Source organism: Marmota monax, unplaced genomic scaffold, assembly GCF_021218885.2.
Source record: "Marmota monax isolate L192 unplaced genomic scaffold, Marmota_monax_Labrador192_F-V1.1 WCK01_AAM20220418_F8-fsc00014, whole genome shotgun sequence".
Classification (NCBI taxonomy): Eukaryota; Metazoa; Chordata; class Mammalia; order Rodentia; family Sciuridae; genus Marmota; species Marmota monax.
The window spans coordinates 24,972,320-25,114,733 of NW_026695222.1; the positions used below are offsets into that span (position 1 = coordinate 24,972,320).

The 142,414-nt window shown below is 46.1% G+C and overlaps 4 protein-coding genes and 1 long non-coding RNA gene across 17 annotated transcripts; 1 reads left to right on the forward strand and 4 right to left on the reverse strand.

Annotated features, from left to right (window-relative positions):
* Positions 1-20,578: 20,578 nt before the first annotated feature.
* LOC124085312 (guanine nucleotide-binding protein G(s) subunit alpha) lies at positions 20,579-39,644 on the reverse strand. Of its 7 annotated transcripts, none has more exons than XM_046432899.2 (13): positions 39,477-39,644; positions 33,134-33,206; positions 29,995-30,039; positions 25,724-25,781; positions 25,499-25,618; positions 24,697-24,794; positions 22,415-22,469; positions 22,214-22,287; positions 22,039-22,097; positions 21,814-21,934; positions 21,580-21,710; positions 21,341-21,408; positions 20,579-21,078 (listed from the first exon to the last, which is right to left on the reverse strand). In XM_046432899.2, the coding sequence occupies exons 2-13, from the start codon at positions 33,166-33,168 to the stop codon at positions 20,932-20,934; spliced, it is 1,011 nt and encodes a 336-aa protein (XP_046288855.1). In that variant the 5' UTR covers positions 33,169-33,206; positions 39,477-39,644; the 3' UTR covers positions 20,579-20,931. The 7 variants fall into 7 exon arrangements, with proteins under 7 accessions (XP_046288855.1, XP_046288851.1, XP_046288850.1 ...); XM_046432895.2 differs by lacking the exon at positions 39,477-39,644 and adding an exon at positions 36,964-37,153 and having other exon boundaries at positions 25,724-25,778; XM_046432894.2 differs by lacking the exon at positions 39,477-39,644 and adding an exon at positions 36,964-37,153.
* Positions 39,645-39,994: 350 nt separating this feature from the next.
* Positions 39,995-71,747, forward strand: LOC124085315 (uncharacterized). Of its 7 annotated transcripts, XR_006849408.2 has the most exons (7): positions 39,995-40,246; positions 44,559-44,671; positions 45,493-45,620; positions 64,737-64,851; positions 69,830-69,984; positions 71,026-71,123; positions 71,502-71,747. It is a non-coding gene; the product is annotated as an uncharacterized LOC124085315 (long non-coding RNA). The 7 variants fall into 7 exon arrangements; XR_006849410.1 differs by lacking the exons at positions 69,830-69,984; positions 71,026-71,123; positions 71,502-71,747 and having other exon boundaries at positions 64,737-65,020; XR_006849412.2 differs by lacking the exons at positions 64,737-64,851; positions 69,830-69,984; positions 71,026-71,123; positions 71,502-71,747 and adding an exon at positions 52,244-54,639.
* LOC124085311 (protein ALEX) lies at positions 67,254-69,477 on the reverse strand. The gene has a single exon (XM_046432893.1). The coding sequence runs from the start codon at positions 69,360-69,362 to the stop codon at positions 67,254-67,256; it is 2,109 nt and encodes a 702-aa protein (XP_046288849.1). The 5' UTR covers positions 69,363-69,477.
* A 9,836-nt stretch (positions 71,748-81,583) lies between the features above and the next one.
* On the reverse strand, positions 81,584-82,767 carry LOC124085314 (neuroendocrine secretory protein 55). The gene has a single exon (XM_046432902.2). It carries the CDS (start codon positions 82,353-82,355, stop codon positions 81,621-81,623), a length of 735 nt encoding a protein of 244 aa, XP_046288858.1. The 5' UTR covers positions 82,356-82,767; the 3' UTR covers positions 81,584-81,620.
* Positions 82,768-93,463: 10,696 nt separating this feature from the next.
* LOC124085426 (large ribosomal subunit protein mL42-like) lies at positions 93,464-97,102 on the reverse strand. The gene is made up of 2 exons (XM_046433084.1): positions 97,019-97,102; positions 93,464-93,913 (listed from the first exon to the last, which is right to left on the reverse strand). The coding sequence occupies exons 1-2, from the start codon at positions 97,100-97,102 to the stop codon at positions 93,464-93,466; spliced, it is 534 nt and encodes a 177-aa protein (XP_046289040.1).
* Positions 97,103-142,414: the final 45,312 nt, after the last annotated feature.

Sequence of the window (142,414 nt, forward strand, 5' to 3'; positions counted from 1 at the left end):
TAAAATACAACCTACTGTCATGTATATCTAAAAACAAAACAAAAGCAATCACTAGAAATGTTCCTGAAATTGCCCATATAAATCCTTATCGATATCCAGCAGGCTTTTTTGAAGAAATTGAAAAGCTGATAGTAAAATCCTTATGGAAATGCAAGGAGCCCAAAATAGTGAAAATAATCTTGAAAAAGAACAAAGACTTTTTAATTTAAAACTTACTATGAAGTTACACTAATGAAGATTGTGCATCACTTGCATGTGTGTACATCAGTGGAATAGACCCCAGAGGTCAAAGTTAACCCACACATTTATGGTTAATTGCTCATTGACAAGGGTGCTAAGACAATTATCTTTTCAAAAAGTGGTGGTAATGATGATCTCCATCTCTAAAATAATAAAGTTGGCTCTTTACCTTACACCATATATAAGAATTAGCTTGTTGTGCATGGTTATGCACACCTGTAATCCCAGCAGGTCAGGAGGCTGAGATAGGAGGATGGTGAGTTCAAAGGCAGCCTCAGCAATTTAGGCAGATCTTATGCAACTCAGTGAGACTCTGTCTTTAAATAAAAAATACAAAAAGCAAAAAAGAAATAACAGTGGGAGGGAGGGCATGGAATATGGTTCAGTTGTTAAGTGCCCCTGGGTTCAATACCCAGTACCAGAAGAAGGAGGAGGAGAAGGAGGAGGAGGAGAAGGAGGAGAAAGTTAAGAATTAACGTAAAATTGATCAAAGACCTTAAAGAAAAAGCCAAGTCTGAGAAGAAAATACAGATGTAGATGTATGCTGTTGTAATCTTAGATTAGGCAGTAGTTTCTAAAATATGACATAAAGTGTAAGCAACTAAAGAAAAGTAGTCAAATTGCACTTCCTAACAGTTAAAAATTTGAGTGCTTCAAAGAATGAAATTATGGCATTTGCTAGTAAATGAAGTATCAATAAAGTGAACACACAATCCATAAAAAGGGACAAAATACATGCAAATCATATATCTGATAAGGTTCTATTATACAGAGTATATGAAGAACTTTCACAGCTCAACAATGAGAAGACAAATGAGCGGCCAGGAGCATGGCACTCAGGAGGCCACGCTCATGTGAGATCAAGCAGAACTTGTCTCTCTGGGCTTATTTCACTTAGCATAATGTTCCCCAGTTTCATCCATGTTGCTGTGTCAGGATTTTGTCCTTGTGCATATGTGCCGCATTTTCTTCATCCATTCACCAGCTGGTGGACGCTTGGGTTGGTCCATTTCTTGACTGTGGGGAAGAGAACCGCAACACATACCGGAGTGCAGACAGCTCTTCAGTAAATGCTTTTCATTTCCTTTGTTTCTACACCCAGTAGTGGGATTGCTGGTCACACAGTAGGTCTGTTTTTAATGTTCTGAGAGAGCTCTGCACGACTTCCCATAACGGTGGTACTAACATTCCCAGCTCTGCGTAGGGTCCCTTTCTCCAGGTCCTCGGCAGCACTTTCTGTCTTTTGCCTTTTGGATAATACACTTTTTAACTAGAGTCAGGTGGGACCTTATTGTGGCTTTGGTTTCATGACTCGGATGATCAGTGATGCTGAGTATTTTTTCATGTACCTGTTGACCATCTGTATGTCTTCTTTTGAGAAATGTCCAAGATCTATTGCCCATTTTTAAATAGGTTGATTTGTTTGCTATGGAATTGAGTTCCTTATATACTCTGGGTATCCACGCCTTGCAGGATGTGTAGATCCTAGAGACTTTCTTCCATTGAGAGCTTCTCCTCACTCTATCGATTGTTTCCTTTGCTGTGCAGAAGCATTTTAGTTTGGTGCCATCTTGTTTGTCTGTGTTTGCTTTCATGGCTTATGTCTTGGGGTCATATCCCAAAAATCATTGCCTGGACCCATGTCATGGAGCTTAGTTCTACATGTCAGGTCTTTTTGTCAATTTTGAGTTGATTTTTATATCTGCTGTGAACTAAGGCTCTCATTTCATTCTTCATGTGTATATCTACTTTTCCAAACACTGTTTATTTAAGAGGGTGTCCTTTCCCCATTGTGGGTTTTTTTTTTGTTGCTGTTTTTTGGGTTTTTTTTTTTTTGAAGTGTGTATGTGCGTGTCATCCTTGCCAAAAATCAATTAGTCATAATGTGTGGGTTTATTTCTGGCTCTCTGTTTTGTTCCATTGGTCTGTGCGTCTGTTTTTATGTCAGTACACTGCTATACCTTTGTAGCACATTTTGAAGTCAGATAATGGGATGCTTCTGGCTTTGTTCTTTTTGTTCAAGATTGCTTTGGCTATTTGGGATCTTTTATAGTTCCATGTATATTTTAGGATTCTTTTGTCTATTTCTATGAAAATTCCACTGGACTGTTGATAGAGATTAGACTGAATCCATATATCACTTTGGCTAGCAAGGACATTTTTAACAATATTAAGTCTTCTGAACCATGAACATAGAATAGTCTTCTTTAATTTGTGTTCTTCAATTTCTTTCACTAAGTTTTTAGAGTTTTCAGTGTACATAACTTTTATCTCTTTGATGACTGTTATGGCTTGAATAGTTATGGTGTCCCTGTGATAATGCAGGAATGTTCAGAGGTGAAAGTTATTAGATTATGAGAGCTGTAACTTCATTAGTGGATTAATCCATTTGATGATTATTAATCTTAACAGACTACTAGGTAGTAACTGTAGGCACATGGGGTGTAGCTGGAGGAAACAGGGTCACTAGGGGTGTGCCCTTGAGAACTGTATTTTGTCCCTGGCTCCCTGTTCTCTCTGCTTCCAGGCTGTCATGAGCTGAGCAGATTTTCTCCTCCAAGCCCTTCCACCATCACGTTCTGCCTCATCTTGGACCAAGAACAATGGAACCAGGTGACAATGCACAGAAGCTCTGAAACCCTGAGCCCGAAGTAAACTCATCCTTCTCTAAGTTGTTCTTATCAGGTATCTCAGTCACATCCAGAAAAAGTTGACTAACACAATTAGATCTATTCCTAAGTATTTCTTTTCGTAGCTGTTGTAAATGGGGTTGTCTTCTTGATTTCTTTTTATGGCAGTTCATTGTTAGTATACAGAAGAAACACTGCAGATTTTTGTATGTCGATTTTGTAGCCTGCGACTTCTTTTCCAGTTTGGAACCTGTCATTCTCTCCTCAAACCTCTGACTTCACTTCCCACCCACCCATCTTCACCTGCAGAGGAAAAACAGAGGCCCGGGCACAAGTGGTGTCCCTTTCCTGCCCCTGCGGGTGCACCCTGGTCAGCATCCCACTAGCTCTTGACTGGCTCAACAGTTTGGGGATGGAGCCTTTAGGATTTTCCGCATATTAACTTACATTGTGTGCAAACAGAGACCATTCAACTTCTTCCTTTCCATCTGGATGCCTTGGATCTCCTTCCCTTGTCTCCTTGTTCTGGCTGGGACTTGCAGTTCTCTCTGTTGAGTGGAGTGGTGACAGTGGACATCCTCATGTTCTTAGAGGAAAAGTTTCAGCACTAAACATGATATTAGCTGTGGGCTCCTGAAAAATGGCCTTGTGTTCAGGTATATTGTTTCTACTTAATTTGTTGAGTTTATATCCTGAAAGGATGTTGAATTTTATCAAGCTTTTTCTGTACCTATTCAGATGTTTATATGGTTTTTGTCTTTTATTCTGTTAATGTGTTGTATCACATTTTTTTGATTTGTATACGTTAAATCATTCTGGCATCCCAAGAATAAGTACAACTTAATCATGCCAGTTGGTCTTTGTAATGTGGTTTCATTGATGATTTTTGCATCTAGGGTCATCAGAGATATTGGCCTATAATTTTCTTTTTTTGTAGTGTCCTTCCCTGACTTTGGTATTGCAGTGATGCTGGTCCTTGTAAAATGATTTAGAAGTTATTGCCCTTTCTTCAAGGCTTGGTGTTAGTTTTTCTTCACATGTTTTCTAAAATTCTGCGGAGACACCCTCAGACTCTAGGTCAGGGGTACTTAACCACTGAACCATATCTCCAGTCCTTTTTATGTTTTATTTTGAGACAGGATCTTGCCAAGTTGCTTAGGGCCTCTCTAAGTTGCTGAGACTGGCTTTGAACTCATGATCCTCCTAACTCAGTCTCCCAAGTCGCTGGGATTATAGGCATGCACCACTGTGCCCAGCATGGATTTTTCTTTGATGGAAGACTTTTCATTACAAATTCAATCTCTTTACTTGGTTTTAGTCTTTTCAAACTTAGTTTCTTCATGATCCCATCTCAGTAGCTTTTAGAAATTTTCCATTTCTTACAGGTTATCCAGCTTGTTGGCCAGAAGTGTTTAGAGTGGGCTCTTTAAGCCTTTGTATGTCTGGTATCGGTTGGAATGTCGTCTTTGATTTCTGATTTGCTTGAGTCTTCTTTCCGTTTTTCCTTGTCTTGCTAGAGGTTTGTCAATTTTATCCATCTTTACCAAAATTCAACTCTTAGTATCACGTTTTCTTAAAATTGTTTTTATATTCTCTAGCTTATTTACCTCTGCTCTGGTTGTATTCCCTTCTTCCTACTAACTTGGGGATTAGTTTGTTCTCCTTTCTCTAGTTCCTTAAGGTGTGACACTAGGTTGCTTGTGTGAGGTTTTGTTTGTTTTTGTTTTTTTGGTACCAGGGATTGAACTCAAGGGCACTTGACAACTGAGCCATATGCCCAGCTCTTTTTTGTATTTAGAGACAGAGTCTCACTGAGTTGCTTTAGGGCCTTGCTAAATTACTGAGGCTGGCTTTGAACTCATGATCCTCCTACCTCAGCCTCCCAAGCTGCTGGGATTACAGGCATGTGCCACTGCACCCCAGCAGATCTTTCTTCTTTTTTAATGCAGGCACTTGTCACCATACTCTTCGTTCTTAGAACAGCTTTTGCTTAAGCCCATAAGGACTCGCTTTCTCATAGACAGCTTCTTTCCACTGAAAGCTCACAGGATGAAGGGGGCAGGCAGCTCTCTGAGGTCACTTTCACAAGGACACTAATTCCATTCAGGGGGACTCCACCCTCATGACCCAGTCACATCCCAAAAGCCCCACCAGGTCCTAACACCAATTTCTACATATGAATTTCCACATATGAATTTGTGGGTGGGGTAGGGACACCAACACTCAATCCACAACAGGGTGCTTTGAATTGCAAATATCAGAAACCTTATTCAAAGTACAGTAGCCAAAAGAGGAGATTACCTGTCTCATATAACCAGGGAACCAAGAGCTCACATTACATGACTGACACAAGCCATGAGAATCATGGGGATTCTCCATGTATCTCCTCTCTCCTTCTCTTGCTCTCTGGCACATGTGGGTGCACACACGTGTGTGTGTGTGTGTGTGTGTGTGTGTTGCCTCCTTCCCTCCTGTTGCCAATAAGTTTTCCCCTTGTGCCAAAGAAAATGGCTGCCAGTGCCCTGCATTTTCCATTCTGCTATGCCTATGTCCCCAAAAGCACTCTGGTGGCTGTGCACTATTCTGTTCTATGGAATTAGCATACTTTATTTAACCCATTCTCTATTAATGAATATCTGCCTAGTTTCAAATATTTCAATATTCTATATGATTCTGTGATGAAAATCTTTGTAGCAGTAGGCAGGCGCAGTGGTATATGCCTGTAATCCCAGCAGCTCTGGAGGCTGAGGCAGGAGGTAGAGCTGGGGGTGTGGCTCAGTGGTGAGGTGCCCATGAGTCTAATCCCCAATACAAAAAAAAAAAAAAAATCCTTCTGATTTTGGCCAGTAGAACAAAGCTGTTTTTCAGATAACTTCCTAGCAGTTGAAATGCTGAGTCAAAGTTTATACATTATTTTCCCTGTCCCATGTTGATTTTTCTTCTTCTCCATGATCTCCATCCTGTCTCCAATGCCCCCATTACCCGTTGGTCACAGGTTAGCAGAACCCTGGGCCTGGAATGACCCTAACTGCATACCACGCCTACACCTGACTTGCTAGGTTTTGGGGGAAAAGCCTCAGCAGATTAACCTGATTTCCTAGCAATTCCTGGTCAACATCAACCAAAGGATCGATGCTCACCCTTCCCTCTTTCATTCTCGCTCTGCAGAGATGTTTGGAATCTTTCCTTCTTTGCTTGAAGGGTGGACTCCACAGCCCTCCCTCCGGGTCCTGCTTGGCATTTGTCTCTGAATATCCAGAAAGCAGTGAACTCATCATGCCCACAGACTCGAGCCACCAACCATCCAGTGAAGCTGGTCTTTTGCCTACTTTCCTGCCCAGGAGACTGAGAACCTCACTGTCTTTCCCATACACTGCTGCAAGCCCACGGTATGATCCTCGAGATGGCCCCCTCTAACTCATATCCCATCCATCACGATGCGAATTTTTTCTCCTTTTTCCATTTTTATTTGCCTCATACAATCGCCATCATCTTTTTTCTAATTACTGCAGCCCCTCCCAGGTGACTCTCTTTTTCTAGACTCTGCCCTGATCCAATTACCACACCAGCGTCAGAGGCATGGTCTAAAGTCCCTCTCTACCCACACCATGCCCTTACCAAAAGCCCTTCAGCCGCCTCCCGTTGCTCTCGGAAGATGCTCTCGGAAGATGCTCTCGGAAGATGCTCTCGGAAGATGCCCTCGATCCTGAACTGGCTTTTCCGAAGCTGCCTACCATTCTAACACGTGCGGGCCCAAAGGTAGAGCATAAAATGGGGCTCCCTGCCTTCTTCTCCTCCGTGGCAGGGTCTCAACCTGCAAGGGACAGACACTCCAGCGCCCCCACCAGGTTCTGTCATACTACACCCACGAGCAGCTGCCCTCTGGTCACCTCTGGGACATGCCAGGGCTGGCTGCTCTTGGAAGGGAGGCCTTAGGGGAGAAGCCTGGAACAGGCGGGGACTGTTTGGACGGAGATTCCAGGGTCTGGGGTCTCTGCTCTGTGGCCTTTGAAAGTACACAAGGCCTAGAGGGCACATTTGAGGATTCCTTGTCCCCAGGAGGGCATCTCGGGCCTCTGTAGAGCGATGGCCACTTCTGCTCTCAGGGAGGGGTGGGCAGAGCAGGCAGCACTTCCCAGGCCGACATTGGGAAGAGAGGGCACGGTTAAGGGGTGGGGTCCCAGAACCTAGGGGGCTGCTTGCCCCTCGGCCACCTCGCAGGTGATGCTGCTCAGCAACCAACCCTCGTCCTTCATAGAAGGTGGGATTTGAAAACGCAGCGAAGCATAGCATAGCGTGAGATGTATATAATTGAATGCGTGATGGGTAGCCTTAGGTCAGCTCTTCCATGTGTAATCATAATGATATGGAGTACACTGTACATATTGAATACATGTAGTAATAGAAAATGTGACATGATATATAACACGTAGCAAAATGTTTCATATTCAAATGTATAAGCTAATATTAAAATATTAGTATAAAATATATTTGAATTTAAATTATATTGACATAAAAGAAAAATTATGTTTATTTCAAATGTATAAATGTGAAATATTTTAAATGAAAATATATTCTAAAATAATATAAAAATTTTAGAATATTATATATATTAAAATTTAAAGAATTTTTAAGCTGAAAGCTTTTCCTCTAAAGTCTGGACTAAGATAAGAATGCCCACTTTCACTGCTCCTTTCAACATTGTACTAGAAGTCCTAGACAGAGCCCGTAGGCAAGAGAAAGATATGGAAGGTATGCAGATTGCAGAGAAGGAAATAAATCTATCACTGTTTGCAGCCACTGTCCTATAAAGAGGAAACCCCAAAGATTCAAAAAGTATTATAACCAACAAGAAATTCAGCGAATTTACAGGATACAAAATCAGTATACAAAAATAAGCCATATTTTATATGTTAACAGTGAACCATCTGAAACAGAAATCAAGAAAATAATTCCATTAACAATGGCTACAAAAAATACTTAGAATTACATTTAACTAAGGAGGTGAAGTCTCTCTTCATGTTGTGAAACATTGATGGAAGAAATTAAAGAGGACACAATAAATGAAAATATATCTTATATTCATAGATTGGGAAAATTAATGTTGTTAAAATGTCCATACCACCCAAAGTGATCTACAGATTCAGTGCAATCCGAATCAAAATACCAATGACATTCTTCACAGAACTAGAAAAAAAGCAGTCCTAAAATTCCCAGGAACCAGAGAAGACCCCAGATAACTAAAGGAATCTTGAGCAAAAGGAACAAAGCTGGAGGTATCACAATATCTGGCCTGAAAATATACTAAAAAAGCTATCGTAACATAGATAGCATTGTATAGGCATAAAAATAAACACATAGACCAGCAGAACAAAATAGAGAGCCCAGAAACAAATGCACATATCTGCAGTAAAATGATTTTCAACAAAAATGCCAAGAACAAACAATGAGGAAAAGAGGGTCTGTGTAGTAAATGAGGTTTAGAAAATTGGATATTCATGGGCTGGGATTGTAGCTCAGTGGTAGAGCACTTGCCTAGCACATGTGAGGCCCTGGGTTTGATCCTCAGCACCACAAAAACATAAATAAATAAAATAAAGATATTATGTCCATCTATAACTAAAAAAATTTTAAAAAGAAAATTGGGGGGCTGTGGTTGTGGTTCAGCGGCACATGGAATGAGCTGGGTTTGATCCTCAGCACCACATAAAAATAAACAAATAAAGATATTGTGTCCAACTATGACTAAAAAAAATATTTAAAATAGAAAACTGGATATTCAATGCAGAATGGGACTAGACCCTTACCTCTCAATAAAATCATCTTAAAATTAAATAAAGACTTATTCCAGGAACCAAAACTATGAAACTACTAGAAGAAAACATGGGGGGCAATGCTGCACTACATCGGACTGGGCAACGATTTTTAGGGATGAACTCAAGCACAGGTAACAGAAGAAAAATAGACAAATGGGATTATGTTCAACTAAAATACTTGCACAGCAAATAGACAGCAGAGTGAAGTGACAGCCTTCAGAATGGGAGAAAATACTCACAAATACTCATACATCTGGCAAGAGGTTAGTATCCAGTATTCATAAGGAACTCCAACAATTCAATCGCAAAAGCAAACAACCCTCCCCCAAAACAAAAACCAAATAATCTGATTTAAAAATAGGTAAAAAAACTAATAGTCATTTCTCAAAAAAGACATAATTATTGCCATCACTTATTATCAGAGAAATGCAAAACCACAGTGAGGTATCACCTCATCCAGTTAGAAAGGTATCATCAAAAAGACAAAAAAAGTGTTGGCAAGGATATGGAGAAAAGGGAACCCTTACACACTGTTGGTGAGAATATAAACTATTATAGCTATTATGGAAAACAGTGTGGAGGGTCCTTGAAAAATTAAAACACACCTGCTCTGTGATCCAGCAATCCCACTACTGGTTATATATCCAAAGGAAATGAGATCAGTATGCTGAAGACACCTCTACACACCTATGTTTAGTGCAGCATACTAGTATTTGGAATCAACCTAAATGTCTACCAACAGATGAATGCATAGAAAAAATGTGTGTATGTGAAACAGGGCACTCTTCAGCCATAAAAGAAGGAAGTTCTGCCATTTGCAACAGCATGTGCTGTACTGGAGGCCATCATGCTGATGAAATGATCCAGGCACAGAGAGAGAGGTTCTGTACTATCTCACCCTTGTGCTGAATCCTAAAATGTTGATCTCACAAAAGCAGAGCATAAGAGCAAAGAATGGAATACTGGAAAAGGCAGAGGAGATGGTCAGTGGCACACAACTGGAGTTAGAAGAAGTAAGCTCTGGTGTTAGCAGTCCTGTGTATTTCTGAGTAGCCAGAGAGAGAGGATTTTTTTTAATGCTCTTGCTACAAGGAAATGATAATGTGTAGGGTGATAGAGATGCTGGTTGCCCTGATTTGGTCATTACCCAATCCATGCATGTATTGAAACATTATATTATGTCTCAAAAAAAAATAAGTATAATGTAATGTAGTATAACAGCATAAATCCTACATAATTCAATATTTAATGTTGTATCTCCTGATACATGGATAACTATAATACATAAAATATGTGGTGATAGGAAAATATAATAGTGATAAACTATAATAAAATAGTGTAATATAGTATAACATAAACTACATATAATATAATATGTAATGTCACTTATGTTTAAGTAAGTACAATATAAACTATTTTATAGAACATATATGTAGTTAAATGTTGGTGATCTGTAGGGTTGAAGAGCACAAATAGGATTAAAGCCTCATGGTCATAGTGAGCACTCAAACATTTTGATGGAGGTGGACAGATCAACACTCAGTAGGTATAATCTCTCACTGTTATAGTTGTATACAGTCTGAGTATCAAAGTACCTGAACAGTACCTGGCACATGGTAGGCTTTCCACCAGCATCAGCTCTTATAATTACGGTCGTGCAGTATATGAGTATTAAAATACTTATCACCATGCTCAGTATGAATATTAAGTTTCTATTATAATACAGAGTAAATGGGGGGATTTCCTAAGGTATGCAATCATGTTATCTGCCCACATGACATAATTTCTATTTTCTCATATTTTTAATTCCATTTTTTGTCTAATTGTTCTAACCAGCACTTTCAGAACAAAATTAATATTGGTGAAAATAATCGCTGTTTTTTTTTGTCCCTGACTTCAAGAATATTAAGAACATTGCTGAATGTTGGATCCACAGAATATAGACTCACACACACAAAGTGATGTTAAGAAAGCACCCTTTGATTATGATTTTGCCAAGGACTTTAAACAGGGGGACCCAATGCTTTTAAAGGCCACATCAACCCTCCTCAAGCTGACAAACATCTCTTCTCTTTTGTCATTAACGTGGACAGTCATGTTGGCACATTCTGTGACACTCACACTTATCCTTTGCATTCTGTGGTAAGCCCTGCCACTGTGGTCGGAACCCTGTTGCTATTATTTAATTCATCTCTATAAAGAAATGTGTCAGCATGAGGGGAAGGAGACCCAAAATGCCAATACTATTTTCAGAAAAACCAAACCAACACTCCAGCCTTGGCATGTGGCAAGGATCCCATGCCACTGAGTTCCTGAACCAGCTTTCCCAGAGGCAACACTGCGGTGGGTGCCAAAGCAACTTCACTGGATTTGCTTATTTTGAGGGCATTGACCCAAACTGACTCTCAAAACACTAATGAATTTAAATGCTTACAATGGAGATTTGGACTTCAAACAAATGCACTGAATTTTCTCTGGGAAGCCTTGATCAGATGTGTGGATTAGTGAATTCTATGGCCAATTGTCAAATTTCTCATTGAAAAAAAAGGTGACGAAATACATTTGTACTTGAGGAATGCAGGTGTAAAACAAAACTGTTTTTATACAAGACTCTGAGCTTTGCTTTTTAAAAAACCTGTTTCACTGAGACTTGAGCGTTAGTCGAGTGGTCTCACCTCATCCCGGGCGCACCCCAGGAACTCAAAAAGCTTCACTATTACTGTAACTATTTAATCAAATAAAAGCCTTAAGGCAAATGATAAGCTACTATTACAATTTCAGTTTATTGCTGAAACTATTATAAGAATATTTGAGCCTCTATAGGAAGATAATGGAAGTGTTTATAGTGGTAGATGGAAGCAATTATAGAATTCCATATGGGGTGATTTCTCAATTGGTTGTACAATGAACTATAATTTTATGGTAAAGGTTTAATGCTTTGTTATCTTGTACTGTCGCTTTGAATTTAACTTGTATTACCTGCTGGTTTTTAGATTTCCAGTTACTAATTAAGTAAAGGACTCTTTTGTGTAATTCAGTCATTTCTGCATTCAATTCTTATTCTTAGAGACAAATAAGTGTTTTCCTAGCTAGTCCAGTGACAGTGATTCTCAGAGAAGGTGAGAAAGCACTAGTATCTCTCTAAAACTTTGCAAACTAGCAGTCTGGTCTCTCTCTCTCTCTCTCTCTCTCTCTCTCTCTCTCCTTTTAACAATTTTTCTTTGGGAACCCCTATTTCTTTGATGGGTAGGTTTTTAAAGTTAATCTCTTAGAGATTTGGTACTAAAAGGGTTTTCAGTTTGGAATTAAGGTGATTTTAGTGCAAAATGATCTAAATGCAACTAGATGGAAGTTTCCCCAAAGGGGAAAGGTCATTTCAATCTCAAGAGGCCAGGTCATTTCAATCTCAAGAGCCATCAAAGAAATGTCAGTGGACCCTGTCACCAAAAGTGACTTGATAATTGGAAACAAAAGACAAAACCAAGGGCAAAATATTTACCAAATGCAATCAATGTGTTTTTAAATGGCCCTTCAATTGTTTGCTGAACATTACAAAACCTGAAGAATGTAGTTTAGAATGCCCTCACCAGTCAGGTACTACAATATCGAAGGATCCTGTTTGCTAGTGATCTATTAAACTCTAAAGCAAGCCCTGTAGAAAATCAGGGACTAAATGATGAACAAACACAAACACATTCCTAACCTGGGATCTGGGGCTGTGAGCAGATCCGAGCCCTGAGTGTAATTTTCCATTTCTCAAAGTCATTCTTCCCTGAAACTCAATTTAATGAAGATTTTCTATTTCCTTCAAGGCATCCTGGTCTTGGGAAATAGGCTCAAGACACACACACACACACACACACACACATATGGCTTCATATATTTTTCTTTATTGATCTCCTCTTGGAAAAAAGAAAAGAACTAACTCTCATCTTTGGTTCATGGATCCTTATTTCTGGCCGCTGAGCTTAGTTATTCTTAAACTCTGAAGCAGCAAGGGGTATGGAGGACTTTGTAGAGAGAGGGGAGCCAGCAGGATCCAGGCCACTTACAAGAACCACACAGAAAGTTCATCAGTATCAAGAGAAAGTGATGTCAACTCCTTCCTATGTAAGAGCCGCCTGCCCATGAACTGAGCATCCTGTCTCAGCATTGAGTAAGGGGTGCTGGTCTGTCATCGCACTCCATGCTCTGTGCAAGTGGCCTCCCCCTGTGCTCAGCAAAGAAGTTTGCTCTGGCCCTGGACTTGGGCATTACCCAATGGGATTGGACAACCCCCCCTTTGAAACCTTATCCCCTGCCTTATTTTGTAAAGAACATTCCATCAAAACTCCTTTGTGGGGGGGGGGGCACTGGGGTTGTGGCTCAGCGGTAGAGTTCTTGCCTCACACGTGCAAGACTCTGGGTTCGATCCTCAGCACCACATAAAAATAAATAAATGAAATAAAGGTATTGTGTCCAACTACAATTAAAAAATAAATATTAAAAAAAACAACAAAAACTCCTTTGTGTGTTCCCCCCCCCTCATAAAAATGCCGGGTGCATGTTCTCTTTTCCAGCGCTTTCCACTGACCCTTAAGGTCGAAAAGCCATTCCACCCTCAGTATGAAAATTACTTCTGTGTCCTGTGCTTTCCCGCTGTTTTCTTAGCTTACTGTTGCGGCCAGCTCTTTTGAACCTGGCTCATCTCATCAGCGCAGATCTCTGGCGAGACTCCTATTGCTTCAGGGAGCTAGTTCCATGGTTCTTCACACAGAGCTGACTGTGCCCCTCACCACGCCGGGCTCTGTGGATACAGTACATCCCGTATTTCAAATCCTGATGTCTGGGTTTTATCCTCATTCACTCACTCCCCACCTCCAACCCTAAGTCCCACCCCTTCCAGGAAAATGTATAACATAGGTTTAGAAAGGGAGGAATCTGATACAAGAGGCCAGATACCTCTAAGTGCAAAAGATATCAAAATCCTTAATGACAAAGCACATGGTGCCTCAGGCTGTGCTGAGATGCACCAGGGCCTCCCCTTGGTGGGGCCTGGGACCCTGAGCCCACCTTCCCTTCTCCACCCACTTCGCACCCTCCGACTTGTCCACCCATGTCACTCCCCATGGATGTCATCTCTACCACATCTTCCAAAGTGAGGCCTTCATTGCCTCCATATGGGTTTGCTTTAGGTAGGCCTTGGGACCCTGGGGACCCTCTCGACCATTTGTGGGGCCACCATTCACCTGTCACAAGTCACCCCTGGAGCCAGTGTCATCTGCCCCGTTTCTTCTGGTGCCTCAACACCTAGCTGGGTACCCTCCCTCCAAAATAAATAAGGGCTGGGATGGTAGTCAGTGTTACTAGAGCATTTGCCTAGCATGTGCAAGGCCCTGGGTTCCATCCCAGTACCACATAAAAATAAAGTAAAATGTAAACGTATAAAAAATTAGAATAGTATAATGTATGCACTTTTCGGTTTCATTAAGTCTTAACTCACAGTTGCTGAATCCCCTGCACTTCTCTTCCCAAGTCCACATTCAGTGACATTCTGCTGGGAATTTGAAATCCACTATGATGGGAGGATGGACTCAGTGGCTCTTCCATCCTCACCCCCAAGAGCCCGGTGTTAAACACTTGCCAGCATACCACTGCTCAACTCCCATACCTGAATTATTTTAGAACATTATATTATTTTGATTCAGTGGGTACATCTAAAAATAAGGACTCAAAAAATACCACGAAACCTGTGTCACATAGTAAAAAGTTGACATTATTTTAGCATGGTTAAATGTCATTGTTCAAATTTTCCTGACAACTTTATATTAATTACTTTACCCATGATTTATTCAAATCAGCTTTTCAAATATGTCTATACTTGCAATTAGTAAAATCAAGTTTGTGGAAAATGCTAGAAGACACATCCTAATTTCTTTAACAACTAAATTGAAGGGGAAAGAAAGAGGGGGGGTAGGAACCCATGCATTTAAACAAGATTGGAGCAAGTCAAGCAAATGCAGTCAAAGACCCATCTGAGGAACAGATCTGATTTCTCTCAGTTTACCTCACATGCTATTGCATATTGATCTTATAAACCTGTTCTTTGCTAGACCTTCTCCTTTTTTAGTAATTATTTGTCTTTGGAATTTTTTGGAGGAGGAACTTATTATATTTAGTTAAATCAACTGCAAAAATGATAGTTTCTCCTCTTCCTTTTGAATTCTCAGGCCTCTAATTGCTTTCTTTTATTTATTGAATTGGCCTATATGTCCTTAACACATAATATGTATAATAGGGTATAGTAATAGCATGATGATATGAGGTATTCTTGTCTTTCTTACTTCCTGATCCTAATAGTAGTGGAAAAGCTTAATGAGGTTCCTCATTAATTAAAATGTTAACTTTTGGAGATTTCACATATTTATAATATATATTGCACTATGTATATTACATATAGTTTTATGGCATATATGTAGAAAATATATATATATATATATATATATATATATATATATATATATATATAGTCATACTGGAAAATATCCAGTAATTAATATTTGTATTGAAGCTCTAAAATTTAAATGAACATCCAATTTTGGCAAATATCATTATATTTGTTATTATTAATTCAACCTTGAATTCCTAGAATAAGTCTTATTTGGGTATGATGTTTTATTTTTAAAAATTGAAACACTGGATTTTTGTATTTCCATATAAGAAGGTATTAAATGTAGAAATGTAATATTGTATCCTTGTATTTTAAGATATTTACATTGATTCATAAGTGAGGTTAATCTGTAATTTTATTTTTGATGTGTTTTGGAATCAGTGTCATACTTCATAAAATAGTTTTGAAATTTTCCTTTTACTGTGCTCTGAAGTAATTTAAGTAGCATTGAAATTATTTGACCTTTCATGGCTTTGTAGACTTCCCCTGTAGGGGCTGGGGATGTAGCTCAGTGGTAAAAGTGGTGAAGCCCTTGCCTAGCATGTGTGAGGCATGGGGTTTGCTCCTCAGAACTACTTAAAAATAAATAAATAAATAAATAAATAAATAAATAAATAAATAAATAAATAAATAAATAAATAAATAAATAAAGGTATTGTGTCCATCTGCAACTGGAAAAAAAAAATTCCCCTGTAAAACTATCTGGTCTGGTGCCTTTTTACTTTTTCTCATTTAAAAAGAATTTTAAAATGCATTTTACAAACTGAAAAGTATACAGTGATAAATATACAGATCAATACATTTTCTCAAATGAAGGTGTATACACACACGTGCGTGCTTGTGCACACGTGTGTGTGTGTGTGTGTGTGTGTGTGTGTGTAATCAATCAACATTTAGAGAGAAAAGAAAAAAACCCCACAATCCATTAGCACCTCAGGAGTCTCCCTCACATTCCTTTGGTCAGTGACTAACATGTGTTAGCCTGAAGCTATTTGCACAGAGCTCTCTAGGCTCTCTTTTTTCCCCCTATGGCAATTGATCTACTTAGATTTTTTTTTTTCCTCTGTTGGGATCCCTTTTAGTAAACAGTATTTTTCTGGGCATTTGTCTATTTCTTTTTGGTTTTTAAATTATTGATATAGAATTGTGCAAATTAGTCTCTTATGATTTAAATTTTGTTTTACTTGTTATCTTCTCTAATCCCTAACCCATAGGTATTAGATATGGTTTCCAGATGTTCTGTCAAGGTGTGGGCAAATGGATACTTAAATCTAAATGCCTCCATATGTGGTGTGTGTGTGTGTGTGTGTGTGTGTGTGTGTGTGATGTTATTGCAAAGGCAGTTTCTCTTGTATCTGTCTGTCTGGCTAGCTGTCTGGCTATTCATCTAGCTCTCTAAGTGTCTATGGAAGGGTATCTTTGAAAGGCTGACAAAAGGGAGGTTTGGCCATGTTGTCTGTTTCCTCCTTCTTCACCCTGGGCTATGATGTGATACCATCTTGCAATCACAAGAGTGAAGCCAAGAGGATTGTGGAGGCTTCAGCTCTGTTTTGGAAAAGCTGCTGAAATAATACCAGGAGCCACCTGCCTCTAGAATTCTTGGTCAGTGAGATACAAACTTGTGTTAGTCTGTGCCACTGTAAGCCAGTACTCTTATTTGCAGCCGAACACATTCCTAAATAGTACAGTAATAAAAGAGGCAAATCCAGAAAACTCTAGCTGTATAGCATACGAATGTTAAAATCCTAGATAATTACTTTAGACAAATAAAATTCTATTCTGAAATAAAACCTGGTTTGCACTCAATTTAAGTTAGTGCTTATTGCAGTATCTTTTTAATGTGGCCCTCATTGAAAGTATAACTTCCTGGGATGACAGGAATGTGCCATCAGGCCTGGCTACTACCTGAATTCTTCTGGTTATTTGTTTGCTAAATGGGTGTGACCTTATGAAAGCGGAACTCTGGTGGGCTTGATAGATTTCATATTCTCCATGCATTTGTTGAAGGAAAAGATAAACAAAACCATCAAAAAAAAAAAACCCTATGTAATAGGAGAAAGTCGTTGACATAGAATGGCTATAAGGCCATTTATTTTAATATAATTTGCCCAAATTTAAATAAATGTGGAGGCAGAAAAAAAAATTCTAGACCCTCCTCATACTGTGAAGGGACCTAATGGTTTATTATCATGTTTCGATTTCCACAAGGTCAATAATGAATAGTCATTTATATTTGGCTTACACACCTTAAGGAAGTGTGACACAAATTGTTACCTTTAGAACAACATGTTGCTTTGCATTTAAATAGAGATTTAAAATTCAGCTTAATTTAAAAAAAAATAGCTTCATGCAATCAGAGATTTAGACAAAACTCTTTGTATTTTTCTTTGTGAAGATTCTAGAATTTAGAGTTTTGACTCAATATTAAACAACTATAAAAGTTGTTTAATACTGAGTCAAAAAGTAGAGGTAAACAAAATAATATTAAATAGATGGGATAAATCATAAAGCAGGGAGGCAAGTCTCAGACACAACTGAGGGCTTAGAGGGTACCCAGTGACAAAGGCCAGAGCTGTGGGGAGGGGAGCCAGGCGCATGCTTAACTCGGAGCTCTGAGGGAAGAAGACTCCACCCTACCACCTGGGTTTGGAATCCCGTGATACCCTGCAGGATTTCCCCTTGGGTCACAGGCCCTGGAGTCCTGACAACACATGTCATGGTGGAACATCAGGAGATCTTTTCCTCTGCCTTCCCACATTGTCCAGGACAACAGCATGGTATCATAATCAAAAGCATCTTCCTGCTTGCTGCCCTTGTCTCTTGGGCCTCTTTAGGCCTCTGTTTTTCATTGGTAAAGTTGCAGCAACAGCTGAATCTATCTCACTGAGCAGTGACTGGCACATAGTAGGCGTCTGATGGCTGTGATTTTATTGTCCTCTTTCTAGAAGAGACCATGATATCTCTGCCAGTGTTGACCAGCAAGATGGAGTTCTGGGATCTCATTTTCCTTGGGAATTGTGTTTTCTCACTTTGATGCTGTGACATGCTTGTGTGGTTTACAAGAGATTCCAGAATTTCTATGGACAGGGTGTGTGGGTGGCCATCTTGGAAGAGTGCCTGGGGCCGGGGGATTGAGCCTTGATTTTCCAGTCAGCATGGTCCTTATTTAAAAGTGTTTGTGTAGCACACTGGTCCTGTAGTTGCCTGTGATTGTTGTAGCTAGGTGTTAGTTCTGTTTATTTGGGAGCTTATAATGGATTATGGGATTTGGTCTGGTCTTCTGAATATATTTTCATAGCTATCCCCAGTTTTACCTGGATTGTATATTTACTGGGGTAGAGAGGGGACTTTGCAGAATATGGGAATTGGTGGGTTTGTCAATATATGTGCATAGCAAGCTCTGATTTTTACCTGGATTGTATGTTTAGGGAGGGACTTGGGGAATGATGAGAATTTGTGAGCTTGTCAATATATGTTCACAATAAGCCCTGGTTTTTTACCTGGATTGTGTGTTTACTGGGGTGGGGGAGAATTGGGGGAATTATGGGAATTTGTGGGTTTGTCAATATATATGCATAGCAAGCACTGATTTTTACCTGGATTGTGTGTTTACTGGGGGGGGGGGCGCTTGGGGAATTATGGGAATTGGTGGGTTTGTCAATATATTTGCATAGCAAGCCCTGATTTTTACCTGGATTGTGTGTTTATTGGGGGTGGGGTGGGTTTGTCAATATATGTGCATAGCAAGCCCTGATTTTTACCTGGATTGTGTGTTTATTGGGGGGGGGGGGTTGTCAATATATGTGCATAGCAAGCCCTGATTTTTACCTGGATTGTGTGTTTAGGGAGGTACTTGGGGAATTATGGGAATTTATGAGCTTGTCAATATATATGCACAGTAAGGCCTGGTTTTAACCTGAATTGTGTGTTTACTGGGTGTGGGGGGGAATTATGGGAATTTGTGGGCTTGTCAATATATTTGCATAGAAAGCCCCGATTTTCACTTGAATTGTATGTTTGGGGGGGGGGGGGCTTGGGAGAAATATGGGAATTTGAGGGCTTTTCAATATATTTGCATAGTGAACCCTGATTTTTATCTGGATTGTGTTTGGGGTGGGGGATTTGCGGAATTATGGGAATTTGTGGGCTTGTCAATATATGTGCATATTAAGCCTTGATTTTTGCTGTTTCTTTGGGAGGCTCTTGAGACTTATTTTCTACCAACATCTACATGGTTAAGTACAATTATCATGTGGGATAAATGTTACATAGGCTTTGGAAAGGTTTACGGAGATGGAAGTGGGGGTACTTGCTACTTCTTCGGCCCTCCTTGGGGCTCATAATCAAGGTGAACTACAGTGGATGATGATCATGGCTGGGACTGTTCTGATCTGGAGAATAGAACACAAAGTGGATTTGGGGCTTGGGTTACAGAATTTATTTGACTCATGTCCCATTTGACCACAACAGAGGACACAGTGGGGGATACTAGGGTCTTCTTCCCAACATTCCAGGGCACCACACCAGGTCACTATGGGTGACCACAATCTTGAAGGACAAGTCTGGGGTATAGTGGACTTCAGGTTCATGCCACATTCCAATTGGGCTTCATTGTGTTTAACATGGGGACCATGAGTGCTGATAACCACCCACCCCTTGTAATAAGTGTGCTTTATTTGTATTTTCACTGAGTGATGTTCCACATATTGAGATGTTTATCTCGTTTTAAGTAATTTACATGTTGATGGACTGGTCCCATTTTTTCTGATGCTTTTGCTTATTTTTAAGAATTCTTTATGTATTAATCACCCCTTTTACAGTCTTTTACCAAACTCCTTCCCCCATATTTATTATGTGATTTTCATTTTTATATAACCACCTCCCCTGACCCCTTCTGGCTTTTAGGTCTTTGCCATGCTTAGAGAGTCCTTCTATAGACCAAGATCTTAATTGGAAAACTAGCTATTTTTAAAAAGTAACTTTTAAATTTAGATGTCGATAACAGATCCACATCTAATTCATTCTGGTATGCGGAGTGAGGTAGGGATCGTTTTCCCCCCAGCAGCTAGCCCACTGTATCAAAACCATTTCTTGAATAATTTCACTTCCCCCAACTGACTGGAGCACTGTTTTCATATTTCACCACATAATTTAGTCCATAACTGATTTAAAAAAACCTAACATTTTTTCGAGGGAGATCAGGTAAACAGGCACACCATGTGAGGACGATCAGAGTGTGAGTTGGCAGCAATGATCAAAATGTGATATTCCTTGACATACAGTGTCCCAAAGATTAAGTCATTACTCCCATTTTAGTAACTTGGGGCCTGTACCTCAACATGGGGTTCCAAACTCCCAATGAAAAGGCCAAGTTTAACCCTCAAACCATGGGAACTGCTTCAGATTGCAAATAACTCACAGGAGTCATTTCTTTCTTTGCTCACATTTAATTTTTATTTTGATTTTTTTAATGCTGCACAACACAATATTTATTTCATTTATTTCATTTTTTATTTCATTTGTTTCATTTATTTCTTTATTTCTGTTTGCTGCTTTTATTTTAGTTACTGAAAAGAGAGAGGGAACTTTTGTGGCCTTTTTTTCTTTTTCTTTTTCTGTAGGCCGCCTTAAGCTTTCTAAATTTGGAACATCTAAGCAAGCTGAAGGGAAAAGGGGGTTTCGCAAAATCACTCGGGGAAAGGAAAGGTTGCTTTGTTAATCATGCCCTATGGTGGGTGATTAACTGCTTGTACAATTACGTTTCACTTTTAATTAATTGTGCTTAAGGCTTTAATTAAATTTGGGGGTTCCCTCTTTAGAGCAGCTCGTACTGACGAAGATGCATGCGCTGGATGATGTCGCGGCAGTCGTTGAACACACGGCGGATGTTCTCAGTGTCCACAGCGCAGGTGAAGTGAGGATAGCAGTAGTGGCGCCCATCTCCACTAGCAGTGCTGATTCTCTGTGGGCACAAGTGCAAGGTCCAGTCAGTAACCCTCTCCAGGAAACTACACTGCCAACCCAAGGACAAGTATGACAAGTATGGACCAGCTGCCCGTGTTAAAGAAACCAAAATGCGATGAAGGGGTTTGAACACCCAAAATGGATGCTGGTTGGGAATTATTGAAAAGAAATGGAAGAACTGGATGGTTTAATCCCTACGTTTGGAATTAAAAAGTTTATATCTGTAGAAAAGAGTGAAGACTATAGAAAGCTCTACTCACCAGAAACTCATCTCGAATGAAGTACTTGGCCCGGGTCACGCGTGGGTCCTCTCCGGGCTCGGGAGTAGCTATAAAGAATGGAGATATTTTATTAACTAAAGTAATAAAAAGATAAGAGCACAACTAGGGTATTAACACCACTCTAGCCCCTTAACTTCTCAGCACTCTTGATTTCTCCACCCAGATAGGCTTTTATGCCTTGAGTGTGCCCACATCAAACACGGAAGACACACACGTACCATCCTCAGGAGTAGTGTAGCGAGCAAATTCTGGAAAGTAGTCCTCAATCTTCGATTTTCCAGCAAGGACTTTCTCAGCGAGCAGATCTTGCTTGTTGAGGAACAGAATCACAGAGATGGTGCGCAGCCATCTAACAGAGAGAGGGGTAAGTTTAATGCTGGGATAGTGCAAATCAGGGTTTGAGAGCAGCCCGGGAGCTCCAGGGCAAGCAGGGTACTTGTCCCAGCACATACCTGTTGTTCCAGATGCTCTTGAAGAGGTTCAGAGCCTCCTGCAGGCGGTTGGTCTGGTTGTCCTCCCGAATGACCATGTTGTAGCTGCTGCTGGCCACCACGAAGATAATGGCAGTCACATCTTCAAAGAGAGAAAGAGCAGTGAGAGTTAGAAACAGAAATGACCCCTAATAATTACAAAAGCACGTGCTCTTGGAGTGCAGTGCCCACCACGGCCATCCATACCATTGAAGCACTGGATCCACTTGCGGCGTTCATCCCGCTGGCCGCCCACATCGAACATGCTGGTGGAGATAAAGGACATCTGGTTATTTCTTCCCAAAGAGACACCACTCAACTGCCAGAGGGCATGTCAAGAAACCACTGTCTCCATTTGGTATAAAGAGGAAAATCCACTCACTGGAAGTTGACTTTGTCCACCTGGAACTTGGTCTCAAAGATTCCAGAGGTCAGGACGCGGCAGCGAAGCAGGTCCTAAAACAAAGCACGGGTCAATGGATCTCACCAACTCAACAGAAATAATGATTGTCAATCTGGAGTAAAAATCTTGAGTAGCCTGAGATGTGGGCTCCAAATCTTCTGACTGAAAAAGCTTACATACCTGGTCACTCGGCACATAGTCGGCCTGCTTGATGACATCAATCTTGTCCAGAAAGCTTAGAGGAAAAGAGAAGATACATGGTGATGTTAAGGGAGCTCACACCAACTGGCCCACTGTCTGTGTCCTCCACAAACCCTGGCTAAATGAAACAAATTGTCCCTAAGAGATGATAGGCAGCCCAGGACAGTAGTGGGGGCTTTGTTCTTGCTTCTAGCTTTTGTCAATCAGCAGGGCAAGGACCCCAAATGAGGCCTATCAGATCCTATAACTTTTCATAAGACTAGCCAAAACATTTTTTTCATTTTCAAATTGTTTGGCACTGGCTAAAATGGCAAATTGTCTGAAAATTGTATACTTCCATATGCCATTCAGCTTTTTAAAAAATGTAATGTATGTGAAGTGGCATACTTAGAGCAGCAAGGACCTTCCCCTCAAGGGCAAAGGAGATTGTTACTCAGAATCTGTCCTTCCTTTTTACTTTTAAGAATCTCATTGATTAACGAGAACAAAAGCCACTGGCACAAAGGGGCCCTTCTTGCCCTCGCTGTGCTGAACAGGAAGCAAACACAAAGTTCCCTTCCGATCTGTGATGTCCATGATATGCAACACTCCAGATACTGAACTTTTAGTTTAAAAAGGTATCTTGCCTGTGTTGCTTGACTGGACACATGTTTAGGGAAGTTAAATTTTCCAAAATTGGGGTAATTTAATTAATATGGAAAATTGATGTTGGAACCAGTTTGGGTTTTCTTTTTGGGGGGAGTGGAGGTGGGAATTGTTTTAAAGTGGGCTAATCAGAAAAGAATCAGGAAGGGAAAAAAGACTATTTAAAGAAAACCCCTAAGTTTTTCCCCTCCTCTTTCCCCTTCCTTTTTACCAGTTTGGAGTTAGTCTGGCTGGGAGGATATACTAACTTGCCCAATCAATCTTATATTACAGCAGGGTCCAGAAATAGCTCCCCAGCCACCCTGGCCTCCAGCATGTTGCCATGGCAACAGAACCACAGTTCTAAAAATAGATCCTCAGCACCAAATCTTGTGAGAAGACATCTGGAGTGTGGCCAGCCAAACTCCAGCTCAACAAACAAAAATAGGCAGCTTAAGAATTGGGCACCGCACCAGGGCCTCCGCTCCAACATGCAGGCGGTTAAACCAGAAGCACACTGGTCACTACTCTTCAAATCATCCCCTTAAGGGAGGATGTTTAAAAAGTTGAGTGATGTTGTTCTCTTTTTCTTAAAAAAAAAATTCCCATAATCTGAGCAAATGGTGCCATTTTCAGATAAAGTTTCAGGAGTAATGTTGCATTGTAAAAAAAAAAAAAAACAGAAGCCGAAAACTTTTTTAAGTGATGTGACCCAAAACAAACAACCTGGCTAAACTGCTGTTAATTAATGAAATTGTTACATGGCCCCTGCCCCCAGTATTCACAACTGGGATGCCTAAACCCTCCTAATCTGGTACCTGTACTTAACTCCTGACTTGGATCCAAAATACAAATCACAAACAATTCCAGGATTTCCATTTGTTTTGTGTTACTATAATTAGTGCTTCCAGCTTTTAGTTCAAACTTTTGAGAAAATCAGGCACTTTGTTAAAGGAGGAGTGGGGGCTGGGGGCTGTGAGGACTGGCCATGATGGACCGTTTTTCTGTTCCTTGAAAGAATCTCTCTCTTAAAAAAAAAAAAAAAAAAAAAAAAAAAGTTTGTTTTTTTTTTTTTTAAATGACCTGGACCACCATATGCTTCCTATGCATGCACAGGATGAAGAAGGTCGTAAAGCATTTAAAAGGCAGCTTTCCAGATGTACGGCATTAAAGGTGCTGGGAACAGCAGGAACAGCCAGGCAGTTAGCCACTGCCAAGAAGCAGAGGCCTGTTTTTGTCTCTTCTGTTCTTTCTTATGTTTTTAAATTGTAGTAATAAAAGATAACATTTTTACATTATCCAACACATGATAGCTGCCCTATTTCCCTAAATGCTTAGAGGTCATTTCAATTAATTACTTCAAGCTAATTAATTATGAGCACCATTTTATATAAGTAATTATCATTTTGCTCTAACAGGTATTAATTATTGATATGAAATAGTGCCACTACTGCACTAAAAATTGCAATTAAGTGCTTTGTGAAACAAATGATTCAGACTAGAACTTCCTAACTGCTAGTGAAAAATTGGTTGGCTCCTATGAAAAGAATCATGGGAGTTTCAGGTTTTTACAGTTTTTTTTTTATTGTTTCCTATTTTATGTGTGGATCCCAGAAACTAAGAAAGGGGCTCCTTACTACTGGGCGCAGTCAATCAGCTGGTACTCGTTGGAGCGCTCATAGCAGGCACGCACTCCCTCATCCTCCCACAGAGCCTTGGCATGCTCGTAGAATTCCTGAAAGTGAACCCAAGAAAGCATGTTTAGAGGAAGCTGTGAGTGTGCACCAAGAACACTGTTATTCAAACTCTTGAGGCCATAGTTCACTGTGACCCACGCTTGCCTATATGTGGGCAAGCCCATATAATGACTTAATGCTCATCAAGAACTTTAATTTAGCATGTTTAACATATTCAGAAGTCCGCATAGTTAATTCCTGTTCTCCTCTGGTGGTGAATTACTGATCTTAATAAATGTGAAAGGTAACACGGTTGAAAGCGAGACTGTCTCCCTGGGCACTTTACCTATGCATCCCACAGTATCTAAGGACATGTCTAGATTAATATTTGTCATCTTCAGCACAGTTTTGTTGGTCCTAATATGTAGACAAGGGAATAATTAAGCCTGTCATAGCTCAGGACTATTTCCCTCATAAAAATTCACAATCTAATAAGTAAGAATTGAGGCATCAAAGGTGGCGTTCATTTGTGGGGTGGACAAGCCAGGATTGACAAGGGGCGATAAAATTTTGCTCATCCACCTTGAACAAAAGTCTAATGTTTTTTTCTTTTTCCAGCATTAAGGATATGTTTGTGATTTACTTCCTATGTGTGTGGCCATACTCCAGGCTGGGTATGGGGCCTGTCCCTGATGTTCTTATAGGATCAAGTTACTGCACAGGTGAGTGGAGGCAAGGGCTACCAGGCAGGGGTGTGGCTTACAGGTGGGAAGTCAAAGTCAGGCACGTTCATCACGCTCAGAATGTAGTCCACTCTGAACTGGTTCTCAGGGTTGGCCAGCTCCACAGGGGGCACCAGGTTGCTCATGGCAGCCACGATGGTCTGAAAATGATTGAGTAAAGCAGTCAGGGGCACAGAACTGCATGTGTGTGGGGGGGTACTAAAGAGAGCAAGGGGGTACTAAAGAGAGAAGGGAGCTACACGTACTTCAATGGCCTCCTTCAGGTTGTTTTTGATGTCCTGCACCTTGGTGGCCTTCTCACTACAGTGGGATTAAAAAGAAAAGAAAATCATATTGCATCCCGCTGACCAGGGGTCACCTTAATCAAGATACTCCAACTAAAAAGCATAGTATTCTGTTCTTCAAGGAGTTGTGGGTTCAGATCTGTGCAGACTGGAGGCACCCAAGTAAATCATAGCGTCCCAAACGTGCCCCAAGGACACATTGGATGGGAGTGATTGGCAAGTCAGCACCTATAGAGATCACCATCAGCTGTACCAGAGGTTGCAGGGGTTATCTGCTATTCCAGATTTGGCTCCGTGGGTTTGCAGCCCCCACACCACACACCACCACTTCCTAAAAGGCTCCTCCTACTTGGCCCTTATCAGCATTCTTCGTGGGGGTTGTAGGGTGTACAGGTCATCATGGGGTTTGACTTGGTATTCTCTGGGTTGCTACTGACAACCAGCAAATGCTAGGGGTGGTGTTAATAATCATTAATTACAGATTCCAGGGCTCTGCAGTCCTACTTATTTATTTGCAGCCCTGTTATTTATTTAAACAGTTACATGTCTGTCATAGGGAGATGTTATTTTGGGTACTGCAGCTAACAATACTTCTAAGTTTATAATGTTGTGCACACTGGTCCGCCAAGGTTATCAGGAACGGAAGACCTCCCCCTCCCCAAGTCCTAATAATGGTGGTAGGGGGTCTATGCCAGTTCCTGACATGCAGCCCATTGTGGTCTTTGTGGAACTGTCTGTATTCAGAGCCACTGGTAAAGGCCATAACCTTTGGCTGTTGTGGTTCCCTGACAGAATGTTATTTTTTGGTACCAGATTACATTGGCCCAAATATTATATATCTTTTAGAAACTGGCCTTCAGGATAGAAGGCACAGTCAGGGGAGATGCCCAAGCGTTTGTTTTTAATTGTATTGGGGAATGAACGCAGGGGCATTGAATGACCAAGCTACAGGTCCAACCCCTTTTATTGAGACAAGTCCTTGCTAAGTTGATGAGGCAGGCCTGGAGCTTGTGGTGCTCCTGCCTCAGGTTCCCATGTCCCAACTTTTTTTAAGGGTCAACAAAGCACCTTCTGCTACGGATATGACATCTAGCCCTGCCTTGAGTGGGGGGGGAAGGAATCCCAATGTGTGCAGTATCCACTGGGCATGCGGCCCTGGGATGTGACACAGCGCCACATGCAGGAAGGTGCTGCAGCCTCACCCTCTAATGGGGAAACTGAGGCTGAGAGGAATCCTAGTCAGAGGCAGCAACTGGGGATAAAGCTACTTTTTCTTGCTGCTTGCAATTAAAACAATGAGATTCCCACTTTTTGAAATATTCACTTGATTGGTTCAACAGAAGTCACAGAATGGAGACAGAAGTGAAACAAATGACTCTTCCAGAGTGGGACAGAAAATTAAGGCACAGGAAATACAAAGGGGGATTGATAGCAACTGCAGCCAGGAAAGGGTCAGTGGTGCTGCAGGTGGGAGGGGGCACGCGTGGGCCTTGTGGGGGAGGGGCTGGGCAGGGTCAGAGTCACATGCATTTTAACAGGCCCTCCCCCCAGAGAAGCTGTTCTTTCCTTTTTCAATGAGATTCATTTTACTTTTTGAACAAGTATTTATATATTTGGGGGAGTGGGCCTCCATTTTGTGAATGATCTCAAAATTCACCCTTAGACTTGAGCCTCTCAGATGGGCCCTTACATACCCTTAGACCTTGCTAGCAAGGTCTGGGGTGCTGCTCTCATCAGCAGAGGGGAGCATCTTGTGGGAGGGGAGGTTGGCACCAGGAATTCGACAGGATCCACTTCGGTATGGAGAGAATCAGACCCCAGGGGTGGAAGTGGTAGCAAGGTGTGCGTTTTAGGCAGTCTTGCATAAACCTAGAAGTTGCCCCAGGCCCCTGGACTCTTAAAGCTCCCCCCCCCACCCTCCATATTTGAAGGGAGAGTCCTGACCATTCAGTGGGGGCTGTTCTGCTTCAGATGTATGGAATTAATGATCATTTCTGAAATTATGAATTTTCAGCGTTGGTGTTAGTCTAAAATCAGTTATTCAGACGTTAGACAGTGAAAGGACATGTGTTTGACATCCCTAATGTTCATGCTTGAATTCAGAATTTACTTAAAACTGCCAAGGACAAACCCACCCCCACTTATTAAAAACGGGCTCCCTGTCATTAGTACTAAATGCCCTAAATCTCTGGGTTGAAGGTCTCCCAACAGTAAGATGAAGTGTGTTTGGATTAAATTTCTAAATCCATATACAGCAAGAGAAAAATACTTCCAGAAATGAGATTCTTTCATTCAGTTTGATATTTTGGTCTAAGTAGTAGTATGATAATTGGAAAACTTCCAGTCTTAAAATACGGATATTTTGAGAACGTGTTCAGTATTCATCTACGTATGTGAATAGGTGTGGGAGTATATCAAGTATAAAACAGCTAAAATAGAAATCTAAAATCTAATTCGGGTGTGTGATACTAAAACATAAAATTCTTCCATTGAAGCAATTACTATGTAGATGGAGATGTTACACTGGGGGCTGGCAGGTTTATCATCATTTATACTATCACTTAATGAATTTAACATTGATTGTGAGATTTGGATAAAACTCCTTAAATGTCTCTAAACTACTTAATGGCAAAATATATGCCAATTGCTAGAATTCTAAGTGACTCAACAGTTGGGACTAGGGCTAGAAATGCTTTCAGGACGTTGATGCCCTCTCCACCTCCAATGTACAGAGATTAGTGGGGTTAATGTTATTTAACAGGTCCTGCCTACCTCCAACTAAGTGGTAGGGGAGGGGTATGCTATACTAGGTTTCATTCAGTTCTATGCCTATCTTTGTGCTTTTGTGGGGAAAGACAGACAAAAGAAGAAAGACAGAAGACAGACGCAGGATACAGGGATTGCTGAAACATGCAGAGAACTTTTATTTGACACGAATGTTAATACTTATATTTACTTGTAGAACAGTCAGAGAGAGACGTGCAGGCAAGGTATTAGTAGGGTTCAAGGATTTAGCACAACATCTAGTACACAGTAGATTGTTCAATAATGACTTGTCATATTTCAGATGCCAACTTTTGGTACAGCAGATTATCAATCAGTTTCTATATAGGTGCCTTTCAATAGTCATTCTATTACATTTTTGCCAATTAAAGATTTTTTTGTTTGTTTGTTTTTTTTTGTAGTTATCTTTAAAGGTCAGGTAGTAGGTGGGCCCCCCCCTCCCCCCAGACAACAGAATAGTATTCTTATTAGAGGTTCATAAGACCGAGCAATTCCAGCATGCAAATTGTGATAGGAAAGGCCGGGAAGAGGAGAGACTGTAGCCATCATCTAGGGATAATATATTCTAAAAGAAACAGATGAACAAACATGTGTCAGTTACTTTGTCCCCAACCCGTGTCCTTTGCCCCTCCCCGCCCTGGCCACAGAAGCTATTTCTTTGAGATGCCCTAGGCTAAGTCAATTGGACCTATATGTTCTCATGAGAAATAGCTGCTCCATCCCTGCATGCTGAGTATGCAAGCAGAGTTCGTGTGGCTCACCTAGCATGCGGAGGCTTGTGTGTGTGCATGCGCGTTGAGATGGTATGGGATGCAGAAAGCAAAATGGAAGAGATGATGGTAATGGAAAAATGGATGCCATCATGAATATCCTTATCTACCAGCTAATGTGAAGTGCCTTGAATTAAATTTGATTGTTTTTATAAAGGCCAGTGGCTTCAAGATGATTCCTAACAATGAATTGCTGCTAAGTGCCAAGGCATTTTTCAAAATTAAGAATTGTATGGCACGGCATATTTTAATAGAGGAAAAAAAATTTTTTTTTTCTTCCAGAGATCTGAAATTTTAAAATCAGACCAACCACTGGACGGACAGAATTTAATAGATGCATTTTGAAAACAAGTAGTTGATTCAAACAGAGAACTGGGGGGAAATAAAAACCATATGGAAAAACATCAGTTCTCAAAATTCTAAACTATTGTCTAAAGCTAAAATCTATAACTTTCCCCCAGCTGGATCTAATTATACTTTAGAAATGCTGAAAAAAATTATGTTTTGCACTTCACTTGTTAAGAAGTTGTCTACACGTTATTTGCACATGTATACCAAGATGGCTGATGGCCCTTAAATGATTATTTTCTTCCCAGGTCTGTGCCCTCAGTTTCCCAGTATGATCTTCATGTTTGTTTTGTTTGTTAAAAATTTTTTTCTGTTTTTGAATGTGCCTACCCATCGCTGTTGCTCCTTGCAGCCTGCGGGTCCTCTTCGCCGCCCCTTTTAAAGAGAGATTGAAAGCTCACCTAGTCTGCAAGGCACCGCAATTTCATACAACCCACACAGCCTCTCCACATTCTTAAACAATCAGCCAAGAGCAAATGCAATAATTCGCGCGCCATCCTCCCGTTAATTCTTAGGTCGCCTTTCTGGCTAAATCTGAATGTCTACTGAGACTAAAGGCCGTAGGGGGAAGAATTCCACACCTTCGCTGCAGTATTAACAGAGCCCTCTGGAGACTCTGGTCGGATACAGGAGGGACAGATAATTATTTTCTTGTGCTTTCACTAAATGTACATGCATTAGGGAACTAAAGCAGTGATTTATCTCAGTATTCTTCTGAGAATATGGCAGCTCAGAAGGCTCTTAATTCTCCCAGGTCAGAATCTTCAGTGTTGTATCCAAACATGCAAAGGCATAGACAGTGGAGATTTTTGTCCATTATTTCCTGGTGCAAAATTAATAATCTTCCTTCATGCAGTGAGAGAAACTAGCAACTACCTATACAATGTTTATATTTATAAATAACTGTTTCTTGTAAATTGTCACCAACTTCAATTGCCTGGTTGAAAAAAGGAAAACCCACCCCACTACCACCAAAAACAAAAACTCAAAATTAAAAAAAAAAAAAACCAAAAAACCAAAAAACCCAATCTTCATCTCTTCATCAACAGTAGGAATTGCTCCCTGAAGGCAAAGGCGGAAGGGCAGGATAGCTGAGCCTTCGGCGACATGTTTTATAATTGATTAGCTTAGCTCAACCAACACTAATGATTTTTTTTTTAATACTAAACAGTTAGCTTTGAGTTAAGAAATCCATATTTGATCTCTATTTCTGAAGGTCAAATTAATATTGTTACTCTCAAAAACATAATTGGCACAGCAGCTTGTGGACAGTTAAGGCAAATTTAATACCGCAGACTACAGCTAACAAAGTACAGGATTGGCAGGAGGGGGTGAGAAAGGAAAAAAAAAAAAACAAAACCCACACCAGGCAGACCACCATTTAGGGACAGAGGTCACCATTTCCTAAGGAATTCCTAGTTTAGAAAGAGCTGCATTTGTTGCAGTACAACAGTGAGGAAAAGCAAGAGAGGAAGCTTTAGCTGCACTAGGTAAAAATGAGGTACTTAGACCCCCATGAAGAACACCCCGGCATGTCACTTTCGCATGCTAAATTTAACATTATCAGGGATCCACTAAGGAGGCAAACTGGGAATGTCTCTTCCTCTTTTCGAAAAGAAAATAGAAAAGAGAAGTTCTTGTTTAGAAGCCTCGTGTGTGCTACACTGGTTCACTTGGGGGTGTGTGTGGGGGTGCCATTCTGTAAAAAATTAAAAAATATTAGGGAAATCTGTACAATAATAAAACCACAAGTGAATTATTTCAAGGAGACTTCTCTTCCATCCAACTCAAGCTAAGGTAAACAGTGGCTGCTGCATCTTTTAAAATGCTAGCCATGTCCAGCTTTAATCAAAATATTTATCCAGAGGGCGCATGGTGAAATTATTTTTGCTTAACTAGTCTCATGAAGAAGCACCCCCCACCACTGCAAGTTGCAGGAGGGGGGAAATTTAGGATAGACTTTTCTTTAAATTACAAATATAAGGCTTGAAGTTGGTTTTAGGGGGTTTTGTTTTTTTGTTTATTGACAGGATGGCAGTCTCCACTGGCAGGGTTTTACTCAAGGGTGTGTCAGGAATTAATTTCAGAATTATGTGAAAGTGACTGACTTAATAGCAATAGAGATACATATTCATAATTCATGACTATTCTAAAATATAGGTAAACTTGTCCGTCCTTCCTTTCTGCATGCTACTCTTCTGAATTCAGGGTTAAAGTATAAAAAGCATCTTAAACTAAAATGACCATTTCTAGGGGTGATGTCATCTTTTCCTAAGCTCTGATTATTTGATCTCACAAATTCTAGAATTTTCCATAAAGAACCCCTTTGGCACTCTGAAAGGTTACAAAGTTCACCTCCATTTCCCAGTGCTTAATGCGTAGCAAGCAGTGGGTTTTGTTTTTTAGGGGTGCGTAAACTAACCTAAACTGCCCCCTCGACTCAATCTGAAGTGAACGCAACTGAAGGACAAACTTTCAATTGAAAGCATGTTGAGGAGAGGGAATGGGGCTGCTAACCAGCTAGTAATTGCAAACTAGTGCCTTCAGGTGCTTGTGATCTGGTGATTAACTGGCTTCACGGGAGTGAAAATGGACCCCATCTGGGGGTCTGGCAAGAAAAAACCCAAACTCCTGATTTATTGAGTATTCCTCAGTTTGCGTTCTTCATGGAAGCAGGACCCCACACTCACAGAGTCTCTTATAAATACTGTTTCTCTTTTTAAAAAAGTCTATTCTCACTGAAGTATTGCTCATTGTCGTATATACCTCAAGACCTGGAAGGACATTTCAAAGGCAAAAATGCCCCTTGAACCAGGCGGAAGATATAGCTCCCAGCCTTTCCATCATTTGAAAACTCCCTTTCATTTCTTTAGGTGGGAGTATTGATATTTAGTAAAGGAAACAATTATTTGCCCATAATGTCAATTCAAAAGGGGACAATTAAAAAAAAATTATCAACAAGGGCGATCACTTCTTTGTTTTACATGAAGATATTATTAAAACAATGTTTTGCTAATAGTTAAAAACATCCTGGGTGGATGATGAAGCTGAAATCGGCTGGGGAGGAGGGGATCTCTGCAGTGGTCAGCACTAGCTTGACAAGGGGGCCGCGGAGGACCCGTCAGCCATGTTGGAGTCACTGCAGCAGAAGCTGCGGCAGACAACCTGGCCTCAGGGACGCCATCAAGGGCCAAGTGCCATGAACTGTCCTCTGCAACCAGGCATACTTTCCCAGGACAGAGAGGTGTCTTATATGAACACTGGTGCTTTATTTTTATTACGATTATTATTATTACACCAAAGATTAAGGGGGGGGGGAGTCCTCAAGAGCTCTTAGGATTTTCTAATATGTAAATTAGAAATAAGTGCAAATTAGGTGTCCAGCTCCAAACCTACCTATACTGCAGCCTAAAGTTAGTATAAAATGTGTCACTTGTTCTTAGTGCCCTTACACAGATTTGACACTTACTCTCCATTAAACCCATTAACATGCAGGATCCTCATTTGCTTCACAATGGTGCTTTTACCAGATTCTCCAGCGCCTAGAAAACGAAAGTAAGTCTCAGGTTAAGAAGGAGGCATCTCATACTTTGGGCAGGGAAAGGACTGCAGTTTTTTGTTTTGTTTTTCCATAGAAGCAACACAACAACAAACACAAAATAACAGACTTGCAATTTTCCTTGACATTTCGACGCAGAGAAAATGAAATAAACATCCAACTCAGTGTCTACCTGCAGTATTTCACCATCAGAACAACAAACAAGAATTAAAGGTGGTGCTGTTTTAGGTTTTTGTTTTGTTTTTTGTTTTTGTTTGTTTCCCTCCTTTTTGGTTGTTTAAAAAATCGTGGGGTGTTGAAGGCACAGGCCAAGGAGAATGACGAAATTTTGTCATTTGAGGAGGAAAAAGAAAATTGAAGTTAAAACTGTGAAACTAAATTCTTGAAATGTGAGCACTGACTGGCAAAATGGCTCACATAAATGTATGTGAGCCACATAATTCATTGTTTGTCAGATGTTTCATGGTTAAAATACCCAGGATTTGCAAACAATGCCCAGACACTGCAGTCTCCCACATCACGTACAGATGCAGCACTGCCAGCCCGAACATGGCACAATGCAGCTGCCTTCCATGCAGGGTCCCCACCCTTGGGTACTTAAAATCCAAACTTAAAACCACAATATTACATTTTATCCACTTATTCACCCTCCTCTCCCCCCAAAATGTTATCTTTCCAAATATAAATTCTCTTTGGATATAACCACCCTGTTGCAGAGGAAAATGGAAGACCATCAATTATCTGTCATCTTCTCCAAAAACACATTTTAATATCAAATATAGCACTTGAGACCATATTAGCATTAGGTCACCTGCAACAACAATAAAGAGTAATAAAAGGACAAGACTTTGATCATAAGGAAAAATAATGCCTAGAAACCACTGAATTTCAAAGACTCTAAGCCCTTCCCAACTAAGCAGGAAGGGACACATGCCTCCATTTTAAATCACCTTTCATTTGTTGAAAAATAGCATTTTATAGGAAAAAATGCACATTTCTATCAAGCTAGAGGAGGATTGCTGCTGCTATTATTATTATTATTATTATTAGGCAAATGCACACTCTCCACCAAATCCCAGGTGATAATTCTTTGCCCTCCTCCCACAGAAATCTGTGTGGTTTTTAACCCTTTTTCTTTTTAATTAATTGTTTTGCTTTAATACCCACATAGCAAAGCATTCCTCCTTTGCTTGCCTTTCCACAATGCTGTAATCAATTATCTGTAAAAGTTAAAATTCAAACATTGATTTCAAAGTAAACACTATCTTAATGAACATAACTCTCATAAATTAAAATATAAAAAGCACTATTAGGAGATTTCATGAAGAGAATACATAATATTAATCAGGAACTCCAATGTTCTGATTTCAGAACTGCTAAAAAGTGTCAACACTTATCTTACAGGGATGAATAGATCTGTGCCTCAGTTTCCACATTTATGAAATTAGAGAATCGGGCTAAAAATTACTGTACTTTTTTTGTGGTTCTGTTAATTTAATGACATGGAAATTGGTGAATTAAGTTATAATACCAGGATTTGGAGCATTATGTTGTTTGGGGGGGGGGGGGGGCGTTATTTAGTGAAACCCACCATTTTAAAATACAAAATGCTGTCACCTGCCTGGGCTACAGATTTCTGTGCCAGAGGCTATTACTGAATTGTGACAAAATATAGCCATGTAGACTAGGATACCTTAGAAAGATGAGCCCACAGCAAGGTAAGGTATGCTCAGAGTTAACAGTCTCAAATTAAGTGGAGACTTTGTGAGCACTGCACCAAAGGTGTTAGAAATTTAAGGTACCATTAGCATCACACTTGACTTAAATTAGTATTCAGATAGCAAGATCCTATTCATGGGAAAAGATTCTAGACTTTTCCAGTTTTATACTTTGAAATCAAATCATATGCATATTAACATTCACATAGCATAAGTCTACCTTTAGAAGTTTGAGAAGACACCTTCACATATGCACCATTTAATTACTGAAATTGCAAATGCATTAACACCAAAGAGACTTATTTTCACTTAATTAATAATTTACTGCTTTTATAAATCTGGACCCAGGAGAACAAAGGTGTGACCCATCCAAAGAGAGCAAACCAAACACCACCAGGAAAAAAAAAAAGAAAGAAAAAGAAAAAAACAACAGGGCTTTTTTTACATTGTGTTTTTGATAATCAAGCTGTTTGTTGAAATGTGACCATGAACTAGGTCTTAACCTAGCCAATCCACAAATTTATTCAGATAACTAAATAACCAAGGAAGTGGAAAACTTCCATTCTAATTAACGCTTGTGTAATTCTTCTGGTCATTTCAACAATTTTTAAAATGCTCCCCCCCACCAAAGCAGCACCTTAAAGAAAAAAGGAGGAAAGGCCATCTCCTCACAGTGAAGGATCCCCCCCCCGCCCCGCTCCCCCCCCCCCAGGAAAAACCGCAATCAAAAAAGAGAAGAAAAACCAAACAACCAAATGTCACTTGACAAACAACTAATTAATGTCTTTTCATCTCTCCCACCTGGGAAAAGTCTTTCCCTTAGAGCGCTCTCAATCCCCTCCCCCCTGTAAAGGACAAATTTTTTAAAACGCCATTTCCAGACCAAGAAGCCATTTACAGACAAATGTCATTTTCCAGTTTTATCTGATTTGTGAATGTCTTTTTTCCTTTATTTTTTTGACAAAGCACTCTCAATGTGGTCAACTAACAGGAAAATGTGTGTGTGTTTTTTTAATGGTTTATTGCGAGGGTGGGGGGCGCTGCTGGGGGGCAGCTGCTACAATTAATTCTCTTCTTTGCTTTTCAAAAAGCCTGCAAGTCTGGAAGGGAAAAAAGGTCATACTGTAAAATGACGTGTCATTTGGCTTCATTGGGCACTTTGCGTACTATCTTTTTTTTTTTTTCTTTTTTGTCTTATTTTATTTGATTCTCCTTCTCTTCCTTCCACGGCCAGGCCTGGCCCAGGACACGTCTGCTCCGCACACAGTCGGTCCTGTCCGAAACGCACCAAGTCGCGCCCAGCGGCCGACGCGCTCCCTCCTCCCCTCACCCCCCCCCACTCCGGCGCCACGACTCGCCCGCGCCCCCTCCCCCCCCCACTGCACCACCTTTACCGCTCTGGTCCTTTCGGAGGGGCTGATGTCACTCGCCCCCCCACTCTCCTCGGCCACTTCCCCCGCCAAAGCCTCTCTTTGGCGAGGCCCCCTCCGCCACCACGGCGCCCCCCAGCGTCACCCCCTCCTCTTCTCGCCCCTCTTTCTCCCCCTTGCCTTCTCCCAACAAATCACACACCCTACGGAGGCGGGTCCCCCTCCCTCTGCCCGCCACCCCATTTCCTGTCCCCGAAACCCTCTTTTTGTCGCAGTCTCAGGAGCCCCGTGGGCCTCCCCCTCCCCCTCACGCACCGAAGCCCCTGGCGTCGTGTAGGCCTCGCGGAAAGAGAGAGAAAGAGAAAGAGAGCAAAAGAAAGAAGGGGGGGCGAAAGAAAGAGAGTGGACGGGCCGAGGGAGGGGGACCCGCGCCGCCACGTCCCCCAGTCCCATTTTGGGCCCCCTCCCGACCGAATCCGCGCCCGGGGGTCCCCCTTCCGGCCTCGCCCCCCACAAACAGAGCCCAAGAGTGGGCGGCGGGCCCGGGAGCGCGCGCCCGGGGCGGGGGGCGGGCTCGGCGCGCGCGGCCTGCGGGGCGCCCCTCGGGGCCCCCGGGCCGGGCCGTAGCCGGCGCCCCCCGCCCCGCCCTTACCCAGCAGCAGCAGGCGGTGCGTGGCCCGGTAGACCTGCTTGTCCTTCTGCAGCTGCTTCTCGATCTTTTTGTTGGCCTCGCGCTGCGCCTTCTCCTCGTTGCGCTGGTCCTCGGTCTTACTGTTTCCGAGGCAGCCCATGGCGGCGGCGGCTGTGGGGCGCGGCCGGGCTGCGGCGGCGGCGGGGCCGGGCGCGGGCGGCCTCACGCGGGCCGAGAGGGCCGGGGCAGCGCCGGGCGGGCGGGCCGGGCGCGGGCTCGGCTCCTCGGCGAGGAGCGCGCGGGGCGGACTGCGGGGCGCGGGCCGCGCGGACGGGCGCAAAGGGGAGGGTGGTGTCGGTCGGACCGAGGGGCGCGCGCAGCTCCCCGCCCCTCGAGCCGAAGCCGAGGGGACTGATGGCCGCCGCCGGGCCGAGGCGGACCAGAGCAGGAGCTGCGGGAGCTGCTGCCGCCGCTGCCGCCGCCGCCGCTCTTATTGCCTCGGCCCGGGCCCGCAACCGCCCCGACCCAAATGCGGCGGGCGGGGGGAGGCGGGGGGAGGAGGAGGCGACGGCGAGGGGGGTGGAAGGAGGAGGAGGAGGAGGAGGGCTGAGGAGCAGCCGCTGCAGCGGCGGCGGCAGCGGGGAGGGCGGGAGCCGGCGGAGGGAGGCGTCCCCCCCGGGTGCCCGGGAAGGGGGGTCCCTCCGCCCGCACCCAGCCCGGGACGGGACGGGCCAAGGAGCCGCCCCCCCACCCCCCTGGCGCGGGCCCAAGTTGGGCCCTGCAGAGGGGAGAGAGGGGGCGTCTCCGAGCCAGTGACGACCCCTCGCACGACGCCAACGCTCCACCCCCCGGGCAGTGTCGCCCAGAGGCCCCCGAGGCCGCTGCTCCCCCTCCTCCCGCGGGCGCCGCCGAGGGGCCGGGGTGGGCGGAAGGGGAGGGAGCGCGAGCCCGGACTTAGGAAAATTTCGAAAAGAGAGAGACACTGAGAGAGCCAGAGAGCAGGGAGTGTGGAAAAAAGCGAGGCGAGCACGAACCAAAGAACGGAGCAACCAAAAAGGAAAATGTGTTCACACACACACACACAAATACTAATAAAAATCCACACTACACAGCGATGGTGGTGTCTGGTGGCGGTGGCGGGGGGTATGGGGGTCTGACTAGATGAGCCGCTCCTCGCGCCCCCGGCGCCGGGCGCCATTGCCCGAGCCGAAGGCTCCACTGGCCCCAGAGCGCCCGCGGCCTCTGCGTTTGGTGCGGCCGCCCAAGTAGGAGAAGAAGGCGCAGCCCAGGAACACTCTGAAGCAGCAGGTCGCCCCAAACACGAAGCCGCAGCCACGGCCCTGCTCTGTGCGCTTCTGCAGCAGGAAGTTGAGCACCCACGAGGGGCTGCGCACCGAGAAGACCAGGAAGACCACGAGGGGCAGGTGGGCGCTAAGTGCACCAGACTTGAGGGGCCCGGGCCGCCACACGACGCCCCCAACACGCGGCGCTGCGTAGTAGGCGTCGTCCTCGTCTCCGGAGTCAGTGTCCCACTCGGCCCAAGCCCTACTCGTGCCCCCGGCGGCGGCGCCCTCGCCGCCCCCGGCGGCGCCCTCCGCGGCGCCCTCGTCTTCGTCTGCGGCGGCGGCGCCCTCGGGGCCTCGGGCCTCCTCCTGGGCTTCTGGCACCTTCTTCTTCTTCAACATCTTCTCCAACTTCTTCCTCTCCTTCTCCTTCTTCTTCTCCTCCTTTCTCTTCTGCTCCAGCAACTTCTTCTCGATCTTCTTGCGCTCCTTGTCGGTCAGAAACTTCTCGGGGGGCGCCTCCCGCGCCTGGTTCTTCGGGGTCTTCGCGTTCTTCGGGGTCTTCTCGGTGTTCCCGCTCTTCCGCGGTGCGAGCGGCTCTGCTAGTGCCGCAGCCGCCGCCGCAGCTTCGGCAGCCACCTCGGCAGCTGCTGCGGCTGTCTTCTTCTCGCTCTCCGCCGCTCGGGCTTTGAGCTTCATGGCCATCTTCAGCATGGTGGCCGGGCCACCTCGGGGAGCCCGGCTCGCGTCTGGCCCGGGTGCCTTGCTTGCCCCCGGCCTCGGGCTGTCCGGCCCCTGTGCGCCCCGTGTCGGGGGGCTCAGCTGCGGTCTCCGCTGCGCTGTCCTGGGCCGCGGAGTGCGGCTGCACAGGCTTGGGGCTGCTAAGCTACCTACCTAAGAGTTAGCGCCAAAAAGGATGAGCAAACGAAAAAGGGGCGAGAACAAACCAAAAAGCACCCAACAACAGCGAGAAACCAAAAAGCACCAAGAAATGTCAAACAACTCAAAAAAGAAGAGTGCAAAGGCGCGATGGCACGAGTTTGCAGTTACCCTCAGGCGCTCCTGGGTTTGGCTCTTGGGCACGCCAATGGAGAAGAGAAAAAGAGAAAAGGAGAGAATTGGGGGATGCCGGGGAGGCGCGGGGCAGGGCAGCAGCGCCCGGGCGCCCCTGCCCTGTCCCAGTCCCGGTGGCTCTTGCCCGCGCCGGGCGACTCGCACTTCCTCGGGTGGCCCCAGCGCTCCCCGACTTACATGTGAGTGAGGTGCACTCACACGCAAGGCAGTGCCTGCCTGCCTGCCGGCCGCCCGCCGCCGCCCCGCGCCGGGACAGGGGTTCGCTCCAGCCGCGGTGCCGCAGCCCCGAGCCAGAGAGCTAGAGAGCTAGCGAGCGCCGCGCCGGGCCAGCCACCTGACACAGCCCGCTCCGCGGTGCCGACGCGACTGAGTGTCCCCGCCGGGGAACGGCGCTTTCTAGCCGGCCTGATGACGCCCCAGCCTCTTCAGAGGACCGACCCAAAGCAGCGGCCCCTATAAACCGAAGGGGAAGCGCGAAAAATCGGCCCACCGAGGACGCGACCAAATGTGCCGCGGGGCGGCCCAGGGGTGCAGGCCGGTGAGGGGGCGGCGCTGGTGTGCATGGGGGGCGTGCTGGGTGTGGGGTCGGGGGGCACGAGCGCCCACAAGGTGGTGGGCACCCGACCCCGCCTCCCAAACCTGCCTCCCAATTTTCGGTGAGTGGTGTAGCCCTGGGCGGCGTGCAAAGTGTGCGACGCGGCGTCGCCTGCCGCGCCTCCTTACCTCCAGCCTCTGCCAGCGCGGGTTGCCCCCCACCCTCCCGCGCTTGGCTAGGGGCCGCAGCCCCCCTGGGCTCCTAGTGCCCAGGGGGGCTCCGATCCTCGCACGATAGGTGCCACGTGCGCGCAAAGCTATCTTCCTGGAGCAGCAGGCGACGACCGACACGGAGGCCAGGAGCAGGCGGTGGTGGCGAGAATCGGGCGCATGGCGTCCTCCAGGTCCTTCAGGTGTGAGGGGCGGTGGCCCCGCTAGGGCGCCACGGGGGTCTCTGGAACAGAGGGAAAAATCGTTTATTGAACACAAAACTTATTGGAAGATTGTTTCAAAACTCGAAAATGTCCTGTCCGCTCTCTGGTCTGCATTCTAGAATGTAGTAGAGAGAGCACTGGGTTAGGGTTAGGAGCACTTAGTTTGTATCCACTGGACCTGGGCCCGTTCTTCCCAGAGCCTTGCTGCCCCTTGGGCGTCTACTTGGGTACCATTCATTTATTCATTCATTCATTTAATAACTTTGCCCCATGCCCACCTTATGCCCAGATGAGTTGGTGAAGCAAGTTGGTCAGGTCGACCCGGCCCGGGTTGTGAATGGGACACAGCCCTACACGCCACTAAAGCCAGATCTGCAGAGTAACCACAACCTCTCTTCCAACTGTAACTTTTCTTTGACTTCTAAAAGAGTTCACAAAACTTGTTTGGGGTGGGGGCAAAATTTTAAAAGAAAGTCAATCTACAAGTGCAAACACAGCAAATAGTCCCCAGGTATACAGGGGGTTTGCTGGATGCTTCCAGAGGCCTTGGGCAAACTGTTGGGTATAGTTTTAAATTAGCTTTTAAAATAGAAAGAAACTGCTAACCAAGCCACATGACAACTGAGGTCCTCCTTTCCCCCAGTTTGTCCAATTCAAAATAAGAAAAGGTGTGATAGATAAAGATGTTGCATATTATTTTGCTTGATCCCTTCAAGTACACCTCTGCCCCCAGATTTTTTTTTTTAATCAGAATTTTTATGGATCTTAAAGGACAACAAGCAATTCAAAGTCACCACAGAATTCTTGGAATTAAGAACAGGAAGACAAACTTAGCCCTCAGACCCTCTCACTTGCAGGCTGGCCCTCCCTCATGGGTTCTGCCGGTCACTGACTTTGTCTCAAACTGCTGAAAAGTTGCTGGCCCCACTGCCAGACATATACCAGGTCTTTGTCACACTCTGATTATCACCCTCTCTCCATGCAAAAATATATCGTCTTTTGAGAAAAGCTCAAAGGAACTACTGTTCCAGGTTAATGCTTTTTCACCTAAACAAAAACAGATTAAAATATTTAACCAATACCCTGGATGTACTCATACAAAATGTGACAGGAACCTTCTTTTCAATGATTTCAAGGCTATTTGGAAAGATCATGACCCGCTCTCATTGATCAACTCCATTAGCACCTACTTAAAGACAAGGCCTAAGTTTTACATCTTCGTATATTAAATAAAAACTTCTTGGTTGACTTTGATTCATTGACTGTCATTTTTTAAATTGATTAAGACTTGAGAGAGGAACTGGCCAGAAATTTTTGTTATGCTCCATTTGCTCAAAAGCATCTTCCTTCCTGCTTCTAATGTGGCAAAAAACAAATACATTATATTTAAAAGGCACAAGGTAAATAGTAACCAATACAACCTTGATACTTAATGCCAGTAAGCTACACAGTTATACAATGAATATAATGAAGAGTCTCCTTATTGGAAGTCCCTGAGTTGGGCTACTGCCTTCCCTTTTTAGATAAATATCACATCTGAACTTTAAAAAGAGTGAAACTATCCCATGGCATACAGCAACACATGTTCTAGGCAAGGCACAATTGGGACTATTGTCCTAGAAATGTGTAACGCAAGGTCAGGAGTTATTTCTTCTAACTCCTAACCTAGCAAGCTATCCTTGAAAATAAAAAATAAAAAAAATAAATAAGTTATAATAATATATAAGTGAAACCTACACTAACTATGGATCGACAAATAAAGCATTTACTTTGTAAATAAATGGCAGCAGGTGGAATCGTGGGTTTACAGGTAAGCAAATGACACCAAGAGTTCTGAAACACAAGCTGGTCTGTGGTCTGTTGGGTTTTCTGTTTTCACTTGACACAAAGCAAAAGAGGAGATTTTACTTAACTGGTGTGGTCAGCTGGCACTATCTATAGTTTTTGGTCTAGTATTTGACCTAGCCAAACTCTAATAAAAGTTTTATTTTATTTTTTTAAAGTTTTTCCTTGGAGGTTAATATGTGTGACTATGTCTTAAGAATTAGTAACTTATTTGGGGTCATTGCCATTTTAAGTGCCTAGTTTATGTGGTGAGAGTAGAGAGATCCATTAACATAATTCTTGTGCTGTCCAGTCTAGAGAGTTTTCTGGTGAAAGGGCCCCTCATTTGGCTCAGGGTGAGAATGGAATGTATGGAAACTTGAGGCTCCAGAGAAGGCTAGAAGGCCAGAATGTCCTCTGTATAAAATGTTCAGAGAGGACACAGGTCCCTCCCTGGCTCAGGTGACTTGTTTCATGCCAAAACCACCAAGTTGAGATAATAACACATCCCTAACCTAAAACACTAGATCACTTAATGATACAACTTAAACAGATGGTGTCATTCCTAACAGAAAGATGGCCCAGCAACATTTCTTTCCAACATTCTTATTTTACAGTAATGGAGTTTGAATTCTATAATCCTATGAGCTTCATATTTATTTACTGTGTTCCTTGGCTCCTATGCATCTCCTAAGTAAGAATGCCTGGTCTGCTTTTAGAAGCAACAGAATTGCTACAACATAGAATCTTGAAAATATTATGCTTAATAATGTAATTCAGTTTTGAGACAAGAGAGTTCTCCTTGGTCTTTCCTTTGTTGGGGTCATTGTAAACTATTTTCCGAGAGAGAGAGAGAGAGAGAGAGAGAGAGAGAGAGAGAGAGAGAGAGAACACACACACACACACACACACACACACACACACATAATACATATACCTAGGAAACAATAAATAGGTTTCCACTGAAACAGAAACTTTAGCTATAAGCTTTTAATAATAGTATTTAGTGCTTCCACGGTGCTTTCTGTCTTCAAAGTACATTCTGCACTTTAATTAACTAGAATGACTGAAACTGCTACTGCAAATAAATATTACTTGAAGCCCATGTCATATAGGAGATGAAAGCAGGTATTGTAAGAAGCATTTTTCTAGTCTCAGTTAATCCCTGCAAGAAGCTTCTATTACCTATGACCATAAGAGTTCCTTAAAAAATCAATATAGTGATCATCTAGGGTATTATTTTTTTCTTGTCATAGTCACTAGTTCATAAATTCAACCACAAAGTAAACTTAAACTTGCATTCAAAACTAAACATGATGTTAAACTTCATTTCAGAAGTCTTGAAATCAACTACATGGTCATATGAAATTTTTCTTAATATCCAACAATTAAAACTAATGTAGGGGTGCAGTGGTCAATGTGCTTAAAACCATAGCACATCTGCTTAAAACCATAGCACACAATATGAGGGTAATTGGATCTTTCTGAAGCCTTCCTTCATTGATTGCTCTGTTGATCCAACAATACTAAATAAATAACAACAGGAAAATCACCTGGTTCAACCAGACAGGTGAAGCTGAGGTTCCGACAAAATTTCCTTGGATAAGAGAAACTTTAAATTGCACTTAATGGAAAAATGTGTAATTTATAGTTTAGCTTCAGCTATTTCCCTGACTTTTTATGTTGTGGGGGACAGCGTCCCTAAAAGAAAGGCTGGGTCCTCCCTGCCAGGTGGCTATCCACAAGCAGCAGCCTGCTATTGCACTGTTTCCACTAAATTTCTATTTGGCCAAACTTCAGTGTTTGCTGGGGAGCCCAGAAGCTATGCCCTCACTCCCTTGCTTGAGAGAGTTTGGCAGCATGAATTGCACTCTGCCTGACTTGTGAGGAGTCCGCTCAACAATAGCAGAGCCCACATGGCACTGTGGCTTTCTGAGGTCTTTGAGAAAGTTACAAGGAAGAGTGAATCATGCAGCCAAAGCAACAAGCTCTTGCAACCAGGCTGGGGATCAGATGAAAAGGGGATGTTTTTTGCACTGCAGACTTCAGTTCTATCCATAGTCATGTCTAGGGTCTCTATATACTGCCCAGTACTGGGAAAACTGCCTCAGACCACTTTCTTGAACATTCTTCTCAGTTGCTTTAGTCCCTACTACCTTCTCAGGTTACAACTTCTTTTGTGCTAATTACACCAAAAAAAATTGAAAGAATGTCGTTGACTTTACAAAGAACACAAAGCAGACTTGCTTTATAAACTAAATATAGCCAATTTCTTTCAGAAGGCAGAGGACTCGGCCTTCAAACACTTTGTACAATGTGGACTAATTGCAGATGGCCAATTCATTTATTAGGATCCAGGCAACAGAAGGGCCAGTTACTGGGAGGACATGTTTAAAATGTGTGCTGCTCTGGAGGGATATTTACATGAAAAGAGAAGGTCTGAATGATGAACTTTTTTTTTTTCCAGCACTTAATCTTAAATTAAGACGTGTCTAGGATGACAAGTTAATTTAAACTACCATGGAAAGAGAAAAGAAATGGGCGCCACTGACCATGGAAAGCAGTACCTATACTACTCAGGTAAAAATATAAATGAAATGAAAAGAAGACCTGACTTCTCATTCTGGAGGCCTGCAGCTACGGAAGATGTTTTTCTAGCCTGTTCTCCTTATGTGAGAAATTGCCTTTTAAGAGAATTGACCAAGAACCGCAAAAAGTAATTAATAGCAATAACAATAATAAAAGGCAGAATTGGGAAGGGCACATTATCCCTATTAGCCAAGTGAATTATGGATCCTCTCCCCAACTCCCCAGAAATCCCCTAAGGGCTAATAGGTGAACAGTAGCAGCTTGGAATGATTTATTTTTTCTAAGGAACATTAAATACTGAATTGCTCATGCTGAAAAAATGCTACAGCTGTCATCCATGGGGCCGAATTTTGGACACTGGCTAGAGTGACAGGTGTACTCATTGTATGCCCAGCTTGGCTGAAATTGTGATGCCTAACTCAAATTTTTTCCCAATTAACTGGTGGTGACTCTAGAGCCAACCAGGAAAGAGCCTTTGCCGTAGGCACAGATGAACATGTGTGCTGAGGCTTCACAAAAATGTCAGTGTTGGGGGAAAATGGAGCTGAGGCTGCCTGATCAAAGAACAAGAAAATGGAGGTGGACCTGCAAGGAAAAGAGGGAAAAGAAATCTAATGTGACCAAATCCTCCTAGGTTCTAGGGTAAACAGGTCTTTCCTACAGTTGGACTATTGGAGGATTTTGGTGATAGAAGCAAGCCCAGAATTCTAGGAAATGTGTCACCAAAATTGGTATTATTAGAAGAAGGGACACAAAGCCAGAAATGCAGAGTCTAATCTGTAACATACTAATTATACCTATTTTTATCTCAGGGTTGTAATGACATAATACCAAGAAATAAAAGACTCTGGAAAACTGACCTTTCACCTATGGAAGATATGAACACCTTGAGGGTAGGGGTACAAGGCGAAGCTTTCACCAGCTCCCTATGGGACCTGAGGTGAGGAATCAGCAGTCACACACAAAGGTGGCAGACCTTCCTGAGAATGTGGCAATGGGAGGAGGGAGGTTGGGGCCGAACACCACACCTTGGGGTAGTGGAGCGATGTCTGCATACTGGCACCAGGTGGCTCTGAAAAGTCAGAGATGAGCCAAAGCACAGGGCCCTGGTCAGGAAAAGGAAGCAAGAAGGTGCATCTGGGTTGTGTCAAGTCAGGAGAGACCTAGAGGGAGCTCTTTGTGTTCACTGCATGGGCAACAAAGGCCCTAGACCCCTATCTTGAGTCAAGATGGTGCCAGATGGCTGAACCATACTAACGAAGTTGATATGCAACTTTGGGACCAAGAGACATCTGCTCTTTAAGTTAAATGGATTTTCCATTTACTTATACCTGTTAAGGGCAGCCCGAAGTCTAAAAGCCCCCAAATCAGTGTTACTTAACCCAGGCCACTGAGAAGCACACCTCAGAACAGATGACCTTAAGTTGTTTCAGCCTGAAAAGTGAATTTCTTAAAGTCTTCTATTAATTTTAACCAGTGATTATTTTAAATATACCATCGCAATAATGCCATGAGTTAGTTGAAAGACTATTAAAATTGTTGACTGGTGTGATCCTTGAGTAGACTCAACTATTTTAACTAGAGTGGAAAATACTTTTATATTTCATTAACTTTGCACATTCTTAAATGTGTTCAATAAATGTGTATTTCTTAACTTGGCAAAATTACACATCTACTAGATTTACTGGGTGGAGAGTAAAGAACGAATATAGAGGGGAACTCTGTCTAAAAAAACAAAGGAAGAAAGGGAACTAAGATAATGGTTAAAGAATAGAAGCCTACCACAAAATATTTAGTTTCTTTAAAATGGATGCCAAAGAAAGAAGAGATTTTGAGAGAAAAAATATAGATGCATAATTTCTAAAAACTGGAAAGCAAAACAACAAATTTGCAAATGAAAAAAAAAAAAAAAAGAAGCCTGAAAACCACAGAGAAACAAATATACACACACACCCCTGTGGTTCACAGTAATTGAACCCTTGCTAACCTTCCTCCCAATACCTGATGATTCTGTAAAATCAGCCAGCTGTCACTCTTTTCCTTTCAGAAACGTGTCATTGATTTGTCTAGCAAAGATCCATTATTAGAATTCTAAGTTCTGCTTAATGGGACTAGTATTAAATCTAAGTCATCAATTCTTGACCCTTTTTTCCCCTGGAATTCTCGGTGCATGCTAAACTGCTAAAAACATGTTTTCAGGGTATTGTGATTGCTAACATAAAAATAAAGGATCAAGACTGGCTTTGGAGGTCTGTACCCCAGAGGGAAGTGAAGTGAGATTGATCAGGAACAGTGTGCGGGGAACTATGAATGCTCTCCTTTGGAATGAGCTGTCTGCAAACAGAAACAACCTGCACAAGTGCCATAAAGCCCTTACCCCTCTTTTACCTCCCTCTTCTACCTCCCTTCTTCCCACCTGCCTGGCTTTTTACTGCATTGAGTGATCTCAGGCGGGGGCGGAGGGGGCAATTTTAAGAGTCCAAATTGTCTATGAAGATGAGGAAAAAGAGAAAAAATTAATTATCTAGTCTCAACATTGGTGACTTTGAGATAAGGATGGGGAGGGGTGATTAGCTTTCTCAAGGAAAGAAATCATGGACATTTTCCTTTTTCTATAAAAGAAGACTTCTCATCTTTATTTTTCACTAGCTAGATTGAGCTGGTTGTAACCTAAGACAAAATGAAGGTGGGTGGCTTCATCCTCCTTTAAATTCTAAGATGGCTGCAGGCACTACACAAATCTTGATTCGGATAATGATGTTGCTGAGGGTCTAGCCATAAAGATTCTTCTCCCCATTGTTTTTTTCTCTACGGCTGTGGCTGCAACTGTGGTAGAGACCTGCCTGCTCCTTCGTCCCCACCATCCCCATAGCCCCCCTGCAGCAACTTCGGATGGCTACTGCAGAGGGGGCACCTTGTCTCGGCATCTGCTCCCTTCCTCGCACTCACTGGCTTGGAGATCTGCTTCTGTGATTCCCTCAAAGAAGTTTACCTCAGCATTTGGGCTATGCTAGGGTAGCTTGGGGGCAGTGGACTGATGAGCTGGTGGACTCAAACATTCAGGCAAACTGGTTGATTTGTAGACAAAACATCCAGATGCTTTTTCATAATTGAACTTTCAACCAAACTGACTAAATGCTTTGGTGTCAAGACGATAAAAGCTCAAGTCAGAAAAGGGCACCAGAATAGGAAATGTGAAGCCGAAGAGCCCTTAGAAGAGCACGACATGCTACAGATTTCTAGCAATGAAAATGAGTTTTTAGGTTGTGCTTAAATGACTCAAAATTTACAAGAGCGAAGCGACAAATGAAAGAGTGGGTCTTTGGGGTTATATTATCCTTATTTATTCGGCTTTGCTGCTGCCAGGAAGCAGCTGAGAGCCCTTCTTTTCTGTGCACTATAGAATGTAAATGGTTTAAATTAAGAAGCCATCTAATCTCAACCAATATTAATTCTGACATGAAAAATGAGACCAGTTCTTCACACATGATTACAGTCCCTACTATCTCACATTAGCAGGTCACCTTACTGTTTCTCAAAAAACAAAATGCCTACTTATTTTTAATATGGCACACATCCTAAATACTTTTCTTATTTGGATACTGCAAATACAAAATCTGTTGACATGGACTTCCTCTGACCCCCAGGCTGAATACACCTCTATAACTGATTTTGTGTGGATTTCCCCCTCTTTCTCTAAACTACAATCCTTCCACAATGAAGCATCCAAGCAGCCTGAAGGCCATAACCAGGATGCCGCCTTGCAGCCTTCTCTCTCTGGACTGAAAAGCCAGCCTCAATATTGCTTTCCATGTAGAAAAAGGAAAAAAGATGGTTTCTAACATGTTTTAAAAGTGTTTTCCCCTAAACTGGTCCATTAAAATCAGCGAGATCACTGTTTCTCCACCTCTGTGACAGGCAGAATCTCTGTGCACGGGGACCGGGGACACATGTGTGATGGGACTTGGCTCGGGCAGAGAGGCTGCAGTTGTTCTGGGGAGAGAGCTGTTTGCCTGCAGTGCTGCCTCACCGGCTCCAGGACCACTCCTCCCTGTAAGACTCTGCAGATGTTGTATTCTGCTTGTTAATCCTCTGATTAAGTGTAGAAATAAAGTGGCTTTACTTGTAAATGTCCATAATTCACCTACCACAAAGCCCTAAGTCCCTGCTGTTTCATTATCAGCTGCCCGTTAATAATAATCAAAATTACAAGTGTCTTAGCAGCCTGGCAATTGAGTGAGGGGGAAAAAGGAACCCCAGAAAAATCACAAAATCACAACTGTTTGGGGAGGTTGCTGCACGGTGTGCCTCTAGAGGTGGGGGGTGGCAAATCCCGACAGTTAGGGTTGAATTCAAGGCCGGGGGGCTATCCGCAGCCCACAGAGCTTCTAACATAGTCACTGCGCGTACCTCGCCACCACACAAAGGCAGCCGAGCCGAGCGGGCTCCAGCCGCCTCTCCTGCTCTATGCAGTCCTCGGCAGAGGCTCTCAGCACAGCCTGCAGTCTCTGCTGCATGCAGGAAGGAGCCCTAAAACTGGGAAGGGAGGCAACAGAAAGCCCCAAATGATTCACCTTCTATGTCTATTTCTTCCTTTCTGTTCTCTTCCTCCCTAGGATCCCACAGCTGCCTGATACTCTTTCCTTACTTTCTCATTCCAGAAGCCAAGCCTCCTTCCAGCTCTGAGAGTGTCTAGGATTCACTTTTATTTCTCAGACATACAAAAAGACCCACTGGAGCAAGCAAGCCACTGGTGCCTATGCCTGAGACTAGAATAAGATTACAGATCAGAGATGGAAGGGGATGTGGGGGCCTTCCCTCATTCTTGCCTGGGTTGAGTGTGACCTCTTCACATCTTCTTCAGCTCTTTCCACAGCACTAAAACACTGCCTCTGTATGTTCCAATGTCAGTCCCCAGGCCTGCTGGCTTAACTCTACCTCTAGCTCCAAGGCCCTTGAATGTCCACAAGAACCATGCATCTGATTTAGCACCTGACATTAAAGAACATGATTTCAACAATGGGGTGTTGTGAAAGCCCTCTAGCCGGGGTTGCTGAGGTCTGGCCTGTGGGTGGGAAGCACATCTTCCTGCCTCCTGAGGGGAAAGGGAGTAACCAGCACCAGCAAGTTGCTCCTCTTTGCTCTTCAGGCCCTTTCTGTCACAGCAAGGTGGCCCGAAGACCTGGCTGGTGCTGTTCGGAGGGTAGGGAAGGTTTGGATTCCCTCCAAGCACACCCATCACTCCTCAGTGACAGGCGCTTTGTACTCTGCACCCCACATCCCCTTCAGAGGTCCCCTCCTCTCCCCTACCACAAGCCTCTCTGTAAAAACCAAACCATCTTGTTCTTTCATCATAATTAAAAAGCTGTCAGGGAAATGGCACAGCTGCTTTGGCTGCTGTTGAAATGACCCTCTCTCCATCCCTCTTCCCATCACTCACTGGCTAAAGTGGTCCTTTTTTCTGCTTAAAATCAGGCCCTTTGGTGATGGGAATTGCAGCTGGAAGCAGAGCATTCTAAACAGAATCCTAAGCTTGGGAGGATAGGGAGAAATCCGTGTTTTGCGCCGGCCTCTGTTGGCAGCAAGGTGCTGCCGAGGCCATTTTCACCGGGGAACCGGGAACCAGAACCGTGGTGGTGCTGCTGCCGCGGGGCTTCAGCTCCACGCAGGGTCTCCTAATTACAAGTCACTGTCAGGGCACACGATTTAGCAAAACTTAGAGGCTGACTCTCCCTGCTGACTTAGCTAAGGGATAGGAAGAAGGTATTTTGAAGGAAGTGGAGAGGTCTGATCTGGAAGATAAAACCCAAGTGCCTCTCATGCTCCGGGAGAGCTGTGACTGCTTGTCTGGTGTCGTGGGCAGCCTGCCTGCTTGTGTGTGAAATAAAGCCATAACTTATATGCATAGCTGATCACCCTGCTCCTAGATGAGTGTCACCAAGCTGTACAAGGGGCATGTTTGCTGTGCACAGTGGACGCTGCAGTATTTAGGGGTCTGTCTGGAGTTTCATCTCATTTCATGACGCTGTTATTCTAATCCCGTTAGCCAAAACCGAACATCCTGAAAGGCATGTTTCAGGTGGGTAACATTAAAAAAGGCAAAACAAAAGAATCTACCTCCCCCAGCAATATTGAACTCTGCTGTTAGAACTCATGGGACATATGCAAATACATATTACTAGAGGGATTCATAATATTCATCCTAGCCTTCAACTGCTTTTATTTTAAGGAAACCTATGTCTGGAGCTTTCAACATTAGTTTAATTTCCTTTTCCTAAAGACCATGCATCTTGGAAAGGCCCCTTTTAAGCTACACTGGGGAGCTGGATTGGTAGGCTTCTGGGTTCCTAAAAGGGCATGCCAACATCTGGAAAGGTAACAGCAAACCAGGCCTCCCTCCACTGGCTCACTGGCTGTTCAGACAGCTCCCAGCAACTCAGGACTGAGGTGTGAAGTCAATCCCAAGGCTGCTGGGCACCAGTGTCTCCCAGGTGACAACCACAGGACAGTGGGGGGCTGATTGTTCAGCAGCTGTGTGCTGGTTTGATCCCCTGTTTCCTTCTCCCTACACCCCCGGATCTTTCTTTTTATTTATTTTTTAAAGAAAGCAGAGCAACTATACAGTACTCGTGCCTCTTTTATTTCCTGACTGTTCTGTGTGTCACAGCCCTGGATGTTGAGAAGCCTGGGGCCTGTTGTTACCGGCCTGAGCGGAATGAGTAAGGCCGCGCTGAAGGGCAGCAACTGGGACCCAACTGCCATTCTTGTGGGGGTATTCACTTGCAGAAGCAACACCAAGGGACTGCTGCTTTGGGGGGATGCAGGGGTCCCTGTGTCCTGGGTCACAAGGAGGAAAGCCCACTTACTGAATTGGGTGTGCTGGGCAGACATAGCCCTGGGCAGAGGAAAGGGGAGTGTGGAGGGCAGGTGACTGCCCCCAAAGCACTCTCCCCATTCCACCCAATGATCTCTTTTTGAATTTTCCTCCTAAAGACCCCGTTATTAAAAATGTGACTTGCTCAGCTTTTTACCTCACAGAGCTCTTTATTAAAATGCAAATGTCCCTTAAGAGTAACCCTCTAAGCCTTTGCCAGCTAATGGGATTAACTGAACAGAACACAGCCCCTGCCGGGAGGTAAGGAGGCCTGGGGCCAAACCTCCCCTTCTCAAATTGGCCAAGGACTCATCCCTAAGCACCCTGAACACAAGATTCAGGCATTTCTCTTTCAGTTCCCTTTGGGGGTGGTGCTTTTCAAGGAGAAGCCAATTTTTAATAATGTTACCAATCTGAATTTCACTCCTTGTTGAACAAAACTCATCTAGGAGTACCTTCAGTTCAGCCATTCACACAAAACAACTTTCCCTGATTTGTTTATAATATTAAAAAACCTATCTGTATATACGCATGCATATTTTAAAAATATATAAAACTCATATATCATGTGCTGAACAATGCAGAGGTGTATAGATAAGATGTCACTCCAAAGATAACAGATGAGTATCTGTGGATGGGAAACTGGAAATAAAATTCTGGAGACTAAAATTATGCTGTTCTTTCCACAGACTAGGAATTAATGAGTATCTGAATACAGAATATGTCTGTTTCAGAAAACAGGAAGAGAGGCCCAGAGCTCAGCATCTAAGAGGGACTGCGGGAGCTAACATAGAGGAGTGAGGCTAAGCTGGAGGGCTGGAGCTAAGAGAACATTCTGGTACTCCAGGACCTCTGCCTGCAAACCTTAGACATTCCCCATCCCACCAGCAGAGCCCTGATCCTTGACATGGACAGAAGATCCTATGGTTAAGTGGAAGAATTTGGACCCACCTGCTAAGGGAATTTCAATTTAGACCTGGAAGATTCTAGAAGACATAGTTTGGCTCCAGATAGAGAAGAAATGAAAGAGGGAAGCTGAAAGCAGCTCTCAGTACCATCCCTAAGCTAGGCTCTGGAACCCCTTCTGGAAGCAAGGCCAGCACCAGAACCTCTCTGACAAGGTATCAACAAAGGCCAAGGCCTACCCTGTAGCTAGATGGCATTCGTCACTGCTGTTCACTGCTGTTCCTGTTCAGACTTTCAGCCTCAGACTGGCATGGAAATTTGAATGGCTGTGCCTGTCAAATGTCTAGACAAGGTTGTTTGTTTTGACCCAAGTAGATCCTTCTGGGTTTTGTGCATTTTAATTTTCAGTACTCACAATAATTTTATGTAAGCTCTGATTTGGTTTGCTCAGCTAGGTTGGAGATCTCTTGAAAGCTGATGAAACATGTCTTTTGACCATCATTCCATCCTCTTAATTGTTGCTATCTACTCTCAGTATGATCCCTTTGTAGAAACTGACCACCCTCCTTAACTTCCTAGCTTTGGTTTTGACTGTGGACCAAGAAGGGGGCAGCAATGTCTTACACTTTTGTCTTCCCCATTGGGAGGGGCACATGTTGTGAACTCAACTTGTGTATATTGAATGAATGAATGAATGAATGAATAAAAATGCCCAAATTAAGGCAAACTCACCAGACCGGCAAGGACTCATCCTCCTGAGAGGCGTAGCAGATTCTTGAGCAGCTACTGCGTGCTGAGAGGTGCTACTAGAGAGGCAAAGAGGAAACAAGGCTATTTTGATTTATAAGTTAACTAAAAATTAGGAATAACTTATCAGTGAGGGAAAATGGGTGCATGTGTGCCACAGACTAGCCAGTATTCCATGCTCTTTGCCAAGTTGGACGTTACCCTCTCGTGCGAGAAACCTCAGACCTGCCAATGGTCAAAAACTTGAAAAAGTAACTGTGACAACTGTTTTCATTTGGAACTATGATGGATATACTCTTTTCCTAAATCGGGCATGTCATTTTATTCTAAATTTCTATTAAACACTTCCCAACACTATTTCTTTCCTCCTTCCTAAAGAACCACCATGACCCCTGACTCCCCAGTAATTCCAGATGTCACACAAGGCCCATTGTGTGACCATCTTTGTGGTGAGGTCTCTTTCTTGGCTATTAGAACAGCAATTGTTTCTTCCTCCCTGCACTGGCCCCTAATTGGCTATTCTACTAAGTCTCAAAGCAATACAAATTCTGCTCAAATCAATTATCAACACATTTCTAACTCCTGGCACTGGGAAAGAGAGGGAGCTTTTCCTGGTCTGGGAGGCTCACCCATGAGAAGGAGCTGAGAGGGTCAGCCTGGGAAACCCCTTTGGCCCCTGTGGCTGTGCTTCAAACAAAAGCCCCCAACTTCAGAGAATGGAATCCTATTGTAACCATCCAGGACAGGATTTTTATTGTTTGTTTGTTTGTTTCACTTGAGCTTATGAATAAAGCACAGGTCACAAAGAAGCAGCTGAGGCAATATCCTCCACACCCATGCTGCTCCAGATTTGCATCTGGCTGAGCTGCCTCTTCTGCCTCATCCCCTCTTCCCTTCACCTTCCCTCATTATCTACCCTCTCTAATGAACATACTTGTTTTTCAAGGTGAAAGAGTAGAAAGAAAAGAAAGAACGAGAAAACAATAAGAATTTAGCGTAAAATTCAAAGGATGTCCTGTACTTCAGAGATGTCCACTTAGTATACAGTTTGCCTTTAACCTAAGGCTTTGGCTTTGTTTTGTTCTGGGTGATTATTTAATAAAAAGATTCATGAAGATTAGATTTATTTTTTAAAGGACAAAAAGGTCCATTGTGTGTCAGATTTCTTAAAACAAAACAAAACCACTAAGTGGGATAAGGATGTGAAAACACTTGGAAAAATCAGATTGTGGGACAAGGGAAGGGTATTCCTAATTTCAAAATAAGACAAAAATGAAACAATCACTTTATGATCAGCAGAGAGGGCAATGGCTAGAGCTGAGAGGACTCAGGTGGCCCCATCCTGTTCTCCTCCATGGCTCCTAGAACCCACATGGCCTTGTGGGGTGGTGGGACAGGAAGGGCTGATGCCCCACCACCTGTTGAGCTCCCCCCCCCCCCACTCCCATTTGGCAATTCTCCAGCTCTGCCTAGAGCAGCTTTAGTTATTTGCAATCTGATCCTCTCTAGCAGACTGCAAGTTTCTAGAGGGCAGGAAACCCATCTGGTACTTAAAGCTGAACTTGGCAAAGGTGACTTTTCACCTCTTTCTTTCTCTTTGTTCCTTCTTTCCCACTCCTTCAAAACTTTCTTTTTTCACCTCTGGGCTTATTTATCTTTTTCCTTTTGTACCTTCTCTTCTCTTTCTTTCCTTCTACAATTAAGAACAAATGGAGTTGGTTTTAACTTTTCCCACCTCAGTAAAAGGACTGAATCAGTCAAAGACTGTAAGCAACAAGGGCGGACCTGGGTGACTCCTCAGGAAACTGGCCTATAATGTGTGTCTGGGGCAGGCAATGGGGTGGGGGTGCTAAATACAAAATTTTTTACATACCATAGTTAATAAATACCCTTCTTAAAAACATCCATACGTGTGGGTAAAGAACATGAGATAAGGAGAAATAATCATAGCAGGATAAGGGCAGGGTAGGGGGATTTCCTGTAATATTTATAATGTCATTTTAACAATAAATACAATTTCTAGAAGAAAAAGGGCCAGGCCCAAGTGTGGGTTCCAAGATCTAGAGGAAGAGAAAGTGGGCAGTCTGGCCCCATGAAGGAGAGTTCTAAGTGGGTGTGGTCCCCTACAAGAGAAGATTTGGGCATTTGGAGGGGGGACTGGCAAAGAAACCCATCAAATAACAGAGCAAAGTTCCCTGCCCCCCAAAAGTCCAGGATAGCAGGAATGGTGTTAAAACCAAGACCCCAGGGACCCAAAATGGAGCTAACTCCAACTCCAAACACCCCAAAAATGTGGGTCTCTTTTTCTGCCAAGGTTTTTTCCTACATTTGGTCTAGAGAATTCTAAGTGGTCCCCACTTTCCTGTGAACACAACCAGCTATTCTAGCTCTCTGCTGACCTCTGGTGGGGAGCAGCTCCATTGGGCCAGGGAAGGTGCTAGAAAGAGCTGCCTACCTGTGTCCCACCATCTACCATGGCACCTACATGGGGGTGGCTAACCTGCCTGAATCAGAATTCAGGGCCAAAAAGCAGGAGCCCCCCCAGGAAGGGTGGGAAAGAGGATAAAAGGAAAAGGTAATAATACCTGTTCTTGGAACCAAGGGATTTAGGCCCAGACGCATCAGCTCCAGCTTCCCTTTCGCTGGAAACAAGAAGCCAAAGGGGCCTGCCCCAAGTTCAGTGAGGTACCCGAGATGGAGAGGGGGTCTCGTTCTTGGACAGGGAAAATTAAACATCACGAGAATATCCTGGCATGGCGGAGGCAGGGGGCTGAAGTACTAAGGAATAGGAGGTACTGAGGAAAGGACAGAAATTCAAATTTAGCCTTGAAATCTCAGAGGCCCTTAAAAAAATTTCTGTAAACAGGCATTTCATATGTACCCAAATTCTACTCCCTCCTCTGCCTCATCTTCCCACAGGGTCTCAAATGCTCCCTCCCTAGGGAGGCTCTTTGGGTTCCCCAGATGGAAGCAGGACCTCTTCTCCTTTGTCTTTTTTAGCCCTGGATTGTGGTGGGAAAGAAAGTTCCTTGCACCTCTGCTCCCAGTGAAAGGGACCAGGAATTGTTAATTATTTACCAAAGGACAAAAGATGGTCCCACTTTGATTCTTATACAAATCTGCCACTTTGGAACAGATACTCATAGGTGTGTGGGGGTGGTGTGGTGTGTAGAGGTGGGGTGGCGTGTGTGTGTGTGTGTGTGTGTGTGTGTGTGTGTGTGTGTACTGACAAAACTCTTCTACTTAAACTTTTCACACACACACAAAGAAAAGTTTTAACATAAGAGGAAAACTGGAAGGGACCCAGGAGACCAAGAAATTTGCCCAAGGTCTCAAAGTGGTTCCCAGCAGAATCAGGGCCAGGAACTGTGAATTTGGAGGTCACCCCCTACTGTGTTTTCCTGCAGCTAACTAAGGTCCACAAAGCCACTAATTAAAATACCAGGATCTGTCCTCAGATAAATTGCTCCATTGAAACCTTTAAAGAATACCCCAGGCCAGAGGATCAGGGGCTGCCTGCTTCCTGGGAAGGAGGATCAGGGAGGGGGATGTGCAGCTGAGCTTTGGGCGCTGGCACAGGGCAAGAAGAGTTCTGAAGAGCTAGGATCTCAACAGTGAAAGCCGAGCGCCATCTGCCAGCCATTTCTAAGAGTCTGGCTTTATTTTATTGTTTCTAGTTCCCACCCCTGAATAGTTGGTTTTCTCATTTCTTTCCATTAAAAAAGAAAGAAAGAAAATAAAAGAAAATGTATTTCTTACCAGAAAGCCCCTTCCCTAATAAGGATCCTATTAATAAAAAAAAAAAATTCAGGAAAGGGGAGGTGGAGGGAGAGAGAGAGAGAGAAAGAGAGAAGAAATATGAATGAGCACAAACCAAGAAAGAAAAAGTAGGGAATTCCTCAGGAGGCTGATTTCTGTCTCCCCATTTCTGAACTTTGCAAACTACTGAGGAAGATGAGGAAAACCCCTTTTCCACACAAGGTAACCTGCAGGTCCTCCTCCTCCTCCCAGCAGATTTGACTTCCTGTTGGAGCTGCCTTAAAATCTCAAGTCAGATCTTGACATGGGGGATCAAAGTTGTGGGTGCCACCTGTCTGTCTGAGTCTTGGACCAAGATGGATGCAGGAGTTTAAGATCTGCTCTCCACCTGAGAAAGAGTTTCTATCCTGAGTCCCCTTCCCTAGCTCTACCTCAACATCACAGAACTTTATGTACACTTGTGTATTTAAAAAGTTGAATGCAGAAGCACACGCTGGCTGCCCCTTGGACCATCAAATGTAGGCCCCTTCTCTGACCATGGCAGAACCCCAGGAATACTCAGCAGAATCATCATAAATACTGTCAATACTTTTAAGAATCAAAATTTTGCCTTCTCTAGATGTCACTTGGCAAATGCATGGAATCATAGAACTAAGTGCTAGAATCACCAAGGTCATAGGGATGTGACTCCCACCCCCAGTTTCTAAGCCAGTGCTCTCTTTCCACTATCCTAGAGCCCCCAAAAGTTGGGCAGCCTCTGTTTACCTCTTTCCTCATTGATTTGACTCTTCCCCACTGGGGAAACATGGTGTAATCACAGTAAGCTCAAAACCCAAACTACCCTAGAACAGACAATTTCCTAAGCGTTACACAGGTACTAGATCCCATGAGGGACTTTGCCAGAGCCTCCCCCTTGGAAAGGGGAGCCCTCCAAAAGTGTCCATCTGAAATCCTGCCTGCCTGGCCATTTGTTTTGCAAAACAAAATTAGTTACTATACTTTCCTTTTTAACAACCAAAAAAAAAAAAAAAAAATCACATCAATTCTTAATTAGAAATAAGCTACAAGTTTTCTGGCAATCCACTTCAAAAAAATTTTCCCCTAACGTCTGGGGCATTTGTTTTTGGGTTCCGCCTGGAGTCTTCTAAGCATTTCCTTGGAAAGAGATTGTACTTGGTCCCAGGCAAAATGTCAAAATCAACAATCTGAAAGCTTGCCTTGAATAACTTCTAGTACTCTGTAATAAGGAGGTATCATAGTTAAGGGGCTCTTTGCTCAGCTGAACCTAGGGCATAGCAAACTAGTCTGAAGACAAGATTTTATTTCAAATAATCCTTTTAATTTCACAAGTCCAATATGTAATTTGCCAAACTAACAACCATTTCTGCCCCTAATCCTAATCCTAAAAGCTAGGGCTGGGTTTGTGGCTCAGTGGTAGAGTGCCTGGAGCCTGGGTTCAATCCCCAGCACCACAAACAACAACAACAACCCCCTCCCCCAAACAAAGTGTTTAAATCCATGTGCCTCTGTGGAGTGGAGAGTGGTTACTATCTTTTATTTTTACTTTTCTGGCCTTTGCAATGAAGTTAGAGGTACAAATTCCAAACTTTCTAAGGGAAAAAAACAAACAAAAAATAAAAATTAAAAAAAAAAAAAACCTGTTTTAAAAAGATTAGGGCTGGAGTTAGCTCAGAAACAGGGTGTAGGTTTAGCATTTGTTAAGCCCTAGGTTCCATTCCCAACACCAAATAAAATAAAATAAAATCCTGATGCATGTGTAATAGCTGAATACTCTGTTGAATAAAGACCACATGGGGGCAAAAATAAAATATTTTCGCCTTCAAATAGAATAAATAAGTAATAAGTTTCCTTCCATAATGGTTATTTGGGAGAGTCAGATTAGTTATAAGTGGGTGGAGGTGTGGGGAGACCACTGTTTAAAATCACCATTTAGTCCTATTCTCTGATTATGCTAAGAGATATTGGGCATAGAACCTTAGATGGGAGAAATGGGCACTACGTTTTCTTTCTGAAAAAATTTATTTTAACTTCTTCAGTATAGTCATTCAGAGGCATCCTTCCACTGTCCCAACTACCAGTTAAAGGTGACAAGTCACCTTCATATGGTAGGCTGGCTCCCTGTGGCCTAGGAATAAGGAGATCCAGCAAACAGGGTCCACATCACAGCCTGACTCCACTCACCCACTGATTAGCTGAGGGGCTGACTTGGCTGACCAGAGTCTTAGATCAATTTATAGCTTACTTCTTTGAAGTAATTCCCTGGCTAACCTTCTCTGAGATTTCTGGAATTTGCTTCTACCCAAGAATGTGGTCGCCAAAGTTAAGTATGAACATTGTCAACTGGTTAGAACTAACTGGAGGGACAATCTTCCCTCTGAAGACTTTTGTAAGATGTGGAACTTATGACACCCATGACCTCTAACTTCCCCTGAACTGGGTGTGGATAATGTTGGTGCAGTGCTTCTCAACCAGGGGTGCTATTTGGCTATGAATGAAAACAGTTTGTGTTGTCACATGTGTGGTGGTTGTGGGCAGTAGGGTGGGGTGTGTCTGTGATTGATGTCTAGAGGGCAGAGATGCTGCTAAATGTCCTACAGTGCATTGGACAACCCTACCTCCATGATAAAATGTTAATGGAGCTGCTTGGAGGACCCCTCTATCGAGAAGAATCCCCCAAAGTGCTCCTAAAATCCCAGCATATAGCTAACAGAGAGAAGTCACAGCCTAAAAGCTAAAACCTGAGTCTGATTAAAGATATGCAGCCTATTTAATTTGGGGTTCCATCCTGGGGTGGGAGGAAGTGGTGAATGTGAATTAGGACTCTTCCCCATCTTTGCTGATTCCTCTTGTCCCCTCTCCTTTGTACTATAGCTGTGTCACCTTTCCTTTGTCTTATACTGTCTCACCATCTAGTGGCCACCTGAAATACCAACTAACCTTCTCCATCTCTAGGCCCTTCTAAAGCCAGTCATTAAAGCATTCATATTTTGGTGGCAGTGGGCAGAAGAACCTTTGAATGATGTATATAATAAGTTATAATAAGTTAATTAAATGTCCTTCAGCAAATATACAGGAATTAGATGGACACTTCCTAAGATATCAAAAGCCCACTGTGGGGGGAGAAATCAAGGGGCCAGTTATAAATAAGGTATGCCTTTTTTAGGTGGAGCCCATAGGGCTTCTGTTTAAATTCTCTGGACACTTGTGGATTGCAATAGATAGGTGCAGATTACAAACAGTATGTTTTTGAAAGGATGTGTTCAAGTCCCAGCAACTTGAGTAGGTACTTACACACTTCTCAAGTAAGACCATCTATCCTTGATAGATTTTTGTTGTTGTTGTTGTTTGTTTGTTTTGTTTTGCATCAACTAAATCAACCAGTTACTTTTACAGCTCTAGAAACTGAGGCTCGGATATGGGGGTCCCAGAAGTCCAGGGACTTTGGATAGATACTAGCTAGGATGCAGGACACTTGTGCCTATTTCCTTTGACAAAGGTGTATTAAGCAGCCCTTCTTGGTTCCCAGACTGTATCTCAATGCCTGGCCTTAATGTCTGTGTATCATCATAAGCATTATCGTTTTCTGTTTGCTTTTTCAAAAATCCCTCAGCTTCAAACTTACCTGGATACAGGTTCCCTGTAAAAAAAACTTCATAGTAATTTACATATTAGCAATCAGTTTGATACAAGACAAATTACTCCTATAGGAAAGAGGAGAGAGGTGTTGTGATCTTTTGATTGAGTGGAGAGGCAAGAACCAGAGTGAATCTCTTGCTGGCTACATTCTGATTTCTTTGCAAGAAGTGGCACTCCCTTGGCAGTGACACTGAGCTTGTGAAAGCTTCATAGTGACACTTCTGAGAAAGTAGGTACATGAGGTTTTTCTTCCCCATTATCAACTCATTAGAGGAAATTTAAAGTACTTACTCTGTCCCCCACACATAATGTGTGACAGTGTCGGAAACATTGACTGACTCATCATAAATTTGAAATCGAATAGCAATTTATAGTACCTTTATACCTCTCTCCTCACCCCAAATTGAATCATTAAAACACACTTAGTAAGATCCGATGTTCAAGGTCTGTGGGCAGAACTCCACAAATCGGAATACTTGTGAATTCTCTTGAGGTTTAACAATTACTCTGCAAGGCATCTGGGGTTTTTACCTCTCAGTAAGTACAGCAGAGGCACCCTCCCCTGTCACAGGCTGCTTGTCTAACAATCTTCCCTTGTTACAACTCCCAGTTGTCACATGTGTAAGACTGCTTAAGTCATTCTAACTGAAAGGTGTGTGTCTTCTACTTGTTAGGGACCAAAGCACCCAATGCCTCAACAGTGTGTGTGTGTGATGATTGACAATATAAAAGAAATGCATTTTCTGTGTGGTTCCCTACCTCTTTCTTGGAGGTCTTGTCCTCTTCAATTCCCACCGTCTGGCCTTCGTCACCATCTAGCTGCTGGGAAGGAAACTAAAGACGCTTTTTTTTTTTTTTTAAACGTGTAAAAATCATAGAACAATTCAAGCTCAAGTCCTTGGGATAAGTCACAGTATTGAACTGATTTACAGACAGAAGCTAATAATGAGCAAGAGAAAGGGGAAGGGGTAAGCAGGGTAATGGGTGAGACCTTCTCAGGACTAGTAAAATAGCTATCCCTTCGTCTCTATGCCACGTTGCCCACCTGAAAGTGACTTCACTTTCAATCATAAATTTGATAAGGTGCCATTTGTCCACTGCTTGAGTAGAGCTTCATTTACAAAATGTTACAAAGAGTGTACTCTGAAATGTAGAGACAGAAAGGGAGACAGAGGTTCCTGCTACTTCTAGATCTTGGAAGTGAACAGTCTCCTGTGAGATACAGAGTAAAGCTGAACCACACCCTCACCTGTGCAGGGAGAAAAAAAAAAATCAAGGAAGAAAAGAAATTTTCTAAAAATAACACTTAATATTTGGGGGCCAGTTACTGAGCTGAATATCCTTCAAAAGCCTTCTAGAGATTTCTCCAAAGTCATTTCATGTCTGGTATCTTGCTTTCTTTTTAGAGGAATTAAAAAAAAAAAAAAAAACCAAAAAACAAACTCCTCCCAGTTGTTTTGGAAACCCGCCTTGTTCAAGGGCCAGGTCTAGCCCTACCGCATGGCCAGTTGGCATCTGAGATTCCCACTGGTCTTTCTAAGTTGTGAAGAGGCTCCTTTGGACTTGAAGATTCCTCAGTAGCACTCCAAAAAGGGAGCCATTTTTCTCTCACTCCCTAAAGAGAGCTTGATCTTATCAAAGATTCATCTAGTCCAATTCAATGAAATCTGTTATGGTGGGTGTGAGGATTCATGTTCCTATTGTGGGGGGCCACCAGGGGTAGAGAAGGTTAATTAGATTCACCACTGCTTTTAGTTCCCTTTGGTTGCTTTAATTAATGGTGAGACCCTGCTGCATCAATTGGCTCTGTCCTTTCTATTTCGAAAACTCCTCCTCCTGAGAAAGTTAATATTAAAATGGGCAAATAACATGTCAATTTTGCAATTCATTAAAGCCTTAGAAGGGGCAGGTTAGGTTTGGGAAGAACCCCATCTTTGCTTTAGACAAACAACAAAAACCAAAACCCCAAGAAATTTAGAAATCAATTTTCATTTGCTTTTTATGTGTCTCCTAAAAGGTATTTTGTGCAGAGGCATTGGAAGAGCTGCCATTTTACTGGGGGTGGGATGGGGTGGTGTGTGTGTGTGTGTGTGTGTGTGTGTTTGTTTGTGAATTTCAGAGTGGAAATTGACTCTGAAAAATGGGGCATGCTGGGAATTTAAAATCTGGTACATTAGGTTATTTTCTCTAAAAAGAAATTTATTTTTGTTTAATATCAACCTTTCTGCATAAACAAAGGTAATTTCTTTCTAAATGGGAATTATCCCTGAATTAAGAGCAAGGACTACTTTTAAAACAGAAAAAAACTATGAAAAATATTATGCCATTATTTTAATAGTCTCATTAGGTCCAGAGAGTTCTAAACACCCTAATACTGCACAGGTAGGTATGTAGAGGAGCTATGTGTAAAAGCAACTGCATTTTATTTTAAAATAATAATTATTACTATTATTGGAAATAATATTTATTATTATTATTACTATTATTATTATAATTGGAAACCTGAGTAAAAAGAAAAGTTTTAGACTCTGCTAAAGAAAACTACTGATGAATTAAAAAAAAATCTGCAAATAAACTAAGACTGCAGTGCTGCCATGCTGGCAGATGAGTTCAAGCAAATGTGGAAATTAAATATCACCATAGCAATGACAGGTATCTCAGAAATGGGTAGCTCACATTTCATGTACACTCAATGGACATTTATAACCAGGGATCTGGTAGGGCCTGGCTGTAATTCAGAAAGCAACAGACTACTAGACACCTGTCACTGACAAGGGATTTTAGGAGCACAGAACACATTTACAGCAATCATGCTTTACACTTAAATAATGCCATACAGCTTATTACCATGTTTTTGGTAAGCATTATGGTATCTGAAATAGAAACCTCAGGTCCTTTACTTACCTTTGAAGTCTCTGAAAAAAAGTCCCTGATATTTTTTCTTTTTTTATTTGACCATGAAATGGGGTCCTATTATGTTTTTATTGCCCAGAACTGTTTCAAAGGACTAATGTGCCTAGATAGAAGACTTTTAAAAATGTAAAATGCAATCTGAAAGTGTTATTATTATCATTACTAGTCACCAACAATATTGAGAACAGTGAGATTTTCACTTTCAAGTCAGGAGGGGATGTACAGAAAGGAGATAGCACTAATTCTCTTTGCTTAAAACCAGTTTTTCATGGTGGAAAATGTGGGAAAATTTAAAAAATTAAGCTATCCATATGAAAAAAATATTTATTATTATTATTTATTATTATTTTTATTGTTATTTATTTATTATTTTTATTTATGGGGATTTAGATTTTAAAAAGCAGGACAGAATTTCAGCCTCTGAGAAGCATGGATACTATTGGGGGAGAGAGAGAAGGGAAAATAATAAAGATCTCTTTAACTCTAAAATTTTGTAACCTGATAAGCCATGCCTTTCCCTCTGCACCAAACAGCTCAGTGGAGGCATTCTAAATATGGGAAATAGCTGTATTAAAAAAAAAAAAAGAAAGAAAAAGTAAGAATGCTTCTACAAGGTGGGCCGCACATCACTGTTGCACCTGGCAACATAAATAAATTATCATACAATTAATTGTGATTCACTGCATAAAGTGTCCTAGCAGAATGGCCATAATTATATATAGCATTTGCCTGTACAATTTTAATAAATGCAGCAGAACTGAAGAAACTGATCTAGTAGCCCTCTTCAATTCTTAAAACAAGGAGTCACTTCTGAATGAAGTTAAACAAGAAAAACAAAAAAAAGTGTAGCCCACCAAAATTATTTAAAAAGGCAACAAAACATGGAAATAATGTATTATCAGATAGAAACCAACAAAATGTTATTGGTTTCTATCTTTTTAACATTCTTTGTAATGAGGGTAAGGTATTTGGGCAATAAAAATAGGAAGCATATGCACGTAAACAACACATTTTTAAAGCAATGGATGAATATGAATGGCACAAAGTAGAAACCATGTCAAAAGATGACACCTGACCTGCATTTTCAGTGGTAGGAATGTGTGGATGTCTTGTTTCACGTGTTGGGACTAGAAATTTAGCAAAAAGTTCTTATCCTAAGTTTAACTAAGTCTTTATTCTTCCTCTTTGCTCTCTCCTCAGTCAATAACTCAGGCCCAGATGGGATACCTCTCTTGTCACTTCAGCAAGATGAAGCCAGCCTGCTGGGAAAGTAGCCTGGTTTGACAAGCTACACTGCTATGGTTTCAGGAAGCAGGTAACACAGGCCAGCTTTGGCCCAACGTATATCAGCTTGTTTTCTGTACAATGCTATATCCCAACTTGCTTGACTACCAAGACCCAAGGAGCAAAAGTATCCTAACATTTTTCCTTCTTATGTTTAATTTTTTTCCCCTGAAGACAAATTAAAGAGGAGTAAAGGGAAACTTCTAAAATTTTTAATTCCTGACCCCAGATATGAACAGTTTGCTGCAGGATTGATGGTTGCATAATGGTATGAGCCCCCATTCTTGAGAGGACAGCTTAGTGAAGATTTGCTAGGAAGAAGCTTAATTTCTCAAATATGGCAACTGAGGCTCCAACATGTAAGGGACATTGTCAATTTGCCAAGTAGGGGTCAGGTGGGCACCATCACTTGGATCTCCTATCTGTAACCAGTTGTGTCCCTCCCTCCTCCCAGTTCACAAGTTTGCTTCCCAGAACTAAGCTTGAAATATCGAAGTGGGTCTGTAATGGCAAAATCAGTACACTGTCATTGAAGGTTCTGTGGCTTTGGGATATCTGAAATTTCAAACTACTTCCTTTTTATGTTTTTGGGTGAATGATAATGTCATTGTTTCCCCAGGAAGGCATAAATAAGATGATAACATGGAAAACTGTGATTTGCAGGAGACACATAACAGCAGCACAGTTATGTCAATACTGTCATTAATAAAAACCATCACATATTTTAAAATATTTAACAAACAAATGTAGCACAGCATGAGAAATTGTGATCTTGAAATCCCTTGAAAGGTCTTAGTAAACACAAAAGTTGATTATGGAGCTTTACTTTTCAAATTTCATTTAAGTCACAGATTCAGACCAGTGTTAACTGATGCTTTACTTAACTGTGGCAAAAAGAGTTAATATCCCAGATTTGACATAAGTTGTCTGCAGTGGAGGGAAGGGCCTGTAGAGGGATGGGGGCACTGAGAGCTGGGGAAAGGTGGAGCGGGGGAGGTGAGGGCCTCCAGAAGCATTCTTCTAGATGATAGTATTTTAAGTTTAATCAACAAGACCCTTTTATTTATTTATTTATTTATTCAAAGCCTATTGGCAGAAGACCTTACCTGTAAGCCTTTTGCCCCCAGCTAAAGCTGCTTGAAAAAATTCACATGCAAACACATATCATAAGTCATAGTCACAGTTTTCCATACTTTGTCCACATACTTAAAATGCATTTGGAACATTTAATTTTTTTTTTTAAATTTTAATTGTATTTCAACACAAGACATTCCACTCCCAACACCAACTCCCATTTTTTTAAACCAAGCCCCTCCTACTGTATTCCTTGTATAAGTGTAAATGATTGGCTTACCTCGGGCTCTTCGCTAGTAAAAATAATTATATCATATTTTAAAAACATAGCCACGCCCACCCCCTCAGAACCAGTCCCTTGTGGTTTTGGATCTGGACTTGCCAACAGTGGGTTGTGTTCCCCCCGCCCCCTCCAGCCTCCCACCAGGTAAGGAGAGTGTGTGGAGAATACAGAAATTATGTTTGCAGCCCCAGAGCCCCAGATACCTGTGTGTCTGGTTTTTCAACCGTAAAGGCGGGAGGGTTTGGCGAACGAATGAGAAGTGAGGAAACGCTTAGCGCAAAGGGAAAAAGAGAGAAAGACATACAGGAAAAAGGTTATGGAGGCCCGCGAGAAGCGACCCCTCTTCCCCCGGCCAGCGGCCCAGCGCATTACCCAGGATGCCCCGCCACCTCTCCCTGCATTTTCGCGCCGCTCGCTGCAGAGCGACCGCGCACAGGTACCACTGGAGTGCGTGAACACGGAAAGTTTTTGCCCGCGCCATGGCGCAAATCACAAGACAGCCTGTTCTCAGGTACAAGTACACAGTCGGCGGGTAATTTGGGGGTGCTGGGGATGGGAACTGGGGAACACTTGAGCGTAACATGCACAGGCGGACACAAAATATGGACACCAACACACACCAACAACAAGCTGACTGAGTCAAAGCAGCCGTGCCAGGCGAGGCGGGGACGCGCCTTCCCCAATGACCCCAGCCCACCATGACCCCAACCAACATAGCCAGGGGAGACCAGAGGCCCCTCCCCGGCAGTTCCTGGCTCACCTGAAGCCCCCGCCTGTCCAGCTTACGGTCGCTGGCGCTGGCGCTGGCCTCTCCAGCCGGAAACGACCCCCAGTGTCGCTCGGCTTCACTTTTCTCCCTGGAGGGCACATACTTCGGCCACCCGAACCCACCCAAATCCCTCCCGCTCCCAGGGCAAAGTTAGGGTCCCTCCCTTGAACTTCTAGCAGGATCTTCCCGCCTTTGTCCGGACCCCTCCTCCCACTGTTGAGCCCCAAAACCCACCGGGCAACCCTGCCACCCCCTCCCCGGGTACCCTGGCGGCCCTGCTGCCCACAGGCAGAGTCCGCCGCATTACCTAGAAGCAGCAGGCGGTGTGTACACATGTAACCCATCTTCTCGCCCTGAAGTTGCTTGTCGATGAGCTTGCTGCGTTTCTTCGCTGCGCGCTTCTGGGCGCGCATCTCAATGGCTTCTTTGCGTATCTGTCTGCGCTTCTCTGCCAGAGATACCTTCTTGACCTTGGTGGGGCTCGTGGCAGCTTTGGGCTGGGGACTCTCAGAAAGACCGAAGCAGCCTCCGAAGGCTTGCACGAGGAAGTTGCGGAGTAAGTTGCGCCGGGGCTTTCGGCGACGGCGATTTCGGCGCTGCAACCACTGGAAGCAGCCGGAGGTCCCATCTTCGGACTCATCGCTGGAGGAATCGTCGTCGCCGATTGCCTCCTCCTCGTACCTGCTGCAGCCTCGGCCACGCTCAGCCCTAACCTGCCAGGCAGACGCCCGAGTAGGCCGCGGAGTAGGCGGGTCAGCAGCCTGGATCTCGGGGCTGGGGGGTCTAAGGTGATGGAGATTGCGTCTGGCCCCTGAGACATAGCCGGCAGTGGCTGCCCGGGCTGCAGCGGCTGCCCGGGCGGCAGCGGCTGCTCTGGCGGCAGGAGGGATACGGGCTGCAGTGACTGCCCTGGGGATTGGTTTTGCTGGGGCAGCAGGGACTCTCCTGGCACCAGGATCTTTTGGGGCGACAGAAGCTGCCCCGGTGCCCGGATCTGCTGGGGTGACAGGGGCTCCCTGGACATCTGGATCAGTTGGGGCTCCCTGGGCGGCATCTTTTTCAGCTGGGGCTCCCTCGGCGGCATCTTTTTCAGCTGGGGCTCCCTCGGCGGCATCTTTTTCAGCTGGGATGGCGGGAGCTGTCCCGGCGTCTTGATCGGCTGGGGCGACCGGGGCTCCCCCGGCATCTGGATCAACTGGGGCTCCCTGGGCGGTGTCGGAAGCGGCTGGAACGGCAGGGTCTGCCCCGGCATCAGGATCTGCTGGCGTGGCAGGGTCTGCCCCAGCGTCCGGATCGACTGGGGCGTCAGGGTCTGCCCCGGCGTCAGGGTCTGCCCCGGCGTCTGCATCTGCTGAGGCTGCAGGGGCTGCTCCGGTGTCAGGATCCGCTGGGTCGGCAGGGTCTGCCCGGATGTCGGGATCGGGATCGGCTGAGGCGGTAGGGGATCCGTCCCCTGGAGAGGGGACTTTTCCTTCCTCCGCAGCAGCGGTAGCCGAGCCTCCTTCCATCTCGGCTGCTTCTCCCTCAACTGGGGGTCTCTCTGCTCGCTCTCTCTTATCTGGGGCTCCGGAGACCTCGATGGGCGGGCCGTCATTCGCGATTGGGGGGCTGTCCATGTTGACGGGAGCGTCGTCGACCCCAATGGGGGCGCTGCCAATCTCGAGCGGGGGTCCGGAGATCTCCATCGGGGGGCTATCGACTGCGAAGTTAGAAGCAGGTCTGATAGCTTCTCCGGCTGGGCTGCCGATGGCGCCTGGGACCCAGAGGGGTGGCGCGTTTGCGGAGGGAGCGAGGCTGACCGCACTCGGGACCGCGATTGCCGTGAACTGGCTGCCACCGACGACTTGTGGGATAACTCGGGGGAGCCCGGGAGGTGGGCTGTCATCCCCAAATGCTTCTCTATCAAGCTCAAATGGCATAGTCTCCTCAGGGGGAGGGCTATATCCTCCTCTGAAGCCAGCATTTGCAGGCTGGAGGACTCTGGGCTCCTCTGGAGGAGCTCCAGGGACCCTTGCACCTGGGCCTCCCGGAGCAAGGTCTGGGACCTGCAAGAGAGGTTGGCTGCAGACTCCCTGGGTAGGCTGGTCAAACTCAAAGGGCATAGCTTCTTCTGGTGGAGGACTGTATCCTCCCAGGCCTGGTCTTTCACCCCTGAAGGTTCCGGGCTCCATGAGTGCTGGGCTGAAGGCCTCGAGGCCTGCAGGGGGCCCAATGGGGAACCCAGGCTGCTCCTGGGTAGGCCAGAAACCTCCCAAGCTGGGCTGCTCGACCTCGAAGGGCATGGCTTCCTCAGGAGGTGGGCTGTAGCCTCCGCTTGCTCTGGCTTCCTCGAAGGTCTGGTTGAGGCCCTGGAAGTTAGGCCTGGAGACTTCTGGGGGTCCACAGGCCTCGTCACTCTCGGTGGGGATGGGCTCATTGTGAGGCGATTGGGTCTCCATCTCTTCGGCTGGGCTAGGCCCAGCACCGGGGGCAGCTGCCCCTGGGGCCTCCAAGGGTGGTTGCTCGGGCTGTTCCCCGTTTTCAGGGGGGATATTGCGTTGTCCTGACATATTATTGCCGTCGAGGCGGTTGCGCATGCCCATAACACGGTGGCGGTCTCTTAAAATATATTGGGGCTCCGTAAGACGGAGCACCCAACCAAACTAGGGTCAAAAATTATTTTCAAAAATATCAAAGTACTAGTTGGAAAGTTCTCCAACCTTATTTTCCAACCCTTATGAGGTTGGGGACTCAGAACCTGGAATCCCTGACCATGGCAGAAGCAACTCAGTTCTTGCTGGTGGAGTCTTGACTCCTTCCTGGTCACTTTTATCCCCTCAGGCTGTCCCCTGGCCAGCCACCCCTTGGCCTACCCTTGTGCCCTCTTCTCTTTCAATGCTCCAGGCCAGCTCCGCCTGCTTGGATATGAGGAGCGTGCCGATTCGGTCCGAAAATCGCCAGTTGCGCGCTCTCTCTGCCACCAGAGGACGCCGGTCCCGGTGAAGAGCTGGATCCGACTCCAGGAGACCGCTTCAGGCTTCAGCAGCCCCGGACTTTGGGTAAGGGGGCTGATGAGCGCAGGCCTCGCAGGGATGTTTTGGCTCCTTCCTCTCCTCTCCCTGACTGATTTGGAGTCTTTCTCCTCGCTTCTCCCTTGGCCAGAGAGAAAGCGCTCCTGCGTTGCAGGACACGTGACGCAAGACGTGGGCCTCGGGATGCTGGAGTACAGGAGCTGAAACCCTCCCTCCCCAACTGATTCTCGGGGGGGGGGGGAGGGACTGCAGGAGGGTTTGTATCACCCCAGAATACCTTTGAACCCCTTAGCTGAACCCCCAGTCCCAGGCAGCCACAGATCTTGAGCTCCAAGTACGGAGAATGAGGCTGCAGATGTCTGGGAAGGGGGTATTAATGAGCGCATCGGAATGCGACAGGTGGTCGTGAGCCCACCAGAGGGGTGGAGAGGAGATGTGGATGAGGGGCTGGGAAGTGCGAACACATCATTTGTTTTGAAGACGTTCTAGGTTACTTTCTGCTGCTTTTGCAGCTTTTGTTTGTCGTTTGCCGAGACTGGCTCCGGTAAAGCACTTAAATATCCCCCAACCCCATCACGCTTTTGGGGTTTCCGGCAGTGGCCTCGGGTGGCGCAGGCAGGATTCTCCAGTTTATGTGGATGGTGACGCAGGGGAATAAAAGAGGGTCTTAAACGTGCATGACAGAGAATCTAGCAAAGCCCCCTAGGTGGAAGCTGCAGCCGCAATGATGGGGAAGATGGTGCGGGGCGCACAGTGAGACCCTACCCAGCTCAGGCCTTAGACTTCCGCATCCCGGGAAAGGGTTAAAAAGGGTTTTTGTAGAGGTTTATGGCCAATTTAGGGTGGTCTCAAAGACTAGAAAACGCTACGCGCACCTAATCCACGGTTTCTCAACTGAGCCGCGCCGGCAACGGCGGCAGCGATGCGCTGATTCCGGCTTCGGGCGCCAGCTACAGCTGGCTGCAGGGTCGGTCCGCCAGTACCTCTAATCAATCTCTAGCCCCCTGCCAGTCCCTCTCCTTCCGGGTATGATCCTAGAACACTCGCTTTACTTTTCCACTGTTGTAGTTTGCCGAGGTGGCACTAAGCGCGGCCACAAACCCAGCGCTCGCCCGCAGAGCTGCGCGCCCCTTCCGGAACCACGGTGGACTCCAAACCCACAGAGGGTAAATAACCACATCACCTGGTGGGCTCGATGCATGAACACACACTGCTTTGGGTCTGGCGTCTGCAGAGGGATTTGAGTCTGGGGGGAAATTGCCGCTCCTAGATCACGTAAAACCCGGCACGCACGCATCGTGGTCAGTCTCACTAGCAGGTGACAGGGATTTTCAAACCTCCTTCAGTTGCAAGAGTAGGTGGGCAGCGGGCAGGTGATCACCTTGCCTGCAGAATTCGTGGCGGAGGGATGCCAGATGAGTGTTACGCGAGGTGGGCTGCGGCAAGAAAGGCGCGCGGCACAGATCGCGGTACACGCGCCTCAGGCAGAGGAGCTACTGCACGGTCTGGTTCCGCTAAGTTTAATGTATCCTTCTTTGAACCAGGGTACCACCGCCACGGCACACTATTGCCCCTCTGTACCACCATCCACGTGGCCGCGCTGCACGGAGGAAAGCTGACAAAGTCGGCCTGTAGGTAACGTTTGGGGTTTCCCAAGGGCATAATGCCTCAGCTCGGTGGGTCTACACACTTCCTGATGGCAAGACTGAACTTTGGTTCAAAGTTTGGCCAACTACCCTCATGGTCGATGGATTAAGCATTTAAGGATCCACTGAATGGGCCCACTGGGTACCAACAAGCAACTCACTCCCCTACGACCCCAACACCGGGTCAGCTATTGGGCTGGGGTCACGCCAATCAAGGCTGCCTGGCGAATGAGCAGGGGGCGTCGGACCGGAAACCGGATATGGGTGGGAGGTCCAATAGGGGGCGCCGCGTTGGAACGCCCAAAGAGGTTGTGCTGTTGGGGTGGTTGGAAGCGGTTGGTGGGCGGGCGTACAGCGGCCAGGCCTGGAAGGCCACGAGGATCGCTAGCGCCGTGGGGTCAGTCTTTCTGATGCCACAAGTCGCAAAGGCCGAGTGAGGAGGTCGGGGGCTCCCAGGGGCCAACCTTTGGGTTCGCTAATGGCGGTAGCCTAGCCTACCCAACAGAGGGACCGCTGCCGAGGCGAGGCGAACACACTGAAGATTTCCAGGGCCTGGAGGTAGTGGGCCAGGACCCTGGGGAGAGAGCTTACTGCCCCGATGCAGAGGAGCAGTCCAGGATGAATAAGGAGTTGAGGCCCCAGGGATGCTGAGCCCTGCACAAGTGGAAGGTCAGTAGACGTTGGGGTTGGAGCCCCAGCGAAGCTGAGATGGGGACTCCAAAGGGATGGTTTGGTCTCGCCACACCTTGCGCCCACTTCCAGAGCACCATTCATGGAAAAACGGATTCAAGGTCTCATTGGCCTGTGGGGCCCCTTTGTTCCACATTCTTTCTTGTATCATGGTTCTTTGCTAGGGGAGTACCTTGAGAGGATAAAGATTGGGCAGATACCAGTCCCTCCTCCTAAGATACAGAGGAACATACAAATGAAAGAAAAGATCTTTAATTAAAGGAACCTTGAAAGTCGTGATGGCAAAAATGGCGTTTCAAATGGGTTCTGTGGAAGGACAAACACCTTAGCTATGAATAGAAGGGGGCGGGGTTACGTTTGCCTATTAGGAACAAAGGATCCAATGGTAGGAAACTTGGAGCATGGCTGGGTAAACAGAACAGGCCACTTTTGATTGCCAATCTGAGTTTATGCTGTCTACCTTTCTTCTAAATTTCAGACCTTTCCTCCCAAATAATGGGCTGTTAAAAATCTTCACCAGGCTGCCCATATTGGAGGAGTAGTGAGAGAGAAGGCAGGGCAAACTGGATTAGATCTCTCTCAGGATGCCATGAAGCACCCAAGCAAATACCTTTGAGGCTGTTTTATTAGAAGATGAAAAGGCATTGAAAGTTTTTTTGTCCTACAAGTGAGGAATTGAGCCAAGTTTTAGTAAAGGTAGAAGCAATGTGGAAACTGGGCCTGATGAAGAGAACAAAGGAAAGGAGTCATGCACCCAGGAGGCTGAGGGTGCCCCTGACTGTTAAGGGAGAGACCCAGACACAATGAAAGAATTAGGAAGGCACTTAAGAGGAACACAAAAGGTGAAGAAGTCAAAGATGGGCATTGGGATGATGGGATATTGGGAGTAGGACAAGAAAGTGAGGGGAGGACCTGGAGAGGAGTTAGTAAAGATGGTGGGTTGGTAAAGATGGTGGAACCAATTCGATTTCAGACATGGCAGAGATGAAAAAGGATGTGGCAGTCTGGTGGAGATTTTTAACAACCCATTATTTGGAAGAAAGGATCTGAAGTTTAGAAGAAAGGTGGAGAACCATAAACTCAGATTGGCAATCAATCTTCCTAGAATTTGAGATCACTGGATCAGAGAAAACTGTCCAGGGAAGAAATATATTTGGTGATAGAACAGTTGGAGAATTGGACAGGAAAAAGGGAGATAGTCCAGGAGAAAGCAGGGAAGGTTCAGATGGAGATGTGGGACCACTCCAAGGGAAGGGGTTTTAGAACCAGTGAGCAAACCTAGTTCGTGATTTCTCAGCCTCTGCACTGGTGACAGATATTTGGATGTGGGTAACTGCTGTGGTGACTGTCCTGTGTATTGCAATTTGCTGAACAGCATCCCTAGCCTCTACCCACTAGATGCCAGTAGCATCCCCTTAGTTGTAGCAACCAAAAATGTCTCCAGACTTTGCCAAATATCCTCTGGGGTGCAAAATCACCCCTGGTTGAAAATACTGTTATAAGCTGAGAAGGAACCCATAGACTCAATTTTAAGATAGATTAGTATCAGGAAGAAAAAATCGCAATATTTAAACCTGAAAGTCCCCCCCCCCGTTTTTTTTACTCTTGTTTATTTTTCTATAGAGACTCTCAGAATTTGAAAACCCCAGATTAACTGGATAAGTGGGGGCTGAGAGCTGAAAAACTTAATGCATATCAGTAGTAGGGCTTGAGAGACCCCAGAAGTGTGGGCAGATGTTTGAGGACCTGTCAAGACAGCTGGGTGACCTGGCTAAAGAGACCTGAGGAAACTGGTATGGTAAGAACTGGCTGATCTGCAAGTGGATTGACTAGGGGTCCCCTTGACCAGTTGTCTGTCTGATGATTCTGCTTAGGATTGGTGATCTTGCTGGCAACCCTACTGGGGTCATTGTTTTTAGAGCCAAAGGACCTTAAATGTATATTTCCAATTCCAAATGGATTTGCATCAGGTAAAGATAAATTTTTGAGATATATTAATAGGAATGAGGAAGTAAAGGCTGCTAATGGGTTCATGCAGCTAAGGAAGAGTAAGTCAAGAAGGCTAGTGTCCAAAAAAGGCTGAGGAGGGATGAAGGACAAGAGCTGTGGCCTGGTCCAAATGGGGAACTCGCTAGATTGAAGGACTGCATGAGATGGTGTGTGGATTAGAGGAGAAACTGGTTTGTTATCAAAGTCCAGGTGACAGTCTCTGGAAACTGTAGATTGTCTATATTTGATGAATTATAAAGAAATGGAAAATGGTACTCACGTTCTCATTAAACTGCATTTCTGAAGAAAGTTAAATCTTCAGTCCAGGAGGCTTGGGTGGCAAATCAGTGGCTTTTTGTAATAAGTAACCCTAAATGGAAAAAGGTGTTTCCCCACTGTCTGGCTTTCCTAGGTGTGTCCTGGCACCATTACCACCTGTTAGCCCTCTGTAATACCCTGGGCTTCCCAAACTTAATCTCTGTTCATGCCTGTGTGTGATATATATTATAATTAACAATTAATTGTGTTCATACTTATATTTTCGGCTTCCTATTCATTGCCAAAAGTACAAGGCACATCTAAGTTTTAAGTAGCTGTCAGCTTTTTTGGTTCATTCCTATAGCCAAGAAAGAGCATGCCAAGTAGAAAAGGGTCCCTTGAGAGGAACAGGGCAGGAGGGGAGAGAGGCTTCTCTGAAGCCCACTCATATTAGTTGTCATTGGGCTTCTTTAAAATAAGAAAAAGGAGGCGGAAAGATAATTTAGGCAGCTACTAAGTTCCTCAGTCTTCCAGTGACAAAGGTTTTCTGTGTGCTGAGTAGCAATAAGACTTTGAAGCTGTTCAATTAATTACTGTTCAATTAAGACTGCTGCTGCTATCCCTTGCCTTCCCAGCATCTCTGCTAGCCTTGGCCGGCGGAGGCAGCAGCAGCAGCAGCATACTGCTTGCTGTCTGCAGAAGGGGCTGTGTGACCAGGCTGTTTGAGGCAAATGCCAAATAAAGGAAAGATGCCTCCAGTGGATGAGGCCAGATACTGGGTTGGGGCAGATGCACAGCTGATGATAAAGGTAGTGAAAACAGTATTTATGCAAACACTTCATCTGCCTGGATGAAAAACCCCCACCATAAATTCAGACCCCCTCACTTAGCGGCCCTCTTCACAGAAGGGCCATCAAATTCTGCCTCAGTTGGGCATGCTACTGTCACCTGACCACCTGTGCCTGTGCAGTAAGGTCCACACATATTCTTTTGTCACCTGAACTGTGTGTGGATTGCTTCTCCAGACCAGATGATGATGCAGCAGAGTTTTTAGGGGAGACATAGACATTCCAGAAAAGATGACTGGCACCATAGGAAGGCAACCAAAAGGAGGAAGGGCAGAGGTAGGGGGTGGGCATGGGGGGGTGGGAGGAATCCTGGAAGATAAATTTGGCTTTAGTGGAAGCTCTATTTAAAGTTTCTGTAATCTGTGGTGGAAATTCCAGGCACCCTGGGGGCTTCTGGGCACCAAATGCTATTTGGATTTAAGGGGAATGGTATATTTCACCTTCTCATACAACCTCAATTACCCAAAACAGATTTTTCTAATGAATCTAATTGGGACAGCAACATAAGCCAGGACACTCTGAAACCAGCGCTCTCCTAGGGTAGTGAGGTGGGGGGAGTGTGCTTGTCAAGGTTGGTTGTCAGCCTTGTGGGCATGTGCCCCTTACATCCTTCAAGTTTGAGAGTAGGGGCCTCAAAACCAGCCCTTCCTGACCCAAAAGCCAAGGTTTAGGGTTTGAATTATAAAACAGGGTTCCTAGATTTTAAGTCTGTGTTTGGTCACATTTAAGATACTTTTATGAAAACTTCCCTGCATCTATGCAATCTTCAGAGACTGAACCCAGGGGTGCTCACCACTGATGCACATCCCAGATCTTTTTATTTTTCAGGCAGGGTCTCCCTAAGTTGTTTAGGGCCTTGCTAAGTTGCTGAGGCCTGCCTTGACTTTGTGATCCTCCTGCCTCAGCCTCCCTAGCAGCATGCACAACTGTGCCCCACCCAGGTGAGATCTTAAGACATTGAAAGGAGACAGAACTTAAGGATGGCTAATCTGAAATCCTCATTAATGGCTTTCTAATGTCTTTGGCTATTAAAAATGTTCTTCCTAATGTTGAACCCATCTATGCCTGGCTGCACCTTGTCTGATCCCCTTGCCACCAGGTATTTGAAGCCTGCCATATTTGAAAGTGCCCAAACCTTTATCTCCCCAAGTCTCTCTTTATTCTTTCATACAACTTTTTATAGCCTTAAAATGTACTGGCTTTGCCCCCTACCCCATTTCTAAATGTACTCGTTCTGCCCACATCCTTCCTGCTTTTTCTCTCTGTGATCCCCCAAACCTTTTCCTCTGTCTTCTTCAAATGTGTCCCCACATTACTGCCACTACCTACCCTCTGTCCACAGCCTGAGTTTACCCTTGCCTCTCTGATAGCTGTGTCCCTGGCTAATTTGTAACACACTCACCCTAAAATAGGCCCATAGAATAAACACCCAGACCTTGCCCACACTTGAAGCTGGAAGGCAGCCTCTCAGTTCACCCAGAATAGTCTGCAGACGGAGGGTGCCATGGCGCCAGCTCCTCTTGGGTGTCCTGCCTCTGCTGGCTGAGCAGTGTCAACAGGTGACAGTGGCTCTGCAGTGCAGACTCTTGGCCTTGAAGGAACTAAGTCACTAGACTTTTACTCTGGCCTTCCTGCCATGTGAATTAACGGGCACTACCCTTGGCCCAGCGCATCAGGGGGCTTCTGAAAACAAAACTTTGATTTTTTTTTTTTTTTTAAAGAAAACAAATACTGGGGAAAATTCATCAAATTTTGTAAGTGGGGGAGATGTTTGCTTTGTTTATCCCATGCACTTGCAATAGAGCCAGATTTGGCTTGTGTGTGTGTGTAATGTGCACACAAAAAAAAAAAAAGAAAGAAAGAAAGAAAAAGAAAAAAAGGCTTAGCTATTGCCAGATCCCACAGTACATAAACAGGAGCATAGTGTATCTGTGATATTAAAATTTTATGGTAAGGGGACAACTTGGAAAAAAAAGTGGTTGAGAAAATACCTGGGAGGGAAAAGGTTGTGTTTACGCCATTTTCCAGGTCAAGCCTAATCAGGACACTTAAACTATTACCAAATAATGTCTTCAAGGCTGTAGACACTTGTGTTCCCGCAGCATGCCACCTTTCCAGGTGTCCCTGTCCTGCTACAGCACCTACACGGTGCTTGCATTCTTCTGCCTGCTTTGCAAAGCCTGTTTCCAGACTAAGGTCCAGGAGAGAAGGGGCATGTGCACGTGTACACACACACACACACACACACACACACACACACACAAAGGCTGCTCAGTAGGATGGCCAGTTTTTTCTCAGTTTAGGTATTGTACACAGTAGAATTTTGCATTCTTTTCCCTGCTCCTTTAAAATATTTTTGCCACTAGTTGAAAAGCAGATTTGATAAAACTGATTAGATCAGGCACATACTCCCCCCACCCCCTACCCCAAAAAAAGATTTCTTCACAGCTGGTGCTTTCTGTTTGATCAACTTTTGAAATTCTGGGCTCCATTAGTGCTAAAATCACTGATGGAATCAAATTGAACAATCTAGGCTTCTATCAACCTGTACACATTTGGATCTGAAAGGGATAAAGGAACATTTCATTTAAGTAGTTTATTTTAGAAGAAACTGAGGCAGAGGGGTGCTGGGTACGACCTAAGCCACTGGGCAGGACCAGGACTAAAGCAGCCTGGGCTAGCCCAGCACCTTTTGCTTTTTGTTTAGATCCCACTGACTAGGTTTGGGGATTCAAGATTTAGGAAATAGAGTCATTAGTGTCAAAACCCCACAGCAGGACAAGAAATTCCATCTCTCATTCTGGAACATGGGGATTAAAGATGTAATTTGAGCATCTCCTCCCCGTTGCTGGGCAGTATTTTAGAGGAGGGCAGTACTTGCTGGCATATGACATCATTGGCCTCTGGAAGCTAATTTGATTTTAGTGATTTGTTTTTTGTGATAGGTCACCTTCCTGTTAAGATGCTTTCCCCACACCGTGATTTCTGCTCAGTTTCCTCTTAATGGCTTCCCTCTTATTGAAGAGCAGCGGTAATACAGATAAATTAAGAAAAACTCATGCAGTTGTTTTTTTTTAAATTCATTCTTACCAAGTTTCAGCTTTCTTCCTTGTTAACCCTTCTCTCACAGCTGCTAACAATGAAGGCTGACAGCTGAAGAGCTGTGAGCAGTTCCAGCGGAAAAAAGCTCCAGTGCATTAAAGAAACATCATCTTAGAACTTAATGCCAAACTTTAAAATTATCATTTCTGATAAACATAGATTAATAGTTTTGTTTACAAACTTTTAGATGTAAACTTACATTATCAGGTTTTGACACAACACATTTGAACATTGCTACATAAATTTCCATTGCAAACGAATTCAATTAGAAGAGCACCTTCTCCCCTCCAAGCAGAATTTCCATTAAGCAAATGATTAATGTAATAAAGGAAAAAAATCCTGAATGTTGGGATGTACCATCATATTTAACTAGCTTTATTCTGTCCGTGTTCCCCTTCCCTCTCTCTCCATTAGAAATATTTGGGGCGGCACTTGGCATCTGGTCAACTAGAAGTTCTCTTTTGAGAGCCTGTCCTCACCCAGCAGACCCTACCTGTGTGGAAGGGTCCATTCAAATGCTAACCTGCACTTACCAGGGTGAGACAAAGGGCCAGCTGGGAGACTAGTGAGTTGGGAATGTTTGGAGAACTTGCTAGAAATGTCTCTGGAAAAGGAATCCTAGTGCCAAAAGTGGGCTTCGAGTGTGTGTTTAGCAAAAGCCTCTTCCTATAGTGGGTTGTGTGGGCTTCCACCCCCCTGGTTGGTATACTTCTTGGTTGCTTTGTTTGGTCCAAATGGCTTTTTTACCCTGAAAAGGCAGTGGAAGAGAAGAAGGGTGGGGGAGGGGACTGAGGGGGGATGTTTGCGGTGGTTAACAGATTTTCACAATTGGGTAGTAATTCATGGATCTTCTACTTTGACTTGGATAGCTTATGAAAAATATTGTCTGAAAGATGCAATCCTAAATTGGGGACCGGCCACCCATGTATGAACCTGGTGCATTGCTTAGAGTTAAGGAAGCCAGCATCCCTGCCCACCCTCCCCCCTTTCTTTTTAAATCAGAACAAGACTTATGTAAAGCATGAGCTAGGCACCAAAGACCTTTTGAAAATTAATTCATTCCACAAACAGGCAACATGCTAATTTAGCGAATGAAAAAACTACCTCTGCAGAGAAACATGTCACCCTAGACTACCCAAACTGTGAACATAGCTCCCACCTTAGAAAGGAGGCAAAGCCGAACAGAACTCCTGGCTTCTCTTGCCTGTTAACTAGAGCCCTTTGTTTGGCGAATTCAGGCTACTAAGTCATTATCAGATGAAAAGCACATAAATATCACCATAATTGTTTATGTTAAATAAAAAATTTCAACTTAGGGAGAGTTCCATTTATCCTAGGCAATTTCATATTTTCAAGACAAAAGCAGGGCACCGTGGCCCTTCTGCGGGTACTCGGAATCCCTCAGACTTCTGATATCAACATACTGCCAAAGTAAATCCTTGCAAACAAACTGCCTTCCCGATCTGGCGTCATTAGTCAGCCCTGCATAACCAAATTGTGGGGCTGCGATGCCTTCCCAGGGCAGAGGTTCTGGAAGGAAAACCACTTAAAAAGAGTTTTCCTTCTAGCAGTATCCCTTTTCTTACATTTCACAAGCCATCAAAACGCTTTATTTCCCCGCAAATGATTCCTATTAGAATCACTCAAGCCCGTGCAAGAGCAGACGCACGCGCGCACGCCAAAAAAGAAAAAAGAAAAAAAAAACCAGTCTCCAAATCAGGTGAAATTTTATAAATACGTGTCACTTATTAATCCCCCCACCCACAAACACACCCCGACAGGAGAGAAAGGCATACCAAGGTGTGTTGCCAGATTGCCGCGGCGATCACCGGGGTAATTTCCCCCAGGTTACAAATTCCAAACTTAGCTCTACCCGATCAAAAATGGCCGGAGCGCGCCGCCTCTCCTCCCCAAAGGCTGCCGAAGCCGCCAGCCCCTGCCCCTCTCAACGCCCAAGGACTGGCGTGCCGATCCAATACCTTTCCCCAACTTGGCTAGGACCACGCTCTTTGGGGACGCATTGTACGATGAAGATAGACGCGACCCCCCCCCCCCACTCCAGCCTGTTCCTTTTTCCGCTTTACCTTCCCTCTCGCGACCACCTCGCGGATCTCAGCCCTTCTCTCCCGCTTCTAGGGCCATGCGCAAAGAGCCTAGGACCTCTCCAGACAAGCTGTGCCCAGCACCGCCGTCTTCCAGCTGAGCCAAAAGATTGGAGATACCCCGACGTGACCAAGCCGGCGCTACCTACCCTGGGAGCCCATAGGAACACCCCCAAAGACCCCTGCATCTCCACTGCCTGCCCTCCAAGTACCAGTACTCGCCGGAAGGTGCGGTCAGCGGAGAAATTGACTCTGGGGCGCACAGCAGGTGCGCACGCTCTTTTCCAAGATCTCCGGTCCCGCTAGCGCTTGAAGGCAGGCGGTGGTGTCTAAGACTGGAGCACCGCAGAAGGGGGGACACAGGCGCCGAGGTCCCAGGGCTCCAAATTGGCAGCCCTGGGACCTGGGTTCCAGGCTCCGAGCCTGTTAGGCGCGGTGAGCGCCTGCGACTTCCCTCCGGAGCCGGCAGTCTCCGGAGTTTTCGCCCAATCCCATTCTGGTTACTTTTCTCACATTGCAACAGTGTCGCTACTGCGCGGCAGCTCCTGAATCCGGAAAGTTGGCGCGCGCACCTCCGAACCACATTTCGGGCGCCCGCCAAAGCCAACTTGTTTGACACTAATCTTTCTAGAAGGGAAAAAAAAACGCTTAAAACAAGTTACTTACCACTGTCCTTTCGGTGCGCAGCTTGAAACCTGGGGTGCGCTCAGTATTCAGTCACCCGTTCGGCACCCTCGGAGACCTCAGGTTGTCTCCAGCGAGGCGCAAGGAGTTCCCCGCTGTCAAACAAGCCTTAGACCACCGGGGCGGTCCCAGCACATTGGGAAGATCTGGGAGCACTTGTCTCCTCACCCTGACCCTCCGTTCTGGTACTAGCCTGCTCTCTTCCCACCTTGCCCCTAAGCTGGCTTTTCCTTCTCTCTCCCTTCCTCCCCGCAGCACCCACACTGCCCTCAGGTTCCCCAGTTTAGCCTTGTGCAACTAACCTGAATCCATGAAAACAAGGAGAATCTGGACGACGTCCTCCATTAGTGACGCCGGATGGGGATGGGTCCCCTTCTGGAAGGGGACTCCGGGGACCTGTCGCGGCGGGTGGGCTTTCTTGGCTTGCAGCGGCGCTGCTGCTTCTTCTCCTTGGGTTCTTCAGACTCTTCGGGGTCCCTCGTATCCTTGTCCTCAGGCTCGGGCTCCTCCCCCTCGCTGGGGCTCTCCGACTCCTCAGTGGTGGGCTGCGCGAGACTTGGGGAGGCGTCGGAGCTTTGCAACTTCAGAGCCTGCAGACGCTGGGTGAGAGATTGGTTGAAGGTGGAGCCCTTGGGCACTGCGGGGCCGCGCTCGTCTTCCGGCTCGGTCTCGGGCTCAGAGGCGGGGGCGGTCTCAGGCTCGGTCTCGAAGTCGGTCTCAGACTCGATTTCGGACTCGGTCTCGGTCTCGGTTTCGTAGAACTCTTCCTCGTACTCTAGGCACTCGGGGAGAGACAGCTCAAGCTCTGCCTCCTCGTGCTCGTGGTCAGATTCCGATTCGGGGGAATCGGGGTATACCTGGGCGCTGGAGCGATGGTGGGCGTTAAGGAAGCTCCGGCGCTGTTGGGCGGCCGCGCGCTGCTGGGCGCGGGCGTTGGAGGTGGCAAGGGCGCGGAGGAGCGCGATGGAGCAGGAGAGCCAGAGGAGAGCGGTGGCTGCCCGGCGGCCTATGGGCGGGCACAGGTCGTTGTAATTATGGCGAGCTCGGCGCCACTGCTGAGCCCGGGACCTCCGATCCATCCTCTTAGGCGCACAACGAGAAACCAACGCGCCCTCTGGCTCTGCAGAGAGCGGCTCCGATGCGCATTGGCTGCTGCAGCCGAAAAAAGTGCACCTTCCGAGGTGAGAAGCTGGGTCCGGAGGTCCCACTTCTACCTCGGGTGTGAGGAGAAAAACCGAAGCACCTACCTTCCTGACCACTTAAGAACTTTCTAAAGCTCCGCGCCTCTGCTTGCCTCTCCAAGCCAAAAGAAAGAATGGGAAAGGGGAAGAAAAAGGTCCGTCTCCTCCCAGGCTCCTCTCGCTAAGTCTAAGACTGCAGTCTAAGACCCGGGAGAGGTGCCTCCGCTGGTCCTCTCGCCTGGGAGAGGAAAGAGGAGACTGAGGCGAGGAGAGATGGGGCGGTGAGGATCTGCGAAGTTGCGCGCCCGGAGTTCTGCCGGGCATGTGCAGTAGAGAGGTGGGGGCCGCCTCCCCGCGAGCTGCTCTGTGGCGCGGAGCTGGTGGCGCAGACCCTAGTGGGCCGGCAGGTGGCAGGAGGGAACCTTGTTTGAAAGGATTTGGGCAAAGCAATGGGCGGGGGGCCTGATGAGTACCAACCCTTGAACCACCAAGCAGGCGAGCTAGCCACAGGTTGGAGGACTTGGGTAGCTGGGTCTGGATTCTTCTTGGGGTCAGCCCCTCTCCCCACCTTCTCAATGAAGTGAGCATAACCTTTGAGCAGCTAAAAACCAGACCGCAAAAGTGCAAATTTCGGGGCGGTTGGGGGGCCAGGAATGAGGGGCCATACGTGAGTATTAATGATCCAGCCCCAGGCATTTTCCAAGGGCTTAATAGTTTGAGGATGGTAACCTCAGGCAGTCATTAATCATGAAACCACCTTTGGCAGATCTGTTGTAGTGACTATAATTAGAGAAGCTTCCAGAAAATGTACACTCTGTGCAGTCTGAAATGGCTAGTTACTTCATGGACAAATGAATCTCTTCCTTAAGAAAGCTTCCCCCACTCCACCCACCCACTGCCGCAGTCTGTAGACCCATGGTTGGCTCCTGGTGAGCTGTCCAGGGAAGGTGTTCTGGATCACTAAATGAGGGAAGGCTTTCCTGCACTCTTGGTCAGTCTATACAACCAGTTCTTTGTCCCTGAGGTCCTCTTCAGGGAGCTATCAGATATCAGAATCCTCACTGGATACCCCTTAGAATTCATTCAACAAATACTCATTGAGTGCTCAGAACATGTCAAGCTCTTGTAGGTGCCAAAGGCAGAGTAGCAAATAATAAAAGTCTTGTATTAAAGAGAGGATATTGAGGATTGATATGCTATTAATCAGAATATTAATAAATCATTCAGAATCCCTTCTTACCAGGGCTGGGGTTGTGGCTCAGTGGTAGAGCGCCTGCCTAGCATGTGTGAGGCACTGGGTTCAATCCTTAGCACCACCACATAAAAACAAAATAATGTGTCCACTTAAAACTAAAAAAATAATTTTTTTTTAAAGAATTCCTTCTTACCACCTTCCTCCATCATTGTTTAATTCAGCTTGAATTCTACATGAAAGAGGAAAAAAAAAAAAACAGATCAATCAGAGCATTAGGGCAAGGGGGCAGCCAGGCCCACCAATCATGGTGTTGAACTCTGAAGGCTGAAGAGTTGGAGTAAGCTAGTCCCACTTTCCCAGCCCTGGAAAATCAAATGAGCTCCACAGGGACAGGAGGACATCCCTGTGGTGGGGAATTCTTTGAGTTCCATCTATAATGTCACTGCTTCTTTTGGAGTACGTGTGTCTTCAGCCTTGCCCTTCCTGTTAAATACAGAGTGCTGCTTTGCCATGATGACAAGGCCAAAGGAGATAAATCTCAGAGCAAGACCATCTTCCTGGAATCCATGATATGTCAACAAGGGTGCTTCACTTGAAACATGTGTCATGGGCTAGGCTTTTTTCTCCTTGAGTCAATGGGGGACAACTGGAGGAGGAAGCCCTGCCTCTCAGCATCTTCTGCTTCCCTTTTGAGCTGGTCCACCAGGCATTCCCTCCTGGTGCTCCTTTCCAGGACTGAATACTCACCTGTACCATGGGATGTGAGGGATTGCCCTCACACCCTCCACGCCAGGCTTGTATTAAAGCAGCCAGAGGCAGAGCTAAGACCTTAGTGAGATTCTAGCCACTGCTTTTGATGGTTGTTTTTCGTTTCTGCATCGTGGCTGCATCTATATTGCACCTCTTGTTCTAGATGTCAGTTTGTAGCATTAAAATACTGATTGGTCTAATAAAGTGCCATTGATTTGGCAAACACCATAAAAGGACCGTCATCCGGACTCCAGTTGTGCCCCACTCAAACACTCTGCAGAGAAACTCTGGAGGGTTTTATTACTACACATGCCAGCATGGTTCTAATCATGTGGGTATTATTATGTGACACTAGACCAGGGGCATTTGGAGCTGTATATTTCAAATCCTGATACCCCACCTTGCAGCCCCGACTAATGGGGGATGTTTCTAAAGGGTCTGCTCATGTTGACCTACCACTTTCTTTCAGTTAGCATAGCTTCACTAACAGAGTACAAAACATAAAGACATTGGTCAAGCTGATTTCAGGGCATGTTGAGGGAAAAAAAATCAGAAACATTTGGGTGCAATAAAAGCCCTTTCAATGGCAGCTAATGCCAGCTGTCAGCAGTGAGGCAGGTTAGGATGTGTTCATGTGCATGGGTAGTCCTTCATTCTTTAGATGCAGTGCTTTATGCCTATTAGGAGATGATGGACCAGAGCCGACTCACTAATATAGATACACAGAGATCACCTGCATTATTAAAAAAATATGAATTATATAATACATATTTTTGGACAAGTCTCTGCATTAGCAATGCACTTTCTTTGCAAGATGCATTTTAATCAGCAAAGGAACATTTAACAAAACACTGCATTTTCCATCCCCAGTCATGTATAGCTACAAATATGTTTTGGTGTGCATTCAACACAGACTCCAGGAAGAACAGGGGACTACGCTAAAATACTGTTCCATCTTGCACTTAGTGCCGAGGTCGAGCAAATGGATCTGTGCAGAAAATGCTCTTTAAAATGCATTACGTGCATGACTTTAAAAAGTGCTTGCTGCAGAGTGAATTTCAAAAAGGACCAAGTGGGTGATGAACGACTTTGGCTGTTACCAGGCTAAGGAACAAGGGGCTCTCTCTGTCTTTCGGTAAATAAAGTGTGGTCGTGTATTACCTTCGGGGCTCTGCCGGGGGGAGTCTCCTAAACCAGTTGGACAGGAAAACGCAATTTCCAGTTCATTACAGTATCATACAATAAGGTTTTTATTTGGATGAATTGTGAAGAATATTGTCTTCAGCCCGTTAAAGATTGTTGTGTGGAAGAAGCTTTAAGAATTACTTTATGTGGCTCCAGAGGGCAAAATTAGAACCGATGGGTGGCATTTACAAATAGTTTTTAAGTTTAGCTTAGCCCAAGGAAGAATATTTTAACAGGCAGGACACTGAAGTGGAATGGGCTGTCAGGGGTTGCTGGTTCCTTGTCAGAAGCAGTGTTGAGTCAAAAGGACAAATGACCACATGTTGGAGATGCTTTCCACAGGGCTCCTGAGCCGGTTGTCTGAAGCTTGTCATTGTCATATTCATCTCAGATCTGATTCCATGCAAGCATTTGGGGCTATGGAGTGGGGCAGGGCTCTACCAAAGGATAGTCTTTAACTCTTGTTTGTTTTAGAAACATTTGAAAGTGCTGGTAGCTCAGTGACAGAAAGGAATGTTTGGGGGCAGTTCAAGATACCTGCACACAGGTGGATGTGGATGTACCCACAGCCTGTGGTGGGGTTCTGCAGGGCGCTGAGACTTTCTGCTCCATAGTTACTTGTTGGAACAAAAACGTTGGTCGAGTCCATCTATTAATTACATGGGTCCTCTTTGCCTCCCCTCCTGGAGCTGTCTCGGAAATTACAAATGAAATTGGCTATTTAGCAATCATGATTGAGTCACTTCCATGACCAAGACACTATTCCTGGCATTGTGGGGAGATGGAAGTAATTGAGGATGAGCAATTCCTGCCATCCAGCAACACGCATATCACTGTGAAATGCCCCTGAATATTAAGAACAGACTGCCAACAGGTGCAGAATAATAAATTTCACACCAGAGAGATACATGGGGGAGGGAAGCTGAGTAGCAGTGATTGGGATCAGAGGTACAGTTCATCTGGTGGTTTTCTGAAAGAGGTGATTTTTTGTTTTGTTTTGTTTTAAAACCAGGTTGGAGACTTTGAGATTTTCTTTTTGTTTTATTTTAGTTTTTTAAAAGCCCATGAGAAGAACTGCTTTCAGTCCACCTGTTCGCATGTATCTACCATGTGCAAAGCCACGTGTTGGTCGCTCTGAGAGACAGAGATGAATTGCATAAGATTTTAGAAGGCTTGCAGGCTATTGTCATAGGTCCCGTGGACACCAAAACATTTTCCAAGACAAGACTCAAGATAAAGAATTGCTCTGCCTGGCGAGTGGGTATAATCGCTCTTGAACATGTTTTTTTGGACAATCATTGGAAAAGACTATTTTTGGAGATGGAGAGCTTTTCAAACTTTCCTTTGGATAGAAATGAATTCAGGGACTTTGAAGTACTCCCCACCCCTCGCTGTGGCAATCAGCCAGAAAGGCTCAACCCACTGAGGCTTTGGCATGGGCCGCCCCTGCTTGTTCCCTAGGAGGACTGGGTACAATACAGCACATTTGGCTCTTCTCTCCAGGGTGCTGTTTTGCGTTATTTGGATTGTACTGATCTCAGTTGACTTTCACCAGTAGAAGTGGTGAAAACCTCTAGTTTGAGTTCATGATTTAGGGGGGATGCTGCCTAGAGCTAAAAGCAAACAATAGGGGGAAATAATCATCTTTCTGCTATGGCTGGGCTCTGTCCAGGCCATTGTTGGGATTACAATGCTGTGTTTGTACTGTCCTTTAGAAAGGAAGACAGGATCAGCAGAGCTCCAGTCCTGCATGCAGATCATTAGGGGTATCTTCTCAGGAGTGCCCTTTCCTGTCCTTTCACTTTATGCTCTATCAGGTTATCCCACTGATGTCACACCTGCCTCCTTCCCTCTCTGTGTTAGGGGAGGGGCAGTTTCTAGAAGTGTCTAGAAGCTCCTCACTTTTGACCCTAGAGCTCAGCTTTTGCGTGGCAGCTGGTTCAGCCTCTAGACTGACCACTTGCTTTGTTCTATAGGAATTGGGACTAGATTCTGCCTCCTGAGACTGGACTTAGACTTAGCTTGTCTGGTTCTTTCCTATGGTTGGCTGAGACAACCCTGTCCAAAGATGAGTCCAGCTTTGGTGATTTGGGCCTCAGATGTCTACCTTTACCCTGTATAGTATCTTCTGCTTGGAGCTCTTGGGCCACTGATTGCAAAGGGCCACCCAACAATCAGGAATGTCCTTGATGTGTGTTTTATCATCTGTCCCACCCTCCTGGACATTTCACTACCCCCACCCCCCACCAGGATGAACAGAGAGCCTCCAAGTTGTTTTCATCTCATCTGCTGAGGATCTGACTCACTCTTCAGCCCTGGGGGGAGGGAGCTAGGGAGCTTGAGCCCAGAGAGAAGAAATCCTCAGTGGTGTCATGGTTCAGGCGCACGCTCAGAGAATCCTTTCAGCTTGAGCTCTTCAGACTGTGATTAGGCCAATTTTACATGTCTAGTCGCTGAGGCTCTGCTAGATTGGGAGTGTTTCTGTATGTGCAGAGTGGAGTGGAGAATTGAGGCAATTATCTTCAGGCAGATGAATCTGGGCCCTGTAATCAGTCCATCCCCATAACCAGGGAAGCGGCCTCTTTCACTGTAGCTTTACTTTGAGTTAAAGAGGATTCTAAGGTATTTGTTTATTATTTTCACTTGGCTTTGTTTTTCCAAAGGCAGTGTGCTGAACATCCGGTCCTGCTCCAAACAGGTGTTAGGGTGTATGGCTTCCTTAAGTCTTAGAATACTGCCAATATGTGGGGCATTGTTTGGGATGTGTTTATTATAATCAGATCGGGTCCACAGCAGGGTACATTCTAGCTGGCCTGCCCTCTGCATTCTTGAGGTGGACACTTGGTTCCACTACATTGTTTTTCTTTATCTTTTCTTGCTGTATGCCTAAGAATCCTGAGGTGTAGGGCCAGATGATAGACAAGATAATCTCCATTGCTAAGATGATGTGATGCCCAACAGGGCCCATGACTGGCATCGTTGCACATGATGAAACCTGGAGAATTGAAGCACAGGTCTTCCAGAAGTAGAAATGAGAATGCATTGTAGGTTGGCAATGTCTTCTGGGCTCTCCCACCCCTAGTCTAAAAATCATAAATTGCAAGCCTTTTGTTGGTCTAGAAGTTTGCTCATAAAACTACCCTCAATTCCCTCTTGACCCTTGAGGGGAGGGATGGACAGAGGAAGAGCAAGAGAAGACTGTTCATTTCTGAACTGTAGAGGTCCAGTTGGGTTTGAGCCACATGAGCAGTCATCTTTATTTAGGAGGCACTAGCCTTGTGTGAAGTCCAGGTGGTGCTTCTGGATGCCGGGCAGAGGTGATGCAGGGCCTTGGTGAAAGAGCTGGGCAGAAGATGTGTCTGCCACAGCCTCCCTCCCACATCCACTCACACTCATAGACAGCAATATGAATTTATCTAACTACCAAGGTATGCTTTAGATTTTAACTACCCTAGGAATGAAGGGCTTGGGATGGATTCAAAAAGTTTTTTCTTCTTTTTTTGTTTCAACACTGTTTATCTTGTCCCTTTGAAAATTTCTGATGTTTCTAAATTATTTTAAAAAATAATTTAAAAAATAAAACATAGCTCTTTTGGTCTACAATGGAGATGAAAGGGTTTTAAAAGATAGCTCTCTGTCCTTGGCATCTTTTAGGTTTGTATTTTTTTTTTTTTATTGTGACAGCTCACAATAAAAAAAAAAGTAGGTTTATTCCTACTCTGTTTGTGAAGTTGTATGTCTTTCCCAGTGTTTTACTGCAGTTGGTTTACAGGCTCACTGATCACGTGTGTGTGTGTGTGTGTGTGTGTGTGTGTGTGTTGGGGGATGGTACTGGGGGTTGAGCATAGGGGTGCTTTACCACTAAGCACACCGCAGCCCTTATAATTTTTTTTTTATTTTTTGTTGCTGAGGCTGATCTGTAACTTGCTATCCTCCTGCCTCAGCCACCCGAGTTACTGCGATGACAGGTGTGGCCACTGCACCCAGTGTATACTGTATTTTAAACTCTGCAGGGACCCTCTTATTGCATGTTATCTCAGAGTGTGGCCCATTTGATTTTCTATATGAATTTTAAGAACCATTTTTATCCAGTTCTATAATGGTTTTGGTGATTATTATTATTTTTTTGTCTGGAATTGCATTCAATCTGTAAATTAAATTGGGAAATATTTCTGTCTTTTCTGCAGTTAGTGTTAAGCTAGAAGTATGGTCTCTTCATTTATTCATGTCTCTATTTCTTCCATTAAGGATTTATTTTTTCTTTATGTAATTTTAATGTATCAGGTATAACTTGGTAGGTGACTATATCTCAGATATATTTCCCGAGTGTGTGATACTTTTGTTGCATTGTGAATGAACTCTCTTTGTTTCATTAGATTTTCAGACTGTTTATTATGTATTTGTAGGAACGATATTGATTTTTGTATATTTTTCTCATCTTCTGCTACTTTTAGAATAGGTTGTTGGTAAGGTAGCTGCCCTGGCACTCTGTGCAGGGTCCAGAGGGTATCATGGAGGGATTATTTCATGGGGAAAGACCCAAATGCTGGTCCATGATGAAATGAGGGAAAGAAAGATGATACAAGCCAGATTTATTCAGGGAAGGAACTAATCTTGATTTTGAGGCTACATAAGCTTCTTACCTTTTAGGATTTTGGCATTTTATTGTTGTTAGATGGGTTGTAGATGATAATTATGGTTTAGTTTTTAAGATTTTACAGGTTTTTAAAATAAGAAGTGCTTACGTAGATGGATAGATAATACATACACACACACACACACAAATAAAACTGAATTCTACCTTCCTCCCTAAAAGAATTCAGAGTTTTTAAAAATTTAGTTTAATTTTCAGTGTCTTTACTAAGCAGAAAAAAGGTGGTTGGCAATCCTGTGAGTCCCACACATTTCTTTTGTCTGAAATCTCAGAATATAGGAGGTTCCATTTCAATGCCTTGGGGTTTATAGTTTTGATATTCAGTAAATCTGGGCTTCTTTTTTTAATTTTAAAATAATTTTTGGTTTATTCTTTTGGCTTTTTCTAGTCATGTTGTTTAGTTAGATTGATGTTTTTTATTACTTCTTTCATTTTTCTCAAATTTCTTCATCCCTCATTTGCGCCTCACTGTGTTCTCTGAAAATACATGAAAGAGAAGAATCTTTAATACTTTACTAAATGAGAGGGATGGAATGGGGCCACCCTTGTATTGCTTCTGTTTTTAAAGGGATTTTCTCTAATGTCCTTTCTCTAAGAGTATGTAGGTGGGGCTTAAAATGGAACAAGTGGATATCCCTGTGAGAGGGATTCAGCAGCAAGGCTGGAAGTAAAAGGCCAAATGCCAGACATGGGAACCCATTGGGCCTGGATATAAATCTCTCCATTCTCGACCAATAACTTTTTCTCCTGGCAGTGAAGGTGATGGTAATAGCAATGATTGTAGTGGTGGTGGTAGTGGTGGTGGTGGTAGAGATGGTAGTGGTAATAAAGGCCAAAAGCCAAGAAAACCAGGGAAGAATTTCAAGAAACCCAGTCAGGCAGAAGAAGACTTAAAAATGAGATTGGAGAAGTAGTCAATTGTTGAATTTTGTCTATATGAATTTTTAGTTTTCTTTAGTGGTTCTTTTTTTTTCCAGTACTGGGGGTTGAACCCAGGGCACTTAACCACTGAGCAACATCTCCAGCCTTTTTTATATTTTATTTTAGACACAGGATCTCAGAGTTGCTTAGGGCCTTGCTAAGTTACTGAAGCTGGCTTTGAACTCTTGATTTTCCTGCCTCAACCTCCTGAGCCACTGGGATTACAGGTGTGTGCCACTGTGCCCAGCACTTTAGTGGGTTCTCAGTGGAAAGTTTTAGAAGTTATAGGAGTTTTATCTAAAAAGATGCCCTAATAACCACTATGGGTCAAATATTCAGATAGGCACCAGGAATATGGTTGAAAGCCAAATCAGACTCTCTTGTCTTCACTCAGTGTATGCAGTGGGATTTGGAAATGATGAATCACCACACTAAGGAGGGTCTTATTACAATCTGAGCTAAGGGCACTAAAAAAGAATTTTTTTTCCAAAGTGTACAGCAGAGGAAGCCGCCCTACATTCAGACACGTCAGGAAATACTTTCCTGAGAAAGTGATATGTGCACCCTTAAGCTGAGAACTGAAGGGTGAGCATGTGGTGGCAGGGGCTGGTGCCATTCCAAATAGAGGAACAGAATATTCGTGGGCCCTCTGGTGGAAAGGAGCTAAGTCTGTTAGGGAACCCATAGGAGGTCATTGGAGCTGGAGGACAGAGGAGATGTGTGTGGAGGTGGGCAGGGGTTACCACTCAGGGTCTTATCAGCCCAATAGGACAAAATGAAGTCTTTATGTTTTCTTGCCTAGCCTTGGAAGAGTGGGAACCATTGTGATGGGCAGAAAGTGTTGAAATCAGGTCATTTGTTTCAAAGACCTCTCTGACCCCAGCAAGAAAAGATGAGATTAGGAAGGAAGTCAGAGTTGGTGGTAGCTGGGATCTACAAAGGGGTTGATTCTAGAGATATGTAACACTGGTGGTGCTGAGAGTAGTTTCAAGAGCTGCTTAGGGAGTGGGTGCAACAGCGCACATATGTAATCCAGCTGCCCTGGAGGCTGAGGTAGGAGGATCACAAGTTAAAGGCCAGCCTCAGCAACTTAGCCAGACCCTATCTTAAAATACAACAAAAAGAACTTTGGTGTGACACCATGGTCTAGCGCCCCTGAGTTCAATCCCCAGTGTGTGTGTATGTGTATGTGTATGTAACTAGATAGAAGCCTGCCTTCCACTGAGCTAATGAAGGGGAAAAGAGACTCTAAGTTCTAGCATGTTCTGCCCGCGTTCTACCTTTGGCTTATGGAATTGAAAGTGGCTTTGTGTCACGCATGACGAGGCAACAGGTAGGTCAGGTGCTCATGGAGAAGCTGTTGTAGAAGCAGGAAAAATCCAGAGATAACGAGGGTACTGAGAGGAACGCCCCAAATTGAGTTTCCAGCTAAAGTCTACGTGAACAGAAGTCTTTCTTCCCAGAAATCAAGCCTCAGCCCTCGTTTTACAAGTGAGGAAACAGACTCAGAGCAGGGGGACCTACAAGTTTGTGGCAAAACCAGATTGTAGGCTGCATTTCCCTAGTCTTAGTTCTGTCCGGTTTGTTCATTAGGAGTGTAGAGTCTTCATGTGGAGTGGAAGATGAGCCATCGGCTCAGATGGCAGCCCTCTTGATATCAGATCTATTTTTTGTCTGCAACAGTTCACAGCTTCACATTCTTTTCTTGATCACTTTAGAACTGACATTCCACCGGCTCCTTATTAAAGAAAGAACTGGCTAGAAGTGGTTTGGAAGCTAGAAATAGAACTATACCATGCTCTTACTAATCAAGCCTGGCAAAGTCCACATGGCAGCTGGAAGGACTGGACAAGGTTAAAGCTAATATGGTTTGATGACACTCTCTTTTTCTGCTGGTTATTCAGAAATCCAGCCAGCTTCAAAAGTACCAGTTATTACTTAAAACTGTTCCCCCAAAACTTGAGAATTGTGGTACAAGAAAGGCAAATCCATTTTTCTCAAGACCTGTTTTCAAGATGTCTGCTTGTGGAAACTGTGACATCTACAGCTTCCTTTAGCTTGACTTCTTAATTTTTTTTTAAATAAGTGGTAGCCTTTAATATCTCAAAAGGAATAAGATGAAATAGTTTTTCTAAATAAAAATGTCAAGTCCAGGATTAATAAATACATATTCTAACATGAAAAGATTTTTTTAAATTATTATTTTACTATATAACAGTAAATACACCAGATTTCATTTTCTCAAATGGTGAATGAGACACTGGATGACTTTTTTCTTTGTTTTTTCCAAGAGTCTCAATATCATCTGTCTTTTGGAGAATTCAGATTTTTATAATATCTGTAAGACTGTCCCTGAGGATACCAACGATGCTTAGTAATAAAGAACATTTTTCTAAGTTTTTCTATCATGAATCCTTGCTCAAGGTGTTCAGCTTTTTCTTCTAATGTGGTTTTCAGCACTTGATCATGTGTTTCTCCATCATTGTGCACAGGATCTGGTAGAGGGATAGGCTGTGTGTGTTCATATGGGATATCCACAGAAGGGTGGTAGCATACTATTGTTCTGCCATCAGATGTCAAAGCGAGCTCTATTTTGCAATTAGAGTCTGGAAGAGAAGAAAATGTAGATTTATGACAAATACCAGATAAAGCTCCATTTTGACCTGGAAATAAATGTTTCAATAAAGTTCTCTTTGATATCACCCATTTTAAAGCTATTAGTGTTATGATTAGATGGTGATGAAAGATGTTCTGAAGAGCAACCACCTTTATAATCTGCTTCTAGGCACTCCAATTTTTATTCCAGGAGACCACCATGTTGCCTCTTTGACTACTCAATCTATTTATTATTTATCAGTACTGAGGATTGAACTCAGAGGCACTCGACATCTGAGCCACATCCCTAGCACTATTTTGCATTTTCTTTAGAGACAGAGTCTCACTGAGTTATTTAGCGCCTCACTATTGCTGAGGCTGGCTTTGAACTTGTGATCCTTCTGTCTCAGCCTCCTGAGCTGCTGGGATGACAGGCATGCACCACTGCGCTTGGCTTGACTACTTAATTGTTTAAAAAAATGTTTTATAGTTGCAGATGGACAGAATGCCTTTATTTTATTTGTTTATTTTTATGTGGTGCTGAGGAACGAACCCAGTGCCTCTCGAATGCTAAGCAAGTGCTTTGCCACTGAGCTATAGCCCCAGCCCTTGACTACTGAATTTTAATGCAGATTTGCACATATGTCTGTGTGAATAGCTTGTGTCATCTAATAATTCTAAAATACCAAATAGAGCTCAGGCTGAAGTCTGCTTTGTACCACTGTTGTAATCAGAGGCTCCATAAGGAGGAGAGAGGCTGGGAGCTGTTCCTGCTGTGCTGGTGGGGTTGGAGGCTGCCATGTAGCCTCCTCCAGCAGAGCCACATGGGGCCTTGGACAGGGAAGGAGTCAGTCTAGACTGGGAGCTGCTGGTCTAGGGGTGTGCTATAGTCATTGTAGGCACAGATTATAGTCAAAACTGAACTCAGAAGTACCTTAGAAATGCACAGTCCTTTAGAAATATTGACTCTATTTTTGCTCAAACTTGTTCCTTTCACACACTGTCATGATTTTTGCCATATTCCCATCATGTAAATATACTTAATAGTTTTCTTTAACTTGTTTTCTTTATGTGAGTGAATTTTTTTTTATTTTTAATTTTTTTTTATGAATTTTTTTTTTAAAGGAAAATCAGGCCACTGAGATAAAAAAAAAAAAATTGCCAACATCACCTGGCTTCTGGTTGCACATGAAGATAAATGCATAGTTCTAGAAATGGACAGTGTTTCCCCTCTCCCCTCAAGACCCATCCTGAGCACCACCTTGTTCTTGACCAGTCCTCCAGTCTGTTCATTGACATAGAAGAATGGTGCCTGGGGAAGATGTGAGGGATGGTCTTCTTGTGTGATAAGATATTTCCCACCGAAAGAGACAAATGAGGTTTGAATCTCACTATCCAACTATGCCCCTCAGCTGGGGAGTGGTGAGAGGCTTTGATCCCCACAAGCTGAAGCCTTCTGGGTTTTGGCAGGACCACGTTACTTGGAACACTGCTTCTTTCCATGACGTTTGCCTTCTAATAATAAGTTCGCAGGTGTAGTTGTCTGATCTGCCTTTACCATGACACTTTGCTGTCATGTCACATGTTCATGTTTGCAGATGTAGCTGGGTTGGCCTTGATGGTGGAGGGCCTCTCTAGCCTTGGCCTCAGTGGACCTGTGTCCCAGCCTCCAGCCAGCAGAAGCTCAGGCTCTTGGCTTCCTGAGGCAGGTTCTGCAGCTGCTCTCCAGCTGACTTCTGGCCTTTCTGCCAAGCAGACCCCACTCTCCTGTCTTCACTCTCAGTTTCTCCCAGAATTTGGGTGGGGTTTGGGGTGGGTCTTTCCTCCCTTTGTTCTCTCTGTGTTTGATATGGTGCCAGAAGAGCCTATGCCTAAAAGTACAGATTCATGCATATGGAAGATAATCCTTTCATAAAGTTCAAAAGCAGTCGAAACCAAGCCACCATACATGGTAGGACTCTCTAGATGAACCCAAGACTTCAGGTTTGCCTCTAGTAGTGAAGGCCATTCCGAGGATGGGGTTCTTTCAGTGCTTTCTGGGTCACAGAAGTCACTCTTTGTTATTTTTAAATACAAATTTATTTTTTTTATTTTTCTGCAGGGCCTCACACATGCTAGTGTTCTACCACTGAGGTACAGTCCCCAGCACCCCAACACTAAGTTTTAAAAGCATGGCTTCAGATTGTCTCTGTGGGTGCAGAGCATGGGATGGTTGCAACCAACCCAGGGCCTCTGGAAAATGGTCATTTCCAGGCCAAGCTGTCCCTGTTAGGTAGCAGGACTTTACTTGCTTTCGTTCTTTTTCTATAAATTAAGAGGCTCCAGGAGAGTTCCTAGTACATAAGGGACCCTTGGAAAGTATTTAACATTGTTTGCACATGCATATTTTTAAACTTGCTATGGAAATTTTCAGGCACACCAAGTAGAAAGGAGGTCAGTAGGCTTAGAGCATGCTGAAGGACTGTCCACATCTGCTTCTCTGCTGTCCTCTGCCCCCCCTTCCCATCTTTTCTTCCAGAGTCTTCTCAAATAAATCCCAGAAAGCACATGATTCACCTCTGGCATATTTGGACAATAGAGTGAGTGCTACCATTCTGGCTTGATGGCTTTGCCACACTTAGCCATTCATTCTTTCTAGGTCCTTTTGGGAAAAGTTGAAGCCACACTCTTTGCCTCCAAAGAAAGCATGTTTGGAAAACTAAAACAACTCTTGCCTTCTCTTCCCATGGCACACATCATTCTGCATTTGCCTGCACCTTTGTACCGAGTACTGCTCTGGGCCCTGAGAATGAAAGCCAAAATAAGGAACAGGTAGCCTTGGGCCTCTGCACAAAGGCAGGCTGATGATGTGGTTAAGGAAGAGGACACTTGCTTCAGTGAGCCCCAGGAGTTTCCTAAACCTACCACCCATCTTTTGAGGCCCCTTTCAAGGCCTCCAGATTTATTGTTGGCAATTGCCCCCATTGCCAAAGCAAAAGCAGGCACATTTTCAGTAGCTGGCGCCTAGACAGATTTCAGCTGTGCCCCTTCTGAAGGAATGCACAATGGGAACACATGGAGCCCAAACCAGTGCAATGGCAGTTGTCACCATCCGTGTGGAAAGATTTTGTCCTGATCAGCTGCTGGGCCTCTTTGCATTATATTAATAGCAGAACTATGGGGCTGCTGGGGTTTGAAGCCAGGGAGAGGACAGCTGTAGCAGACATCACACCATGCTCCAGGCATGTGCTCCTATGTCACGGGCACACAGATGGCCCGCACCTTGCCCTGCCGCTCAAAAGCCCCCTGAGCCCCTGCCTGCTTTGTCCATGTAGGGGCAAGAAAGGACTCGCGCTGAGGATCCATGTGACGAAGGAGCCAAATTAAGACAGGATGATTGGAGTGGAGAGCTCAATGGCCTCGTCCTGGGTCAAGAGTGTGCGGGTGCTGGCAGCATAAGGGTGTGGGGCCTGACGAGGCAGCTGAGGTATTGGACTTTGTGTGCCAAGTCTGGACAGATATTTTTAAATGTCACAGGCCAAATGGAAGCTCAGTTGGCAGAGAGTCGAGGGGCAGGGGGATTTGGAGGACACTACATGGCCATGCCTAGATATGGTCAGGAGAACTGGGTAGGATTAGGGCCTGGGAAGAAGCCCCGCCTGGGAAGAGGTAGCAAGAAGGAGCCTGTGAGTAAGCTGGCACCAGGGGCAGCTGGCAGGCAAGAGGGCAGGTGAGGGACATGAGCAGGTGCTGGGCTGGGGGCATGGGGAGCTGTGTGGAAGGCCAAGGACAAAGCTAGAGAGGAGAGGTCAAAGCCAAGCCCCTCACTTGGGGAATGGTGGGGATTATCCAAAGCCTGGTGGCTGGGCCCCTTTCTGGCTTCAGAGAAATGAGCGCCAGTCTAAGTGTCCGACTTTCTATCCCAAAGCCTCAGGGTAATTTCCTTAGCTGCCCAGCAGTTTCTTGACTCAGGCAAAGGGTCTAGGCAAGAATTGAGTCAAGAAAACAAAGCCTCCAACATGTTCAGGAATCCCTAGATGGTTGCTGCTATGATTAATAAATAGTCAAAGTGAACTTGTGAACAACTACCATTGTAGGAGGGGGTTTGAAACTGCCCCTCAAGCCGAGCCCACCCAGAGATTGGTGTGTTTCAAACGCATAGAATTTGTTCTAAAGTCTGAAAGATGATAACCACCATTGTTTAGCTGGAGGAGGTTTTACAAAAGCATCTGGGGGCTTGACTTCTGAACTAGCAGACCCTCCAGACTACTAGGGTCTGCCATCTGCCTGTACTCAGACAGCCATAAGCAAGGGGCGGCCGCCCCCTATCGGCAGCTGCTATCCCACCCCACCACTATGTCTGCCACCACCCGCCTGTCACTCATCTGATCAGGGCCTAACCTCTGTAGGCATTTGCACTTGTTCTCCCTGCAGTGAACTGGAGCTATTATTATCTTTGGAGGAACAAGGGCCATCAGAATTAGGCAGAGACCCAGCAACTGAGTCGTTGGCTGGGTCCTCCTTGGCTTTGTTGTGACATTGGTCTGGGAGACCTGGGCTCTTGGTGAGTACCAAGTGGCCAGGCCTGGAGAGGGGAAGGCCAAGAAAGGGAGCGTTGAACTGACACAGGGGCCTGGGCCAGGCCTGTGGAGCCAGCATGGTTGCCCAGTTCCCTCTTTGCACCCTTGGTAACCTGAACAGAAGCACAACAAGGTTAGGCAGTTACCATAGCAACGTAACATCTGTGCATCCCTGGGCCTCCCTCAGCCCCAGCTGGGTGGGGACTGACTTAGGAGGTTCTGAGGAGGCCAAGGCAGCTTTGGCTTCTGAGCCTTGTTTCTCGGGACAAGGGAAGAGGGGAAGAAAAGGGGAGTTTCTCTTGGGACTCTTGGTTGGGTGTCAGGCAACCCCTTGAGTTTATTCTGATTTTCCTGTTCTGTTTCCTCCTCTGTGGCAGTTCAGAGCCCCCTCTCACTAGCCCAGGCCTCTTGGAGGAAACCAAGGCAGTTGCACCTCACAGACAGGCCTTAAACTACTTCCTCTGCACAAAGGCTTAGGAGATCCCTAGGCTCCTGAAGCCAAGTCCCCTCCTGTGGGCTCTAGGGGACACTTTGCCAAATGCTTGCTACCCGTGCTTGCTCTTCTGGGTGAGAAAAGCCCTTGCTCTACAGTGCCTGCTGTGTTCTGGGCCTTAGGAAAATGTACTAATTCACTTCACTGTCATGAGTCTTCTAAGGAATGAGAGGCACAGGGAGGTCCAATAACTTGCCCAAAACCACACAGGTGGAAAGTGGTAGGTTCTGGATTTGAACTTGAAATCATTTGGACTTTGGATCCCACTTTCCAAAACAGTTCCCTCAGATGAAGTTTGGAAGCTGAGGGGCCTTCAGGAAGAGTCCAAGGTGGTGTGGGCCTGCCCTGTAGTAGGGGCAGCTGGTAGAAAGGCCCTGGGTGGGGTAGGACAGTTGACTGGGAGCTGTAGAGAAGAAGGAGGCCAGGGCCATTGGCAGTTTGAGTTTGAGTCTGGATAGAATGAGAAACAGGAAGACCAGTTGGCCCAGGTGAGGTCTAGCTGGGCTGGGTAGTGACATCGTGACATGTGAAGCAAGCGAGCTCTTTTTTGTGGTATATGAGAGAAGAAGAAAGAGGAAGCTTAAGGGTGGCTTAGATTTGCTGGGGAGTCTGAGCTGCCCCATACTGATAGTTGAGGGCCTGTTCACTGAAGCTGTTCAATTTGGAAAGGCTTCCTCTGATTCCTCTTTGAAAGTGTAGAAAAGAGAACCCCCCCTTTTAGGTACTGGGGATTGAACCCAGAGATGCTTTTTCACTGAGCCACATCTACAGCCCTGTTCATTCTTTCTTGAGACAAGGTTTTACTAAGTTGCCTAGGGCATTCCTTAGTTGCTGAGGCTGGCCTCAAACTTGAGATCCTTATGTCTCAGCTTCACAAGACACTGGGATTACAGTTGAGCACCACCTTACCTAGCTACCATCTTCTTCACCTCTCTGAGGCTCAGCCTATAATCAGCTGGTTATTTGCAAACTGAAGGACACACACAGCCTCAGGGTTAGGCAGTCTTGGAGAGCTGCCCAGGGTAGTGGGAAGACCACGGAGCCACTGGGCACTGTGGAAAGTTCTAGAGAGACAGCCTGGGGCATATACACAGACAGAAGGATGTGCTTCTAACAATTCCTTCCAGTCCTTCTGAAGCCATCATTCTACCATCCTCTTGGTCAGTGGTGAGTTGGCAGGGCCTCCTGTGTCCCCCATTTTTATTCTGTGAGGAAATTGGGCCTTATAGATGGTTAATGCTTAAGGCTATACCTCTGATCCATGAGAAAAATGGCAGGCTACTGGACATTACCAGATCAGATGTAGTGGCAGCTGGTGCTCACAGTGGCGACACCATAGAGAAGTCTCCTTGGCTTTCCTGGAATCCCTGCTGAAGCCATGGTCTCAACTCTGGGTGATTGATATCATGGGGTCTCCAGTGGGGCGCAAGGTGCCCGAGCCCCTTACCACTAGATGGCGCAGATGCAGTGATGATGCTGGTGAGCTTTTCAAATACCCCTTCTCAGCAGAACCATTGGGATGGGTTTTCAAGGACCCCTTTGCCTGGACACCTCTTGGACCCAATACCCTGTCCCAACTGTGCCATCTTGCTTTGAACTCACAGGCGAGTCACGTCACCTATGTGGGCCATAGGTTTATTGTTGAGACAGAGATAGATGGGTCTTCATCAGCTCTGTCATTTTGTGATGAACTCGGTTGCGAATCAGTAGCCTCATTTCTTCTCTTGTTCCCCACTTCTTGTCCCTATCTCACAGGGTCAACAGCAGTGCAATGGCTCTGTCCCCTTGCGCTGGCTAATCAAAGGATTTCAGAAAAGTCTTTCCAAGCATGACTTCTACTCTGGGCTTGCCCGGCTGAGGGCCCTGAAGAAGTGGACTCTTCAGTGGGTAAACCATTTGACTACCATCATTCACAAAGGCCTTAGAGATGGGGTTCCAAGGCTATCCTGCACATCAATGGAGAACACCACAGAGATTGCCTGTAAATGTAAGTTACACTGATGGCTGTTTGGGCTACTGGAAGAAAGATAAGTGAAGAACATTCTGAGTGTGTCCTTGGGAAGGGTGTGTGTGTGTGTGTGTGTGTGTGTGTGTGTTTTCTTTTATCTTGTTAATCCTTTCCTATGTGCTTCTCTTCTTTCTCCCCCAGCCCTTTCTTTTTCAGTGTCTCTGAAGCCTTGGGCTGCAGTGCCACCTTACTGCCCTGGCCTTGCTGTATAGTGCAGAGCCTCATGAGCACTTCCTCCATGGTTTGAAATAAGTGCTGCTTCAGCTTCTTCTGAATGGGGCATCACCTTTGCCCTCTGAAGAGTTTGGGGACAAGATCCTTGAGGTAAGGACTGATCTCCACCCTACAATAGAGCAATAGAGACAGCTGTCCTTGGGGCTTCTGAATTACATGGCTAGAGACATCAGACAGAGTCAAGGCACATCTCCCTGAGTGAAATCCAGCAAGCTGACCTCTTAGGAGCCCCTTGGCAAAGTTTGCTTTGGATTCACCATTGGGCTTCTTAGAGATGGCGTGATTAATTCATGGTGGGAACCCTACCACATAAAGCCATCTAAAATAAGAGGATTTGCTGTACTAGGTTACTGCCATGTCACATCAGGCAGTAGGTGGGAACTGGAGACCAGCTACTGTGAGCAGTGAGCAGCAGCGTCACCATGTACTGTTGCATATTAAATGAGCCCATCAGAGGTAGGCAGCTACCAGCTCACCCACCCATTTTGTCTTTGGGCCATGAGACACTTGGATGTGTAGCCTTTCCCCCCAAGGAGCGCCCTCCCTGTCACTCTTTTCCTAGCAGTCCTGGGAAAGCTCTCTTCGAGGTGTCTTCTGCCAGCCCTCCCAGAGTTCATCTTCCCCAGCATTCTTCTGAGTGCCCAGCCAGTGTTCTAAGGTGGAAGGAAAGGCCAGACTGATGGCCATCCTCATCAGGCAGTGCATCAGCTCTGTGGACCTGCCATATCAGCTGCTCAGCAATAGGGCACATGGGGAAGACACTCAGGCCTTGGGCAAAGGCGAGGCCATTTTCCCAGAAAGAACTGGCCTCTTGGTTTGCTTAGCAGTGAACTGACAGCTCCCTTGGTTCAGAGATAGGCAGGGGCTCTCTATCATTGTGACATTTGAGTTAGAAAATTGCTCCTAGGCTCTTCTCTTAGGGCCCCTGCAGAACATCATATAACACCCTCACCACCACCACCATCTCACATAAAGGTAACTGACAGAACCTTCAGAGAAACAAAAGATGTTGAGGATAGTTATCAGTGCCTGAGGACATGGCAGAGCTAGGAAGTTATTTTCATGGTGCCCTGAACCCGCTGCCAAGGCCCCCACAGCCTGTGTCCAGTGCACAGGAGTACCCTTCACCTGGGAGGGGGACAGGCTCATGGAAGGCAAGTGTGGACCTGTGCATTTAAGTAGAAGGGTTCAAGAGAAAGGTGCTGCCAGAGCCAGTGTCCCTGTTGGTGATCATATGAGACCTGTTGCGGACTGCTGTTGTGTGCCTGGGGCTCCTACAGGCTGCAAGATGGGGCAGGATGGAAGGCTGAGGACCCAAGGTGAAGTAGAAAGGTGGAATGTGACAAGCAAGGGCCCTTCCAGAGGGCCCCCCCTCAATCCTTTTGTGCTCAATTCAGAGGGTTGGGTGGAGGCTCTCCCGAAGGGCTCTGAGGAGCTGCATACCCACAGGCCTCCAGTCAATCTGTGCAAGAGAAGGGCCATAGACTCCTGCCTGATCTCCTGTGGTGACCCCACTCTCACTCCAGTCAGTCACCATGCACTGGGAACCTGGCCACACCCTTTCTGTTTCAGGTCACTGGTGGACCGTTGCCCTACACTCCCTCTATCTCCCTAAGGGTCTTCCCACTCTCCCTGTCACTTAGGGAAGCCCCCGACCATCTGCTCCCTACTCAGCTTCACAGCATCTGGGCCTTTCTCGCTCGCTGGCTGCTTGGTTGTCCACCTCTGCTGCCTGGACACCAGGGGCAAGCAAGATCGTGGTTTGTGGATGGTTATGTTGTCCAGCTTCTCTCCATGCATAGCACACAGTAGATGCCTAATAAATGTGTGTAAAAGGAATGGTGAATGTCTTTTTCTTTTTCTTTTTTTTCATTCTGCACAAAGCCCAGCTTAAGCTTGGTGGAGTCCCTAAAACAAGTGGGTGGTCCATTCTTATCACTTGACTTCCTCACTTTACTTCTAACATGGTTGCTGCTTGGGTTCTGGACAGCACCCCCCCTACCCAGATCAAGCCAGCCCTTGGCAGTTCTCATCACTGCCCGCTTTTTCCCTTTATAGCGCTGACATCATTCATGGCATGGTATTGGGTCTTATTTTCTTAGCACTTGTCTCCCCCTAGGTTAAACCCCAAAGGAGCAGAAGCATCTTAGAACAGAGTAGGCATTCAGGTAATTGGGTAGGCTGATGGGTTGGTGAGTGAATGAAGCAAAAAGTTCATAGACATGATCGAGGCAAGTGAGTTAGCATAGAAGTAAAATTGCTGATACACTTTGGCTGCAGAGGAAGTCAAGCAGGAGTCCCTGGGATGGCCAGGAGAAGTTAGGGTGAGGGGTATCCCCCAGCTGTCCTGAGAGCAGAAGTGCGGCAAGAGCAAATTAATTATCTACAAGGAAGTCCTTATACATTGCCAAGAACCAGCAGAATTCCAGGGACTCAAGGACCCCTTAGTCCATTCTCAAGCCCCCCTGGTCAGTGAGCTGAGGGAGCAGTTGAGGCTGAGCTCATGAGCTGCCTGCCGTATAGGGTGGTGTGGTCATGTTCAGGGCCACAGCTGGCAGCCTGGGAACTACCAGCTGCCCTGCCCCTCTGCTGGGACTCCTTGAGTTATACCAACAAGGCCTCAAGTCCTTCCCACCAGCCAAGGTGTTATGTGGAAAGACCTTGGATGAGTGGCATGAGAGGCCAAGGGCATGGAAAGGCCAAGAAATGAGGATAGAGTGAAGCCTGTCCCTTCCCCATCTGTGCAATGAGCAGACACTGAGTGCAGCTGAGTGTCGTGCTGTGTGTGGGGCTGGGAGACATTGGCTCACAGAGGCAACATTCCCTTCTCAGGGGAGTTTACTTCCAATAGAGGGGAAGTTTGGAATCAAGAAATTTATAAATTATCTCAGGGATCAGAAGGAAATGCGTTCTGTGGGAAAGTGGAGGAGGCAGGAGGGCGGGTTGCTGCTAAAGTGTCCTTCCCACTGGCATTCGTATGCACCAGGGCCTGTCCACCAAGACTCTGAGCAGCCTCCCCGGCCTCTGTTGCCTCAATGCTGGAAGCTACCACCACCATCCAGCTGTGACAACCAGAATGTCTCCAGCTATTGCCCCTTGTCCTCTGAGAAAAACCACTTTAGGGACGGGGTTGTGGCTCAGTAACAGAGGGCTTGCCTAGCATGCTTGAGGCACTGGGTTCGATCCCCTGCACCACATAGAAATAAGCAAATAAAATAAAGGTAGTATGTCCATCTACAACTAAAAAAGAAAGAAAAACCATCTTAGGCTGCAAACTGTCAGTCTCCAGTTAGGTCACATCAATTTTACCTTGATTTCCTTAACCATAAAGAAAAGGAAAACATAAATAAATATGTTCACCATGTGGCCTGTTGCCCTCTAAAACAACCTAAATTGTACTGCTCTGGGGTAGTTGAAATGTAAAGAAGTCTTGTGATCTTTCAAGGGTCCCAGTGGTATGGGGGAGTTTAGCTTAATACAGAGACTGCTAGGTGGACAAAGAAGTCATTCTCACTAGTTGTGCACAGAGGGTTGGTATCTGGTATGCCTGTGCACACACATAGATCTCCTGGCTCTGCCAGGGCCTCTGAGAGGCCTCAGAGTGATGATAGCACCCAGATTTTGGTTTCTAGCACCATTCTCTGATAAAAGGAACCCAGCTTTTAGTGGAGATAGTGATTCTAGCTGGGGCAGGACTATAAGATGAGCCTAGAAAATAAAAGAGTAGATGTGGCTGCACAACAAACAAAAATGAAGAGAACCTACAGAATGGGAGAAAACCCGTGGAATGAATCTGACACAACTTTGCTATGTGCAAATCTGAATAAACCAGAGTGAATCTCACCATCATGTACATCCATAAGACTAGGGTTCTTACTTAGAATAAGATACATTCCACACTGTATAAATATATCAAAATGGTTTCCACTGTCATATATAACTAAAAAGAACAAATTTTTAAAAATTAAGAATGGGCTGGGGATGTGGCTCGCTTGGCATGCACGGGGTGCTGGGTTCGATCTCAGCACCACATAAAAATAAAATAAAGATGTTGTGTCCACCAAAAACTAAAAAATAAATATTAAAAAATTCTCTCTCAAAAAAAAAAAAAGAATGGGAGAAAATACTGTTCTGACAGAGGATTAATATCTAGAATAAATAACTCAAGACACTTAACCAAGAAACAACCCAATCAATACATATACAAATTAACTCAACAGACACTTCTCAAAAGAAATACAAAAGACCAATAAGTATATGAAAAAATATTAACATCATTAATGGTTAGGGAAATTCAAGTCAAAATTACATTGAGATTTCATCTCACACCAGCCAGAATGGCAGTTATCAAGAATATAACTAAGGGTTGGGGTTGTGTCTCAATGGTAGAGCATTTGCCTAGCATGTGCAAGGCCCTGGGTTTGATCCTCAGCACCACATAAAAATAAATAAAGGTATTGTGTCCAACTACAACCAAACTAACTAAATCAAAAAATATTTTTTAAAAGAATATAATAAATGCTGGAGAGGATGCGGACAAAAGAACACTTTTGTTTACACTGTTGGTGTGATTGCAAATTAGTACAATCACTATGGAAATCAATATGGAGGTTACTTCCTCAAAAGACAAGGCATGGAACCACCATATGACCCAATTAGACCATTTCTTGGTTAAGACACCACACTACATGACACATGCATATGCATGTTTATAGCAGTGCAATTCACAATAGCCAAAATATGGAACCAGCCTAGGTGTCCATCACTGGATGAATGGATAAAGAAAACATGGTGTATATATACATACACAATGGAGTGTTATTCAGCCACAAAAACCAAAATTATATAATCTGCAGTAAAATGGATGGAACTTGAGACATCATGTTAAGCAAAATAAGCCATACTCAGATTGTATGTTTTCTCATGGAAGCTGGAGAGGAAAAAGGAAAAGAAAGGTGCGGGGTGGGGATTTCCTGAAAAGAGATCCGTAGGATAGAGGAAAGGGACCCAGAGATGGGAGGAGGGAGTGGGGAAGTGCTGGGGAAGGATATTTGCCAAATTGTTATATTGTGTGCCTGTACAAATATGTACCAGCAGTCCCATCATTATGTGCAACTATAATGCACCAATTAAAATGTGGGAAGAAAAAGACATGGGAGCATTCAAAAGGACATAGGACCCAACTGACAGCTCCTGAGGGTCAAAGTGGAACAATTTGACCAATAAAGTAGTATTGGATTATAACCTAACATTATATAAAGTATCCATGAGTTTATAGAGATAGCAAATAATTAAATGAATACACAGGTAGAAGGGACAAATCTCTTGTACAGAATAACTCCAGATAATTCAGTCTTAACTGAAGGAGATGGAACAACTGATCCCTGAGATGCTCAGTGGACTTGCTTCCCAGGAGTAGAGAATACTAAAGAGGTGAGGTCTGCAGTGGAAAGTCAGGGAGCAGCAGCTCAGCCAGGGATGAAGGCCAGTAACATGACAGTATGCATCTTGGGAACCATGCCATGAGAAGATGCTTCCCCTTGTTGTCTTCCTCCCTGAAGCCATCACTCCTACTAATGGTGACCTGACCATCAGACAACCCAAATGGAAGGACATTATACAAAATACCTGAGTAGGACTCTTCAAAATGGTCATGGTCTTCAAGAACAAGGAAGCCTCAGGGCAGCCTAAGGAGACTCAGTAAGCATATTCCTGTGAGATCTGGGACAGGAAAAGGGTGTTAGGTGAGAACCAGTGACCTCTGCCCGACGCGTGGAGCCCAGGTAGTCACTCACCCATATTGTTCCGTCAGTGGCAGCTGTGCATATGGCAAAGTATTGGGGAAGAAATAGAGTGGGGACAAAAGCTCTGGGTTGTCACTGAAATTTCTCTGTAAACATCAAAGTTTTAAAAGAAGTTTGATTTACATGTGGTATATATATATATATATATATATATATATATATATATATATATATATATATCCACATATATAACAGTTACAGCCCAGCCCTCCTGAGCTAATGGGCAGGCCTCAAGTCTTCCAGGTAAGATGGGCACTACAGAGGACCATAAACCTGGGCTGCATGTCACAACCTCCTCTGCTTGCCCACTGACCCAATGCCCTTGACCCCCAAGAGCAGGCCAGGGGATAGGAGAGCAGGAGCCAGGGGAGGCTGGGGCACCCATGATCCATGGGAAGGACCAGATGAAGGCCCCTCTGAGCATACAGTGGGGACTCTGAGGGACAAAGCGGCGGGATAGCCATATGGGAGACAGCTATGCCACTGCCTCCAACTGTTTGGTGTTTGTACAAGGAGTGCACACAGGTAGTGTGAACACAAATGTGAAGAAGCCCCAGCTGTGGCTGCTTGGGTGAGAGGACTGTCCCTCCTTTGGGTAGGGATGTTGGATATGCTGCCCAGGGAAGTGTTGCTGTCTAGGAGGCACCTGGAGCATCAGCTGGAGCTGGGGTTGCATCAAGAAGTCAGAGGGGCTGGGCACTGGGTCATGGTTGGGGGCACGGGAAGTGGAAGTGGGGGTGGCCCAGAACCTGTGTGATGCTTGCGCGTGCACTCCTGGACATTGTAGGGGAGCCTTGGCTGCCTCTGAAAGGAGGACTGCAGGGCAAAAAACATGCCTGGTTTGCTGCGGGCTGCCTGGTAGTGCCTACCCACCAGCTTCAGGTTCTCTCTGGGCCCAGCCCTCCTGGCTGTTGGCAGTGTTTTCTACAAGTTGAAAACCCAAAGTGCACTCTGGCAGAAGGAAATCAAAGGGGTCCCCATCTGCCCCCAAACACCTCCCCACCTCCTCTGAAACTTTGCTTTCTCAAAAGGCAGGGTATTCCTGTAATCCAAGGTGAACCTGGGCCAGCACCACCCTCTCAAAAAGAAAATGTGCCCGTGTGCCAGGCATTCACACACACCTGCTAGCGGGAGCCATCTGCGGCCTGTTCCTTCACACCTAGTGGGGACATCTGGGCCTGAGGTCAGCCAGGGATGCGGGGAGGTTCTTGGCTTGCTGCCAGGGTCAGAGGGTAAGTGGGGGGAGCTGGGCAGGGCCCATTGTGGGGGAGTGGGTGGGAGTGAGGACACCCCCTCCTCAGCTGTCCTGGGCCTCAGCCTTCCTCTAGGCAGAGTCCCAGCAAGGCCAGAGGAGGGGCCAGGACAAAGCCCCAGTGCCATTACATTGGCCCACCCCTTCCCACAGACCATTCCTCTGGGCCACTTATGACATAGGCAAGGGCAAGATGGACCTTCCTTTGTTCTTTGTGTGTGTGTGTGTGTGTGTGTGAGAGAGAGAGAGAGAGAGAGAGAGAGAGAGAGAGAGAGAGAGAGAGAGAGAGAGAGAGAGAGATTGGGGTTGAACACACGGCCTCATGAGTGCTAAGCAAGCACTCTACCACCCAGCTATGTCCCCAGCCCCTGGGCCTTTGGAGTTTAGGGCTCATGCCTGAGACTGGCCGCAGCTCAGTGCACAGCAGGGACAAGACAGGGAGTTGCAGGGAGGGGTTCCTGGACGAAGAGGTCTGTGAGGAGTGAGAAGATGGCATCCAGGAGGCCAGGCAGAAGGGAAGCAGGCCCCCTGAGGCCATGACCCTGCAGAGCTGCCTTCACCCCAGCCCAGGGTTTGCACAGGGGCCATAAGCCATTCAAGTTTTTCTCAGAGACAAATGATGCAACTCAAGTTGCATTCTGGAAAATTCTAAACGATTGTTTGAGGCCCCAAGTGGAAATCAAGAGATCAGCAGGGGTGGGGTTGTCCTGAAAGGTGACAGCACCAGGACCAGGGAGGAGGGGAGGGAGGGGAAGAAAGCCCAAGCTGCCCTGGCCCTGTTCGAGGAGCAGGGGAGAGCCAGGAGGCAGCACTGGGGGCAGCCTGTGACAGGAAGTTGTCTCCTCCCAGTGCTCTGCACCCCCTTGTAAAGCCCTAAAGTGAGAGAGCTTGACCAGCCCCTGGCAGCATCTCCGCTCCCATCCAGCCCCATTCCTGCTACCCCACCTTGAGGCCCTGCACCCCTGGCTTGCCCTGTCTCACTGGGTTAGACGTGTCACTGTCCTCAGCCGCAGCCCACATCCACGCTGCCGAGCGCCCTTTCTGCATGGGTGACTCACCAGAATTAATGCCCATTTGATTTTTACTATCAATTATGCCTCACATAGTTCCTGCACTGCGGGTGGAGGTTCTCCTCAGGAGAGGCTGGAGCCCGCTCCCAGGCCACTCAACCCGGGAAGCGCTGAGTCATGGCCTCTCCCACGCGCAGGCTGGCGGCATAGGCAGCTGCCTGGGCCATCGGGCAGGTGCTTAATGGATGCATCCCCCCCGAATCCACTAATGGGAGCTGCTCACCTCACTGGAGAGGAGGAGGGGAGGAAGCAGAGAGAGCATATGTTCATGTACCATTTGACTATGGAAGACTGTGTTGTGGAAGGTGAAAAACCATCACTCTAAAAATGGAAGCTTCCCCCCTTCCCTTCTTCCTTCAAATGTTTATTGACCGTGCAGGTGAGAAAGTGAGACAGTGTGGATACAACAGTGAGCCAAACGGGACACATCTCCACCCCATAGCTTAACCAGGAGACAGACAATTAGAAGACTCTGCTCAAGGGAGCAGAGCTGAGGCAGGGGCCCAAGGCATGGGGCAGTGTATGCAGTGTGTGCAGGATGCAGGGAGGAGGTGAGAGAGGAACAGCTGGCAGGAGCCAGGCTTGCGAGTGCCCCCTGGGGAGAAAGGCATGGGGACTACTGACTTCTCACCTGGGGGTAGGGGACAGCCCCATTTATGGATGAAGAAATGGGCTGGAGAGAGCAAGAGCTCCTGAAGTCACCTCTGGTTTTGCCCTGGGGGACCAGTGAAGGGAGGGGTTCTCTGCCAGGAGGACCTGGCACTGGACTGCAAGGTGGGAGGCTTGACATTACTGTTGTGTGAGGAGACAGGGCTGGGAGGGGGCAGCGAGAAGGGTTGCCATGTGTCCCTCTTTCTCTCCACCAGCAATGAAACCAGAGGCTGCTCTGTTACAATCCGACAAAACCAGGCTTGGGACCAGTCCCAGGCCCCAAGTGGACTCAACCTGCAACAGGTAGGTCTCAGTCATTTGCTTTTTTGTTTTTTGTTGTTTTTTTTAATAGAACAAGCCTTTGACTTTTTATTACTCAAAGAAGCTTCATTTTTTATTTAGCTTTCTGACTCTGTGCTTGTTCCTTCAACACTTTCACAATGAATTTCTGTTCTTCAAAAAGGAGAGCACGCTTGATCCTGTCACAAACACACTCAGCACGCATGGAGCCACCACAGGCCCTGCTGATGTGTTTTTTTGTTTTAGACAATCTCAGAAGGACTTAGGCCTCACAGCATGAACTCCCAAGTCTGCCGGGGCACACTCCACATACAGAGTTTGGTACTTTCCCAAACTTCTTTGTATAAGGGTACACGAATCTATTACTGGGATTCCAGACAGCCAAGTTCTGCTAGAGGCTGTACTGTACATGTACATGGGAAAGCCCATGACGGCATGGCAAACGCTGGGCCATCTGAGGGCCTCCAGATGCCATACCCTGAAGAGATGTTTTGCTTTGCTTTCAACATCTAAAGCTGAAAAGAAATCAATGTTTACTTGGCGGGGAAAAAGCCACCAAAAAACTTACTAGCATCTTAGATCAGGCAGACTCATGCTCATCTGTTTCCCAAAGGCTTGAATTAGAACCAAAGCCCACAAACAGAACCTCACGACTCTCTGGCAGACCCGCAGTGCTCTGTGCAGCCACCTGAATGCTTGGAGTGGACCATTCCGAGGTTCCCTCCTCACCTGCAGCCCTGCTCCCCCTGGAAGGGCGCCTGCCTTCTCCCATCAACTGAGGAAGCACCAAGCCAGGCACCTAGGGGCCCACTAGGTAGATTGAGGAAACCCCCTCCTGGGGATACCAGATCATGAGCATTGTTCTGTCATAGTCCCAGTTTGCAGGCAGAGAAACTAAGGCTCAGGGCACCTAAAGCTAAATATCAGAGCAGAGTTTAAAAAAAAAAAAAAAAACTTCTCCTTTTTTTTCCCCGTTATTATTATTTTTTTTCAATGCAGTGCTGGGATTGAACCCAGGCCAGTGCTCCTCCGAGTCACATCCCCAACCCTCAGTGTAGACCTTGACCCCAAGTGCTGATGCTAAAAGCCAGAGGATACAAGGTACAACCTTTACACTTCTGTGTCTCCAAGCAGAAGTTCATAGCACAGCAGGCCCCTGATTCCATTTACCTCGGTGGTTCTCAGCAGGGCACTTTTACCCCCGTGGGTATTTGGCCATGTCTGGGGACATTTGTGGGCATCACCACCAGGAGTGGGAGGTACTCCTGTATCTTGTGGGTACCAGCCAGGAACCCTGTCCAGCATCCTATAGTGCATGAGATGTCACATGCAAGAGCTAACCAGCCCCAAATGTCAACAGTGCTGAGGCTGAGAAACTCTGACTTAAGTAAAATGGTGGGGGTAAAATATATATGTGCCCGTGCCAGGGAAAGAACTAGAAAGATAAGCACTGACATGGCAACGTTTGTTTATCTCTTGGTGAAAGGATTTGGGTAATTTTGTATTTTTCTTTCTTATGTTTTTCTGTACTGTTTGAATTTTTTAAGAAACAATGTGCATGTATCATTTTTATAATCAGAAAAAAAGAGTTGTTTTCATTTTGTAAAAATAAAAAAGGGCTTCAGGACTTATTGATTCTGACCCAGCCCCCTCACTAACTAGCTGTCAGGAACAGCTCTCTGGAAAATATGTCTATGTGGAACGTGAGCAGAGCAATCCTTCTTGCATTATATTATAGGAATATAAAGTAACATTGTCCTGGAAAAGCTCTCTGAGCTCAGAGGAGAAAAATTGTTGAGAGTCCTGAGATATTGCTTATCTCATATATTTCCCCTCTGAGATGGTGTGTACATGTATGCTGCATAGAAATTGAGGAGACCTGGACTCAGCTGCTTGTGCCAGAGACCGAAACAGAGTGGACCCAGCGCACTGGCACACAGGTGCATGGCATGGCTGTTCTGGCCTCACAAAGACACATTTAATCCTGGGGTGGTTTTGGTTTTGACCCAGCCAGGGCTGGGTTTCTCCAACAGCACTCCCTCCTTGACATTCTGGTTGGGAGGGTTCTTTGTTGAGGGGTATGTTCTGGGCCTTACGAGATGCTCCGCAGCATCCCCGGCCTCTTCCCACCAGATGCTAATAGCAGCCCTGACAGTGAGTCGTGACAACCGGAGCTGTCCCTGGGGGATGGGGAGGATGGGGGCGGAACTCAGCCAGTGCCGACGCCTGGGCTCTGGCCTGCTTGGTGTGTCTGAGAGGACTTGGTAGAGCTGACACCGGCTCCTGCGTCAGGATATTGGTTTGCTGCATGTCTGAGTCACTGCCCATGTTTTCCATCTTCAGAAATCTTCCACTGTGTCTGCCCCTCCAAGATACCCCCCCCTCCCAGACCTGATCCCTGGCTGCCTGGAGCCCCATAAGTCCCCCTGCCACATCCCACCATCGAAAGAGGTCTGGGCCTGGGGCTTCAGTTTTCCTACAGAAAATGACAGGGCAGGCAGGAACCACAGAAATGAGCCTGCAAACACAGAAAAATAAATCCTTCATTTCCTGGGACTGCATAAACCCACTTACTAATTGCAAAAAGGCCCGGGGAGATGCTGCCGAGGCCACTTTTCACGCTAGCGCCTAAATCAGAACGAGAAGATGAACTTCAAATTGAGTAAGATAAAACCAGTTTGGAAAATCCAATATCTCACCTCCCTTCCTGTCTTTTTAAAAATCCATAATTCATAGAGAACCCAGTCGGCGGGTGTGCAGCTCAAACGGAATCATCCTTTTTCTCTACATACTGAGACCCGGAGAGCACTCAATTCTTGACATGGGAAAATGAGAACCAAGCCTCTGGGCTCACGTCCCCATCCCCACTTCCTTGCCACAGCCCTTCTAACCCATCGGGCTGGGAACATCATGAACACGTGCTGAACAACATTCTGGAACACATGCTAATCACACTGCTAGGAACCTACCCCGTGCTGTCTACACAGGCCCCAGAGATGAATATCCAGGTTAATCCATTGCAGAGCGGCTGGTAAGAGAAACAGCCTGGGAGCCACAAAGGTGCCTATTGTCACAGCTGGTGAAATAAGCCTGTTCCTCCCTTGCAGCAGGCTACCATGAAGGTAAAAGCAGAGCCAGAGGCTCATTGTTTAGAGATCTGAGCCACTTTCACTGCATTGCTGAAGCAGGCTGTGCAGTGTTTCTAGTTCATTGCCATCTCTGTTTATCACAAAGGAGAGAATGTATATGTGCGCTCTGTCTTTGTGTACCCAGTGCTATCCGCTCCCAGGAAGCCAGTGAGAGAGGCCTCAAGGACACTGCCCTGCACGCCCTTTGTTTGTTTGATTTAAAAAAAAATAATGAAAAGTAACACACTCTCTCTCTCTCTCTCTCTCTCTCTCTCTCTCTCTCTCTCTCTCTCTCTCTCTTTCTCTCTCTCTCTCTCTTAATTTTGGAGGAAAGTTACTGGGAATTGAACCATGGGTGTTCTACCACTGAATTAAATCACCATCCTTTTTTTTTTTTATTTTGAGACAAGGCCTCACTGAGTTGTTGAGGCTGGCCTGAAAGTTATCATCCTGCTTCCTCAGCCTCCTGAGTGGCTGGGATTACAGGTGTGTGATACCACATCTGGCTTGTTTTGATTTTTGAACCAGAAATTAGTGTTCAGAAATCAAACCATAAAACTTAATTTAAAAAAAATAACTGAAAACACTCTGCTAATTTATTAGGAGAAATTAATCTTTGGGGTAAGATGATGGATTCCTGTGAAACAAGCTTAAGTGTATCTCTTGCCCTGGGGAACCCAGCCCCTCTCTGGCTCTCAGAATTCTTCATTTTGTGGTTCCTTTCTAAGGATGCTTTACTTTGCTAATATTCTACGATGTTCTGGTGTCTCCCAAACAACTCATCATCATCCTCCAGTCCTGGGCCAAAACTTGTTCCAAAGCTTTTATCCCTTTGACCCATTTCCCAAATTGACATGAAGCTGGTTCCAATTGAGGTGCAGAGGATTGCTATGCTAATGAGCACACCTGGGTTATTAGTGTGGATTTTTTCCTCTTCGTAGCAAGTGGCACAGATTTTTCCATTCACTCTGGTAGTGTAAAATTTCCTTTTCAAATCATGTATTTAGATAATGAAAGGACAAAACAATATTAAGGAAATAGTAGCTGGACCTACAAATATGAAAAAACCATAGAGTGGAACCTTGGTGGCTGGAACTTGGGGTGCACAGCTCTGTACCCATCGCCCTATCTCCCCAGCATATCCACTTTACCTTCAATGACCAGGTCTCTTGGCCTCCTGGAATCAGTATGATGGAGAGAAGGGAAAGGATACGCATTTGCTGTGAGCTTTCATTTACTCTGCTGAGAGCAAATCAGGTGGGCGGGGAAGCAGCCTCCCTGAGCACACCATGCTCCCTGCTTGCTCTGGCCACCTCTAAATAGCAGCGATGACCTTGGCTTTCTATTCCATTTGAAAGTGTATTTTCCATTCCGTTTTAGAATGTATTGTCCACTCTCTGATGTCATCTATGCCTTAAGTGCAGCAGATCCTGAGCTGGGAAGCAGGGTCTTAATGAGCACCAGGGTTGGGCTGGATGGACACCTGCTTGCAGCCCTTTTTCGCAGCTATCACTGCTGAGTGTGGATTAGGGGAAAAAGCCACCGTCAGAAGATCTGTGGCCTAACTGAGTATCAGATGGGAGGGTGATGTTGCTTTATGGGGTACTTGGATGCAAGTGATCTCCAAATTACACTGCAGACACTCACAGGAGGGTGCCGGTGGAGCAGGCATAATGGTTTCTCCTAATTGGGGCAAAGAGAACTCCAGCCGAGCGGGCTGAGGGTGATATTTGCAGAGTCACTGTCACAGAGAAGCACATCTCCCAGGCTCCCACCTCTCCCAGGCTCCCACCTCTCTCATTTGCTTCCAAATTACCCAGAATGCAATACCTTCTTTTTTGCTGGGGATGGGGCGGGGCGGGGGTGGGGTAAACTGGGGTTTGAGCCCAGGGGCACTTTATCACTGAGCTGCATCTCCAGTCCTTTAAAAAACTACATTTACTATTTTGAGACAGAGTCTTACTAAGTTGTCCAGGCTGGTCTCAATCTTGTGATCCTTCCACCTCAGCCTTTGGAGTCCCTGGGACAGCAGCCATGCCCCACTGTACCTATCCCAAGTGCCTTCTTATGTGGTTATGGCAGCTAGCTACATCATGGTCTCCCTTGCAGGAGCTCTTTGGAAAACATCTAGCGTTCATTGATTTTCCTATGCTAGAGAGTCTAGCTAATCCTTCCTTCCATCTTTTATTTAGGCTGTGCACCTGAAGTGAGAGAGCCAGAGTTTCTAGCTGGTCTTTGGAGGTGGTTCTGGAAAGTCAGGAATGGCTCAGCCTCTTGGGGTTTTAAGATAATCCTGAAAATGGTGCTGGAGGCTGAGAGGGTGGAGCAGACACAGGTAGACAGACCTGTTCAAAGAGCTTAGCTACAACTAAGGAGCTGTGCCCAGCCAGTCTGACAGCTCAGGGCACCAAGCAGGAGAGCTGTGCCACCTAATTCACAAGGGCCAAAGGGGCTGCAAGAACCTAGGTGATGTGCCTAGGGTCACATAGATGGCAGAACACCAGGGCAGCACTTCAGGGTAGGTCTTTCTCCATAGGTGGGCCCCACCCCCAAGAGTGGGAAGAGGGACCCAGCATCCCTGGATGCCTGAGGGTGGCAGACTGGGCCTCACGGGGGCTCCAAACATGGGGCCCTACTGCTTGTTTAAATGCTTATCCCTTGGAGAGAGGCCTGGGCATGTCCAAGCTGGGAGTCCTTCGGTATCACGTTGGCCATCCTACATCCAGAGGAGAGGCAGGGCCTGTGGGAGAACTGGGGCAGAGGCTCAGGGTGGTCAAGCCCTGCTACCGCAGCTCAGTGGCCCAAGCTTGCATCTAGGGAGGGACCATGCCTCCACCTCCAGGAACTCTTGGAGCTTGCCTCCTCTATGCCCATGGCCATCTCCTGGGAAGGGGTTGGAAAGTACCACCCTTGTCTCCTGGTGCTGTTGGTTCAGCTTCTCAGCAGGAGCCCGCACAAGCCTGTTCCTGCAGATCATATGGGATGTGGCTGTGCCCTCCAGCCCTGGAACCTGCTCAGTATCTCCACTACCAGCTCTTGACCTCTCCCTGTTCTCTGCTTTTTTGCCCCAGTGCTTATGTCTGTAATATGTCTGTGGCCTCTGTTTACTGTCTCTTTGCCTGCCACACATCCGGTTGAAACAGACAAGACTGTGGCTGTTGTTGGTTAAAGACAGCCACACATTGCCAGATTCCCATGTTTTCACCTGCTCAGTCCTACCAGGATGGTCTGTGGTTCGCTCTCCACTGAAGCCCAGGGTTCACAGCCCAGCAGGCATTCAATAGGTGCTGTTGAATGAGTGGGCGGATGTGGCCCCTGGTTGGGGGGGCTGCCAGTCCCAGAGGCAGGACATGCTCTGAGCGATTCTGGGAAGACACGAGGCCTGCAGAGTCTCCAGCGGCCCTGCCGTTCCCCTGTGATCCTCCCACGCCTGTTCCCAGGCACAGGAAGACAGCAATTGTCAACTAAGATCACTGGTCTGCTAATGGCGGATGCTCAGGCAGCAGAGGGGAGGGTGCCAGGCCATCACCCCAGGTCCCCCTCCCAGGCTTCCTCCTGCATTCACACAGGAAGGCAGGACCATCACTCGCCATCCCTGATGGAGTGAGCAAACGTGGGGAAGGGCTCAGCAGCAATGTGGCCCCCAGTTGGCCATGTGTACTGAAGATGACCATTTTATACACCGGTGTCTAATGAAGGTTGCAGGTGAATGTGAATGGAACTAATGAGAAAATAATTATCTAAGCCGGGAAGCCGTCAAGGCTTTCTCTGCTAATGGAAATGAAAAGGGGGAGCGGGGGGCTATGAGGAACGCTGGCTTGTGTTTCCCAGAACTCAAAAGTTTTTGTCCCAGAAAGGTCTTAGGTGGGTGGGATCCTCTGGACTTAAGTGGGGCAAATGGAAAGAAGTGAACCTGAGGATGGAGGTTCATACCTCCTGACACCGAAGACTAGGAGGGACTGGATTAGAGGAAGATAGGCCGGGAATTGCTCTTTCCCCTGATCAAGCACTTTAGTATCAGGTTGAATCCCAATGTTGCCCCACCCACCCCCTCCTTTGGCTTTAAAAAAGGACTTGGTGACCCAGGAGGGAGCAGGCAGAAGGTGGAGAAGGCCGTGACCACAGAGAAGCTTTGGATCCCTCTCCTGAGGCCCACCGCCCAGCTCCACGCTCCTGGGTGAGGTTGTTGGATTGGTTTTAGAGAGGAGGGACGTTCCACCAACTGGATGGCGTCAGTGCCCAGAGCTTTCCAACAGTTCCAACTCTTTTGGCCATATGCACCTACCATTTCCAGCCATCTGGCTGTACATTTTGGTGAAGTTGCAGGGGGAGATAAGGCTGTAGGCCCAGCATCTGGGAATTCCACCCGCCTAGTCCCCAGGACTCCTTTGCATTTCCTTGAAGCCAGGATGGTTACAGAGTAGGAAGGCTGTACTGGTGATGATGCCAGCATTTTTAGGGGCTGCTGGAGCCAGGCAGATCCAAATCCAAGCCATTTTCACAGACCCCACACGGATTTCTTGGGGATCTAAATTGCACTTGAGCGTGCTACAGGAGAGGAAGGTCCATCTTCTCGTGATTCACCTGGCTCCAGCTCACCTGGCTTCAGGATCAGGTTTGGGCCTATAAATTACCCTCGTAATGTGGCACACACTTGGATTTACCCAGTTTAGCATTTTGTTCTCACTGAGTGGGTGGAGCTTCGTGGACCATTAAAGAGCTGGGTTTCCAGGCTGCAGACTTGCTGGCTTGGCATCTCCAGGAAAGGGGTCTGCCTCTGTGTTCTTGCTAAAGCGCCCTCTCTTCAAAACAGTCCTGGAGACCCTGGCCTAAGGGTATTTCCAAAGTGCATTCTTCACCGGGAAAGGATTCCTTGTGCTAGAGATTGAAAGGAACCAGTGGCTGGAATGGCTCTGGGCTTGGGTACAGGAGGCTTGGGGCTGCCTGGAGACTTGCTTTCCACACAACCCTGAGCTGCAATTATACATGCAAAGTGAGGCTAAAATTTCAGAGAAGTATCTGGAGAATTCCAGTCAGAAGAAGCACATTCCTCTGAAATACCTAGATAATGAAAGAAAAAAATATATTCATTGCATAAATTGCTCATTAATTCACTCCTCTGTGGGGGCACACGGCTTAAAAGCAGGCGCTTTGATTAATCCAAGCTATATTAATTTCTTACGATGCTTTTTTCCCCCTGTGCCTGAATCTCATATTTCTTTCCTTTAAAAAATCATAAATGAAGTTGTCCTCTGCAAAAGTGCATTTCAGATTTGGCTGGGCAGAATGAGCCCTATAGGTGGTGGAATCAATCTGGGTGTTCTTTTTCTTTTTTAAGTACACATTTTGAAATCAGATGCATTCTTTCCAGTTCACTGAAAATGCTAATTTTTTTTCCATCGCATTTCAAAGTTACATTATGTGTGGCTAAGTCAATAACACCCAGCACAATAGCACTTCAGAAAGAGTGAGGAGGGACGTGATCCCAATCAGAGGAAAGCCAGGGGATGGTTAATTTCAAAGACGGGCAACTGATTGGGGAAAAGAATCTATAGAATTATTTATTTCCTTAAAAAAAAACCTGAAAATTCAAAAACCACTTGGAAAGAACAAGAGTCTAATCCTGACAGGCTGATTTTTCAAGACCCCCTTAATGAAATTCCAGCCCGTCTGCTCTGTGCCCTCTGTGGGGCCACGTGAGGTATCCTGAACCTGGCTCACTTTCTTTTCCTCCCTTGGCTGTTCTGTGTTGGTTCAATGGATTGCCCATGTCTACCTGGTGCCTGAGAATCCTCTCTTCCCCAACCCCTTGGCTAGCTGCCTGAGAGGCAGGCCCAGCCACGTGGAAGCCTCTAGCAGGTGGGTAGAATCCTGCACTAGACTTGCAAGTCCCCCCCACTCCGTCAAGCTCTCACCAGATGGTCTTTTTATGCCTGTTGGCTTAAACCAGAGAGCGTTTCCCTCAAACCTTCCAGGGGATCAATATTAAAAGCTTTGTAATGCCTCGTTTTACAAAGCGCGCGGAGGGCCTCAAGCTGCCTGGTTAAAAACCCTTTACAGTAAACAGGGGCGATGGGTCAGTGTTATCTGTTTTCTGGAGCTTCAGGGATACTCCTTCCATTCAATTAACACAATGGTGTATTGTTCTGATTTATTCATTTAGGGAGCAGTTCCCTATATTTGGGATTTCATAGAGCAGTACAAAAATAAAAATAATTAGCAGGGAAAATACCACTTTTATTTTATCAAGAAATGGCATCAAATAGCAACCACTTTCTAAGGCCACCTTTCATAAAGAAGAGCATTTGCCCTCCCTAAGAACAACTTGAGGGAGAAGGACCACTTCTGAGAACTGCTGAAGGGCACACTGCTGAGTGCCCCCTGGGCTAGTGTCACTCCGCTCCCAACCAAGGCTCTACATGGTGTCCCTTCAGCCTCGAGGCAGCCTCCCTCTCTGACCCCTGCGTGGCCCTTCTCTTGGAGTGGATGGTCAGGCCAGTTCTCTCCAGGACCTCTGGGCACCCAGCCTGGGGCAGATCTTGCTGTGCTTCGTAGTGCTTTGCCAGCCAAGCACGCGGTCCAGCCCCTTTCATGTGGGAAAGCCAGACACACTTTAGACCAAGCCGGGACCATGCCACCCATCCAGTGTTGAGTCTGACAGCCCAGTGGCTGGCAAATGGGCCAGAGTCCTACCAGAGCAAATCAGTAGCAAATCAGCAAATGGCTCAAGCAGAGGAGAGTCATAGGAGGCCAGAGAAGTGCCCCATTTCACATCTCCTCCTAAAAACCTCAAAAAAGCTACCATCTGGGAACCCCACCCTCAAAGACCCTGACAATGTTGTGGCAGGGTTCATTTGGCTTCCTGGACCCTGCTCCCTCCAGGGAACACCCAACACCTCCTGCAAGTATATGGGGCACTGGTACCTACAGCCTCCCGCTGCAAGGGGACCTGAATGGCCCACCAGTGACGTCTATTCTATGCCTATCTCCAGCAGCTCTGGAGCACAGACAGTGCAGCTGAGGGCTTCCTTTTAGCATCTTCATTCCATTAGCTGGGGCTGTTTGTTCTTTTTCCCACTCCTACCGAGGAAAACAAGTTGGTAGGCAAGTTTTTACTAACACGTGAATGACTGATAGTCGCTTACTAGATTTCTCTTCCCATGATACTAGGACTGGTAGAATGGTCTAAAGTGGAATATAAAATTGAAGAGATGTGATAGGCATAGGCACCTTAGAATGTTGGAAGGACTTCTGCGCGGAGGAGGTCGTCAGCTTGTTTTCCCTCAGCTCCAGGAAGGAAGAAGATGTAGGTTATAAAGAGGCCTGCCTCCACTTACTGTGTGAAAAAGAATTGCCAAAACATGATAGCTGCTCCCTGACGGAAGCATGAAGTTCCTGACCCTTCGCCCCATGCAGGTCCTCGGATAGGCGTTTTGGGTCATTGTCTCATGATGCATTCAGAAAACACTCAGGGTCTTGCTGCCCAGTGTTTGGTGGGCACAGGCAGATGGCTCTTGAGGGAGAAGGATCACTTCTGAGAACCGCTGAAGGGCATACTGGGCCAGCAAGCATGGGTGCCCATGCTCTTGGGAGCCCACACTATGAGGCCCTACCCTGCTCTTGAGAGCTTCTCCAGGCTGAGTGTGGCCCTGTGGGAATGCAGACCCTCAGCTCGCCCTGCCCACCGTGGTTTGAGTCCCACGTCAGGCACCATCACAGTGTTCTAGAGAGCAGCACTCAGTAAGAAGAGATTTCTGTGATGAAGGTGGACATGGTCTCCGTCAGCGTGCCAGGAACTACAGCCCCCAGCCGCACGTGACCTCTCAGTGCCCCAAACTGCGGCCTGACTGACTAGGGAGATGATATTTTCTTTGACTTCGTTAAAACTTAAAATGGTAACACTTGATTCAGTTATTGGAAAACTTGAAAGCCTGTTTGGAATAACTAGAGTGTGTGAATCTGTCTTCCACTTTAAATTTTATGAAATCTAAATATGGATCAAGTATTTTCAATCAAAATTTAGCATCCAAATTGAGTTATGTTATAAAAGAAAAACTCACTGTAGATTTTGAAAACATGTGGAGAAAAAGGCACCACAATACTTTCTACATTTTCACCGTGTTGAAGTTATTATCTTTCAGATGTTTTCAACAGCCCCATGAGCCATGTGACCCTGCCCCTGCAGCCCTGAGCCACGGATAGAGGCAAGGGATTCCTTCTCGAGGGCTGCAGGGCTAGAGGCAGGGCAAGTGGACTCACTGGGGAAATATCCCACCCTTCCATTTCTGCTTCCTGGGGAGGGCTTCTTTATACCAGTCGGTCTCGTCCAAGGGACTCTATGGAGGGCTGAGGGTCTGAAGTTTTCCTCCAGATCCATCAGGAGACTGAGGTGCTATCCCAAACTCACAAAACAAAACTGATAACATGGAGCTGTGTCCATCCTGCACTGTGAGCTTGGGCAGTGAGGAAGCCCAAGGAGGGCGTTCTCTCATGGACATGATGGCTTCACGACCTCCACTCGCTTTCTTTTAAAAATAGCATGGGGATAATAGTAATAGCAAAGATCAGAGGTCAGCTTGCTGAGGGTTGCTGCCACGTGCATACTATTTCAGGTGCTTGACATTATCCTTCCGAATCACAGATGAGGGACCTAAGGGGGGGAATGTCACCTTCTTAAATTGTGGCAACACTAAGTGGTAAGTCCCGGAACTTGAACCCAGGCAGTGGGGTTCTGCCTTCACAGCATGCTCTGTTGCTTATTTAGGAGCTGTAACATATGTCCAGAGCTGAGTTCAAACAAACCACCATGGAAATTCCAAGCTTGGCGAGCCAACGTGGCCCCAGCAGGCAGCACACCTACAGATCTGACTGCGGCCAGCACACTCCTGGCACCCAACAAGCACTCGGTAAGTGCTCGCTTAATGAATGAGCCTGGCCCTGGGGAGCAACAACGAGCCTGCTTCTCAGTGCACTGCGAAGCCTGTGCCCATGCATCATTCATTGCTGTACTTCACCAGCGTGGGTTGAAATACTGAAGTGATGGGGGTGGTGAGGGTCACAAAAGCACCCTGGGGACTGGCTGGAGGGCGCTGCTCCTCGGCAGATGGGGGGCAGGGTTCCCAGAAGCAAATAACTTGCCCAAGGTCACAAACCCAACTCCCCTGAGCACTGATGAGAAGCTGTCCATCTTGGGAAATACAGTCTGTATGAATAATTGCCCAAACCACTCACTCCAGGGTGACGATACACCTTCTCACCTTGACAGGATGGAGCCCATCCTTCATCCTGTGCCTGCTTCTGTGCATCACCCTGTGACAGCAGCAGTGCCAGAGCCTAAGCAGCCCTGGAACGATTTGTAATACATGAAAAGGAAGTCTCAGACAGCCATCTCCATTCCCCAGAGGACGGCAAGCTGCAGATGTGGCTCAGCTGGGAAACCGCTCCGCTTCATCCCCAAACTGCGTGATGCATCCACCTGCCTGAGTTCATCTGCTCAGCCATGTGTAGATTTGCAATAGCTTTGGAGCTGTCTGCATCTGTGTGCCGAGCCCAGGAGCACCAGGAGGGCTTCTGCACCCTGGGGTATCTCCCCACGGTGCGTAACACTGTGCATGGACATTGCACACTTAGTAATGGCTTGCTAATAGCTGGTTCCATTTTTAATTTCACAGCTAGCTCTAGGAAGAGAGGAAACAGGGGAGGTAGTTAATATACCATCAATGAACTCAGCTAATTTCTTCCCTGCTATGCCAGGGTAGGATGAAAATCCCAAGGCCTGTCTCAGTTTTGCCCAGGACAGAAAGTCCAGAAACACAGACTCTTACTAGATTAGTCTAATAATAATAAAGATAATAAAAAACCAGAAGACCAACAACAGTCATACTGTCCATCTGTGCTTTAAGGCAGCCTCCCATATATTTCCTCTCTGAATGGAAGCCTCTTCACATTCCGGCGTATCAAAGTAAGACCATGAACCGGAGACCCTACCCTCCACGTGGATGTGGGATTCCCTCCCCCAAGCTGGGATTCTTTTCATATTTCAACCAAATAAGAACCTTATTGTGTGATATTCTGATGAGCTGGGGACTGTGTATTCCTGTCCAACAGGTTTAAGAGCCTCCCTCAGGCAGAGCCCTGCAGGTGATATATGACCACACTTTATTTACCAGCAGACAGACAGAGCCCCTTGTTCCTCAGCCTGGTAACAACCTGAGGTCGTTCATCACCGGCTCGCTCACTCCTTTTTGAAATTCACTGAGCAGCAGGCATCTCTTTAAACTCATGCACGTAATGCATTTTAAAGAGCATTTTCTGCACAGATCCATTTGCTCCACCTTGGCACTGAGCGCAAGATGGAATGGTGTTTTAGCAAGCACCTCCCGCAGCCTGTTTGGAATGCACATACTGAGATGTAAATGTGGCTGTGTACCACCAGGGATCCAAGGGAGGCTATGGTTCCACAGGGGCATGGGGTGACACCTCAGTGCAAGACTTGGGGCGTGGGGGCATGGAGACTACAAAGACGACAAGCAGGGTTCCCCTCCTCCAGAGAGAGGGCTCAGCTGCAAATGCACATCACTGGAGAACAGCCCGGCAGAGCCTCGTCCTGTGCTGAGGAGGTGCTTCCTGTGGATCTTGGTCTTGGAGAATGGTAGCTGGCATCTCTAGGTCTTGGGTCATGGCTCCAATTCAGGATGCTCAACAACAGCTGGTTGATCCACCAGACTTCTTGGAGTAAGAGTTGGCTGGAAGAATGAGTTGAGTCTCTGGAGGGAGAGGTGGTGGAAAGTAGATTCCTGTCCAGTGAAACAAATATGTGAAGTCTGTGTCTTGGTGTGGAGGAAATAGCTGCTGGGTAGAAAAGAGCAAGGGCCACTAAGGGCCTCAGACCAAACCAGATTCAGGATTCCTCCCCAAGCCTGGTTCCCTTGTGCACCTTCCACTCGCATCCAAAGCCTGGGAGGGCGCTTTCACATTTCCCACCCTTCTCCAGAACCCCCTGTCCCACCGGCCATCCCAGCGTGTGCTTCCCCAGCTCTCCTTGCATGTCTGCAATGACCCCTCCCTCTGGCCTGTCCGAATACTCTCATCCCCTCTCGTCTGTTCTCTGCATAGCAGCCGGAGACATGCTTCCATCGAGCTAACCTTGTCCCTTCTCTGCCTAAACCTTTCCATGGCTTCCCATTGCTCTTGGAATAAGGACCACTGTGCTTCACATGGCCTTCATGCTTCGTGTGACCTCCCTCTCCTGTCCTAACTGCTAGCACACTCCTTGCTTTCGGGGCTCCAGTCCCCCGGCTGCCTTCTCCAGCCCACCACCTCCCCTCATCAGGGGTCAACCTCACAGCAGGCGCGTTTTGTTCCCTGAGTACTCACAACGCCTTCCCAGCTCAGTCCTAGCTTCTCCAGAGGGCCTCCCTGCCCTTTCAGTTTCTGTACCTCTGTGTGCCTCTGGGCACAGCTGCCATTTGACACGTGTGTGTGCGATTCTCTAATGTGTGCCTGCTCCCAGCCTGTTTGCAGCAAGGCTGCACCAACAGGGGTTGCTCTGGTTCGTGACCGTACGCGCAGCGCGTCATGGGTTCCTGAACGAACACACGCGGGAGACCTTGAAAGGGCCAGAGAGCGAGACACTGCCGTCCACACCCCAGGGACTTGGAGTGCTGCTGACGTGCCAGAGGCTGCCGAGCGGTTGCTGGGAAGAGGAAGGGTGCCAACAGCCCCTAATGGCTCCTCAGGAAGCACAGTGAAGTGTAGATGAGACAAGAGACCGGGTCAGAGGCAGCAAGAGCCGTGGAGAGGCCATTGCGGCTTTGCCAAGAAGACCTAGCACAGGGTCCTGGCGGGAAGGAAGGGGAAGATGTGTAGAAAAGACTTTGGATTAGGATCAGGCAACGTGGAAACCACATCACCAGTGTACCTGTCGTCACCCGTTAACGAGATGGCCTCCCTACTAGCTTCTGCTTTGGCAGAGCAGGGTCCCCGTGTCCCATTTCTGGTGTCCTGACGCAAGGCAGCAGTTCCCACACCTCCCATCCAGCCCTCCCTGAAAAATCCCTCTCTCCAGAGCCTGGCAACGCCCTGCCCAAGGGAAATTGGTGACACCTGACCTTTGGTGCTACAGGAAGCACCCAGGGCCCAGTTCAGGCCAGAATTTGCCAACTCTTACACCTGAACAGAGGAGGGCCTTCTCAGGCAAGAACCCTGGAGCCTGACATGGCCCCAAGCCCCTCCAACCCAACCCTCAGATGCACAGTGTGAAACCTCTGCAGAAGTGGGAGGGCGTAGCATGTACCTTCCAGGGGACACAGGACAGCCTGGAGCCCTCTCAGAACATCCCACCCTGAGTGATGGGACAATTTGTCACTGTCACGTGTCCCTGGAGTTGGTGGAACACATTTGGGAACACAAAGGCGGATCCCAAACTAAGTCAAGTTGTGCCTCCCCTTCTCTTGAGGAAGTTTCCTTGGGTAAGAGAAATCCGAGTTGTGGGTGCTCACTGGGCAACTTTGAGGCTCATCAGAATGTCGAGAACGGAAGCACTCTGAGGGCAGGGCTGGCACTGCTCTCGAGCCTTCGTCTGCACCCTTCTCCCACATCTGGCAAGAGGAAGCGAGGCTCCTGAAGAGGGGCTGTCACTGCCTCACTGTGCTGACAGAGTGGAGACTTAGCGGGTGAGGGCCTGGTCCCATGAAGTCATGTCTGGCCACCTGGAAACTGTGCTCTTAACAGTCGAGCTGTAGTGAGACCCCAGTTTCCCCAACAGTCGAGCTGGAGAAGTCTCTGTTCTAGGGACTCTACTCATGGGGACTCTACTCATGGGATAACAGCAGCACCCCTCACCCCTTGTGTTGTCAAATGTCCCCTGGGGGCGCTGCCTGTGGTGGGGAGTCACTGTGCTACACTTTTCTTTATAAGAGGGACTGCAATGAAGTGAGGGAGTCCAAGTCCCCCTCTCCTAGCCTCACCCTTTCTGGGAGTAACATAGATGATTCTGAATGGCAGATGCACCCAGTACCATTTGCTGTATTTCCTCTCAGCAATGTCTTTGGATCATCTCTGCCCAAATCCATTTTGGCTCCCTGGAGGGAAGAGCTGGTGCTTGCCCCTCTTAGGTGGTCTCTGCAATGCCTAGCACAGGTTGGGCATACCAATTAATGCCTTCTTGAATGACTGAATGCCGTGGACGGCTTAGAGGGAATTTCCAGTGGCACTGGGCTCCTACAGTGGGGACCTCTGTATCATTCTTGTGGAAATATCTACCCAGAATTTTATGGACAGGCCCTATATGAGACTCTATGCATGGCCCTGTGATACACATTTGCTCAAGAGTGTCGGCAAAGGCAGCTGGGTCCAAAGACTGTCTCAGCCAGACTCGAAGGGTGCAATTTTGTTCCAAGGGAGGTTGCAGGTGGGTGGCAAGGCCAAGTCCTGATCGGGATCCCTTGTCCAGCAGTGTTGCTTGTGGAGCTTCCCCTTGTGCACTGAGGACAGAAGAGCCCTTGGGACTCTGAGCATCAGAGGCTCTGGGTTCCTCTACCTCTCAGCTGCCATCTAGGTGGATCTTCAGCAGTGTCATGTCCCCACAGTGTCAGATGTCATGGGCTTAGGGCCACGCAGCCCATGATTTGGTCCAACTTGCCATGAAGTGCAGTGTCCCAGCATGGATCACCATGGTGGGCCTTAGGAGGAGCCTCAGGGGCTGGACATAGAAACCCTTTCTTGGGGTCATTAGAACAATAGTGGGTACAGGGTGCATAAGAGGCTTTTGAGGGAGAACTGGAATGTTCAGAGTGACCTGGAGGCGGGTGGAGGCTCTTCCTGTTGAGTGCCGAACTCTGGGGCATGAGCTTAGGGTTCCTCTTTTAAGGGAGGAGAAAGAGATATAGGGTGAAGCCTCTCCAGGCTTTGCTGCCTGAGGCTGAGAAAGAACAAAGTGGTCAGCCTGCACCATCCACCTCCTGACTCGTCATCCTCAAGATGGATGCTCAGTGACTTTAAAGGATAGGCTTGGGTCAGAGGCCACCTGGACTTTCCCTAGTCCATGTGGGATGGTTAGAGGGTAGCTTTCACAGCTCAGAGGGGTGGAAGATCTCTGGCATACTGGATGAAAAACCTCCCGTAGAATTTATCAGCTTTCTTACCCATGATCTGGGGGACTTGACAGGAGTCCAAGGAGAAGGGGATCATAGTAAACTGAGCCTTCTGGGTCCCATGGCTGGGGCTACCATTGCCATTAAAAAGGACCAAATTCTACTTGTGGGAAAATAGTCTTGTGGGGGCTGGGGATGTGGCTCAAGCGGTAGCGCGCTCGCCTGGCATGCGTGCGGCCCGGGTTCGATCCTCAGCACCACATACAAACAAAGATATTGTGTCCGCCAATAACTAAAAAAATAAATATTAAAATTCTCTCTCTCTCCCCGCCCCCCTCTCTCTTTAAAAAAAGAAAATAGTCTTGTGGGTTGTGGTGAATCTTTGGGAAGGAGTGGGTCTCATGGCTGTGTCATGCGCTGGGTTGCGACTCCCTGTGGCACCTTGGGGAGTGGGGAGGGGGCTGTGTCTCCATGGTGCCCAGTAGGGCCTCTTCCCAACCTGAGCTATGTGCCCAGGGTGAGGGGCTGGCTGGGAGGGAAGGCCTACCTGGGGCCAGGAACGTGGAGCCATGGAGGAAAGTGGTTTTCCATTTCAGAAAGGCCACAACACTGGTCAAGGTCACAGGGAGATCTGAGGAGAGGCAGGGAGGCCTCTAGTCAGGGACTTGGGAGCCCTGAGGCTTGACCTCTGCTCTGGGCTTCAGATTCCTCCCCTGTGGGATGCGGGTGGGCAGGCGGCGTTCCTATCTTGGCACTCTGCACCCTGTGCTCTGGAGCATGGCCTGGGGATGTGGCCAGGCCTGGGTCAGTACAGGGACAGATGCGTCCCTGGCAGTCCTCCCAACTGAGCCCCTTCCCACTGAGCCACGGTGGCTCATGCACACGAGATGATGGGGCCTCCAAATGAAATAGAAACCTGAGCCTCACTCCAGCCCAGTGACAGGATGGAGGCTCGTGATTCATATCCCAGGGAGGCTGTGGAGAAGCAATCAAGTCATCGTTTGTTTCCGCTGCAGTATCTGTGCATTTTTATTTTGGCTACTATTGCGGCAGCAGGTCCTAGAGAGGCAGATGCTGGGGGAGGCAAAGGAAGAAGCTTGGGAGGAATCTGGGAACAGAGAGCAGTGGGGGTGCTGGACACTTAGGTGCAGGACACTTGAGCTTCCCTTGAGAGCCCCAGCATCCTAGGCCCAGGTGAAGGAGTTGTTCCCAGCCCATGCTCCTGGCCTCTCCTGGGCAGCCCTTTGGGTAGTTCTCAGAGGACACACAGGTGATGTCCCTTGGGAAGCCCAGGCAGGGCCCAACAGAAGCCCATTGTCCAGGGAGGTGCCTGGTGCTGGAACAAGGGCTCTGCCATGTTAGATTTTGTTCTTCACAATCAGTGTATCTGACAGGAGGTGCACACCTGGTTCCTCCCCCATGTCCCAGGGAGACGTGGGTCACAGAGCACTGATGTTCGAACAGCATCCAGAGCTGGCATTTCCATTGTTAGGAAGGCGATCTGGTCCCCAGCGTTGTCAACTCATGGCCACAGGCAGGCTTTGAGCCGTAGCCCCTCTCCTAAAGAAAGCCTCTGAGATCCCTTGGCCTCAGCCTTCTAGTTCCTGCTCCTGCACAGGGTGTGTGTGTGGCAGGTCTCGACACAGCAGATAGATTTGATGGTAGAGGCCCAGAAAGGAAACAGAGAAGCCCATTTGCATTTATCAATAAGGTCACACAGGCTTATCCACAACCGCCCACATCAACACTTCCCTCCAGATAGCCCCGAAGTTCCTGCACACAGGTGGACAGGAAGAGATTGATTCCCAATACCACCCAAGTCACTCAATACACAGAAAATTCAGCCATGGGCTTCTGTGTCCCACGCAGCGCACTTGCCCATGCACAGAACTTGCCTTTTCTTCAGGCAACTTAGCTAAAGCCACGGCCTCTGACTTTGTTTGGGAGTCTCATAAACACTGCCATAGACCCTCTTATGAGAATGATCTTGGGCTCAAAGGGAAGATTTCCAGTGGCAGATAGGATTTTGAACAGGGGCTCTTTTACCTCCAAACCCCTGTGTGGGCTGTCCAGGTTGGGGCCAGCTCCTGCCCTGGTTGGCTTAAGCCCTTGTCCATTTCTCCAGTAGCCCATAGTCCATTTAGCCAGGGGACCTGCCTGAACTATAGCTGTGCTACAAATTTATGGAGAAGAATCCTGAAGTGGCTTTGAATGGTCATGGTCTCTTAGTCAGTGTGGACTTACAGCTGTCCACACTGATCAGTTTCAAAGCGTTCATGAGTTTTTCAACCAAACCCTGGGGTGTCTGAAGAGGGGTGAGAATGTGGCTCCTGAAGCTCAGGAGAAGCAGACCTGAATTTTAATTTGCAAAAAAGGCCCTCAGTTTTGCCAGAGTTTATGAGCTTCTGGGATCAGGACAGCTGTCTACAGAAACCAGGCCCATGGCTCCCTGGGTGGAAACTTGTAGGGGAAATTCATCAGTTACTCACCAGGACTTGTCTGCTGAGCTTATGATTCCCCTATGGAAAACCCAGCACTACATGTGGCCATCTCAGGTCCCCCATGGGCTCATCATAAACAGCAAACAAGCTGGGTGAATGTGCTGGGAAGGGACCCCTCTGGTTGGTTCTGTCCTGCTTGGAGGCACCTATGGAGAGTGCTCTCCCTTCTCCAAAGTCCAAGGCAGGGGAATGCATCCTCCCAAACCATCAAGGCACTCCTGCTCTATTGGGGGTCCCTGAGCCCCAGGGCTCAAGCCCCATAGGGCTCTCACACCCAGTAGGGCTTCACCAGACTGTCACCAAATCCAGCTTCAGGTTGCACCCTGAGCTCAGGCAATGAGTCACACCAAGAGCACATGCCACAGATGGTTCTCCGAGAATGCTGGACTCCCTCAGTCACTTTCCAAAGAGCCCTGGCTGGACCTGAAGCAGCCCCACCTAAGCCAAGGTCATCCCTCCAAATCAATGCCATTTAACACTGGGCAACAATATTGACCCAATTGTATTGTACATCGTGTGCGTGTATGCCCATCCTGACTAGAGGTGGCCCTTTGCCTTCAACTGAGTCTCCCAGAGCCACTCAAGTACAGAGTGTCTCTTAGTAGATCTTCCATATGCCTATCTGCCACTCCAAATCTTGGAGCCCAAGCTCATTCTCATAGGAGGGTCTCTGGCAGTTTTTATGAGACACCCAAACAAAGGAATCCCACTATTACGTATAATTATCATGTGCCAAAAAATATGGAAAAATAAACAAATTCTATTTGGTTATCAAGAGAAAGGGCTACAGGGCTTGCTGAAGCAAGTCTCTCCATCAGTAGGACCCAGGGAACTGTTTCCCTTGTCCCCATCCTGGTCCTGTGAGATGTGCCAGGATGCTGCAGCACACAGCTTTTCTGCGAGCGTAATCCTTCAACTTAAATATTTTAATGAGCACTTTCCAAAGACGACCAGCCTGCGTAATATTCCCACTCAACAGAGAGGCACAACCGGCAGGTCCTGCTGGCTCTGCTCAGGAGAGAGCAGCAGGTCTACTCGCCATGCGCGGAGCCATCTGTGTGAGGCATTGCGCAGAGATGGCTGGAGTTAGAAACTGCATGTCTTTGTGGCACTGGCAGACAGGACAGGATGGAGCCTTGTCCTTCCCACTAAGGCCACCCGTTCAGAATGATGCTCATGTTGACTAGAGGTGGCCCTTTGCCTTCGACTGAGTCTCCCAGAGCCACTCAAGTACTAAGTGTCTCTTAGTAGATCTTCCATATGCCTAAGGATTTGCTTTTATTTTCATTTTTTACCATTCTGTACTTTAACTAAATTAAGAAGCTGGCTATGAAACTTGGCTTTTAAAGGTTTCTTAATTTTTAGACTGAGTCACTAATATGGTACAGTATTTCGCAGAATTCTTATTTTAAAAGGTGGTACGTTGCCAAAGCAATTCATTTCTCACTATGAAAAATTAAGCCAGAGTCTGCTGTCTTCTTACTGTGTGAATCTGTTTCTCCAATCACTGAGCGACAGCCCCACACCTTACGTGAAAAAGTACACAAAATACCACAGCTCGATTGTCTTTTCCCCAGAGACTGTAAAATATTCTCTCTCTTTCTGTCATCATCGTGAGTTTGTTTTTGTTTTTACCCTGATCTGCATCTCCAGGGTGGGAGCCCAGGGCTGGAGGAAGGAAGTGGTACTTGTGGATGGGGGTCCCCTGGGAGCCGGAAGCCACATCCAGGAGCTGGGTGTGCTTTTCCCAATAGCTGGTCCAGAAATGATGTGCCAGGAGGCGTGTGGCATGAGTGAACTCCTGCCATGAAGAGAGGACGAACCAGGGGAGAAACCTCTCCTCTGAGGCCACCTGGGTCCCCGTGGGACACCTCACTGAACAGGGTGCTGGGTGGTGTTTCAGAGTTGGACCAGTGGTTCTCCCGTGCAGGCCAGGTTGCCTTCCTAACAATATAAACACCATCTCTGGCTGTTTTTCCAACATAAACACTTTGTGGTCTATATCCCCTGTGACGGGAGGGGTCCCAGGGAGCATGGCCTGTCAGATCAAGGCCCTGCGAGGTCTGCTCCCTGCTGGGTCACCTCTTGGGGTCTTGCTTGCTCTGTCACGGTGTTCCAGCTCAGAGAGTGTTAATCTCATCCTCTAAAAACCTGAGCAAGAAACAGTGTCCATTACTGGTGGGACTGTTAAACAAATCATGGCGAGCCTCAGCACCATCATGCCGGGCAGCTGTTAAGAAGGCGCGGCTCTCTATACACTGGTATGGAATAAGCTTCAAGATATATTGCTGAGTGAAGAAAGCAAAGTGCAGAACACTGCGTATGGAATGTTCTACCATTTGTTTAAGAAAAAGATATATATACACACATGCTTGTCCATACAAAGCGCCTCTTCAGAGGATTGCAGAGGGAGCCTGCAGCGCTCACCTCGAGGGAGGGGGACAGCAGATGGAAGGAGAGTGACCTGCCACTGTGTGTCCTGTCTCACCTTTTGAATTATGTTTTAACTAGGTACAGGCACTGTCTACTTAATGTAACAAATGAACAAAATATTAAAAATCTATTAGGAAGTTTTCTGCTTAAATAAATGCAACGGAAAACTAATGCGTTTATAAACAGAACAGTCTCTCTCTCTCTCTGGCTTAAGGTAAGAGCTAAATTGCAAAGGAAAATGCATTATTCTAGTTTGATTTCTGGAGTTAACTGTGCCTGGAGAATGTGAGGAAAGCACAAACATAATTCCTAACAGTGCAGAATGAACCAGGTCAAACTGATTTTTTCGAAAAGACCGAGTCAGTCACTATGTCCTCTGTCCTTATGTCCCAGTGGCTTGGGCCTGGTCACTTGCAGGCTTCAGTGGGGCAGACAGGCACGTTGGTACTGGGGCCCTGATATTTCCATGCCTGACTTAGGACTGTAGCCCAGAACTGGACTGGGAAAAGGAGGCGACTCAGAGGAAGGGTGGTAAAGACCAAAGGACATAAAGCAGGGGTGGAAGGCCCCTGAGGTCTGAGGCATTAATTAGAAAGTTAATCCAAACTGTAGACTTGATTCAATAATGCTCTCCTCACATTTTTGTAGGGAGCAGGCCAAAACATAGTAGACAGCTGTCCCAGATGCAGGTGGACAGAATCCTTCCCATTCTTGCCCAAGAGCCATCCCCAGCTTTTTTTTTTTTTTTTTTTTTTTTTTTTTTGAAACAAGGTCTTGCTAAGTTGCTGAGGCTGGCCTCAAACTTGTGATCCTCCTGCCTCAGTCTCCCAAGTCACTGAGATTATAGGCATGTACCACCATGCCCAGCAAGAGCCATGCTTTCATTAGCTGGACTTGCAGATTCAGTTCTGAAGCTATCACTGCACTTTTAATGAAAACACAGATTTTAAATTAAGAGTAGCACAGATTCCTGGTGTCTGTTTTGCTTACTTGGGGAACGAACTCCTTATAAGTAATTTGGAAACATGGATGTGTTAGATTTAACTTGTGGTTGGGGCTGAAATGAGAAAAGTAGGGTGCTCAGGATGGCACTTGTATTCTAAGTCAATGCCAGTTTCTTTCCTTTTATCACGTTCCAATCTTTCTCAACTGTGAAGAAGAGTAACTATAGAAAGCCTTCTCTTGGGCAGTGGGTTGGTTGTGCTTCTTTCCAGTGCCCACTGCTGAGTGTGTGGTGAACAACTTTGACATGCCAGGTGCTGGGCTCAGCATTGAGGAAACACAGCCATAGTGGGAGTCCTAGTGACTGGAGAGTCACAAGTTCAAGGTCAGCCTGAGCTACTTAGTGAGATCCTGCTGAAAAAAAAGAAAAGAAAAGAAAAGGACTGAGGATGAGAATGTTGCTTGGTGATTCAATCTCCAGGACTGGGGGTAAAAAAGGCAAGAGTGTCTTCCAGTTTTCAGGGATCAGCAAACCAGAGCCCCTGGGTCACATCCAAGCCTCCTGTTTTGTAGGTAAGGCCATCTGAGTGCCGTCCACATCTGCTGTCATGCTACCATGGGTGAAGGAGACGAGTGGTAGGGCCCACAAAGTCTAAAACATACTGCGTGCCCCTTTGTGGAAACAGTTCTCCAATCCTTGGTCTGTAGAGGGCAACAGGAGTGTGCACAGGTGTTTAGGATATGGGAGATCTATGTCATGACAGAGAGCCTGATGCAGACGCTGTGGGAACCAAGAGGAGGGAGCCCAGCCTGGAACCCACGGCCTTGCAACTGGTCCTCAGGGGCATTGGAAAGCAGCATTAGTAAAAAGTCCCCCACTTCTCAGCCTCCTCTGCTTTCTTCTAGTTTCCCCCTCACTGAGAGCTCTTCCTGATGTTTCCAACAAGAAACTGACTCAAAGCCAGCTGAATGCTTTCTCTTGCCTCAGAGAAGGACTCGTGTGGCTGGAGCTTATTGATGGACAAACCACCTGTAGGTTTCCTGGAGCTTTGGGAAGAACCCAGGACTTCCAAGGTGTGCTCCTGAAACAACTCGGTGAAGCTCACGGCCTCAGTGGGTTTGGGGCTCATTCTGTAGGTAGTGGCCTTTGGAAGACATGTGCTATGGGGCTTTGGGTATCCCCCCACCTCCCCCGCCCCGCCCCACAGCTCACCTCTTACTGAAGGTCCATGAGTATGTATTTTTATTTATTTATTTATTTTTAGTACCAGGCATTGAACCCAGGGGCACTTAACCACTGAGCCACACCCTACCATTTTTTTTTTTTTGACACGGGGTCTTGCTAAGTTGCATAGGGCCTCGTTAAGTTGCTGAGACTGGCCTCACACTGCCTCAGCCTCCCAAGCCGCTGGTGTTGTAGGTGTGGCCACTGTGTCCTGCCCACAACGGTATTCTTAACTCCCACTTTCATCCTAATTTGAAATGCTCTGATCAACCCTCAGGTTCTGAGCTTTCTCACCTGTGTCCTCGATGGCTTCTGCCTCCATGGTCTGTGTCTCCAGTATACGCATGTGTGCCACCAGCCCACTACTGGGCCATGTGCAAAAAAAGGCATTCTGCACAGGAAATGTGGTGTGCCCTCAGTCCATGCTGCACACTGTGCCCAGGTGAGCCCCACTGCACACCAGAGCTTCTCCTTGCCTGGCCAGGAGCTCCTGGTGGGCAGCAGAGACTGAGTCAGGGGTGGGGGAGCCAGTGGCAGGGCCCAGGAAAGCCCTGGTCCATGGCCCCTGGCTGACTTCCTTCTGATGGCCTGTTGACCTGCATACAAGAGGGTAGGAGGGCTGGGGAACCTGTGCTCTTGGAGGGGAGGAGAAGACAGAATGGAGAAGCAGATGGAAGTTGGCTCTTATTACAGGGGTCTCTGGAAGGGCCTCTGCTAGGGCCAGGCACAGAGCTCTCCAGCCCTAGCCAGTGAGGAAATAGCACCAAGAAGGATGAAGGTGCTGGGAGGCTGCAGGTCCATCCTGGTCACTTACAGATGGTGCTCAGCAAGGTGCAGTAGTCTGCCTAGGGTCTAGAGTCCCAGCCTCCTTGATTTTAGCCCAAGGTCCTTCCTGGGTGGCCCTGAAGCCTGAGTCCCTTCTGTGGTCCACAGGAGGGGCAGACTAATTACCAAGTATACTCAGTGTCATTCTTGCCTCCCCTAGGCTATGGCAAGAAAGCAGAACATGTCCAACAGGCAGGTTTACCAGAGAATGGATTCTCTCCCTGCAGCCTGTGGACTGGTACAGTGGCCCAGAGTGTAAGGAAATGAGATGGCCTGGGTACCCTGTCTGAAGGTAGGGATGGAATAGTGGTGCATGATTATGGGTGCAGACAAATGGGGTTGTCAGAGAATTGCAAACCCCTTGATCTGTATGCCGGGAAGGGCTGGAAGAGACGAAGTGCCCAGCCTGGGCCTGGCACGCAATAGGCACCCGCTCAATAAGCTCAGCACCCATCCCTTTGTGGGGAACGTTACATTAAGTAATTGCTTTAGTGGCCAAGTTATATATTACCGAGATGAACCTGGCTCCGACTTATCATTCACTTTTACTGTTTTGCCTAGAGAGGTTTCCGTGGCAGCTCGGAAAGCCAGAAATGAATAAGGAGAGAGGTGACATTAAAGGCAGGCTGTTAGCAGAAGTGAAAATTAAACAACTCAGCCAAAATCGAAGCCTGGCAGTGCCTGGCCTGTGCGGATCAGGAGATTAATTGCTTCCCTCTGGGGCCCTTCCCAGTGCTGGGAGGTCAAGGGGATCTTCTCTTTTGACCCTAATTCTTTTGACTCAACCCCATGGCTTAAGGGTTGTAGCTCTATTTTCCAGAGAAAGATACTGAGGTTCAGAGAGGTACAATTATTTGCCCAAGATCACACAAAGAAGGAACAGTGCAGCTAACACGAGACCCCATCTCAGGGTCACCACTTGGCTGGTAGAACATCTCACCAGGGCATACCTGGGGAGCACCAAGCAAGCAGAGAGCCCTTGCCTCCCCAGCAAGGGAGAGGGCAGCAATGCAGGTACACCTTCACTCTCATTTGGCTTGTTAAAGGTTTTCAGCTCTAGAACAAATGGGGATGAGATTGCAAATAGAAGGAGGCTCTTGAAACCACAGTCCAACTTCATAGGGTACAGACATGGATGAGCAAGTATTTCAGATGTGAGAAATGGGGATGATGATAATAATAGAGACAACAGATATTTGGGTGTAGGGACACTGTTCCCCAACACCCTCCAAGATGATCAAAGCATGGCCAGCATTTTGACCAACTTGCTCACTGAATTCTTGCTCCACCTGTGAAGAAGTCCTGTTCTCAGAAAACAGGGCTCTGGTATCACAGGAGACAGGTCTGGGCTGCAAACTGTGGACTCCAACTCCTTCTCCTGATGAGAACCACACAGGCCAGGGCTCTGTCTGTCCAGACCAAACTGGGCTGAGGCCTGGAAGGCATGGGAAGGCCTGACCCTGCAGGTCCGTGAAGGACCAAGTTGCGTTCAATCCACACTGTTGAGAAGGCAGGGAAAGAGAATCCATTTCTAACAAGTTACCCATGAAGATTCATAACAAAGTTCTGTGAGGCCCTGGGGGCAAGGGCTCTGCTCTCTCCTGATTCACTGTGGGCAGACCTCCGTGATTCACTTCCTGGGAGTCCTGGAGAGCTGGAGCCTGATTACAGGACAGTTTGTGTAAAGACGTGTTAGCTTCTGTCAGTTCCCACTCAGTGCAAGACCTTGCCCCCAAAAGCTCATGAGGAAGGACAAACAGTCTTTCCAGATCCTCAAACAGAAGTTCTATTTAGTCTCTCTCCTAAATTGCTGAGGAGATGCACAGGAGGTCTCCAAAAGCCATGGGAGGCTGGGTGGAACAGAGAATCTCTATGCGGTCTGTGAAAGGCGGCCAAGAACCCAAGAGCTTCCGCCACAGATCAGGGGCCAACCGTCTGGCGTGCTGCATAGACCTCCCTCTTCATCTCAAATAATCAATGAGTGTTTTGCAAGTGCCCCGAGTCAAGCACATGGGGCATCCTCATGCCTAAATATGATCTAATAAGGTACTTCTATTCATTTCAGTGACATCTAATCAATAGGGAAAACACAGCATATTTATAACCAACAATTAGGCTTTCACTGAACTTACCCCCTCACTGCTCATCAACAAACACCCACTTTCAACCCCGTCCCCAAATCTGAGTCATCCTCATTCTATCAATCAAGACTTCCTGGGTACAGGGAAGATTCCATAGCATGGCTATAGCATTAAAAAAAGAGAAGTCACTGAGGATGATTTTTAAATTCGCACATCATGCAGCAAGATGGATTTCGGCCTTAGCGGGCAGCATTATGAGGAGCTGGCGGCTTGGAGGGGGAGATGTCCTTGAGGGGGTATGTTGGTACACACATTGTGTTATCTGGTAATATAATCAAGCAAAGTAAATGAACTCATTATGATAGGCTTTTTATTCCCGCTTGTCAGGAGTCAGAACTGTATGAAGCGTTCCCCGCCTCGATCAATTGGAAAATCGATACCTTGGTATTTGCGGAGAGCATCTCTTACAGGAAGAAGGGAAAGGAAATGTTTGGGAAGCGCTCAGGAAATCATTTAGGTCTCTGACAGCTGCGTCGGAGAGCAGACGCTCCTCCACACAGAGCTGGGGAGGAAACGAGCCCTTTCCTGCCGGTGGGGAGCTGGCTGGGCGGCACAAGGTTTCATGATCTGAACCTCGACATGACCGTAGGCCTGAGGATGGAGTGTTCCTCTCACTTGCTCAACAGACGGCCCTGGCAAACAGGCTTCTGTCCTGGGAGCCTTGATTCGAGTTTGTTTTGCCATCTTGGCCCAATGACTATGGAAGTGATGGTGAGTGCTTCAGAGTCAAATACTGGAGCCCCTCGCCAGCACCATGACTGCTACTGTCACTTGGGCCATCCTGACAACAGGCTGCTAAGAACATTGCAGTAATTCATCAACTATGAACATACCATTGGGCCTGCCCTGCTTCCTGGGTTGTTGGTCTTGTTAATACGGAAAGCAACAAACACATGTCCAACACAGAGAATATTATCATGAAACCCACGTTGGCATCACCATCTTTGACAGTCACCCTTCTCCCCAGACCATGGGTTATTTTTTCAAACAAAATGCCAAACATCATGAATATTTCTGTGTCAATCTCTGAGAGATACAGACTCTTCAAAAGACATACACATAGTATTATTATCTCACCTCAAAAATGAACATTTTCTTCATATCCAATATTGAATTTGTATCCAGATTTGATTTTCCCAATTGACTCATGACTTCAAAGAAACAGGGTCCAAACAATGTCCACGCATCACCCTGGTTACTTGATTGACATGTCTCCTTAGAAACTTTTTCTACCCTGAAATTTATTGATTGAAGGAATGTGACCAAATGCTATAGGATTTCTCAGGGTCTAGATTTTACTGATTGCATCCCCTGGTTTCATTTATAATGGTGGTGTTCTCATTCTATCCTGTCTTCTTTACTGACTAACCAAAAGACTTACAAAGAAGAAATTTCCTTCATCATTGATTCAGTCTCTGATACTGATAATCAGTTCTTATTTTTATTGTCTTATTGGCAGGGCTGGGGATGGAACCCAGGGGCACTTTACCTCTGAGATACATTCCTAGCCCTTTTTATTTTTTATTTTTGGACATGGAGCCTGCTGAGACTGATCTAGAACTTGCGATCCTCCTGTCTCAGTCTCCTGCATCACTTGGATTGTAAGTGTGCACCACGTGCCCCACTTCAGGTTTTTATTTTTAAAAAGCAAGATGAATATTTGCCTTTTTTATATCTAATGATTTTCAGAATAGAATATTGGTTCCCTGGCCCCCTCCCAGATACCCAGTGGGCTTTCTATGTGTCCACCCATCACAGTTAGCATCCTCCTGCCACTCAAGTTTGGCCAGCGGGAGCCCCCTGCCTTCTCTCCCTGGGGTCGTTTTCTTTTATCTTCCCTTGCCTTGCTTTCTGTTTGAATCTCAGACCCACAGAGAGCCCCAAGGGACTGCAGCGCTCACCGCAGAGCACAGTGCTCTCTCCTTATCACCTGTGGTTGACAGATCTGGCTTTGTACTCTCTCTCTGAGGACAGTCTTTAACAAATTGGGTCTTGTTATTTATCCAATTTGCTAATACATCAAGTGGTTTTAATGAATTTCTGGGCTATAGGGGTGCTTTATAAAAGCAATAAAGCAAAAACAAATTAACGAACCCAACTCCCCGCTCTCCCCAAATCCGGACAGCCTTCTCGCCCCGGGCCGGGGATCTCCATTTCCGTCCTCGACTTCCACTTGTCTCCAGTCGTGGAGACCTGTCTTGCATCTTTCATCTGCTTGCAGCTATGTTTTGTGGCTGCCCTCAATGCCACAGGGCAGCGCATGGGTTTCTACTCCCTCATCCAGTCATCTGCTTGATTTATTTGCTGAATCTTCTGCGGAGAAAAGCAATTGCTGAGGTCTGGCTCAGATGCTGTGGTTTCTCGTCAGCCCAAGGATTGCTCAGTCTCCCCTGTGCCCTGGGCTGTCTCCAGCTTTCTGAGTAGGTAACCTGGACCGTCTGCCTCCTTGCCACCTCTATGGGGGCAACCCTGAGTTTTCGCAAATGCTGGCTTTGCTGTGGACACTTGGGTGTCCCTGGGCAGGGAAACCAGGGCTCCTGTGCCTCAGTTTCCTTTTATAAGAGAACTGCCACTTGCCGATCGTAAGAACCGAGTGATCCCCGGTGTTCAGTGCCAGCCGGGCACTTGTCACCATAATGTACCCTATATATCATAGGGCATGCAGGGTGGTGGTTCCCTAGATAGGCCAACTGTCCGGTTTTTGGAAGTAGTTTCTAGCCTCCTCTCAACTTTTTAGAAAAGAAGTCCTTCCTTTGACCCTGAAATCATATCCGACATCTTAGTCATTCCATATAATTTGGAAGAAGCATTAATAGAACATAGACTCAATGATCTTTAGAAAAATAATGAAGACAAAAAGAAAATTGCTCCTTCCTTTACAGATTACCCACGGAGAACCACAAGTACAGAAATACATTCAAATCTCATTAAGTGGTTGTATCTCTCAGACTTTGCCAAGAAGCCGATGCCAATTTGTTACTCTTTGAGTCCTGCGGGTGTCTGAGTGTCTCTCTGCCTCGGGAGCCTTAGACTAGGAAGGAATTGAGAACCCAGCGCATGCCAGGTGCTGCTGCAGCCCTCCTTCTTTGCCAATCTCCTTTCCGATACATCTCCATTTCATCTTCTTCTAATCACCCAGCCGGTGCTCAGTGAAGAAATATAGTTACCAGGTTCCAAGGTCTCCATCTAATTAAAAAATGCTTGCGTCGGAGAGAATTTTAATTCATAAGCATTATTCTGATGGGGAGAGGGGGGCGTAGGACTTTCAATAGATGATTTAAAATCCAGAGATTTAGTGAGACGCTAAATAAAAAAGTGACGGCTGATTTGCAAATAAGAGTCCCAAATGTCATCTTCTGAAATAAAGGCCTTCCGAAATTTGGATTTGGGCGGTTAGAACTGGCCCATCGGAAAGGAAGCCTTGCTGGTGCTCCTTCGGGAGTCACCGCTGCTGTCAGGCCAGGTGCTCATCCTCTTCCTCCCCTTCCTAAGGGCAGACCCAGCTGCATGGGAAGGTGTGATGGTGAACCATGGCAACTGGGCTGCTCTCCTGCATCTGTTTCTTGACTTTCCCCTGAATTCTGCTGGTGTAAAATCCATTTTTCACTCGTTTGTGGTCTGTTGATGTGCCCAAGCACACCTGAGCAGGAAGACGGCAAACTCCCCTCTTGTCGGTGTTTGCAGCTCACCCATCAGGGTGAGCATCTGTCTTAGACTCAGAATCCATCCAGGTGCATGGAGCATGCGCTCCCACCCTCTGAACCTCCTGGAAAGGCCCATCGTAGGCTTGTGCTCTAGCAAAAGAGACACCTTTCCAACTGCTAGAACAGTCAACTATCCACACCCCAGAACCCCCAAACAGAAAACTTGATCTAGACCTCAGGCCACTTGCAAAAATTAACTTGATAGGAATCACAGACCTAAAGGTAAGACCCCAAACTATAAGTTTCTCTTAAAAAGCAGGAGAAAGTCTTTGTAACCTGGGAAAGTTCCGTTAAATAGCCCACAAAAGCCATGAGCCATAAGGGAGAAGGCCAAGATGTTTGACTTCATCAAAGGAAGTTTTAAAAACTTCCGCTTTTCAAAAGACTCTATGAGATCACTAAAAAGTAAACCGTAGATGGGGAGAAAGTATTTGCAAAATACATCTCACAAAGGACTTGCATCCAAAATATGCAAAAACTTCTGCTGCTGGATAAAAAAGAAAAACGGGCAAAATGTTTAAATAGACAATCAAAAAAGATAATAAGCATATTTTGAAAAACTGCTCAACATCTTTAGACATAAGGGAAATTCAAATAAAAAAATGAAAATGAGGGCTGGGTGTGATGGTGCACACCTATAATCTCAAGTACTCTGGAGGCTGAAGCAGGAGGATCCCAAGTTCATAGCCAATCTCAGCAACTTAGCAAGACCCTCAGCAACTTAGTGAGACTCTATTTCAAAATTTAAAAAAGGGGGGGGGGTTGGGGATGTAGCTCAGTAGTAAAGCACCCCTGGGTTCAATCCCTGGTACCAATGAGATACCAGTAGGCAGTTATGAGAACTGCTCAGATTGAAATACAACAAAACAAAACAAAAAACCCATGATACCAAGTGCTGGGAAGAACGCAGAGCAACGGGAATCATTCATTGCTGGTAGGGGAACAAAATGGCAGAGCCCTCTGGAAGACAGTTTGGCTGGCGGCTAAGTGCACACTTGTCATGTGACCCAGCCATTCTGTGGCTGTGGATTCACCAGATGACATGGAAGCAATGACATGGAAGCATGGTCCACACAAAACCTGCATGTGAACACTTATGGCAGCTCTATTCATGATCACTAGAAATTGGGGACAGCCCAGATGTCCATCAACTAACTGCTGAGGGATACACTGAGGCACGGACGTACTGTAGTGTGTCACTCAGCAAGTGTAAGTGGTGAGCTAAGGACATGTGCAATGACACGGGTGACCCACAAGTGACATGCGGCAGGATACCAGTGGTGAGATTCTGTGG

What these genes read in the sequence shown, in the direction of transcription:
- LOC124085312 (XM_046432894.2), bottom strand. Translation starts at nt 37,102, where the DNA reads ATGGGCTGCCTCGGAAACAGTAAGACCGAGGACCAGCGCAACGAGGAG. An exon ending in ACCTGAAGGAGGCCATTGAA is followed by an intron (nt 25,619 to 25,723) that starts GTACGTGTAGCT and finishes AATCATTTTCAG; the next exon opens with ACCATCGTGGCTGCCATGAG. An exon ending in CTGACTTTGACTTCCCACCT is followed by an intron (nt 24,795 to 25,498) that starts GTAAGCCACACC and finishes GTTCACTTTCAG; the next exon opens with GAATTCTACGAGCATGCCAA.
- LOC124085311 (XM_046432893.1), bottom strand. Translation starts at nt 69,362, where the DNA reads ATGAGCCCATCCCCACCGAGAGTGACGAGGCCTGTGGACCCCCAGAAG.
- LOC124085314 (XM_046432902.2), bottom strand. Translation starts at nt 82,355, where the DNA reads ATGGATCGGAGGTCCCGGGCTCAGCAGTGGCGCCGAGCTCGCCATAAT.
- LOC124085426 (XM_046433084.1), bottom strand. Translation starts at nt 97,102, where the DNA reads ATGGATCCTCAGCGCGAGTCCTTTCTTGCCCCTACATGGACAAAGCAG. An exon ending in CTTTTGAGCGGCAGGGCAAG is followed by an intron (nt 93,914 to 97,018) that starts GTGCGGGCCATC and finishes GTTGCTCTTCAG; the next exon opens with AACATCTTTCATCACCATCT.